The sequence below is a fragment of the Oppia nitens genome, unplaced genomic scaffold, assembly GCF_028296485.1.
Source record: "Oppia nitens isolate AA-2021 unplaced genomic scaffold, nextdenovo-longstitch-racon4-pilon3 scaffold32_pilon_pilon_pilon, whole genome shotgun sequence".
In the NCBI taxonomy this organism is placed as follows: Eukaryota; Metazoa; Arthropoda; class Arachnida; order Sarcoptiformes; family Oppiidae; genus Oppia; species Oppia nitens.
Genome location: NW_026533213.1, coordinates 62,232 through 206,410, shown reverse-complemented (window position 1 = coordinate 206,410; position 144,179 = coordinate 62,232). Strand labels below are relative to the sequence as shown.

The 144,179-nt window shown below is 28.1% G+C and overlaps 18 protein-coding genes across 18 annotated transcripts in view; 6 read left to right on the top strand and 12 right to left on the bottom strand.

Moving 5' to 3' along the window:
* LOC128956794 (ATP-binding cassette sub-family C member 2-like) overlaps positions 1–2,545 on the top strand; it is a 7,746-nt gene extending 5,201 nt beyond the window's left edge. The window contains exons 8-12 of the mRNA XM_054302510.1: positions 1–376; positions 850–964; positions 1,057–1,091; positions 1,185–1,725; positions 1,913–2,545. The exon at positions 1–376 is cut by the window's left edge and continues 37 nt beyond it. Of these exons, the coding sequence (XP_054158485.1) occupies positions 1–376; positions 850–964; positions 1,057–1,091; positions 1,185–1,725; positions 1,913–2,545 (1,700 nt within the window). The remainder of the gene's footprint in view (positions 377–849; positions 965–1,056; positions 1,092–1,184; positions 1,726–1,912) is intronic.
* Positions 2,546–2,822: 277 nt separating this feature from the next.
* On the bottom strand, positions 2,823–5,105 carry LOC128956682 (uncharacterized). Its single transcript, XM_054302397.1, has 5 exons — positions 4,752–5,105; positions 4,522–4,644; positions 4,257–4,410; positions 3,726–4,036; positions 2,823–2,888 (listed from the first exon to the last, which is right to left on the bottom strand). The coding sequence occupies exons 1-5, from the start codon at positions 5,103–5,105 to the stop codon at positions 2,823–2,825; spliced, it is 1,008 nt and encodes a 335-aa protein (XP_054158372.1).
* Positions 5,106–6,797: 1,692 nt separating this feature from the next.
* Positions 6,798–9,384, bottom strand: LOC128956681 (ATP-binding cassette sub-family C member 2-like). Its single transcript, XM_054302396.1, has 4 exons — positions 9,277–9,384; positions 9,181–9,215; positions 8,434–8,974; positions 6,798–7,430 (listed from the first exon to the last, which is right to left on the bottom strand). Exons 1-4 carry the CDS (start codon positions 9,382–9,384, stop codon positions 6,798–6,800), a joined length of 1,317 nt encoding a protein of 438 aa, XP_054158371.1.
* Positions 9,385–10,125: 741 nt separating this feature from the next.
* On the bottom strand, positions 10,126–13,809 carry LOC128956680 (ATP-binding cassette sub-family C member 2-like). Its single transcript, XM_054302395.1, has 8 exons — positions 13,778–13,809; positions 13,583–13,722; positions 12,400–12,641; positions 11,847–12,122; positions 11,135–11,759; positions 10,591–11,033; positions 10,363–10,523; positions 10,126–10,318 (listed from the first exon to the last, which is right to left on the bottom strand). Exons 1-8 carry the CDS (start codon positions 13,807–13,809, stop codon positions 10,126–10,128), a joined length of 2,112 nt encoding a protein of 703 aa, XP_054158370.1.
* A 1,236-nt stretch (positions 13,810–15,045) lies between these two features.
* Positions 15,046–15,829, bottom strand: LOC128956679 (multidrug resistance-associated protein 1-like). The gene is made up of 3 exons (XM_054302394.1): positions 15,797–15,829; positions 15,145–15,707; positions 15,046–15,100 (listed from the first exon to the last, which is right to left on the bottom strand). Exons 1-3 carry the CDS (start codon positions 15,827–15,829, stop codon positions 15,046–15,048), a joined length of 651 nt encoding a protein of 216 aa, XP_054158369.1.
* A 4,357-nt stretch (positions 15,830–20,186) lies between these two features.
* Positions 20,187–21,232, bottom strand: LOC128956678 (multidrug resistance protein mrp-7-like). The gene is made up of 2 exons (XM_054302393.1): positions 20,913–21,232; positions 20,187–20,819 (listed from the first exon to the last, which is right to left on the bottom strand). The coding sequence occupies exons 1-2, from the start codon at positions 21,159–21,161 to the stop codon at positions 20,187–20,189; spliced, it is 882 nt and encodes a 293-aa protein (XP_054158368.1). The 5' UTR covers positions 21,162–21,232.
* A 1-nt stretch (position 21,233) lies between these two features.
* On the bottom strand, positions 21,234–26,887 carry LOC128956677 (ABC transporter C family member 8-like; the record flags this gene model as incomplete). The annotated part of the gene is made up of 11 exons (XM_054302392.1): positions 26,805–26,887; positions 26,062–26,195; positions 25,809–25,940; positions 25,161–25,402; positions 24,588–24,863; positions 23,853–24,483; positions 23,326–23,768; positions 22,878–23,260; positions 21,741–21,855; positions 21,642–21,676; positions 21,234–21,453 (listed from the first exon to the last, which is right to left on the bottom strand). Coding segments are annotated over exons 1-11 (2,694 nt in total), but the record flags the coding sequence as incomplete, so codon positions are not given.
* Positions 26,888–37,618: 10,731 nt separating this feature from the next.
* On the bottom strand, positions 37,619–43,755 carry LOC128956676 (cytochrome P450 3A24-like). Its single transcript, XM_054302391.1, has 5 exons — positions 43,714–43,755; positions 43,284–43,633; positions 39,185–39,334; positions 38,346–39,064; positions 37,619–38,280 (listed from the first exon to the last, which is right to left on the bottom strand). Exons 1-5 carry the CDS (start codon positions 43,753–43,755, stop codon positions 37,619–37,621), a joined length of 1,923 nt encoding a protein of 640 aa, XP_054158366.1.
* A 1,824-nt stretch (positions 43,756–45,579) lies between these two features.
* On the top strand, positions 45,580–46,531 carry LOC128956783 (uncharacterized oxidoreductase MT0954-like). Its single transcript, XM_054302499.1, has 3 exons — positions 45,580–45,975; positions 46,085–46,191; positions 46,303–46,531. The coding sequence occupies exons 1-3, from the start codon at positions 45,580–45,582 to the stop codon at positions 46,529–46,531; spliced, it is 732 nt and encodes a 243-aa protein (XP_054158474.1).
* A 1,109-nt stretch (positions 46,532–47,640) lies between these two features.
* Positions 47,641–50,742, bottom strand: LOC128956675 (cytochrome P450 3A8-like). The gene is made up of 4 exons (XM_054302390.1): positions 50,711–50,742; positions 49,167–49,316; positions 48,368–49,077; positions 47,641–48,302 (listed from the first exon to the last, which is right to left on the bottom strand). Exons 1-4 carry the CDS (start codon positions 50,740–50,742, stop codon positions 47,641–47,643), a joined length of 1,554 nt encoding a protein of 517 aa, XP_054158365.1.
* A 644-nt stretch (positions 50,743–51,386) lies between these two features.
* LOC128956674 (steroid 17-alpha-hydroxylase/17,20 lyase-like) lies at positions 51,387–53,043 on the bottom strand. The gene is made up of 3 exons (XM_054302389.1): positions 52,946–53,043; positions 51,823–52,397; positions 51,387–51,763 (listed from the first exon to the last, which is right to left on the bottom strand). Exons 1-3 carry the CDS (start codon positions 53,041–53,043, stop codon positions 51,387–51,389), a joined length of 1,050 nt encoding a protein of 349 aa, XP_054158364.1.
* Positions 53,044–57,979: 4,936 nt separating this feature from the next.
* Positions 57,980–60,521, top strand: LOC128956673 (uncharacterized oxidoreductase MexAM1_META1p0182-like). Its single transcript, XM_054302388.1, has 3 exons — positions 57,980–58,441; positions 60,057–60,166; positions 60,287–60,521. Exons 1-3 carry the CDS (start codon positions 57,980–57,982, stop codon positions 60,519–60,521), a joined length of 807 nt encoding a protein of 268 aa, XP_054158363.1.
* Positions 60,522–71,722: 11,201 nt separating this feature from the next.
* Positions 71,723–74,400, top strand: LOC128956672 (glucose dehydrogenase [FAD, quinone]-like). Its single transcript, XM_054302387.1, has 4 exons — positions 71,723–71,726; positions 72,551–72,664; positions 72,774–74,287; positions 74,395–74,400. The coding sequence occupies exons 1-4, from the start codon at positions 71,723–71,725 to the stop codon at positions 74,398–74,400; spliced, it is 1,638 nt and encodes a 545-aa protein (XP_054158362.1).
* Positions 74,401–75,019: 619 nt separating this feature from the next.
* Positions 75,020–76,136, bottom strand: LOC128956671 (3-oxoacyl-[acyl-carrier-protein] reductase FabG-like). The gene is made up of 4 exons (XM_054302386.1): positions 75,884–76,136; positions 75,528–75,803; positions 75,363–75,469; positions 75,020–75,269 (listed from the first exon to the last, which is right to left on the bottom strand). Exons 1-4 carry the CDS (start codon positions 76,097–76,099, stop codon positions 75,020–75,022), a joined length of 849 nt encoding a protein of 282 aa, XP_054158361.1. The 5' UTR covers positions 76,100–76,136.
* A 1,424-nt stretch (positions 76,137–77,560) lies between these two features.
* On the bottom strand, positions 77,561–81,527 carry LOC128956670 (cytochrome P450 9c1-like). The gene is made up of 5 exons (XM_054302385.1): positions 81,407–81,527; positions 79,311–79,978; positions 78,656–78,985; positions 77,616–77,881; positions 77,561–77,569 (listed from the first exon to the last, which is right to left on the bottom strand). Exons 2-5 carry the CDS (start codon positions 79,951–79,953, stop codon positions 77,561–77,563), a joined length of 1,248 nt encoding a protein of 415 aa, XP_054158360.1. The 5' UTR covers positions 79,954–79,978; positions 81,407–81,527.
* A 1,126-nt stretch (positions 81,528–82,653) lies between these two features.
* LOC128956669 (MFS-type transporter SLC18B1-like) lies at positions 82,654–86,373 on the top strand (the record flags this gene model as incomplete). The annotated part of the gene is made up of 12 exons (XM_054302384.1): positions 82,654–82,672; positions 82,787–82,872; positions 83,300–83,395; positions 83,661–83,734; positions 83,791–83,938; positions 84,023–84,091; positions 84,258–84,360; positions 84,479–84,618; positions 84,779–84,972; positions 85,219–85,314; positions 86,073–86,147; positions 86,328–86,373. Coding segments are annotated over exons 1-12 (1,146 nt in total), but the record flags the coding sequence as incomplete, so codon positions are not given.
* A 5,602-nt stretch (positions 86,374–91,975) lies between these two features.
* LOC128956668 (cytochrome P450 3A19-like) lies at positions 91,976–92,383 on the bottom strand. Its single transcript, XM_054302383.1, has one exon. It carries the CDS (start codon positions 92,381–92,383, stop codon positions 91,976–91,978), a length of 408 nt encoding a protein of 135 aa, XP_054158358.1.
* Positions 92,384–93,460: 1,077 nt separating this feature from the next.
* Positions 93,461–107,240, top strand: LOC128956667 (uncharacterized oxidoreductase MexAM1_META1p0182-like). Its single transcript, XM_054302382.1, has 3 exons — positions 93,461–93,943; positions 94,019–94,125; positions 107,012–107,240. Exons 1-3 carry the CDS (start codon positions 93,461–93,463, stop codon positions 107,238–107,240), a joined length of 819 nt encoding a protein of 272 aa, XP_054158357.1.
* The last annotated feature ends 36,939 nt before the right edge of the window (positions 107,241–144,179 follow it).

The window sequence follows — 144,179 nt, the reverse complement described above, 5'->3', positions numbered from 1 at the left end:
TGGCCGTCATATTTTTGATCAGTCAAATAGGAGCCAATGGCATGCAAATAGCTGTTTACAATTTGCTATCCAAATGGACATCGGATATATCGGGCGCCGACAGCAACAGTGATGCCGATACCATCCGATCGAAAACACGTTATTATCTGTCAGTGTTGGCCGCACTGATTGTTGCCTTTATTGTCTTGTTTATGGTAGCTATACTTGGTTTGGTTGCCGGCACCCGACGGGCTGCCCGACAATTGCACGGCCAGATACTTGAGCGTGTAATGCACGCACCCATGACATGGTTTGATACGACACCATTGGGTCGGATATTAAACAGATTTAGCAGAGATCTCGATGTTTTGGACGGACAGATATTTGAATATCTTCAGTACGTCTCTCTCTCTCTCTCTCTCTCTCTCTCTCTCTCTCTCTCTCTCTCTCTCTCTCTCTTTATTTCTCTTTCTGTGGCTGAGTGTCTAATATGTCAGCTATTTTGATATGTTTGTCTAAAAAATAACACACCCGGAGCTACAGCCCAGGGTTCACTTCCCTTATAAGCCACTATTATTTATTGTCAGTCATATAAAGTAATAGTTTGGGTAAAATTACATTTAAACAAAAAAAATAAAAAAAAATAGTAATTAATCTAATTATTTGCTAATTATTATATAATAAATATAACACAATTTGATAGCTATTTAGTTTTTATTAAAAAAAAACAACTATTCAAACAGTTTATAATAATAATTAATCAATACTTTAACGTTATGTGTTTTTGGGTAACATTAATCAATAGACTTACTTATTATTACCAAATGTATAAAAATTTATAAAAATATAAAATTATTTATTTATTTATAGCGAATTTTTCTATGAGTTTATAACACTAATTGGCGGACTTATCAACATTTCTGTATTGACGCCACTATTTTTGGTCCCACTTGTGGTTATTATTAGTTTGTTTGTATTATTTCAGGTAATGTTTACAATTAAACAATAAAAACAATATACAAACAAACAAACAGAAAAAACAAATAATAATTATTAAATTTTACAAAAAAAAAATAGGAATTTTACAAAAAAACATCCCGTCAATTAAAAAGGTAAAAAAATAAATAACTAATAAAATATTTTTTTTGTAGAGTATATTATATTGAAATAATTATAATTATTTATATAATATATTTTTTTCATAGATTAGAGTCAATCACTCGATCGCGAATCATATCGCACTTTGAAGAGTCGGTCAACGGTCTGTCCAGTGTTCGGGCCTATCGTTGTTCAGATAGGTTTGTACGGGAAATAGAGACCCGATTGGATGCCAACCAGATGTGTCTTTATCCCAATGCTATGGCCATCAGTTGGCTACAGACACGGTTGGCTGTGTTGAGCAATCTATTGATATTTTTTGCCGCACTATTTGCCGTACTGTCCAAAGATCGACTGACTGGCGGTTCAATAGGTGTTACCCTGTCGTTGGCCATCGGACTGATGCCGACGTTTGAGTATCTGATAAAAGTGTTTATTCTCATTGAAAACAGTATCGTTTCAGTGGAACGGGTGGATGAATATACTCGACTAGAATCTGAGGCCGACTGGCACTCGACCGCTATTGAACTGCCGACCAATTGGCCGTCAAACGGTTCGGTACGGTTTGAAGGCTATGGTACCCGATATCGTCCCGGATTGGATCTGGTGTTACGCGGTATTGATATATGCATTAAACCCAAGGAAAAGGTATAGAAACTACTATAAAGTTTAAACTTGAAATTTATTTTTCATTATTATAGCTTAGCATTTAGTTAAAGTCATAATAATTAGTTATTATTGTTAAAAACATTTTGTTATTTATTTTAAAATTTTAATATATTATTATTATATTGTATTCAATTGGTATTCATTGTGCACCCATACAAACACACAGATAGGTATTGTTGGCCGAACCGGTGCTGGAAAGTCATCGCTAACTTTGGCACTGTTTCGGATCATTGAGCCGGCAATGGGCAACATTATCATCGACGACATCGACATCAGCCGATTGGGTCTCCAAGAGTTACGGTCGCGGTTGACAATCATACCGCAGGAACCGGTACTCTATTCGGGTACTATTCGATCAAATTTGGATCCATTTGGCAATCATACCGATTCGGATTTGTGGTCAGTATTAGAACAGTCACATCTCAAACAGTTTATTCAGTCATTGGATAAACAGTTGGATTCATCTGTTGCCGAATCGGGCGATAATCTAAGTGTCGGTCAGCGACAACTTGTTTGTCTGGCCCGAGCACTGCTTCGTCATACATCTGTACTGATCCTCGACGAGGCCACGGCTGCCATCGATATCGAAACCGATGCACTTATTCAGCAAACTATTCGCCAGGAGTTCAGTTCGTGTACTGTACTGACAATTGCCCACCGAATCAATACGATTATGGACTCGGATCGGGTGCTAGTGTTCAACAATGGACGGGTAGCCGAGTTTGACGAACCCGATGTTTTACTGGCAAACAAGTCAAGCATTTTTTATACACTGGCCAGAGATGCCGGAATTATTTGATTATAATTTATTAAAATTATATTTATTTTTATATTAATTAATTAATAATGTATTATAAAATAAGTTATTATTTAATATACTTGATTAAAACATTTCCTTTTTATTATTAATAACTAACATTATTAAACTAATCTTTTATCAAAAAAAAACTTAAAAATGTAATTTATTTTATAAATCTGTTCCATACTATATATGACTAAACTTGAGTTTATTTTGTCATACTGAGTAGAGAGCGAAAAGTTTCGGACCCGTACCTGACCCGTACCTGATCTGATACCTAAAATCTCGGACTCGGACCTGACCTAATATAGGGTACAAATTTAACTGACCTGACCTGACCTGACTATGTAGGTCCGAAAATAATTTTATCAAAAAACAATTTTATTCATACTATACACACAACAAATATGTCTAAATTAACTTTAATTACTCGGGATTAACGATAACTGATCGTAGATCTAACTTAGATACTAATAAAGTTAATATGTTATTATTTATTAGATCAAACCATTATCTTTTGTAATATTTTATGTTTAATTTATACAAATATTTCATAAATAATAATTTAATAAATTTTGTGTTTGATTGTCATATTTTGTAATAATTGTCGTTTAAATAATGAATAAAAAATTTTCGGACCTGACCTGACCTGACCAAAAAATTTAGGTGTTCGGACCCGTACCTGACCTGACCTGAGCCCTAACTTTTACCTGACCTGACCTGACCTGAAAAATCAGGTCAGTTTTCAGTCTCTAATACTGAGTCGTTTGATACCCCACATGACTAAAGTTGAATACATTGTAATATTAAGTAATTTGATTGCGCAATTTATAAAATAAAATTTATATAAATATGAAACTATATAAGTTTATGCAATCAAAGTTTGTTTCTGATAATGCTTTATAGACTCATAAAAATTATTATTTAAAATAAATTGACAAAACAAAAAAAAATGTATTGTCTTAATTATTATTCTTGATTAAATGTAATATACTAATTATTATTATTTAAATATAAATTTAACTAAAATGATATTAATTAGTATTATCTATTTGAAAATAAAAATAATTTATATTTTAATACTTTCAAAATAAAATTCATAGATTGCTATAAATTTGTTAAGCAATTGATCGAAAATTGTATCGTCAGTACTGATGTCCAAATATTTTTGTTTCAATACAAGTAACTCGCGTTTGACAAACTCCTCGGACTCGGTTTTGATATTCAATTCATCGTACAATTGTTTGATCAATTGGACAGCACTGGGATCATCAAGTCCATAGTTAGCAAATAGTTGTGACTTTTGGCTATTGTTAGCCAATTGTAAGGCCCTAACGAAAAGCCAGGAACACTTGCCTTCGACAATATCTGTGCCATCGGTTAGCAAATCATCCAAATCATTGGTAACGCCCTCCAAAACGGCTAATGTGGTCAATATGTCATCAATTTTGTCCAAATGATCGTAAGATGATTGACCCGATGTATACATAGCTAATAATAATAAAAATATTAATAGCAAACATAAATAATTGAAATATATTTTTTTAATTGTTTGCAAATTAATAAAATAATATACAGGTATATATATTTGATTTATAATATAAAGGTATATATATATATGATTTATAATATACAGGTATATATATATACCTGTATATATATACAGGTATATATATACAGGTATATATATACAGTATATATGACTACTAACCCAACACAAATGAACCGATAGATATATAAGCATACTTAGATTTATTAATAAGCCTATAGTTTTCATAGTTATATGTATTAAGATCAACATCGCTGTTATGTGAACGGGTAAACTGCATGTCCAACAACTGGCCGTAGGCTGTCTTCTCAACAAACTATAGGAGGGAGTAGTAGTTATAGATAAACGATATTAATATATATATATTTTTTAATAATTATAATATTTACTAATAAATGATATACTGATATACAATACTATACTTAACCTCTTGAACGCAGTGAACAATTTCTACATAATTTTGATGATCACTAAAATATAGTTTAATAATCTTATTGATTGCCGACAATACTATTGTACTATCGTTTATGGCCGACATACCCACTGTTGGCTATCAACAACAAAAACATAGAGTTATATAACATTCAAAATAACTGTTTTAGTTTTAAATAATATAGTAATAAATGCAAAAAAATTATTATTGATTATTTCAATTACCAATGTGTACCAACACGGCTGGCCTTCGCGAGTGACCGATCGGTCCATAACGTCGTCCAACATATCAAAGTACAACATTGTCAGCTCAACAGCCCAGGCAAGTGGATAGACTCGGTCATCAAATTTATGGTCACCCGGTTTATGGCCAGTCATTACACTGTACGTCGATATAGCTATTCGGGCAAAAGCATTGACCTCCCGGTGCTCAACATTATAGTTAAACATTTTGTTTAAAGTCGATCGCAAAACATTGAACTCCAATCCTAAAGAGTTGTCCAAAACTTTATCGATTATCGGATTAAACATCTGTTGAAACTCATGTAAACCATCCGCTAATTGCTTGTCTTCAGGCATTTCTTGCTATATATATATATATATATATATATATATATATTATTTTTTTAAATATTTAGATTTATCGTTAAAATATATATTTATAAACTTTTAAATATATATATATATATAATGTATATATATAATTAAAATTGTAAATTTCTAAACTCAATTCTATTATTTTATATATATATATATATATATTTATATTTTTCTTTGTTGTCTAAACTAGCTATTTATATCTGAAAAAAATTAAGTATTATACTAATTAATTATATATATAAATTAAAGATTATTTTAATTGATTTTAGTTATAAAAAAAATTAGCAATGTCATATATTATAATTTAATTAATATACTGACTTTACTAAAATTAATTTTATAGACAAATAAAAATTTATTAATAATTGTATTGAATTTTTATTACATTAATTAGAATTAAAATATATGTTTAATTATTTGTCAATACTATTACTTTTATTATAATATTTATTAATTTAGTAATATTTTTATTAGCTATAATAGTTTATTTAAAAAAAAAATATTTAGATTTTTCTTTAATTATAAATTTATATAGTTTTTAAAATTATTATAAAAATAAAATTATAAATTTTTTTAATTAATAAAATTCTATTAGTTATCAGATATTTTTTTAAATAGCTGTATCTATCTATATATATATATATGTATATATAAGTCATATATATATAGTAAAACTAGTAATTATGTTAAATTAATTTATTGTAGAAATTTTTATTAAGAAACATTATTAAAAGTTATTAATAAAAATTAGAAATGTCATTGCAATACAATTAACATATTTTTTTTATATAATTACAACTTACTATCAATCATATAAAATTATAAGAAATTTAATATAATAATTATTATTATTAATTGTATTTAATTAGTTTTAGTTTTGTTGCATTGAAGAGAATAAAAATATTATTTCATATTTTAAAAAATAAGAGATTAAAATGATTGAATGATAATTAATTATTAATACTAATTACTGATAAATAAAATGTAAACTAATATAGACTCGACAATGACATAACAATTTTAAAAATAATTTAATAACAATAATTTATAATCTAAACGTTAATAAATAGATATATTATTATTACATAAACACATAGATTGAATAATTAATTTTTATATTTTTATTTCATTGACGTCTCTAAAGTTACGCAGTTATTAATTAGATGACAATTTATATAATTATTAAAAAAAAATAAATAAAATGCTATTTTCTAATTATAATTAACTTTAAAATATCAATATCTCATGCATTATAATTTTTTTTAAAAAAATATTTAGTGTAAGCAATAAAAGTATAGTATTTTATTTAAAATTTTTTAATAACGTTAAAATAATTTTTTTTTCTTAATAAACTTTCATTTTTTTCGTAGTATTTTCTATAAAAAAAATTTATAAATTTATTTAAATTTATTTTAAATTTCTAACTTTAAGTTAGTTATAATTTTAAGAATGATATAAATAATAATAATAAAAATAAAAACTATTTATCTAATTAAATATTAAGAATTATCATTTATTTTTTATAGATTATGAAATTTTATTTCACAACTATATATAATTTTTTGTAATAAAATAGTTATATAAATAATTTTATTAATTTAATTTTTAATGCAATGTTATAAATTAATATTAATAATAAAAATAAATTTAATTTTTTTTAATAATCTATAATCAAATAATTCCGGCATCTCTGGCCAGTGTAAAGAAAATGCTAGACTTGTTTGCCAACAAAACATCGGGTTCGTCAAACTCGGCTACCCGTCCATTGTTGAACACTAGCACCCGATCCGAGTCCATAATCGTATTGATTCGGTGGGCAATTGTCAGTACAGTACACGAACTGAACTCCTGGCGAATAGTTTGCTGAATAAGTGCATCGGTTTCGATATCGATGGCAGCCGTGGCCTCGTCGAGGATCAGTACAGATGTATGACGAAGCAGTGCTCGGGCCAGACAAACAAGTTGTCGCTGACCGACACTTAGATTATCGCCCGATTCGGCAACAGATGAATCCAACTGATTGTCCAACGACTGGACAAACTGTTTGAGATGTGACTGTTCTAATACTGACCACAAATCCGAATCGGTATGATTGCCAAATGGATCCAAATTTGATCGAATAGTACCCGAATAGAGTACCGGTTCCTGCGGTATGATTGTCAACCGCGACCGTAACTCTTGGAGACCCAATCGGCTGATGTCGATGTCGTCGATGATAATGTTGCCCATTGCCGGCTCAATGATCCGAAACAGTGCCAATGTTAGCGATGACTTTCCAGCACCGGTTCGGCCAACAATACCTATCTGTGTGTTTGTATGGGTGCACAATGAATACCAATTGAATAAAATACAATAATAAAATCTATTATTACTGTATTTTATTACTAATATAGTAACATTTTAAATAAATGTTTATTATAATAAAATGTTTTTTAATGTTTTAACTAATTATTATAACTATAACTAAATGCTGAGTTATAATAATGTAAAATAAATTATTAATATGTGATGGTCTATACATCACTTAAGCGGTTCCAGTGTCACCAAAACAATACAAAGTTACTTTGTAATATATAACTATAGTATACTGTATATATTTATGTATCTCTCTATTATAAGTTAAAATATATTTTAACAAAACATAGTTATTTAATTATAATTAATTATATTTCATATTATTTCTACTTTTGAATTTATTTATTATTACTTAATATTATGTTTATTTGTTTAAACTGGTTTATGCTTTATTATTAATATTGTAAATAAGTTTAATTTAATTATTATTATGTTTAATAGCTGTAATAAGCAATACATGTAAATCATTAACTATCTCATTATATATTATCAATAAATGAGGAGCTCAGGCTAGCAATAGCTAGTCTAGGAGGGGCTTCCAGGCTATCATAATAGTTGTACCATTTATTAAGCTTAAGAGTATTGACAATTGATTCATAAATTCTGATAACTCGGATGTATCTATTTGTCGATCCGATAATAGGCTTCCGATACTAAATACCGATATATAGCGCAGTTACCAGTGACCAGAGCCCCGAATGGGCTATTCAAATATACTGTGACGTAACAGATAACCCATACAAATATACCGTAACGCTTAAATAGTCTTCATATAGCAAGCCATTCATAAATAACGTCACAGTTCCCTATCAATCATACCCCGCATTGCTTATTGCTTCGTAAAATCTACTTTACGGGCTATTGACGGGTAAACACCAATATATGCCCGTCACAAATATACTGTAAATTTCTAGTTTAAACTAATATTAAACTAAATTAATAGTTTCTATACCTTTTCCTTGGGTTTAATGCATATATCAATACCGCGTAACACCAGATCCAATCCGGGACGATATCGGGTACCATAGCCTTCAAACCGAACCGAACCGTTTGACGGCCAATTGGCCGGCAGTTCAATAGCGGTCGAGTGCCAGTCGGCCTCGGATTCTAGTCGAGTATATTCATCCACCCGTTCCACTGAAACGATACTGTTTTCAATGAGAATAAACACTTTGATCAGATATTCAAACGTCGGCATCAGTCCGATGGCCAACGACAGGGTAACACCTATTGAACCGCCAGTCAGTCGATCTTTGGACAGTACGGCAAATAGTGCGGCAAAAAATATCAATAGATTGCTCAACACAGCCAACCGTGTCTGTAGCCAACTAATGGCCATAACATTGGGATAAAGACACATCTGGTTGTCGTCCAATCGGGACTCTATTTCCCGTACAAACCTATCTGAACAACGATAGGCCCGAACACTGGACAGACCGTTGACCGACTCTTCAAAGTGCGATATGATTTGCGATCGAGTGGTTGACTCTAATCTGTATTTAAAAATATAATTATTATAAAGATAATATATATATATATATATATATATACCGGTATATAATACTGTATATAATATACAAACTACAATAGTGTACATACTACAAAAATATAATTATAATTTTATTTTATAAATTACTTTTACTTTTATTTTAGTATTATAACTAAAAATATTTAATTAATTATTTATGTTTTTAATTACCTTTTTAATTGACGCGATGATTTTAAGTAAAATATCTTTTTTTTAAAAAATAATAATTGTTATTTGATTTGATGTTATTTTATAGATAAAGCTTACCAGAAATAATACATATAATATAACGGCAACAATAAGTGGGGCTAAAAATAGTGGCGTCAATACAGAAATGTTAATAAGTCCGGCAATTAATACCAGAATCTCATTCATAAACTCACTAAAAATAGTAATAGTAATAGTAATAGTAATAGTAATAGTAATAGTAATAGTAATAGTAATAGTAATAGTAATAGTAATAGTAATAGTAATAGTAATAGTAATAGTAATAGTAATAGTAATAGTAATAGTAATAGTAATAGTAATAGTAATAGTAATAGTAATAGTAATAGTAATAGTAATAGTAATAGTAATAGTAATAGTAATAGTAATAGTAATAGTAATAGTAATAGTAATAGTAATAGTAATAGTAATAGTAATAGTAATAGTAATAGTAATAGTAATAGTAATAGTAATAGTAATAGTAATAGTAATAGTAATAGTAATAGTAATAGTAATAGTAATAGTAATAGTAATAGTAATAGTAATAGTAATAGTAATAGTAATAGTAATAGTAATAGTAATAGTAATAGTAATAGTAATAGTAATAGTAATAGTAATAGTAATAGTAATAGTAATAGTAATAGTAATAGTAATAGTAATAGTAATAGTAATAGTAATAGTAATAGTAATAGTAATAGTAATAGTAATAGTAATAGTAATAGTAATAGTAATAGTAATAGTAATAGTAATAGTAATAGTAATAGTAATAGTAATAGTAATAGTAATAGTAATAGTAATAGTAATAGTAATAGTAATAGTAATAGTAATAGTAATAGTAATAGTAATAGTAATAGTAATAGTAATAGTAATAGTAATAGTAATAGTAATAGTAATAGTAATAGTAATAGTAACTTACTTAATATAATCACATAACTCTCCGTCCAAAACATCGAGATCTTTGCTAAATCTGTTTAATATCCGACCCAATGGTGTCGTATCAAACCATGTCATGGGTGCGTGCATTACACGCTCAAGTATCTGGCCGTGCAATTGTTGGGCAGCCCGTCGGGCGCCAGCAATCAAACTAGCAATCAAACCAGCACACCTACCATAAACAAGACAATACAGGCAACAATCAGTGCGGCTAACACTGACAGATAGTATTGTGTTTTGGATCGGTTGGTGATATCCGATGTCCATTCGGACAGCCAATTGTAGACATAAATATGACAAACATTAGCTCCTATTAAACCAATCAAAAATATGATGAATAGTATAGTAGACATTGAACGGATATATTTTATATAAACCTAATTTTAAAAAAATAAATAATTAATTTAATTAAATTAATAACAATCTTATATATGGTTTACGTACACCAAACTTGATTACTCCAGACTCCAAGTGCTCTTCATTGATAAGCTGTGTATTAGAAATGGTTGTCATATTGAATGGTTGGTCACTATTAGTATCAACAGTAGGTTCTATTGTTGATGAGTTGATGACGTCGATACTACCAGTGCTATGTCGACCATCAGTTAACATATCTGCTTCTTCTAATTCTTCATCTTCTTCGTCTTTTTGTTGTCTATTGTTGACCGAGTATTGTGCGACCAAATCGTTAAACTCACGATTGTTGTCCAACAGCTGTTCATAAGTACCGATAGCGGCCACTGAGCCGTCTTTCAATACGACAATAAGGTCGACATCGGGTAACACAAACAGCTGATTGGTGGCCAAAATACGGGTTTTTTGACGTAATAAACCGGTTTGCGAACTAAATACTTCGGTCATAATATGTTTGCCCACATGACTGTCCACTAAAATATAAATAATTATATAAAATTAATAAAATATATAATTATAGAAATAAATAATTATTAAAATAAAAATAATTTCCAAAATATTTTATAACAAAAACCTGCGGACAACGGATCGTCAAACAAATAGATGTCGGCATCAGAATAGACGGCCCGACATAAACTGACTCTTTGTTTTTGACCGCCACTCAAATTGATACCCTTTTCGCCGATTTCAGTCTCATCTCCGCCGGATAGTTGTCTAAGATCTGGTTGGAGAGCACAGGAACTCACAACTTGACTGTATTTAATCGGATCGTATGCTTTGTTAAACAGTATGTTGTCTTTGAGGGTTGCATTCAGTATCCATGACTGTTGGGGAACATAAGCCATAGTTTGTCCCTCTGCTATGTTAACTGATCCGTCTATCAGTTCCATATCACCAATCAGTGCCGATAATAATGAACTCTTTCCAGAGCCGACACCGCCGACCACTGCTACAAACATACCGTAACCGATGTCTAGATTTATATCTATCAATGTGTTGTTGTTGGTGGTGGTGGTAGTGGTAGTGATTGTAGTAATGTTTGGTATTGTTGTTGTTTGTAAATCATTTTCATTGCCTATCCATGAAAATGTTGCCATATCTACAGTCACTGAAAATTGTTTGCTATCATTGTTTTTAACATAATTGTAATGTTCGGGTAATTTGAGAAATTTGTCGATTCGTTTAAGTGATACATATATCTATGATTTAATTAAATAAATAAAAACAAATTTTTTCATTATGAAAATAATAATAATATAAATTATAACAAAAAATATAATAATTACCAAGCTAATTGAATTGAAAGCAAATGGAAATGTTACAATACTATTGTTAACTAACGTAAACAACGAAACTGATACAAATATACGTTGGGCATTAATTTTGTCCTCCCCTTCAATAGCTATAAACGTGCCGAAAGTGGCCAACTGTGCAATCATTGGCACTGTAAAGGTTAGTATCAGTGTAACCATAAACCATAGGCCGGCGCAAAACATGTGTCTTAGTTCACGGTTACGTATTTTGTTAACCATTTTAATGTACGGTATTTCCCAAGCGTATAACTAAATTAATATTATGTATTATTTATTTTTTTTAATAAAATAACGTAAAATAAATTTAATATTTTTATAAATCAATTATTAATAATAAAAATGTTGATTGCCTTGATAATTATTGTTTAATTTAAATATTAGTTAAAAATTAATTAATTAGAATTAAAATAAATAATATGGATTATGATAACTGTGTTAATTAATTTAATAATTTTCAATTTATTTATAAATTTATGTAATTTATACTAATTATACAGATAAATAGTAAATATAATAATAACCTTACTTTTAAAATTTTAATACCATTTAGTATTTCGTTCATTATATTTAGCCGATTGTCTTTGAATTCAAACTGTTTTTGTTTGGATAGACCATTGAATACGGTTAGTATGAAACTTGTAGGTATAACGGCAATCAAAATGGCCAGACCTACAAATGCGGCCACACCTAATTGCTGATAGATTAGATAGACGGCCAAACAAATCTGTACGGGTGTTGTAAATAGCAATGGAGAGTATTGAAGATTGTCTATTGTTGTATATTATTTTTTGTGTCAATTAAATAAAAATCCAATAAATTATTATTGTGTTTTATAATAAATAAAAATATACAGTTTGTAGATAAATAAATAAATATATATATATAAGCTTTATAATTTTCTTTTGACCCCCTCCCCACCCTTGATTTTAGATTTTTTTGTTGTTGAAAAAATTGCCGTTTAAAAATGCAATACACCCAAAAAGTCTACACCCCACCCTAGACCAACCCCCCGACGATTTTTAGAGAATTTTGTAATATGACCTCACCCTAGATAGACGGGGGGTCTAAAACCAAAATCAAAAACCTTGCTTAACCCTGATATAAATATATTGTAGCGGAATAATAATAGATCACTTAAAACAATAGTAAATGTACTCAAATTATAAGTTTAATTACTTATATAACTTCTCATATGTTTTAACTACAGTAATGTTTTAGTGTATTAAATACATAGTTAATATGAGATATGTATTCCCATAGAAATAACATTAACGGGTTATTTAGTATTATAAAGTATGTGTTTACTATACCCATAGGAATTGCATTAGCGGCACATTCACTATTATAAATATGGGTTTAACATTGCCATAGAAATAACATTAGCTATACTTTAACATACAAACATATAGGTTTAGTTTGTGACACATATAGTGTCAGTAAATGCAGTGACGCACTTGCGTTTCAGTGAATACTATTTAACCATTGGTTTAAATATTTTATATACAGGGGTTAACAAGGGTTTTTGTTTCCTATACTTTAACATTAATGAATTAATTAATTTCTATGCACACTTGTGTATTGTATTTTAATGCAAATGAGAATTTGCCTTTAGGTGGTAGTGTGCGACTGATCAAAAATAGGCAGAGTTTAAATTAACCAATAAGAGCAAAGTAGTAGTGAATGTAAAAGTTGTCATCAAATATGAATACAGAGTTTAGCAGTTTGCGCGCGCAATAGGCAGTGGCTTATGCAGCGATCAGACTGCTGAGCTCTCAGTCGAGTGAAATGCTCGACACAAGTTGTCTGATACTCAAACTGGTCGGTTGCCGTCACTTTACTCCGCAATACACTGTAGTGTATTATTATACATTGTATTAGTTTTATTTTATGTGTTAACAATAAACTCGGTTTTGGTTATAAGTCCCGAGTAAGTCATTTGGGCCTTTGGCCCGCGCTTTCTCTCTTCTCTCTATCTCTCTTGCTTTCTCTCTTCACTTCATCTACGAGCTCCCTTGCCGTGTCAGTCGCGTGTTCCCTTTTCCCGTGTCCATCACCACCACCACTACTCAACACATTGGCCGATACAGCACCGCTCAACACTTGAGCCGAGACAGCACCGCTCAGCTCATTGGCTCATCACAACCGTCACAGCTCACCGCCAGATCCATACCGTGGTCGCTGATGTCCTCAACTACATAGGTGTTGGTGCCGACTCATCTCTAAGACCGACACACTTTGGTGCCGATAAAGTCGAGTCATCACCGGACACCTTAAGCAACCAATCCAACCGTTTCAATATATATTTATATATATGTGTGTGTAAATTGCTATCCCTACCGATAATACGTTGACAGTCAACTGTCATCAAATTGACAATTTCTCCATTAGGTGTGAGCCGTTTGCTATCATTGCTTAATACCAGTGCTTTGCGATATATGGCTGACGTTAGACACGATTTAACTCTTATACCTTTATAATGATAATTAAAATTAATAAAAATAACATTTATTTTTTTATAATTATATTTAGTTTTTTGTTGTTGATATTGTTGATGACTACTGGTGCATATACAGTATATAATTACATACCCATTGTAGTTAGTATTTCATTGGAATAGGCCTTAAATAACGTGTAGATAATATTGATTACAAGTAGTAGTATTGTATAGACATATCCGTGCCATTGATGATCATATTTGTCGTCAACGAAATCAATTAGTAATCTATAACCAAAAAAATAGCAATAAATAATAATTATTAGTTAATGTATATTAAATAATACTTTTATAAAACTATGTAATTTCATGTATTTTATATTAAGAATATAGTGTTAGATATTTTAAGTACAGTATGTTTTTCACATACACCCTCACCCACCGCCTCCCCATCCCCCCTTTACTTACTTGATAATAAGTGGCTGTAAAGTTTGTATAATATAGGCGACTATAAGCAATACAATTGGACAGATAATATCCAGAGCATATATTTTGAAAATGACCATGAACACATTAGTATTATGATAATGAGGATTATTATTATCATTTTTATTATTATTATTTATAAACCAATGTTTTGCAAACAATTTGTAATTATTTAGACTACTGTCCACTGAACGTAATGGCCAGAGATCTTGTAATTGTAATGATTTTCGCCAACCATTTATAAATAGCATATCAATCCAATGGTAGGTTATCTTTGATAGATAGGATGCCCTGTCTTTTGGATGCACTTTACGTTGGTTTTGATGACAATTGTTGCTATTGTCTGCTAACTGGCCATCAATTTCAGTGTTTATTGTCGGCAGTTTGTCAGCAAATGTTGTTACGATTAGCAACAATGCTGTCAATGAAAATGACAAACATCTCAATATAAACTCATAGTATCTAAGCTTATTATCCGGTGCTGTAGTGTATGTAACAATTGATAGTATACTCAAAAATGTATCGATCAATAGGTATATCCAAACACAACCGCTTCGATGGACACCATAGAGACGATGGCTGTAATAGATTAGACACAGGGCTAGTCTGGTAGCTGTTTGTATGGCAGTCATTACAATGTAGGCCGTACTCGGACTGTCCAACCATTGATATTTGCGAACCAAACTAAGTATCAATTCAACAAATAGGACAACTGTGCTGACAATGGCCAGACATAGACGACTTGAATTATATGAGTTCCATTCAATTGATGGTTTGTTCGATGATTTATAACAATTATAGATAATATATGGTAGGCTTAGCCATAGGAATATACAGGGAATCCATGCAAACCATGTCTCGATCATACATGAGCTTAGATGAGGATCGGGTGTATACCATGTTTGGTGTATATCCTGTAGTTTAATGATATGATAATTGATTATTTAGAAAACTAACAATAAATTTGTTGAATAAAAAAATAAAATATTAAATTAGTATTTACCCATAATTTTGTAGTACAAATATTTTCAAACATAGATAAATAATTAATTAATAAATTAATAAATAAATTAATTTATTAAAAATTATTTTTAAAAAATTGTATCTGAATTCTTAAATTTGATATATATATCTGATATATATAGATATGATATATAATGTTTAATATAATAAAATTAATAAATATTATTACAATATTAATATTGAATAAAATAAAACGTTTATAAATACATATTTATTTATCTTTACTAAATATTCAAATTCATAAAATTAATATAATTTTTACTTGAATTTTTAATGAAAACAAAACTGGAAAAAATAATACATACATACAATATAAAATACACATGTATTTCATGAACTCATTATAAAAAATAAAATTTTTAAGTCATAATGATAAACATTTATTTATACATGATTTTTCTGTAATATATATATTTTTAATAAGATTGAGATATTTTAATGAAACTTTACTTAATTAAATACTAATGGAGGATATGTACATATATATATAGCAGGGTTGGAAAAATACAAGTTTTTTTTTATTAATTTTGTCTAAAATACAGTAAAATACAATGTGTTTGGATGTATTATACAATTTTAGAAAAATTACACAATGATAGAATATTTAAATTTTTTTAATTAAAAGTATTATTATTACATAATTTCAATATCGTTATTAGAATTACGTTATTTTCTAAATCTATTAAAAATTAATATTAATTGACTGTATATTTGAATAATTTCAATACCAGATTTAAATTTGGATAGCTAATTTCAAATTTTATTAAAAATTAAAAACAAAAATAATTATTACAAAACATTGTTTGTGAATCTTATTTTTTTGTTACTAGGTGGCGTTAATTTTTTTTGTATGCCAAAATTGTCATGTATAATACAAAGAGTATTATACTGTATAATACGGTTTGTATTATACATACACTTTGTCTCTGCCAACACTGATAAATAAGTAAGATTGACATTCATTTATTTGTAAAATTTTATTTTCTGTGTATAATTAATTTTTAAAAAAAAATTAAAACAAAAAATAAATAAAATTTTTACACAGATAGTATTTCTGTATATTTGTTTGAAAAATGTTAATGTTTTTTTAACTATAATATATATAATTTTATTTTCAAAAAAAACTTGAAAAGTTTTGTTTTCTGAAATCTATACGAGCCTTTTTGACTCTGTGTGTCTGTCTGTCTGTCTGTAGCATTTCATTTTGCGAATTTTGAAATTCTGACTTCAGATTCGGTTAGAGGACTACTAATAATGTATTGAAAAGTTGCATCAAAATTTTGATACCTCTTCGGGAACATAGACAAAATGGCGGCCAAAGTAAAAAAATTAAGAAAATTTTTTTAAGTATAGATTTGATTAAAGCATCAAAACAAGTGAAACATATATGCATTAAAATTTTTATATCTCTTCGGAAACAGAAAAAATGGCGGCCAAAGTAAATAAGATTAGTTAAAAATTTATATTAACATTTAGTTTGCGTTAAGATTATTCTTGCGTCATCATTTAATATTGCGTCAACATTTAATATTGCGTCACTATTTAATATTGCGTCACTATTTAATATTGCGTCACTTTAATATTGCGTCATAATTTAATTTTCCGCTAACAGTAATCTTAGGATCATTATATAATATTGCGTCATTATTTAATATTGCATCACTATTTAATATTGCGTCATAATTTAATTTTCAAACTTCTTATCGGTTTCAACACAATTATCAATATTTAAAACCTAAGTATTATTTCACTAATGTTGGACAAGAATTACACCATATTGTTAACACTGGTAATCATTGGATTTACATCAATGTTCAATATACATCATCAACAACAATTACATGTAATGTTTATGATTCTGTTAACGCATTAACAGTTAGCCAATTAATTGTACGCGTCGCAAGTGCCCATATAAGACAACTCGACATAACACCTCAATTAAAATATCAATTTTGGCGAGTAACAAAACAGCCAAATACTAATGATTGTGGTGTTTATGCTTTAATGAATATGGCATTAAATATTTCTGGTATTAATCCAAGTTCAATTAGACTAACTGAAAATAGTTTCAATTTGCGTCAAAGATTACAAAGATGGTATGAATCTGGTTAAATTTCATTGCCAATTACACGAAGTACCGAAGCAAAATCCAAATACATAACAATACCAACTCTACATTGTTTGTGTTCGAAAAAATTTAATAATAATATGATTCGCTGTACACAATGTGGTGAAAGATTTCATCAAAATTGTCAATCAGATAATAACACAACACAAAGCAATTTTGTTTGCACAAAATGTGTTGAACCAAATCAAGATATTTACGATGTATTGTAAACCATATATCTATATATAACATTTATTATATCCTTATTTTAAATATTACTTTTGTATTTAATATTTGTTGTTTAAAATAAAATTAAAATTTTATATAAATGTGATCTTTATTTTTTATAAATGACAATTAATTTGCGAACATTATATTTTATGCCGTCAAGTTTTTTCTGATAATGCTTTCTAGCATTCTTAACTGGTTTAATTTATAATTTATTTTTTGTATGTTTTATTTATTTCTATTTATTTTTTTACTATATTATTACTATTATTGCTGACTATCATAATACCATAGGCAAACTAAGCAGGTATAATTATTATTATTATATATATATTATTGTTATATAAAGCATTGTAATTATAGTTTTACTTAATAATAATAATAAAAAATAAGAAAAATTTTATATTTTTATTAATAGGCTTAGTAAGTATATTAACGCACATACTAACGTACATACACTAAAGTATATAATAAAATACTTATTGCAAATACAAAATAGTACTTTATATATATAGTTTTTAAATAATAATAAAAATAATAAATAATTAAATAAAATAAAATAATTTTTGTAAATTATTAGTTTTTAAAAAATAGTGTGTATTAATTTAACAATTATTAATTATTAGTTTTAATTTTTTTTTGATTTTAATTTCTTAGATTTATATATATATATATATATATATATATATATATATATATTTAAACCCTACTATATTAAGCAAATCAAACGGCACGTCTAAGTCACCCAAAAAAAATTGTATTATTGATACTAAAAAAAATAAAAAGTTAAAAAATAACTATACGTTTGTTTATAACTTTCACTAAAGATTCAGTTATCCGCTAAACTGTTACCCAAAACAAACAAACAAAACACAAAATCTCTTGCCATCACATGATTTACACTTTATATTACTACTAAAAAAATCTTAAATAAAAGGGGTTTTCATTAATCTCCGGCACGCGGTTTTTGCTATAATTCTTAAACGGAGTGAGATATATTAATTTTGTAAAAAGTGTATTAAAAAGTGATTTACGCGTGATAATATAAAATTAAAAATTTTTAATTTTGATCATGTGATCATATTTATTCTTGGATGTTTGCAAACCACTATGTCAGAATCTAACCTATAAATGTTAGAATAAATTTTCAATAGCATATTTGTAAAGCTTAAATTGAAAATTTATGGGAAGAAAAATTTTTTGAAATTGATCGGAAAATTTTGTTATTAGAATAAGTAATAGTATTAAAATCTTTATCTAATAAGTGTCTACTGTCCATAAATAACGTCATATTATTTTTTACTTTTTCTTATAATGTGTTTTTCCACATGTTTGAATGTTTGAAATTTCAAAAAAAATTCTTCACATAAATTTTCAATTTAAGCTTTACAAATATGCTATTGAAAATTTATTCTAACATTTATAGGTTAGATTCTGACATAGTGGTTTGCAAACATCCAAGAATAAATATGATCACATGATCAAAATTAAAAATTTTTAACTTTATATTATCACGCGTAAATCACTTTTTAATACACTTTTTACAAAATTAATATATCTCACTCCGTTTAAGAATTATAGCAAAAACCGCGTGCCGGAGATTAATGAAAACCCCTTTTACTAATAATAACTATGTATTTATACATTGAATTTATGTCTCTATTGTCACAACAACCAAAAAAACAATAAAACTTGTATTAATTAATACAATATAAAAGTATACTTATGTTAACATTTTTATTTAATTTATACTAAACCTCTAAAAAATTTTTTTAATTGTAAAGATCTTAGAGATCTAATAAACTAATAATTGATTTTTTATAAAAAAAAATTATTAGTTGCTCCTTACCATAGATGCAGAGCATTTGACACACATTGGCAGATAAAATTTTTGCATTCAATGCTATAAAAGCATTACCAGAAACAAACTTTGATTGCATAAACTTATATGGTCTCATATTAATATAAATTTTATTTTATAATACAGTATTAAGTTATTAATATAGAAATAAATATAATTTTAATAAATTATAATTTAAATAATTCCGGCATCTCTGGCCAGTGTATAGAAAATGGTTGACTTGTTGGCCAACAAAACGTCGGGTTCGTCAAACTCGGCTACCCGTCCATTGTTGAACACTAGCACCCGATCCGAGTCCATAATCGTATTGATTCGGTGGGCAATTGTCAGTACAGTACACGAACTGAATTCCTGGCGAATAGTTTGCTGAATAAGTGCATCGGTTTCGATATCGATGGCAGCCGTGGCCTCGTCGAGGATCAGTACAGATGTATGACGAAGCAGTGCTCGGGCCAGACAAACAAGTTGTCGCTGACCGACACTTAGATTATCGCCCGATTCGGCAACCGGTGAATCCAATTGATTGTCCAACGACTGGACAAACTGTTTGAGATGTGACTGTTCTAATACTGACCACAAATCCGAATCGGTATGAATGCCAAAGGGATCCAAATTTGACCGAATAGTACCCGAATAGAGTATCGGTTCCTGCGGTATGATTGTCAACCGCGACCGTAACTCTTGGAGACCCAATCGGCTGATGTCGATGTCGTCGATGATAATGTTGCCCATTGCCGGCTCAATGATCCGGAACAGTGCCAATGTTAGCGATGACTTTCCAGCACCGGTTCGGCCAACAATACCTATCTGTGTGTTTGTATGGGCGCACAGAAAAACCAATGAATAATAATAATAATAAAATAGTAGACAAATTTTTTTACTTTTTTTTAGTTTATATACCTTTTCCTTGGGTTTAATGCATATATCAATACCGCGTAACACCAGATCCAATCCGGGACGATATCGGGTACCATAGCCTTCAAACCTTACCGAACCGTTTGACGGCCAATTGGCCGGCAGGTCAATAGCGGTCGAGTGCCAGTCGGCCTCAGATTCTAGTCGTGTATATTCATCCACCCGTTCCACTGAAACGATACTGTTTTCAACCAAAATAAACGCTTTGATCAAACTGTCTAACGACGGTATCATTCCGATGGCCAACGACAGGCTTAGACCTATTGAACCGCCAGTCAGTCGATCTTTGGCCAGTACGGCAAATAGTGCGGCAAAAAATATCAATAGATTACCTAACACTGCCAGCCGTATCTGTAGCCAACTGATGGCTAAAACATTGGGATACAGACACATCTGGTTGGCGTCCAATCGGGACTCTATTTCCCGTACAAACCTATCTGAACAACGATAGGCTCGAACACTGGACAGACCGTTGACCGACTCTTCAAAGTGCGATATGATTTGCGATCGAGTGATTGACTCTAATCTGTATTTAAAAATATAATTATTATAAATATAATATGAACTATATATAATATACATACTACAAAAAATATAATTATTATTTTATTTTATAAATTACTTTTACTTTTAGTATTATACTGGGAATAGGGTATTATACAGTATACAAAAATAATTAAAAATATTTAATTAATTATTTATTTTTTTAATTACCTTTTTAATTGGCGCGATGATTTTAAATAAAATACCTTTAAAAAAATAATTTTTATTGTTATTTGATGTGATTTTTGTTTTTTTTAAGATAAAGCATACCTGAAATAATACATATAATATAACAGCAACAATAAGTGGGGCTAAAAATAGTGGCGTCAATACAGATATATTAATAAGTCCGGCAATTATTATTAGAAACTCATTCATAAACTCACTAAATAATAATAATAGTAATAATAATTAGTAATAGTAATAGTAATAGTAATAGTAATAGTAATAGTAATAGTAATAGTAATAGTAATAGTAATAGTAATAGTAATAGTAATAGTAATAGTAATAGTAATAGTAATAGTAATAGTAATAGTAATAGTAATAGTAATAGTAATAGTAATAGTAATAGTAATAGTAATAGTAATAGTAATAGTAATAGTAATAGTAATAGTAATAGTAATAGTAATAGTAATAGTAATAGTAATAGTAATAGTAATAGTAATAGTAATAGTAATAGTAATAGTAATAGTAATAGTAATAGTAATAGTAATAGTAATAGTAATAGTAATAGTAATAGTAATAGTAATAGTAATAGTAATAGTAATAGTAATAGTAATAGTAATAGTAATAGTAATAGTAATAGTAATAGTAATAGTAATAGTAATAGTAATAGTAATAGTAATAGTAATAGTAATAGTAATAGTAATAGTAATAGTAATAGTAATAGTAATAGTAATAGTAATAGTAATAGTAATAGTAATAGTAATAGTAATAGTAATAGTAATAGTAATAGTAATAGTAATAGTAATAGTAATAGTAATAGTAATAGTAATAGTAATAGTAATAGTAATAGTAATAGTAATAGTAATAGTAATAGTAATAGTAATAGTAATAGTAATAGTAATAGTAATAGTAATAGTAATAGTAATAGTAATAGTAATAGTAATAGTAATAGTAATAGTAATAGTAATAGTAATAGTAATAGTAATAGTAATAGTAATAGTAATAGTAATAGTAATAGTAATAGTAATAGTAATAGTAATAGTAATAGTAATAGTAATAGTAATAGTAATAGTAATAGTAATAGTAATAGTAATAGTAATAGTAATAGTAATAGTAATAGTAATAGTAATAGTAATAGTAATAGTAATAGTAATAGTAATAGTAATAGTAATAGTAATAGTAATAGTAATAGTAATAGTAATAGTAATAGTAATAGTAATAGTAATAGTAATAGTAACTTACTTAATATAATCACATAACTCTCCGTCCAAAACATCGAGATCTCTGCTAAATCTGTTTAATATCCGACCCAATGGTGTCGTATCAAACCATGTCATGGGTGCGTGCATTACACGCTCAAGTATCTGGCCGTGCAATTGTCGGGCAGCCCGTCGGGTGCCGGCAATCAAACTAAGCACACCTACCATAAACAAGACAATACAGGCAACAATCAGTGCGGCTAACACTGACAGATAGTATTGTGTTTTGGATCGGTTGGTGATATCCGATGTCCATTCGGACAGCCAATTGTAGACATAAATATGACAAACATTAGCTCCTATTAAACCAATCAAAAATATGATGAATAGTATAGTAGACATTGAACGGATATATTTTATATAAACCTAATTTTAAAAAAATAAATAATTATTTTAATTAAATTAATAACAATCTTATATCGTTTACGTACACCAAACTTGATTACTCCAGACTCCAAGTGCTCTTCATTGATAAGCTGTGTATTAGAAATGGTTGTCATATTGAATGGTTGGTCACTATTAGTATCAACAGTAGGTTCTATTGTTGATGAGTTGGTGACGTCGATACTACCAGTGCTATGTCGACCATCAGTTAACATATCTGCTTCTTCTAATTCTTCATCTTCTTCGTCTTTTTGTTGTCTATTGTTGACCGAGTATTGTGCGACCAAATCGTTAAACTCACGATTGTTGTCCAACAGCTGTTCATAAGTACCGATAGCGGCCACTGAGCCGTCTTTCAATACGACAATAAGGTCGACATCGGGTAACACAAACAGCTGATTGGTGGCCAAAATACGGGTTTTTTGACGTAATAAACCGGTTTGCGAACTAAATACTTCGGTCATAATATGTTTGCCCACATGACTGTCCACTAAATATAAATAATTAATATAATAATAAAAATAAATTATTATTAAAATAAAAACTATTTCCAAAATATTTATATAACAAAAACCTGCGGACAACGGATCGTCAAACAAATAGATGTCGGCATCAGAATAGACGGCCCGACATAAACTGACTCTTTGTTTTTGACCGCCACTCAAATTGATACCCTTTTCGCCGATTTCAGTCTCATCTCCGCCGGATAGTTGTCTAAGATCTGGTTGGAGAGCACAGGAACTCACAACTTGACTGTATTTAATCGGATCGTATGCTTTGTTAAACAGTATGTTGTCTTTAAGGGTTGCATTCAATATCCATGACTGTTGGGGAACATATGCCAGACTCTGGTCCTGTGATATGTTAACTGAACCGCCTATCAGTTCCATATCACCAATCAGTGCCGATAATAGTGAACTCTTTCCAGAGCCGACACCGCCGACCACTGCTACAAACATACCGTTAGTTATGTCAAGATTTATGTCTCTCAATGTATGGTTGTTGTTGTTGGTGATGGTTGTAGTGGTGGTTGTTATTGTTTTTGTTGGTATTGTTGTTGTTTGTAAATCATTTTCATTACCCATCCATGAAAATGTTGCCATATCTACAGTCACTGAAAATTGTTTGTTATCATTGTTTTTAACATAATTGTAATGTTCGGGTAATTTGAGAAATTTGTCGATTCGTTTAAGTGATACATAAATCTGTAGATTTAATTAAATAAATAAAAAAAAACATAAACTTTTAATTATATAAAAAAAATTTTCATTATGATAATAATAATATAAATATAAATAATAATAATTACCAAGCTAATTGAATTGAAAGCAAATGGAAATGTTATAACACTACTGTTAACTAAGGTAAACAACGAAACCGATACAAATATACGTTGGGCATTAATTTTGTCCTCCCCTTCAATAGCTATAAACGTGCCGAAAGTGGCCAACTGTGCAATCATTGGCACTGTAAAGGTTAGCGTCAGTGTAACCATAAACCATAGGCCGGCGCAAAACATGTGTCTTAGTTCACGGTTACGTATTTTGTTAACCATTTTAATGTACGGTATTTCCCAAGCGTATAACTAAATTAATATTATGTATTATTTTTTTTTTTTTTTTAATAAAATAACGTAAAATAAATTTAATATTTTTATAAATCAATTATTAATAATAAAAATGTTGATTGCCTTGATAATTATTGTTTAATTTAAATATTAGTTAAAAATTAATTAATTAGAATTAAAATAAATAATATGGATTATGATAACAGTGTTAATTAATTTAATAATTTTCAATTTATTTATATTATAATATAAGTAGAAATTTATGTAATTTATACTAATTATAGAGATAAATAGTAAATATAATAATAACCTTACTTTTAAAATTTTAATACCATTAAGTATTTCGTTCATTATATTTAGCCGATTGTCTTTGAATTCAAATTGTTTTTGTTTGGACAGACCATTGAATACGGTTAGTACTAAACTGATTGGTATAACGGCAATCAAAATGGCCAGACCTACAAATGCGGCCACACCTAATTGCTGATAGATTAGATAGACGGCCAAACAAATCTGTACGGGTGTTGTAAATAGCAATGGAGAGTATTGAAGATTGTCTATTGTTGTATATTATTTTTTATGTCAATTAAATAAAAATCCAATAAATTATTATTGTGTTTTATAATAAATAAAAATATACAGTTTGTAGATAAATATATATATATATATACTGTATATATATAAGCTTTCTTATTTTCTCTTGACCCCCCTCCCACCCTTGATTTTGGATTTTTTGTTGTTGTTGAAAAAAATGCCGTTTAAAAATGCAATACACCCAAAAAGTCTATACCCCACCCTAGACCAACCCCCGACGATTTTTAGAGAATTTTGTAATATGACCTCACCCTAGATAGACGGGGGGGGGGGGGGTCTAAAACCAAAATATAAAACCTTGCTTAACCCTGATATATATATATATATATATATATTTATATATATGTGTGTGTAAATTGCTATCCCTACCTATAATACGTTGACAGTCAACTGTCATCAAATTGACAATTTCTCCATTAGGTGTGAGCCGTTTGCTATCATTGCTTAATACCAGTGCTTTGCGATATATGGCTGACGTTAGACACGATTTAACTCTTATACCTTTATAATGATAATTAAAATTAATAAAAATAACATTTATTTTTTTATAATTATATTTATTTTTTTTTGTTGTTGATATTGTTGATGACTACTGGTGCATATAAAGTATATAATTACATACCCATTGTAGTTAGTATTTCATTGGAATAGGACTTAAATAACGAGTAGATAATATTGATTACAACTAACATCACTGTATAGACATATCCGTGCCATTGATGATCATATTTGTCGTCAACGAAATCAATTAGTAATCTATAACCAAAAAAAAAAAATAACAATAAAAATAACAATAAATAACAGTTAATGTATATTAAATAATACATTATAAAACTGTGTATTATCATTTATTATATATTACAATTAGGGTAAGATTGAGATTCCCAGGGAGAGATGTTCCCAAATAAAATCCCTCCAATTTTCCCGGAAAATATATTATATTCCCTCCCTTGATCGTTAGAAAGGGAAAATATAATTTGTCATACATTAAAAAGTGCCTAATCTCAATGTCTATGTGTTTCAATTTGGACCAGTATGTTAGTAATAACTCAATCAAAATGTGATTCAAATAATATTAAACATTTAGTAAAAACATTAAATACATTTTGTAGACATTTACTATACAAACGTGTTTTTAATAAAACATATGTAATGTGAGTTAGAGTACGATAGGTGGTACCACAAGGAAATGTCTTCCCAGGGAATTCCCAGAGAACAGGGAATATAAGGAACTTATGGAAAATAAGACGAACGAGGGAATCTAATCTAACCCTAATTACAATATAATGTAAAGAGTATTGAATATAAGTACAATATGTTTATCAAATACACCTTCATCCTCGCTCCCCACCCCCCTTTACCTACTTGATAATAAGTGGCTGTAAAGTTTGTATAATATAGGCGACTATAAGCAATACAATTGGACCGATAATATCCAGAGCATACATTTTGAAAATGACCATGAACACATTAGTATTATGATTATGAGGATTATTATTATTATTATCATTATTATTTTTATTTTTTTTATTATTATTTTTATTATAATTATTTATAAACCAATGTTTTGCAAACAATTTATAATTATTTAGACTACTGTCCACTGAACGCAATGGCCAGAGATCTTGTAATTGTAATGATTTTCGCCAACCATTTATAAATAGCATATCAATCCAATGGTAGGTTATCTTTGATAGATAGGATGCCCTGTCTTTTGGATGCACTTTACGTTGGTTTTGATGACAATTGTTGCTATTGTCTGCTAACTGGCCATCAATCTCAGTGTTTATTGTCGGCAGTTTGTCAGCAAATGTTGTTACGATTAGCAACAATGCTGTCAATGAAAATGACAAACATCTCAATATAAACTCATAGTATTTAAGCTTATTATCCGGTGCTGTAGTGTATGTAACAATAGATAGTATACTCAAAAATGTATCGATCAATAGGTATATCCAAACACAACCGCTTCGATGGACACCATAGAGACGATGGCTGTAATAGATTAGACACAGGGCTAGTCTGGTAGCTGTTTGTATGGCAGTCATTACAATGTAGGCCGTACTCGGACTGTCCAACCATTGATATTTGCGAACCAAACTGAGTATCAATTCAACAAATAGGACAACTGTGCTGACAATGGCCAGACATAGACGACATGTATTATATGAGTTCCATTCAATCGATGGTTTGTTTGATGATTTATAACAATTATAGATAATATATGGTAGGCTTAGCCATAGGAATATACAGGGAATCCATGCAAACCATGTCTCGATCATACATGAGCTTAGATGAGGATCGGGTGTATTCCATGTTTGGTGTATATCCTGTAGTTTAATGATATGATAATTGATTATTTAGAAAAATACCATTAAATTTGTTGAATAAAAAAATAAAATATTAAATTAGTATTTACCCATAATTTTGTTGTACAAATATTTTCAAACATAGATGAATAATTAATTAATTAATTAAAAAGTATTTAAAAAACCTAAATATAAAAAATTGTATCTAAATTCCTAAATCTGATATATATATATACAATATATATATATATATATATATATATATATATATATATATATATATATATATATATATATATATATATATTGATATGATATATATAAATTGTTTAATATAATAAAATTAATAAATATTACAATATTAATATTGAATAAAATAAATACGTTTATAATATATATATATTTATTTTTTTAATATTCAAATTCATAAAATTAATATAATATTTACTTTGATTTTTAATGAAAACATAACTGGAAAAAATATATAAAAAAATATAAAAAATTATCACATATAGTATGCATCACATGAATATCAAATGTCTATTGATTTATAATTTGTAAAAAAATAATATACACACACAATATAAAATACACATGTAATAATGATAAACAACTATTTATACATTTTTTTTGTAATATATTATTTTAATAAGATTGAGATATTTTAATGAAACTTTACTTAATAAAATACTAATGGATGATATGTATATATATAGCAGGGTTGGAAAAATACAAGTTTTTTTTTAATTTTGTTTTTGTAAAATACAGTAAAATACAATGTGTTCGGATGTATTTTACAATTTTAAAAAATTACATAAACAATGATAAAATTATTATTTTTTTTAATTAAAATTATTATTATTATATAATTTCAATATCGTTATTAGAATTACGTTATTTTCTAAAACTATTAAAAATTAATATTAATTGAATGTATATTTGCATAATTTCAATACCAGATATAAATTTCAATAGCTAATTTCAAATTTTTATAAAATTAAAAAAAAATAATTATTACAAAACATAATTTTGTTTGTGAATCTTAGTATTTTTGTCACTAGGTGGCTCTATTTTTTTTGTAAGCCAAAATTGTCATGTAATTTATATTGTATTATACTGTATAATACGCTTTTGTATTATACATACACTTTGTCTCTGCCGCCACTGATTTTAAATTTTATTTTCTTTATATAAATAATTAAATTTTATTTCAAACATAACTAAATAAAATTTTACTTCAGATAATATTTATATGTATTTGTTTGTAACTTTTAATGTTTTATTTCTCTATATAATTGCATTTTTAAAAAAAAATTGTAATTTATTTTTTTATGTATTTTTTCTAAAATTTTTTTACTATGTTATTATTGCTGACTATTTAGACAACATAGGCAAACTAACAAGGTATAATTTTTAATTATATATATATTAATATATTGTTTTACGTAAAATTAATAATTTTCATGTAATTTACATTGAATTATATTGTATATTACGCTTTTTATTATAAATACAGTTTGTCTCTGCCAACACTGCTATTGAGGCACTATATTTATTTGTATAATTTTATTTTGTTTGTATAATTAATTTTATAAAGAAATTTCAAACAAAAAAAATAAATAAAATTTTTACTTCAGATAATATTTCTATGTATTTGTTTGAAATTTTTAATGTTTTTTATCTATATATAATTGTATTTTTTTTTTTAAAAAATTGTAATTTATTTTTATGTGTGTTTTATTTAATTATATTTATTTTTTACTATATTTGCTGACTATCTAATACCATAGGCATTATAAGCAGGTATAATTATTAATCATATATATTATTGTTATACAGTATATAGCATTGTAATTATAGTTTTACGTAATAATAATACTAATAAAACATAGGATAAAATTATTAATATTTTTATTAATATGCTTAGTAAGCATATTAACGTACATATTAACGCACATACTAACGTACATACACTAACGTATATATATTAAAATACTCATTACAAGTACAAAATAGTTTCATATACTAAAGTACTTTATATATATATTAATATATAGTTTTTAAATAATAATAAAAATAATAAATAATTAAATTAAATAAAATAATTTTTTTTTGAATTATTATTTTTTTTTTAAATAGTGTTTATTAATTTAACAATTATTAATTGTTAGTTTTAATTTTTTGTTTTTAAATACTTTGATTTATATATATATAATATTTAAACCCTACTATATTAAGCAAATCAAACGGCACGTCACCAAAAAAAATAAATAAATTGTATGAATTATACTAAAAAAAAATTAAAAAAAAATAACTATACATTTGTTTATAACTTTCACTAAAGACTCAGTTATCCGCTAAACTGTTATCCAAAACAAACAAACAAAAAACGCAAAATCTTTTGCCATCACATGATTACACTTTATATTATTAAAAATAAAAATCTTAAATACTAATAATAAATATGTATTAATTCATTGATTTTATGTATCTATTGTCACCAAAAAAAAAACAAAACAATAAAACTTGTATTAATTAATACAATATAAAAGTATATTTATGTTAACATTTTTATTTAATTTATACTAAACCTTAAACAAAAATTAAAATTTTTTAATTGTTAAGATCCTAGAGAACTAATAAACTAATAATTGATTTTATAAAAAAAATATTAATTAAATTTTATTCTAAAATTAAATTTTTATTGAATTTGTTATAATAAGTTTATGATACCAAATCATAAATTCAAGTAAACTAATTGTTTAGAAAAACAAAATTGTAATATATTTAAAAAATATTAAATCAATATAACAAATATAAAATAACAGTTTTTTTTGTTTTATTTTGCAGTAATAAAATTAGTAAAATAAAATTAATTTATAAGCTTATTAAAATTTTAATTATTAATTACTAAATAAGTGATTTTAAAATTAATTTACTGGTATTAATACTATATATTTTTTTGTTGTTGTTGTTGTAAACTATAGGTTAATTAATAATTTTTTAAATTAATTAATTTATTTAACTTAAAGAAAACTCAAAAACTATTAAATGTAAGTTATTGTATAATTTTAATACAATGATTTGTTTCTAATATTATGTATTTATTAGAAGTTATAAATATATTAAAATACACTACTACTGTATATTAATAGTACACCGTTGTCAAACATTATTCCGACAATAAAGATTAAAAATACACTATATAGCAAATTATTACATAAATAATGTCATAAATATAATATTATAATATAAACCCCCGAATTATAATAACAAATAAATGTCAAAAAAAATTTAAACACTTTTCGTAAATATATGTCTAGTATTTATTTATTTATGTTTAATTAAATTATTAATACAAATGCCATTATTTTTATAACAGACATCAATTCTTCTAATAAAATTATCTATAAGTTTAGGAAATGTTGAATGACGAATATTTTGAAAAGCAATTGTTATCCTATTTTTTTAACTCTTCAGTATTATTAGGTAATGTATTATATTGAAAAATATCAGATTTAATTGCACCCCATAGGTAAAAATCACAAGGTGTGAGATCGGGTGATCTACTCGGCCAAATATCATTTGTTTTTAAACTAACCAAACGATTTCCAAATACTTCTTTAAGATAATTAAGTGTTTCGATAGCTAAATTTATAAAAAAAATGACATTAGAGGGAATCAAATTAAATAATTGTTTCATTGAATGAACGGCTGATATCATAGCATAGGTGTGTATTTTAAGTGATTGAATTACATAAATTTATTAATTAACCTGTGTGACAACTGGCCCCGTCCTGTTGAAAAATTTGTTTATTGAATTTATCGCCAGTGAAGTTATGTAATTGAGGAATAAAATATGTTTCCAACATATGTCGATAGGTAATTTGATTGACCACAACACGTTTGTGATCTTCATTTTCAAAAAAATAAGGGCCTATTATTCCTATTTAAAAAATAAAAAAATGTACAGTTTTTTAGATATAAAATTATTAAAATGTAAGGCTGTATGACAATATTTACCTTTTTTTGAAATAGCTGCCCAAACTGTAACATAATCAGGATGAGCAGTTTTTTCAATTACAAAATCAGTAGGTCTTTCAGTAGCCCATTTTCTGAAATTTTGTTTATTTATATAGCCATCCAAATGACAGTGGGCTTCGTCAGACCACCAAAAATCATCTAAATAATCTGATAATAATAAAATATTTTTAGACATTGCATTACTTTCTGTGTTTATCTTTCAAAAAACTACAGTTTTCACTCTCACTCAATGGTTAAAGACTTTGCAATCAATTTATTTATATAATAATTATTTTTATATACAATATATGTTTTTTCTTTCAAATAAAAAACACTAAAATAAATAGTTACTTACTTGGGTTGTCTTTTAAAGTATTTAACATTTTTTCACAAAATTTTTTTCTCATTTCTTTATGTTTTTCCGTAAGTTTAGTAATTAATTGAATTTTATACGGATATAGCAATAGTTCATCAGTTAATATAGTATACAATGAGCCATAGCTAATTTTTATATTTATTTGTTTTAAGTGAGCTAATAATTTATTAATACTTTTAAAAGTATCTAATTTTGATTTAATTAGTTCAATATTTTCATCAATTATTACAGTTTTTTTATGAGCCACTTTATGATTATTTGAAACTGTATGGTTTTTAGTATATTTATTAAGTATATAGTTAATTGTTGAACGATGAGGTGATGTTTTATTAAAATGTTTTTCAAATTCTTTTTGAATAAATTTATCTCTTGATTTATTTTTTTCACTTTTTTCATATTTAAATATAGTATTATTTTCAATTATAAAGTTTTTTTCTTCATCACTGTAATTACTCATAATTTAATATAAATAATTATTAGAGCATTTATTTCACATATAACTTATATTTTTAGTGATTAAAGATATTAACAAAATAATTAGATATATAAACGATTGATTGAAAACTAATAATTATTAAAAAACTATTATTTAAAATAATAATTGCACTTAATATCACAATTAAAAATCACATTTAAACATATACTGTATTTTATCAAATGACAAAACATGTGCTCATTTCCCCCCAAAACCAGTATTTGCGCGCGTTATTTACCAGAGTAACAATGGAGAGCCAATCATGTTGTAGGAATAAAATTTGATAACAGTGTATTATAAATATTAAGGGGGTTGTTCACATACTACGTACGCACTTTTTAAGAATTCTAGACCCCCTCCCTTTCCTATGTTCGCAATTGTTCGCATGTAATCATTTAAAAAAATTTAACCCCCCCCTAACACAAGAAATGAAATATTATTTAAATGCGAACGTACTTAAAGATTCTACCCCTCCTCTCTCCCCCTCGTTCGCAAAAGTTCTCTTAGGCTACCCCCTCCCCTCAAGTGCGAACACGTATTATGTGAACCATGCCAAGTGAAATTTGTTAAATAAATTAATTTTCAATAAAAATTTTATTTATTTAAAATATACTTAACAATATGAATTTAATAAGTTTATAATTTAATAATTAATATGTTATCAGTTATTTTACTCAATTTAATAAATTATGTCAAAAATAAATTTTTAATATTATTATTATAATTATTGTTAAAACTATTACTACCTCAGTTTAAGTTAATTTGGTTATTAAATTTTTATTTATGTCTAAAATGTTTAATTATAATTAGGATAACTTATTATAATTAATAAAATTATCATATTTAATTTAAACATTATTAAATAATTTTTTTTAAAAATACTACAATAAATACTTAATAAATAAAGTATTTAAATAATAATAATAATGATTGCACCAAAAATACTTTTTGATAATAATAATAATAAATTTTATAATAGTAGTAATTTTATAAAATAAAATAAAAATTATTAAATAGATAAGTTTGTATACTTTATATTTACAATTTAGAAAACAAACTAAAAATCAAAAAATTATTGATATCTAAATATATTTAAAAAAATATATTTAATTTTCAAAAATTAATGTAGATATTTATTTGTATTTAATGTAATTTAATTTTAAAAAAATAATAAAAATATTTATTACTTTAAATTTCTAAACAGTTGATTTTATAAATAAAAAAAATAGTTTACTATAATAATGAATTGCAAAATATTCATTGTTTTTTAAATTAATTGAAAAAATATATAAATAATAAAAATTCTAATTACTATATATTATATATTATACGAAAAATATTAATTTAAAATAAATATAATAAATAAAATCTAAATAATATTATAATGTTTTGTATTATTATTATTAATTAATTATTAATTATTTTGTTTTAGTTGCAGAATCATTACCTTTTCAATTGAAATAATACAAAATACATAAATTTTATTAAATAAATTCAAATAATAATAAAAACAAAATACATAAATTAATAATATTTGTGAAATCATTGACAAATTGCTTATAATTAGTAGACAACAAAAAAACATAAATATGTTGCCGAATATTAATACAGTATTTTTTATATCTACAATACTAATATTTGTTTATAAGTTTTAAAAATTATTTATTATAAATAATTAATTTTTTTTTAAAATTACTATCATTTACTATAAATAGATATTTTGATTATTGGTCAACAAAAAAAACGTGGTATAACTGGTCCGAAACTAGTTATCGGTTTCGGCGCAATAATCTGCCGCTAATATCGATGTCAAACGTATGCATAAATATTGATCCATATATGGGTAAACATTTTATTATACAATATTTATTAGTTTTTTAAAATTATTATTTTATATCTTAACAAATATTAAATAAATTAAAAATATATAAATTCAATGATAGAGCAAAATAGTTTTATTGATAAAAAAAATAACTTATGCATTATGCATAAAGTATCAAAAAAAAATATTTAATATAAGTTAGTTTATATTAATATAATTTATTTTATATATAAATTTATATATTATTTTAATAATGACTGATCACTATTTAATGATAATTATATTTTTATTATATTATTTTTAAAAATATATTTAATTCTATTATTACTGTATATGTTATTCAATAAACAATTTTGTTTATTATATTGATTTAATAAATGATAAATCATTATATATATGTTAATTAAAAATACAATTAGATTATAAATACTAACACTTTTATATAATTTTTTTTAGTTTATTAGATTTCTAGGTTTAATAAAGTTTAACAAAAAATAAACTACTTTAGGACATATTGTATAGGTTTTATATAAACTACAAAAAAATGTTATCAAAAATTTTAGTATATATTTTATTAATTAATACAGTTTTTGTTGTTTTTTCTGAGTCTATAGAAAAAACAATTGAAGGTTTGTATATTAATAAAAATAATAATAATATAATTTTATTTTTGTGATTATTTCATTAAAAAATTAATAATAAATTTTTTAATTAACAAATTTTAGGAAATTGTAGAAAATTTGAAGATTTAGGTAAAATTATTTTTTTTCAAGAAAAAAATGAAAATAACTATAATATATAACTATTATAGCTATTAATGATTTATAATATATATATATATTTTTTTTGAATATAATTTATTTCTATAGCTATAACACCGATGATGTATACTGACTGTACATTTTTGAATTTGTTTGAATGTAAGAGCGATGCGGACAGTAGTGTAGACATTGTCGAGATATTGATGCCCGAAGTGATCAACAATACAATGACATGTAATGGTATTATAACCGACAACCATAAGGACAATCCGTTTGATTTGGTGTTAAGTAATGGCGAAATACATACAGTTGTTTATACTGAATATAATCTGATTGTTACTATAATTGACGGTAAGTTTTACAACAACAACAAAATTAAATAAAAACTAGTTATACTGTGGGTATTACTTAAAGTTTTCAATATCATGAGGGGTATAGAGGGAAGGGTATAGAGGGAGGGGTATAGAGGGAAGGGTATAGAGGGAGGGGTATAGAGGGAGGGGTATAGAGGGAGGGGTATAGAGGGAGGGGTATAGAGGGAAGGGTAAGATAGCAAAAATATTGGTGATATAGAGGGAGGGGGAAAATAGCAAAAATATTTTTGGCATATAGAGTATAGGTTTACTGGAAGTTTTATTTTTGTGTAATTTAATTGATATAGTTATCTATTTTTTTTAAAAAAAACTAAACAATTAAATATATACTTTTAAGTTTAGTAAGTTTAGCTTATATTAGATAAAATAGTTAATAATAAATTATTTAATATTAAAATGTAGAAAAAAAATAATTTATTAAATTTAACTGATTTTTAATGCATAAAATCTAATATACAATTAGGGTGGGGTGAACATATGATTTATTGCATTTTGGTAAATTTAGTGGGGTAGTGGAGGGGCCGCTTAACTTTATGGTTTAAGACAATCGGGGAGAGAGGTGGGGGTGGGGTAACATACAAAAATGTGTATATCATAGGACGGGGGGGTAAACCGGTTGTAGTCCTACTACAACCCCCTCTCCCACTCTTTGAAATTTTTAATATTAAACCTATAACCATCATAAACATAGGCGATACCTACTATCGTGAAGTTGGACTGTTCAATGATGGTCCCTGTGCTGGATCTAAACTACAGGGTTGGTCCATATATTTGCCACCCGAAGGCCAATGTATAACCAAACCGATGACCACTTCAAAGCCACTGTTCGAGCACTTGAAGATTACCGGCAACTGTAAGGCCACTTGTAGTGGACGTACCATTTTTTCATACAAACCAGGAGTTGTACCTTAAATTTTAATTGTTGTTGTTGTGGATAATAAGTTATAAGTAATTTTTTTAGGGAAAAATTTTCTAAAATTTATTATACTGTAAAATCTAATAATCAGTTAAATATAAATTTAAAAGATTATTATAACTTTGAAAAAAATAAGTTCATTAAATAAAATAATTTAAAACTTTTTGTTTGTTGTTGAATAAATGCTTTTTAAAAATACAATAAAAATTTATACTTTACCCCTTACCCCCCACCTATTTCCTTAAAGTAAAAAAAATAATTTTAAAAAATCTTTTTTATTTATAATAATTTATGACTAAATTATAATTAACCTAATTTTTTTAATAAATATATTTTATTTATGTTTAAAAATTGCTGATATCATATATATTATAATATAATAAACTAAATATTATAGTATTATATATTTAACGAGGTTAATTAAAAAAAATTATATAATAATAAAAATATATAATAACTAATAAAGTAAGTATTATTTTCATACTTATTTATAAAAGGAGAAAATATTTGTTAGATATGAAAAAATAATTATTTGATTTAATTTAAATTGTTTTAATAAAAACAAAAATTCAAAACATAAATTTTTTACTCTATTTTTAAATTTTAAATTAAATCAAACAAAACATACTCAAAATAAATGACCTAGCATATTTGAAAATGTATATATAATATATATATAAAAAAAAAGTTTGTTACATTCAAAAAAAATCTAATAGTATTATTAATTAGTAAAATAATTATTAATTTATTTTAATTTATTAATATTATTGTATTATTAAAAAAATATAAAATTGTATTATAAATGTATTTAAGTCAACGAAAAACTGTGTCATACAATAGAAATCGGATGACATATTGTTTTTATAAAATAAATTTATTAATTTGTAATAATAATATTAGTAGTATTATACAGTAATGGTTATTAACTATTTTATTTGATATTTAAATATTTTCAATAAAAAAAAGTTATTGTATTAATTGAATGTTAATATATTTGTATTATATTTTTACTACAAAAATAAACTATTATAATATATACTGTAATATAGGTATGTTTATCTACAGGTATTAATATATGTAATAACTGAAATACATAACATAGTAATAATATATTTACGAAAAATTATCTAGATTGAATTTTCAAATTGATACATTTGGGTGCATTTGAAAAACTACTTATATGTACTTTGGTTGGTATATCTGTTTGTTCACATGTATTGAATCGGTATTTCAATACAAGTGTCGCGAGTGTTAGTTTGACGAGCATTTGCGCAAACCGTTTGGCAATACACTGTCGCGGACCCAAACCAAACGGTAAGAAAGCATAGGGTGTCAGTTGGTTACGGTTTTCCGGTAGAAAACGGTCGACATTGAACTGTTCGGGGTTTGGATAGTAGTCGGCGTTCATATGCATCGCATAGATACCAAACTCTATGGTTTCGCCGGCTCGGAGAGTGATGCCTGTGTGACGGCCACCCAATGGATAGTCATTTTTGGCAATACGGCCCTCCATTATAGTCGGCGAATGTAGGCGTAGTGTTTCGCATACGACAGCCTCGAGTAGCGGCAGATTATGCAACCGATCGACATCTAGTTGTTGGTCATTATCATCGTTAGTGATGACAACTGTCATAATTTCATCGTAAAGTTTTTGCTGAACACTTTGATTACAGGCCAACTCAAAGGTGGCAAACGAAAGGGTAACAACTGTTACATCATAGCCGCCGTTAGTCAGAAACCAGGCGTTGGCTATGACTTCGTCTTCGGTCAAGTATTTAGTCATACCTATCATCAACAACAACAACAACAATACAATCATTTCATTATTAGTATATTTATATAATGCCTACCCTTTTCATAGAGTTTATAGTTATCTTCAGTTATTTTATTGTTATCGTTAATAGTCTGGTCTTCAATAGCGTGCGCCTCCATAAGCAACTCAACAAAGTCCCAGCGCTTACCACTACTATCGTTACCACCACTACCCGTCCCAGTGCTAGCTTTTCGCTGACTTATAATATGACGGGTCAGCTGAAAGAAGTACTCGTTAGACGTATCGTCGGTCAGTTGGTTCATACCAATCAAATTAAGGACAAACTGTGGCAATAAAATCAATGCAAGAGTGCGATACCATTTTGGATATAAAATTTGATTTATATTTGTGACAAACGGATGATTAGGATTGACCGCAGAGTTCAAGTCCAAAGAGTAGACAGAAGCGGCTACGATGTCCATCACTGTGTTTTTGTACATCTGAAGCATGTCTATTGTCTGGCCATTGGCGACATACCTGTCCATAACTGTTGTCAGTTGTCTAAAACATTGCCTAACCTTTGGCATCATTGACCTGCTCTTTGCTGATGTAAAAGCTGTACTCATTATAGATCGGATCCGTTTCCAGTCCGTGTCTTGTGCTTCATCTATATTGTGACAAAGTATTGGATGATTGTGTGAACTTTGGACCACATGATTGGATCGGTTAACAAAGTTTGGCCAATCATTCAAACAGATCTGTTTGATTAGATTTGGTTCAGTAGTCATAAGAATCGGTAGATTTCCGTAAAAGTAACTACAAGTATAATAATTATAATAATGTGATAATAGATATTATTTATCTAATCTATTTCTAGTAGTTTTAGAAACATGTTTAATATAATACTAATATAATAATGATATAATAAAATGTTACCCATATATGTGTCCATATTTATGCATACGTTGGATATCATTATCGGCTCGCGTGCGCCATATTAGCGGCAGATTATTGCCAAAACCAATAACTGGTTTCGGACCAGTTATACCCCGTTTTGACCAATAATCAAAATGTCGAGTAAAGTATCTATTTGTAGTAAATTATAATATGATGCTAATTATTTATAATAAATAAATTTTGTAAAACTTACTTATAAACAAATGTTAGTACAGTAGATATAAAAATTATTGATACTATAGACAACATAGTTTCAAAGTTTTAAATTTTTTATAATATATTGTTTTGATATATTTAAAAACTAAAATAAAAATTTTTATTATATACAGTATATATATATATATATATAGATTCTAGTAATATAAATCAATATAATTCATTTAATTGCAATTCATTATATTTATTAACATATTTGATATTTTACAGAATTAATGTTTAATTTATTATTAATTAGTTTAAGGAGTTTAAATGGAAATGCTTTCTAGCATTTTCAACTGTAATATACTTAATTTTTATAGTCATTGAAATTTATAAACAAAAATTTTATGTTTTTTTTAATTAACAACTGTTTTAATGATGTGTTTTTTATGTCAAAACTAATTATTTATTTTTTTACTTAACAATGATTTAACAAATATTATTAAGTTTTTTTATTGTGTGTATATATTATTTGACTTTATTTTTTTAATAATATTTAGGTATTTTTATATTATTTCACTGAGAAGGCTATGATCAGGGTTTTTAAAGAAAATAAATTCCTGCCCTGGCTTAGACCAAATAGATGCCATAAATGCCTGGCATTTTGGGCATCTTTTTTTTATTTGTCTGTCATTTTAAATTGCTAAACAAAAAGCAATTGTTAAGCGTGTTAATTAAATTTACAATTAATGTATTTATTAATCAAAAGCATGGCAGGCATTTGACAAAATTGGCATATATTGTTTATGCCTGCCATTTTTAAAACCCTGGCTATGATACTGTGATCAACTAAAACAGTATTGCAAGTATGGGTTGGTATACTGTATGCATTTGGGAGAGTATTAGGTTAGACAGGTCTACAGTTTACTCATTAGTTTATATTAAATATCTGATAAACTATACATTCAATTTAAAAATGACCATGGACATAATTGTAGATAATATAAATAAAGCAACATTATTGTAATTGATCATTTTTTAAAAATTAATTGTAAAATTAACTAGATAATAGTAGATTATAGTCAACTATTTTATGTCGATGCTATTATCTAGTTAATTTTACAATTAATATATATATATATAAGAAGGCGGTCAATCGATCTTGAGCGGCGTATTTTTTGAATAACTTTTAAACTGTTAGAGATAATTTAATTCTGTAAAATACATTTAAGAATATCATATCGACTACACTTAATATACACACAATCACAAAACTAGGATGGCCAGATATACAAAATATCGGGACCAACGCAAGACACTATGCTACAGGTTAAACTACAACAGACTAATTTTTTATGACAATGTAAATTTGTAGTCAAGAAATAATAGTTTAATATAAAAAAAATCATAAAAATCGGATTGGTACTTTTATTTTTATACCTTGTTAAATTTGTCATAAATCACATTGTATAAAATTGTCTAAAATAAAATTGACGTTATTTGTAAATATTATATACTTATTAAATGAAGATTTTCATGTTATCACTAAATCTAAAAACAAAATTTTAATATGTCGACTAGTTTTCGAAATAATCGACTTTCAATATAAATTATAATATAAAATTACAATAKTGTAWTTTMTATTGAAAGTCCATTATTTCGAAAATTAGTCGACATAATAAAATTTTGTTTTTAGAAATAATAATATAATTGAAAATTTAATCTTCTAAATATATAATGGTCATAAATAACGTCAATTTTATTTTAGACAATTTTATACAATGTGATTTGTCACAAATTTAACAAGGTATAAAAATAAAAGTACCAATCCGATTTTGATGATTCTTTTTTTATATTAAACTGTTATTTCTTGACTACAAATTTACATTGTCATAAAAAATTAGTCTGTTGTAGATTGACCTGTAGCATAGTGTCTTGCGTTGGTCCCGATATTTTGTATATCTGGTCATCCTAGTTTTGTGATTTCGTGTATATTAAGTGTGGTCGATATGATATTCTTAAATGTATTTTACAGAATTAAATTATCTCTAACAGTTTAAAAGTTATTCAAAAAATACGCGGCTCAAGATCAATTGACCGCCTTCTTATATTGTATATTTATAAAATTTATGTTATATTCTATAGATATTAATTGTTTTTTTACACAATAACTAAACGAATTATTATTATTATTATTATTATTATTATTATTATTATTATTATTATTATTATTATTAATATTATATTATTATTAATATTATATTATTATTAATATTATATTATTATTAATATTATATTATTATTAATATTATATTATTATTATTATAATATTATTATTATTATATTATTATTATATTATTATTATTATATTTATAAAAAAAAATCTAATGTCATTTCATTTAATAAATACAATTTCTATTGACATCAAATAAAAAAACATAAAAATTAATTGTTAATAAAATCTTGAATAAAATCTTTCGTTTTTTATGGATATTTTATTGAAAAAATGTAAATATTAAAAAAAATAGTTAATGTAAATGACTATTATTATTAATGTTATTATTAGTATTATTATAACAAATTTCAAAATTTATTTTATAAAACAAAAATGTCATCCGATTTCTATTGTATGACACAGTCATCCAATGAATTAAATACATTTGACCTATAATTTTATATTTTAATAATATAAAAATATTATAAAATAAAATAAAAACAAAATACAGATTTTTTTAAATGAAATATTATTGAGAATTCATTAAATTTATTATTTAAAATATTATTAAATATTTTACTAATAGTATTATTAGATTTTTAATTAAACGCAATTTAAAGACAATTAAAATTTTTAATTAATAAATTAATATAATTAAAAATATTTTATAATATATACAAATACAAAACAAAAATAAAACATTGAAAATAGATTATTTAATATCTAAATAAATTTAAATTGCTAAATTATCTAAATTGTATATTTTAATCAAATTATACACTTGTGAGATGAAAGTGTTATTATAATTATTAAGCTTCGGGGAAAAAGGGCAATAATGTGTCTCGTGTTAAATTAAATTAATATTAACAAATATACAGTTAACATGTTTTTATTTTATAAATTAACATCAATGAAAACATATTTAATAATTTATGAGAATAAATAGTTGAATTTTTTTGCTAAATTAATAGTTTAACTAAATATTAGATTATATTCACAAATATAATTTTTTAATTTAATCGACACTTTATCTGTTTTTTTTACATTTTTTAGATTTATTTACTAAATTTATCAATTTATATGTATTCAATCAATTAACTAATAAAAAACAAAACATGTTAACTGCAATTCTATAATTATTATTAAATTTAAATCTCGCGATAGTTTATATTATTTCAATACATCGCGCGACACATTATTGCCCTTTTTTTCCCGAAGCTTAATAATAATTATTATTAACTAAAAATATATTTAATAATTAATCTTTATTTGAAATATACTAGAAAAATTCATAAATAAAAGTTTATTTTATAAATATAACAAATTATAAATAGTTTAAAACAAACTAACGCAATTAGATAAAATTTTATTTTATAACAAATTTTTTATAATATAATAGTAAAACAAATAAAACAATTTTAAACATATTTTAAACATTATAACATAATTGAATCTAATGAATCTTAAATTATTATAAATATATTGTTGTGTATCAATATACATATCAATATCAATAAATATACAGTATAGGTTATATAATGCGATCTAATAATAATAATACAATAAGATAATTATCTGGATTCAATTTTCAAATTAATACGTTTAGGTTTATTTGAAAAACTACTTATCATTACTTTGGGTGGTATATCTGTTTGGGCACATGTATTGAATCGGTATTTCAATACCAATGTCGCGAGTGTTAGTTTCATATTAATCATTGCAAACCGTTTGGCAATACACTGTCGCGGACCCAAACCAAACGGTAGAAATGCATAGGAATTCAGTTGATTACGATTTTCCGGTAGAAAACGGTCGACATTGAACTGTTCGGGATTGGGATAGTAGTCGGCGTTCATATGCATCGCATAAATGCCAAACTCTACCGCTTCGCCGGCTTTGATAGTTATACCTGTTTTCCGGCCGTCCAATGGATAGTCGTTTTCGGCAATTCGGCCTTCAATGAGAGCCGGCGAATGCAAGCGCAGTGTTTCGCATACAACTGCTTCGAGTAGCGGTAGATTTTGCAGCCGATTGACATCTAGTTGTCGGTCGTTGTCATCAGCGATGATTACTGTCTTAAACTCGTTGTAATGTTTTTTTTTTGCTGCAGAATTTGATTACAGGCCAACTCATAGGTTGCAACTGAGGATATTGCCTCAGCTGTGGTATTCCTGAGCTCATCGGACGCCCGATTCATAATCGGACACAGTTTGGTAGTCGACGGCGGACTCAAGTATAATATGGATTCAGATTTTTTTGGAAGATTATAGATTGGATTAGAGATTAACTTATTTATAAGATTCGTTGATTTGAATTTTGAATAATTAGAATAATAAAATTAGATAAATTTATCCATAGATTCAATTGATAAGTTTAGGTGCATTTTAAAAACTACTTATATGTATACAGGTATGTTTATACCCTACTATATAGGTATGTTTATCTACAGGTATTTAAATATGTAATATTTGAAATACATAGCATAGTAATAATATATTTTTTAAAAAAAGTTATCTAGATTCAATTTTCAAATTAATACATTTGTGTGCATTTGAAAAACTGCTTATATATATATACTTTGGTTGGTATATCTGTTTGGGCACATGTATTGAATCGGTATTTCAATACAAGTGTCGCGGCCCTAATCCGAACGGTAGGAAAGCATAGGGAGTCAGTTGGTTACGGATTTCTAGTAGAAAACAGTCGAATTTGAACTGTTCGGGGTTTGGATAGTATTCGGCGCTGATATGCATAGAATAGACACCAAATTCTATTGTTTCTTCGGCTCTGAGAGTAACACCCGTAAGAGCGCCTCCTAAATGGATAGTCATTTTTTTTGGCAATCCGGCCCTCCATTATGGTCGGCGAATATAAGCGTAGTGTTTCGCATACGACAGCCTCGAGTAGCGGCAGATTTTGCAACCGATCGACATCTAGTTGACGGTCGTCATTGTCGTCATCATTAGTAATGATGACTGTCCTGATCTCATCGTAAAGTTTTTGATTACAGTCCAACTCAAAGGTTGCAAACGATAGGGTAATAACTGTCATCACTCCATAGTTAGTCAAGAACCAGGTATTGGCTATGACTTCATCGTCGGTCAAGTACTTTGTCATACCTATCATCGACAACAACAATAACAATACAATCATTGAACTGTTACTACAACTATACAAATGCCTACCCTTTTCATAGTGTCTATAGTTATAGTCAGTTGTTTTATTTTTTATCATTAAAAGTCTGATCTTCAATAGCGTGCGCCTCCATAAGCAACTCAACAAAATCCCAACGCTTAGAACTACCGCTACCACCACTACCCGTCCCAGTGCCGGCTTTTCGCTGACTTATAATATGACGGCTGAAAGAAGTACTCGTTGGACTCGTAGAGCTTAAAGCAGAGATCTCGATGTCTTAGATGGACATATATGTCATAAAATATTAGAAATAAAAGTTTCTCTGTCTGTCGGTCAACAACCCATTGTTTGTCTGGTCCGAGCTATTAATTGTCATACATTTGTACTGATCATCGACGAGGAGACCACGGCTGCCGTCGATATGTGGAAACCGATGCACTTATTCAGCAAAAACTATTCGCCAGGTGTTCAGCTCAGGTGTACTGTACTGACTATTATTGCCCACCGAATCAATACGATTATGGACTCGGATCGGGTGCTAGTGTTCAAACAATGGACGGTTAGCTGAGTCGACAAAATAAAAAATAGTTAATGTATTAAAAAATATACAGTAAATTTGCAAAGTAATGTTATAATATAAAATAATAATAAAAAAAATTTTGTTTTTGTTATTAATATAATGTCTACGTGTCAATTAATATATCTATTTTCATTTCCAATTTATTTTTTAATTAATTATATGATAATAATAAAAGTTAAGAAAATTTCAAAAGATAAAATAAAAATTGTTTTAAATTGAAAAAATATGGAAATTATTACAAAAAACAATGATTTCAATGGAAAAGTAGTATTGATTACCGGTTCGAGCAGTGGTATCGGCGCCGGTATGGCCGTAGAGTTTGCCAAATGCGGTGCCCGTGTTGTAGTCACCGGTCGTAATCAGGATCGGGTCACAGCTGTGGCCAATCAATGCCGTGCAGTGTCCACACTGTTGACAACAACAACAGTACTGCCAATTGTGGCCAACATTTGTCTGGAAGCTGACTGCCAGCTACTGGTCAACAAAACTATTGAAACATATGGCCAGATAGACATTTTGATCAACAATGCCGACTGTCCAGACAGTTGCGATCTATTGGATCCAATGTTTACTAAAAAATTAGACCAATTACTAGACATAGAGCTCAGGGCTACTGTCAGACTGACACAGCTATCCGTACCTTATTTAGAGAAATCTATTTTTGGTGGTAATATTGTCAACATATCGGCTAACATATGCACAGTATGTTTGTTATTATTATTATTATTATTTGTTAAATACACTTATAATTATCTCCTATATAAATGTATGTTTGGATATCTGTATATCTTTTTATATATATATATTGTAGCACTCGATGGTTTCAATGCACTCTACGGCTAAAAGTGCACTACAAATGTATAGCAAGTGTGCAGCGGCTGGTTTGGCCTCCCATGGTATACGTGTCAATGTTGTTGTGTAAGTATGTGGGGGATGGGATGGGGTGTGGTAAAGGTGATATGGGAAAGATTTTTAAAAAATAAAATTATTTTTGTTTTTATATATTATATATATTTATAATATAACAAGTGTTGGCGTAATTACTACGGAAACCATGTCAGACTATGGTATTACCAATGATGGTCTGGCCAACTATGCTGCCCGGCTACCAGTGCGTCGTGTCGGTCAAATTGGTGATATATGGTCAGCGGTTAGTTATTTGGCCTCATCAGTGAAAGCCGGTTTTGTTACCGGTTCAACTGTTAGGGTTGTTGGAGGCGAACACGTGGCGCACGTGTTTGTCGAACAATATCTATAAATTGGTTATTAAAAAACAGATATTTTATTTTTTCTTTATTAATAAGTTTAAAAACTTAGTCATTTAAAAATGTAAAAGCAATAGTAAAATGTTGTGTGTGTGTGTGTGTGTTTGTGTATGTATGTGTGTATGTGTGTGTATGTATGTGTGTGTATGTATGTGTGTGTGTGTGTGTGTGTGTATGTGTGTTTATGTATGTTTGTGTGTATGTGTGTGTGTGTGTGTGTGTTTATGTATGTGTATGTATGTGTATATGTGTGTGTATGTATGTGTATGTATGTGTATGTATGTGTATGTATGTGTGTATGTGTGTGTATGTGTATGTATGTATGTGTGTATGTGTGTGTATGTATGTGTGTATGTATGTGTGTATGTATGTGTGTATGTATGTGTGTATGTATGTATGTGTGTGTGTATGTGTGTGTATGTATGTATGTGTATTAATTCATTTAATTGCAATTCATTATATTTATTAAAATATTTGTTATTTTACAGACTTAATGTTTAATGTTTTTTTTGTCAATTCATTTGATATAATGAATGACTTAATTTTTTTTTGAGTTTTTCTGGAAATGCTTTCTAGCATTTTCAACTGGCTTATAATTTTTTTTATTACTATAGTTTTGATATTTTTTATAAACTAATATAAATACAAAAAATATAGTAATTCTAGGTTTTATTATTATATTAAAAAAATATATTTAATGTCATTTACATTTACATTTTTTTGATATTTATTTTTTTTCTTAATAAAATATTCATAAAAACAAAACATTTTATTGAAGACTATTAGTTAACAATTAATTTTTATTTCTTTATTATTTTGATGTCAATGAAATCAAAATTTTTTTATTAATATGAATTTTCTAATTATTATTAAATATTGTTATTATAGTATGCATTATGATTAAGCAAATATTATTTTAGTTTAAGGAAAAGTAGAGAGTAATGAAATATTAAATAAATATAGAATTTTTAAAAAACATTAAAACTTTTAAACTTATTTTTTAGAATTAAATTTTATTTTTGTTGTTGTTGTAGTATTTTCAAAAATCAATAAATTTATAACTAATTTGTATCTTTAACTTACATATATAATTTTAAGAAAATTATCTAGCTTGAATTTTCAAATTAATACGTTTTGGTTTATTTGAAAAACTACTTATCATTACTTTGGGTGGTATATCTGTTTGTGAACATGTATTGAATCGGTATTTCAATACCAATGTCGCGAGTGTTAGTTTCATATTAATCATTGCAAACCGTTTGGCAATACACTGTCGCGGACCCAAACCAAACGGTAGAAATGCATAGGAATTCAGTTGATTGCGGTTTTCCGGTAGAAAACGGTCGACATTGAAGTGTTCGGGGTTTGGATAGTAGTCGGCATTCATATGCATCGCATAAATGCCAAACTCTACCGCTTCGCCGGCTTTGATAGTTATACCTGTTTGCTGGCCGTCCAATGGATAGTCGTTTTCGGCAATCCGGCCTTCAATGAGAGCCGGCGAATGCAAGCGCAGTGTTTCGCTAACAACTGCCTCGAGTAGCGGTAAATTTTGCAGCCGATTGACATCTAGTTGTCGGTCGTCATTGTCATCATTGATGACGACTGTCTTAATCTCATCGTAAAGTTTTTGCTGAAGACTTTGATTACAGGCCAACTCATAGGTTGCAAACGATAGGGTAATAACTGTCACTCCATAGCCGCCAACAGTCAGAAACCAGGCGTTGGCTATGACCTCGTCGTCGGTCAAGTATTTAGTCATACCTATCAACAGCAACAACAACAACAATACAATCATTTCATTAGTAGTACAACAATATAATGCCTACCCTTTTCATAAAGTTTATAGTTATCTTCAGCTGTTTTATTGTTATCATTAATAGTCTGATCTTCAACAGCGTGGGCCTCCATAAGCAATTCAATAAAGTCCCAGCGCTTACCACCACTACTACTACCCGTCTCAGTGTTGGCTTTTCGCTGACTTATAATATGACGGGTCAGCTGAAAGAAGTACTCGTTGGACGTTTCGTCGGTCAGTAGGTTAACACCAATCAACTTAAGGACAAACTGCGGTAATATAAGCAATGCTAGCGTACGATACCATTTGGGATTCAAAATCTGATTTATATTTATGATAAACGGGTGGTTCGGAGTAACCGCACAGTTCAAGTCAATAGAGTAGACAGTGGCGGCTACGGTGTCCAACACTGAGTTTTCAAACATTTCTTTCATATTGATTGTCTGTCCACTGGCGGCATACCTGTCCATAACTGTTGTCAATTGTTTCAAACACTGTCTAACCTTTGGCATCATTGACCTGATCTTTGCCGATGTAAAAGCTGTACTCATTATAGATCGGATCCGTTTCCAGTCCCGACCTTCAGCTTCATCTATATTGTGACAGAGTATAGGATGTTGTCGTGTACTTAAAACGGCACGATTTGCCCGATTTATAAAGTTTGGCCAATTTTTCACAAAGATTTGTTTGACGAGATTTGGTTCAACAATCATAAGCACCGGTAGATTGCCGTCAAAGTAACTTTAAGTATAATAATGTGATAATAGATATTATTTTTTATTTTTTATTAGTTTTAAAATACTAATGATTATGATATAATAAACTGTTACCCATATATGTGTCCATATTTATTCATACGCTGGACATCGACATCGGCCCGCGTGCGCCATATTAGCGGCAGATTATTGCCGAAACCGATGACTGGTTTCGGACCAGTTATACCCCGTTTTGACCAATAATCAAAATGTCGAGTAAAATATCTATTTATTTATTTGTATGAAATTATTTGATATATTATTTACTAAAATTTATAATGTAAAACTTACTTATAAATAAATATTAGTACTGTAGTTATAAAAATTATTAATACTATAGATAACATAGTTTCAAATTTTTAGAATTTAAAAAAAATATTATTTTAATATTTTTAAAAACTAATCTAAAAAATTATTATTTTAATATTTTTAAAAACTAATATAAAAAATTATTATTTTATATATTTTATATATAAGTGTGTTTTTTGTCTAAACTTATTATTTTGTACTTAACAATGATTTAACAAATATTATTTTTTATTGTGTATATATTACTTGAATTTAATTAATAGAAATACATATTAAATTTATAAATATTTATAAAATAATAAAATATATTAAATAAAACTTATTCTATTAAAAATTAACTTTATATATATATATATAAATTATTTATAATACTAAAATAAAATTTAATTAATAAATAAAGTTATTAAAATAATTGACAATTTTTAATATTTAAAGTTAGTTCAATTCAATTGATTTAATAGTTAAAAAATTAATATAATTTATATTTAAAAAATATTAGATCATAACATTATTATTATATTTTTAAGTATATTTTAAATTAATAAAGTTGTCTTAAAAACAAAATAATTTATTAAACACTATATATAAAATGCTCTCATAGGTAAATTATTATTTGGTCCCTACAAATATATTAAAAATAATAAAATATAAATGATTATAACAAATATAACATTTTTAAAGAAAATTTTAAATAAAATATAAATATTTTTTAAACACTTAATTGATGCTATTATACAGTTAATATTTAAAATTATAAATACATTGAATACATAACTAAAAAAAACTATGTCTATACAAAAACTATTAACAATTTTAAGTATAAAGAGATAAAAAAATTAATTTTATTTATGAATTAGTAATGTATTTGAATAAACATTAGTGTATACACTATGTAAAAAAGTTTTATCATGAATGATTTTATTTTGAATTTAACTTGATTACGTATTTTATGATAATGTTAATCATATACCTTAAATCATTTAGAAATAAACTATTACTATCATTAAAATTATTTTTTACCCTATTGTATTAATTTCAAAAAATATATAGAAAAAAATGTTCAAAACATGTTTAAAATATGTATTTTATTAAAAATAAATTATTATTCCCTAATAAATATTGTTTGTATTATATTTGTTTTATTCATTTAGTTTTCACATTTTTTCTATATAATTGTGACGGTTCGGGTTTATAGTTTACCGTCAAATAGCCCGTAAAGATAACTTTACGAAGCAATATGCAATGCGGGTATATATGATATGGAACTGTGACGTAATTACTGAACGAGTTGCTATATGAAGACTATTTACAGTAAGAGTAACAGTATATATGAATGGCTCATTCGGGGCTCTGGTCACTGGTAACTGCGCTATATATGTAGTATTCGGGAGCCTTGTATCGGAGCTCGGGATGACTGATCCGGAGAACCGGAATAATAGCCAAACCCCGCTTCACCTAAGGCTTACACTCACTAGTAATTAATGATTACATTTTTAAACTCTTTAAATATAATTGTTTAAAATATTTTTTTTAAATAGTTTTGCTTCCATGTAAAATATTTTATAATTATTTTATAATTATTTAGTTTTTATATTCATTAATATGTATAAACTTTTTTTATGAATAAAATTTTATTTTTTATTAATGTTTGAAAATATTTGTACAAAAAAATATTCAACAAATTTATTAGTATTATAAACAGATTTATAAATATAACTAAATATGTTTAATTTAAATTTAATTTTCTGACATTTTTTATTTAAAAAAAAATTAATTGGTTTTAATAGAAAAATATTATTAAATTTTAGTATATTACAAATATTTTTTTTAATTATTATTAATAAGTTTTAGTAAAGTAAATCTTTGTTATTTTATTTTTTTTCATTTAAATTTAATAACAATATACAGTATTTTTCTTAATATACTTGTATTGAAATACAGTAATAATATTTTAGCATTACTAAAATAAAAACATTGTTTTAGATTTTAAATTTTACTCTTCAATACAATCGTATAAGTTTTAGGACTAATAACTATTGATATATTTGGATCGGCATCCAAACCCTGATGACTGTCTAAAACTATATCATAGTTTTGTGTCGATTGTAGAAATCGGACAAAAACAAGAAACAGCTGAGCGATAGCTAAACTTTCGCCTAAACATTGACGACGTCCGCAACCGAACGGTATGAATGCCGGCGAACAACCGGTTGTACTATAAGTACCGTCAGTAGTGTCGATGAAACGGTCGGGTAGAAAGTCATTGGCATTAGTAGTCGTCCAATATTTTGTGTCCCAATTGTTTCTCAATATAATTCCCTGATATGTATACAAAATAGTGTCTTTAGGTATTGTATAGTTTCCTTAAATTAAAAAATAAATTATTATAATAATTATAATTATTAAATAAATATATTGTTACCTATTTTGCTGTCGGCCATAGACTTGTGCGCCAAACCAAATGGCGGAACATTTCTAAATCTTAAAGTTTCGGCTATAAATGCCATCACATAATGACATTGTTGTCTGTCCTGATGTCGGGGCAATCGGTCACCGATTTCTGATTCAATTTCTTGTTTCAATCGGATCTGCATTTCTGGATAATAGGCCAACAATAGTAGTAACCATTGAAATGTTATCTCCGATGTCTCGATTCCGGCATAAAACATATCAAACACACACATTGCCAGCCGATCATCGGTTAGATGGATAGCCGACTCGCGGCCATCCCTTAGGGCAACATTTTTTGCATCAATCAGTGCATCGCAAAAATCTCGTTCACAATTTGGATTGTAATCATTGAAATGGTTTTTGAATTTTTTCAAAATCAATTCAGACATATCATAAAAAGCTTTGTGTTTTTTTTCATAAATTTTTCGGTCCAACCATTTAAATGGTTTTATATATTCATTTAAAAATGAATTGACAACAAATTCATTATCAATATCTTTCAATACATATTTAAATTTTTTGAACTCCTCGTCATCGATATTGTAGCTAAAAATATAATTTTATTGTATTTATATCAGAATTAAGAAAATGATTGGGGAGGGGTAGGGGTTCGGTAGCTAATTAAATAATACTTTCTAAGATCAACATTTTATAATTTACCCCTAACCCCATCTAATAAATAAAAATATGCTTAAAATCTATAAATAAATAGATATAAATAGATAGAAATATATACTTTCTATTTCATTTCGAGATAAATGTCTTAGAAATTATTTATAATTTTACATTTAATTTTGCAAAATTTTAATTAAAATTCAATAATTATTAGTATCTTAATTAAAATAATCAAAAAAAAAATTTATAAAAATTTCAATATAATTTACAATCTATTTTGTAATATAAAAAACTTTTAGAAAAATGCTGCTTAACTTTTTTAGTGCATTTTTAAATGCAATAAATAGAAAGCAATATTTTTTCGGAGATTTTTAAAAATTTTACCCTAACTCTCATATATATATATATATATATATATATATATTATATATATATATATAATATTTTTACTATATATTTATAAAAAAATTAGTTTATACTTTTCATTGAACGAACTGTTGGCCATAATGTTGAGAAACATTAGATAGATATAGTCCGACGGTTTTATAGGTTTGTCCGGACCCTCCCTTTTCAACATTGTTTTCACCGTTTTGTCCACACAATCGATCACCACATTAACTAACCGTTCATTTGTAGAATATTTTCTATTGAATTATTATTATTGATTTAAAAGATTTTTATTTTTTTAAATTGTCCATGGTACATTACATTGCTGCCGCTAGTCCTACACGTCTAATAGCTTTCCAACTTAGCCCATAATCAATTACTGATACACCATTGGCCAACAATGTTGCTAATAATGTTATTTTGCAAAATTTTAATTAAAATTCAATAATTATTAGTATCTTAATTAAAATAATCAAAAAAAAAAATTATAAAAATTTCAATATAATTTACAATCTATTTTGTAATATAAAAAACTTTTAGAAAAATGCTGCTTAAATTTTAGTGCATTTTTAAATGCAGTAAATAGAAAGCAATATTTTTTTGGAGATTTTTAAAAATTTTACCCTATCTCTCATATATATATATATATATATATCAATTACTGATACACCATTAGCCAACAATGTTGCTAATAATTTAATTATTTTATAAAATTCATTATTTTAGATATTTTAATATTCATTATTTTAGATATTTAAAAATTATCATTTATTATTTAAGGTATGTTATATACTTATATGGCCAAACTATATATATATATAAATTAAACTAATAATTATAATTATTTATGATAATAATATAGTATAAACAAACTATATTTTATTTATTAACTGTATTTTTATAATAACTAATTTTATTTCGAAATAATTTTCTCTGAAAGTAATTATTAAAGTGTCGACCAGATGTCGACACAGACATATCCTATATATATCTATACGTTTTGTAATCGCATATTCATTCGTTTTTATGTATTAATAAAATAAACGTTAATTGTTATTACCGTTTCGTTTTATTTTACGTAATCGTCGGCTAACTGGCCGACATTCTGGCGCAGTCGGCAACAATAAACCTACTCAACAGTTAGTCATCGTCAACAATCGTGTCAATCATGCCGTACTACTACAGCACCCGCAGCCGTACCCGAGCGGTAGGCACACCGAAAACACGTGTTTGTCAACGCAAACGAGTTAATGATCCGTCAACCGGTGTCGATGTCAAGGATCTCGAGGTCAGTGAATCCGATGTCGAGACAGTCGTAGCACAGGTCTCTCGGATGTCCACTTCCGACAATCAGATCCAACCGCCGCAACCACCGATTAATCAAAGCATTACTCGTGACGTTACTCATACGCAAACATCGGCAATGATTCGACATAATAACGATGACACATACGCTGCACACCGTACATATCAACCGATTGGTCGCATTATCGGTCTGGTATGTGACAAGTACAGTGGTCCCGACGCCAACATCACCATCGAAGAATGGTTCCGCATATTTTCGCTGCTCACCGTCGACGCCAGCGATGACAAAGAAACTCAAAGCTCTCGCCCGTCATCTGTCCGGAGAAGCACTCTCTTGGATGGCCGAAGAGATAGAACCGCAGTGGCAGACCATTACGTATCACCGGTGCCGCGAACTCATGATCGACCGGTTCACACGCAAATCAACGAACCCGTTGATTGACGCCACTCGTCGTACACTTAATCGTAATGAGACGGTCACCGCATATTACAACGATATGCGTCGGCTTCTATCACAGGCCGGTCTCAATGATAGCAACACCGTCGCTATGCTCACAAACGGTATGCCCGATAGCTATCGGCAGCTATTAGGCGCTTCGAGAGTTAAGACACCGAACGATTGGTTCGAAGTCGCCTTAGGTATCGAAGCGTCCAAATCGAAAAGTTTCACTCAATCGACCACTAGTCGTGAACAGACTCTCACCGCAACGGTTGTCAAACGCAATACATATCGTAAGAAAAACGATTCACCGCCGTGTCGGTATTGTTTGGCAACCGACAACCGTAAGTATCACTGGCACTCTAGGTGTCCAATCAAACGCTTTGGTTCGAACCGCAACGGTTCCGATAGCAGATCAATAACCAACACACGAACCATCAACTCGTCCTCAGCTGAAGTCAATACCAATGACGTCAAGGATTTCGATTATTTCGGCCTTCGAGTCAACGGTATGTATTTCAAAGCGCTTCTCGACTCCGGCAGCACCGTATCAATTGTATCGTCACAATTGGCGCAAAAACTTCGACTACGACCCGACCCATCGAAAATAATGGCCATCAAACAACTTGTCGGCACGGTCTACACCATCGGTAGTTCACACGTGTCGGTTACAATCGGAAATAAAACAGATTATTTGACTCTTCATGTCGTCGAAGATTGTAACCACACCGCACTCATTGGTCAGGACGCTCGACGACTGTTCAATTTGATGCCGATGTCTAGTCCGTCAATAGCCACCGCTCATTCGTGTAACGCATATGTCGTCAATACAGACATTGTATTGAACACCAAAAACGACAACAGCATTAATGTCAACAAAAGCGCTGTCTCTCAAACCGAATCGGTATCCGTCACCTCTACTGTCAATCCACGGACCGCCGAACCGAAAGAAAACGTAAACATCGCTCAGACAGCTATCATATCCGTCAACAACATCGATACCACCGAAAAGCCGATCAAAAGCCGTCAAAATAAGCGACAGTTATCGATAAGTCGACTTTCGGTTTCAAAAACACCGATAACATTGTTTATGAGTGACGCCCGCAAATTGTCCGCAAATATCAACGAAAGTTTGGGACGAAAATTCGTTGAAATACCGAAATCGCACCGAAAACCGCCCGATAAAACGTCACGTAATACACGACTAGCTCCCGCGTTAGCTCTGGTCAACTATGGTGACGTCGGATAGATGACCGACTCCTTTTCGTCGGGGGAATTGTCGACCAGATGTCGACACAGACATATCCTATATATATCTATACGTTTTGTAATCGCATATTCATTCGTTTTTATGTATTAATAAAATAAACGTTAATTGTTATTACCGTTTCGTTTTATTTTACGTAATCGTCGGCTAACTGGCCGACAAATGTAATAATTTTGATTATTAATTAAAATTTAGTTAAATAATATGATTATTAAAGAATTTTTTTTGATTATTTGTTATATATTTTTATAACATAATTTAAATAAATTTTTAATTAAATTCAATGTTTTGTGAGCTGTTATTAGGAAATAGTCTAATGACTTCTCAACAATATATATGTATACATAATATTTATATATATTTATATATAGATATTTTTTTGATTACCGATATAATCGTGAGGTCGTCCCGAAAATTCAGGTTTACTAAATACATGTCTAGCGATATCGGCATCGGTTATAAACACTTGAGGAGTATTACCAAAATATACAGTAAATATTGGTCCATATTTTTATACATATCCCTAATTGAGTCATCCCAAAATTTTGGCAAAGTAGCTAAATTCATATTAATTAAAATAAATTTTTATATTATAATATATATGATATGATTTTACTAATAAAAACTGTACAAATCTATGTTTTTTTAATTGTTATTATTAATATTATTATTTATAACTTACTTATCATATTGCCTATTATAGGCAATGGAAACGGACCGGGAGGTAGATTATAATATTGATAATAAAATTTTGTTAATTTGTAAACTAGAAAAACAAATAATGAATATAATATTAATGTCCATAAATCCGATATAATTATTAATGAATATAATTGATTAAACAAAAACATAATTTTCTTATATTTATCTTAAAAAACAGTGTCAATTAAACCTAAAAAAATCTATTTAATTTAAGTAATATTTTTTAAATAAAAGATTTTTATAATAATTAAAATTAGTAGTCTTTATAAAATTGTATTTATAGTTCATTTCTAATAATATTCTGTTTTATAAGTAAAATTGAAAATTGCTTAGTAATTAACATTTGGCTTAATTGGAAAAATTGCTAATCATTCTCAATGTGTGTATTAATTAATATAATATATAGGAAAACTTATGATAACTTATACAAATTATTTACAATACACTCTACGACATTAATATAGAAAAATTATAAATTTAATTTAATAAATATAATTATAAAAAAATCAATTTGAAATCAAAATAATATCAAAAACTATATTAGTAGAACTATATTAAAAACAACTATAGTCATGAGGTATCAAATTATTTAATATAACAAAATAAACAACATAGTCATGTGGGGTATCAAATGAATCAGTATGTCAAAATAAACTCATCTATAGTCATGTAAGGTATCAAATGATTTAGTATAGCAAAATAAACAACCATAGGTATTTAGGGTATCAAATTATTCAGTATGACAAAATAAAACCAACCATAGACATGTATGGTATCAAATTATTCAGTTTGTCAAAATAAACCTAAATATAGTAAAGAGAGGTATCAAATGATTCAGTATAGCAAAATAAACAAACATAATCATGTGGAGTAACAAATTATTCAATAGAACAAAATAAACAACCTTAGGTATGTAGGGTATCAAATTATTCAGTATGACAAAATAAAACCAACCATAGACATGTATGGTATCAAATGATTCAGTACAGCAAAATAAACAACCATAGTCATGTGGGGTATCAAATTATTCTGTTTGTCAAAATATACCTAAATATAGTCATGTGGGTTATCAAATGATAGTCTGAAATCAAAATTTAAAAATTTTATAGGACACCGGACAGACAAACTTATAGAATACATATACGTAGTCCTTTCAGGAGTTCATGAAATAGTTGTACAATATATTATACATTTAAGTACAAAATTTTATGGCATTGCCAATGAATAGACAATACAGTAATAAATTGAATTATTTCATAAAATAATTATTTGCAATGTAATAACCTAAATAATTATTTTTTAAATAAAATATTAGTTTATAAGTTTAGAAAGTTTTAATAGAAAACAAAAAATATTTAGAAAAAATATATATATAATATATTAACAAAAATTTAAAAAAGTATTTAAAACAAAATGTCTGTTACATATGATTTCACGGGAAAGGTAGCTCTGATAACTGGTTCGAGTTCACGTATCGGTGCCGGTATTGCTCTATTGTTTGCCAAATCGGGTGCCAATGTTGTAGTTACCGGTCGTAATGCCGATCGTGTGGCACAAGTGGCCAAACAATGTACAGATGTATCACCAAAACAACAGAAAGCACTGGAAGTTGTCGGCGATCTTAATCGGGAAGAAGATCTCAATAGACTGATTGAGACAACTGTTCAAACGTTTGGCAAATTGGATATATTGGTCAACAATGCAGGAATAGATCATTTAGCCGATCCTATCAGTGCTGACTATTATGAAAAGTTTATAAATGTTATGCAAACAAATTTGTATTTAGCGGTAAATATGACACACAAATGTGTCCCCCATTTGACCAAAACTCGTGGCAATGTTATCAATATATCGAGTAATGGATCAAAAGTAACGGTAATTAATTAATTATTATTTTTAATTTTACTAAATATTTAAATAATAATTTTAACCAGTTGAGTATGCTAGAAAGCATTTCCACACGAATTCCTAATCATAATTAAAAATTAAATTCAGTAAGATAAAATAAAATCAACTATAGTTATGTAGGGTATCAAACGATTCAGTATTACTAAATAAACTACTATTTTCCTAAAAAATAAACTTAAAAACTAAAAAAATTCAAAAAAAAATTCAAAAAACATTTGTAGCGGATAGTGGATTTGAACCTATGTCCTCGTGGGACAGACAGACCGACAGACCTTTCAGAAATTCGTGACAAGTTTAATGAAGCCTTTATGACGCTCAGTTCTTAAACATTGTACAAACATCTCAGTCAAATGTGATGCTCACATGTTTCACACAAAAGTTCGGGCGTCAGCAGCTCCGATACGTCATAGCACACCAAACATTCGTCAATCAAAGCCATCTGTTGAGAAATTCAAATATTAATAAATAATTTATAAATTTGTCAACAAATTACTCTTACTGTTGTAGAGGATGCTTAGCCAACCAAGCTAGACTGTTGAATGATGGTAACTGCAGAAATAGCAGTCTTTATATACTAATTTGTCAGCCTACTGAGCAGTCGCTCAACACGACAAACCAAACTACAAGTAAAGTTCGACACTTATTATGCATCAGAGGTCAAACCAAATTACAAGTAATGTTCGAAACGTATTATGCATCAGAGGTCAAACCAAACTACAAGTAAAGTTCGACACATATTATGCATCAAAGTTCATGGAAAACTACAAAAAGGGTATGACACTTACTGTGAATTCAGAGTTCATGGAAAATACAAGAAAATTACGACAATTACTATGACATCAAAGTTCATGGAAATTTACTATAAACGTACTACACTTACTATTACGTCAGAGTTTATGGAAAAGTACTAGCAAGATATTTTTTATTACTCAATTTTTAATTTTTCACAATTCTATACTAATTAATTTAATAAAATTGTTCATTTTAAACAAGTACTTTTTTAATTTATTTAACATTATTATTTAAAATAAACATTTAAAATATATGAAATTTACTTACTTTTTTAATTTTAATTAGTAATTAACACAAATCTAAATTTAAAAATTTTGACACAATTTTCTCTATGTTCTTGATAAAATAAACTATAAAAAATCAAAAAATTTTTTTTTAAAAATTCAAAAGTTAAAATTTTTTATTATTATTAATTATTGGACACCATTTTGTTTTTTTTTTGCTTAAAAATAAACTTAAAAAATAAAAAAACAAAAAAATGCGTAGCTGAGTCTGGATTCGAACCTATGTCCTCGTGGGACAGACAGACCGACTTATAGAATTCATATATGTATTCCTCTCAGGAATTCGTGAAAATAGCAACAAAAAGTATTTTATTAATTAATTAATTTTTTTCTTTGTTTTATTATTAAATTTATTTAAATGTATTACTAGCTTAAAGGTTAGGTAAGTAATTTATTTTTACTAAATATTTAAATAATAATTTTAAAAATAACAACAAAAGTATTTTATTAATTAATTAATATTTTGTTTGTTCTATTATTAAATTTATGTATTAATGTATTACTAGCTTAAGGGTTATTCATCGCACTGTATGTCCAAAGCATCGCTGGATATGTTTACCCAATGTATGGCCGCAGAGTTGGGACCCAAACATCATATCAGAGTTAATTCAGTCAAGTAATTGATTGAAAATTATTAATAATTATATAATAATATTTATTTATTTAAACTAATAATAATTAAATAAATTATTAATAATTAATTTTTTATTATTAAATTTTTTTGCCAACAATTAAGTCCCGGTACAATACTGACCAACTTTCTTGTAAATAACACTGGCGTTACCTGTCATGAGATTGACAATGAACTGTTTGCAGCTATCGGAGCCAAATACCCGGTCGGTAGGCCGGGACAGCCGGAAGACATTGCCAACACTGTTGCCTATTTGGCCAGTGATACGGCGGCCGGGTTTATAACCGGCAGTATTGTTGTGGCCGACGGCGGACACATTGCTGCAAATGTTAACTTGTAGTGTTTTAATGGCAGACACATTAAAGGAAAATTAATTAGTTTTAAAAAATAAAAATTTTATGATTTTATTTTATTTAAAATTTTAGAAAATTTTATAGTTTTTAATTATACTGCTAGAATATACAGTAATCACTAATAATAATAATAAAAGTACAATTAACATTTATTTTATTTCTCATTTATTTAATATGTTTTTATATAAAATAAAAATGTTAAATAACAATTAATTTCCTCTAAAAATAGTTTATTGTTTTTACTTAAATAATTAATTAATTTTTAGTTTAATATGATCTTTAAAAAAATCTATATCTAATGTTCTCAATAATTCTTAATGTTATTAAATTATAGTTTATTAAAATTAAATTTAATATATTTGCCACTTTAAGCACCCATTATTGTTTGAAAATAAATATGTTAATATCCATTAGGGTTCATAATATTATACTTCCCTCATCATATCATCCAAATTTTTAATTTATTCTTTAAATTTTATTTGAAATATTTCAATTTAGGTATTATCAATATTTAAATTATATTATCCATTAAAATAAAATAGTATTTTAAGGGAAAATTTTATTAGGGATTTTATTTGTTTTATTACAGTTTTATTATGAGTGTCAATTAAAAATGTAAACTGTAAATGTATTGCATGGTTTCGGTTAGGTATTATTTATTTTTATATAATACAATATTTGCATGTATAATACAAAAAGTATTTTTTAAAACTTCATTTAAACAAGGACATTTAATTATTATTTATTTGAACTGGTTGATTTGAAATTATGTTTTTATAATTAATATTTCGGTTTTTGTTCATTAAAAGTTATTCGAAATTTTATGTTAAAGTATTTGTCTAAAATTAACAAATAGTAATAATCTATTATACATTCATAAACATAAAATGCTTATTTATTTTTAAATATTCAACACAATAATACATATACTTACCTATATATTTAGCTATTATTTTCCATTATTTTATATTTATATGTGAAATATGTGCTTATAGTTGATAATATGTGACTAACTTTCGAAATATGTTGTTATATGTGTTTATGTGACTAAAACTTTTGCCATAATTATTAGTTTTCAATCAATCGTTTATATATCTAATTATTTTGTTAATATCTTTAATCACAAAAAAATATAAGTTATATGTTAAATAAATGCACTAATTATTACAAACACTAGTTCCTAATAAAAAAAATTTATTTAATATATAATAATTAAAATTCAAAATTTATTGTTTAGTAATTATTAATGATAAGTAAAATGTAAAGTAATACGATTGAAAATGATAAGGATAAATTATTTATGTCAAACTTTCCATTTCAAAGTTTCAATAAATAAACAATTTTCAATTAAAAAAATAAATATCATCGTAAATTATATTATAATTTACAATTGCTTTTAAACTACTAATTTTTATTATTACTAAAACTTTTATATATAATAAAAATATTATTTTATTAGATCTCTAGGTTTAATTAATACACAACTTAACGAATAAATACTTTTACATATATTGAATAGAATTTTTATAAAAATTAAAATGTTATCAAAAGTTTTTATATTTATATTATTAATTAATATACATTTTGTTGTTTTTTCTGAATCAATAGAGAAAACCATTCAAGGTTTGTATATTATTAATAATAATAAAAAATATTTTGATTTAAAAAAATAATTAAACTTTTTTATAATTAACAAATTTTAGGACATTTGAAGATTTAGGTAAAATAATTTTTTTTAACTAAAAGGTGATAATGATTTATAAAAAATTTCAACAAGTGATCAACAATACAATGACAGTAGTAATAGTTAGTGCTGATTGACCTTTGGAATGAACTCTAAGCCCCTCCCACTATGACGTAATAGGTCAATGACCGGTACTCACATAAATAACGTTCAAAAATGTTCATAAATTACGTCAACATATTTTGTCCCCGATTTTGAAAAAAATTGCCCCCTGTTACCTAGTCACGTGATACAAACCACGTGACAAATGATGCAATCAAGTGACCTCCAAAATGGTCAAAAAAAAAGTGCGCAAATTTCAAATTAATAATTTTATTAAAACAAATTAAATACAGCAATAAATTGAAATGAAAATACAAATTAATAATATTAAATAAAAATAATTAATAAAAAATAGTATAATTAATAAAAAATAGTTTAATTTAACAGTTATTATAGTAACATCTACTGTAAAGTAGATGTTACTATAATCAATTGGTTATTAAAACATTTAATCAATAATTTAAACAATAATAATACATTTAAAAAATATAATTTAATAATAAATATATTACTATAATAACATTTAAAGCAATTATCCACGCTTCACTTATAGTTTAATTAAAATATAATAACATACAGTACAAAATACAGTAACATCGTCTATACAATTGTGTTACATTTTATACATTTAAATAAGTAAATTGTAATAAAATCAACGAAATAATTAATGTATTAAACTAAAAACATATTTATAACAAAATATATATTTTATACTATTTTTTAAGCAAATATTTCTCTGGGCGACTCTTTTGGTTTAATTAATATAATTAATTAAAATTTAATTACTTATATAAAATACATTAACTACATCTACACAAGTATAGATACTTATTATAGTACTTGTTATAGATATTTTGTATTACTAACATAAATGTTATTTAGTGATCGAAATAACTTAGTTATTGTATTAAAACCAATATTAATTAAAAATTTATATTTTATACTATTTTTTAAAATAATAATCCTCTGAGCGTATCTTTTTGTTTAATTAATATAATTAATTAAACTTTATTTAATTACATATACAGTCATCAGTAGCACCACCTAATGTAGTTTACATGTAGTTGTTATCTAAGTGAACTAATAATAATAACCAAAAATATGTACAATATATTTAATAAAAAATAATAGTCGATATTTATAATTGACATTGACTATATATTATAAATATCATATAAAATATAAAATATTTTTATGTAAAAAACTAATAGTTTGAGTATAATTAATAAACACTAACTATATAGTAAACATAATATCTATGGATAAATTAAATAATCTAAATAAAATGTTGAATATAAATCATTTAACTGAACAATAGATTTAACACCAGTTAAGTTAACTTTACCAGTACGGGAAATGTTGGCTTTCTTTTTACCGCCGTAATCGATGATCAGTAATGGAAATCTTTGCGGGTCATAGTATGCCTTATGACCAATGAAAGACGCAAAGTTACCCAAATTTACAGTACATTTGAGTGAAAATGTGGCAACAATGTTAGTGACTTATGTTAGCTCAATAGTAATTGGTTCCCAATATAAGTTCATCACGTCCTCAGGCTCAGCTACTGATTCCTGGAAATTCTTTAGAACCCAATGTTTACATTTAATTAAATGTTTAATGTCCATTTTAGTTAATATCATTGCAGCTATTTTAAGTTGTTTATGGTAAAGTATAGTTAATTTTAGATACGGGTCTCTTGCGATGTATAGTTCAGTGCCTTTCTCATTGCGATAGCCATAATTTTGGTATCTTAATATAGACACAAGCCATAGATATTGATCTAAATTTAAACAAACACTGACTAAAGGTCTATAATTGGGACAATGTTGGGTTATTTTAATTAATTGATTATTTTTAACCAATTAAATAATTTTAGCGTAACCATCACATCCGGGAATTACTTTAGTAGACATATTAGAAAATATTACGACTACATTAATTAGTCTTTTATAGGAACTAAAAAGTAATATAGACGTATATAATACTACTATATAAAAGGTTAAAAACATAGACTATTATAATTCTTTTAGTAGAAAGCATTCACTATGTAGTGTTTAATACAAAATAGGTATAACAAGTGCATGAGCAAACAAAGCGTAGTTATCATTGGCTAACAATAACTATTTCCTGGTTTGCTATTATTGGTTCTCAATATACGTACTATTTGTGAACTCAATTAGTATAAATAGAGTACTTAATTGGTGTGCTTTTATTTAGTCAATCAAGAGAGTGTATGAAATATATTATTTTTTAATAGCTATAATATAGAAACAACAGAAATGGCCAAACGAATGTTTAAAACAGCGTTTCAATCAAATGCCTTCACTGTACAACTCCGGAAGACAGATCTAATGGAGCCAATGTGTAAAAGAAAAAGAGAATGTAAGTGCTAATAATAATAGTGTGATTTATTAATATATATTTAATTACATTATGTTACATTAAATATATTTTGTTTATATTCAGACTGGATTAGTGAAGAAGAAATAGAAAAGGATTATTGGAATGAGGAAGTGCGGGTTTTTCGTCATTTCCATGAAAATGAAGACAAAAAATGGTGTAGAGATATATCTATGAGCGATCACGTGATTTGCGGTCTCAACAGAAATCAAGTGATTTTACCGGATATCATACAATCAGAAGACAAATTTGAAGAAGAGCTACAGGTGATAACCGCGGATCCGATAAGATGTTCAACACCGTTTGAAGTGTTTACCCCTATGTTCAATCTAACCGGCATTGGTATGGACGACATTGACTACAGTAGTGATGTTATCTATGAAAATGATTTGTCAAAAGACTCCTACGTTTATAGAGATACGCCTGAGATAATAGATTTAGAAATGGCAAGGAATTTGTGGTGTTTTCGTTATCCTGGAGATCATCCTCAGCCGCCTTATGGACCAATTGTATTGAAAGATAGCATCAGAGGCAGCCATGAAGCACAGGGGTATTCAGGGATTATAGAAGATTTTAAGGATATAATTCCCATAGAAATCAATGGTAACATCATCTGGATTGAGTGGAGTAGCGTCTTTGATGAGTCCGTAGATCATAAGCCTAAAGACGATGACTCCATAGAAAAGAAGGATGAAAATAATCTTGAGTGTCATAAGGATGGATTTTTTATGAAAGTCAAGTATGTGAAGACAAATATGGATAAGTTTTATGTCACTTGGGTTGATATAAATGATTCATTTGATGAAAATTTAGAAAATAATTAATTATACTAGAAATAGTATTTATAATTATTAATAGTAAATTTATTTGAAATTTTTATAATTTAGTTAAATAAATCAAATAAAAGAAAAATATTGACTTTTAAAAATTGCGTAAACATTTATAAATATTTCTCTACTTATGTAATTAAAAATTGTTAGTCACTATCACACGTAAATACATAGTCACCTACCATTACACATATACAAACATATATATCCAAATAAAAACATAAATTTGAATTGGTGAATTGAAAAAAGTGGTCAGAAATTACCGACGGTAATTCTGGCCAAATCTAGTGGCCAGAGTTTACCGACGGTAAATTCTGGCCAATCAGCACTAACTATTACTACTAATGACATGTAATGGTATTATAACCGACAACCATAAGGACAATCCGTTTGATTTGGTGTTAAGTAATGGGGAAATACATACAGTTGTTTATAGCAAATATAATCTGATTGTAACTATAATTGACTGTAAGTTTTAAAAAAAAAACTATTTATACTATACTCTATATTAAACTATAACAAAAAAAACAAACAAAATAATAGGTGATACCTACTATCGTGAAGTTGGACTGTTCAATGATGGTCCCTGTGCTGGATCTAAACTACAGGGTTGGCCCATATATTTGCCACCCGAAGGCCAATGTATTACTAAACCCATGACCACTTCGAAGCCACTGTTCGAGCACTTGAAGATTACCGGCAACTGTAAGGCCACTTGTAGTGGAAGTACGCTTTTTTCATACAAACCTGGAATTGTACCGTAATTATTGTTTTTTGGTTTGAAAATAAGCTAAAGTTATTTTTAACAAAAAAAAATTATTAAAATTATAAAAAATCTAATTTGTTATGTGACTTTAATTAAATTTAAGTTATTTTATTGTAAAAAAATTAAAGTAGCAGGGACGGTTAAGCAAATTTTTGAAATTCACATTTTTATTGATATATTTTAATATATAATATAATTTTACACATATATATTAAAAGCGTCGACTTTATCGCCATCCCTGTCCTCTTCTGGTCAGACGTCGTCGGCTTCTTCTCCATCGTTACTTCACTCGTCCTATCGTCGTCGTCAGAGTCCTCCCTATCGGGCGGTCGTCCAACCAATTCCCGGTCGTAGTTTCGGTTGCCAACACAATGAATACACAATACTATTCACACATGAGGCTATATTTATTTTAAACACAACTAAACTCACAATTAAAAATACAACAATAAAGGTTAAAGGTAATTTGATGGCAGCTGAAGACTGAGTCGTTACCATACATCTAGAAACTGTTCTGCTCTTCTCACTCTCCCTCCCTCTCTGGTTATACCCCACCAACAGCTGAGTTGTGCGCACCAACTCAACCGTCAGTCCAATTACAGTATGGGACGGAACTATCCGTCACATACCTTATCAAACATGTCTTTAACTAACTAAACAGTGTACTGGTAGAAAACACGGTTACAAACTGCCATCCAATCCCTGTTGATCGTCCCCGATCGACAAAATAGTCATTTCAATAATAAATTCAAACAAAAGAATGCATTAATTATTAATTAAATTATTATTAAATTAGGCCTTAAATTCTTTCCGCCTTCTTCTGTTTAAACTTCAGCGGAATATTGACGTCAATTAAAACGAAACCACCACACCATGAAGATCGCAGTCTTCAAGATAAAGTTGAATCCACTTATCAACTTGAAAAACGATTGGTGCCACAACACTAGACTTGGCCACCAACGCCCCTAGTAGAGTTCTCGAGTATCGTCTAGTAGAGGACTTTCCAGATCAGTACTGATAAACTACTCTTCAATCACAACTGAAAGTAAGAGTCTGCAGATTACATAACACAATATGTAATCAAAATATGTTTTGTGTCTAAACTGTAAAATGTGTATGTGTTTGTATTAAACAATTATTAATAAATTAAAACAAATAAAACTCAATATAATAGCATTTATCTTATTTATAAGATTAACTACAATGGTTTCCCCAAGTCATAAAAATATAAAGACAAATAATGCTTAAAAAGGTCTCCCACCGGACAGCCAGCAATGCCTTCACATGGCTTGCCTGGAGGTTAACCCTTACCCTTAACCGTCTTTTAAAACTGTATAATTAATAAGTCCACTAGATTTACTTGGCTTACTACGACCATCGGTCGTCGCAGCGATGACACGAAATTCAACCATTATTCGCGTGTCTAATATCGGAAAGTTACAGAATGTGTCCACAATTTTATGTGGGTTCGCCCGTGACCAGCCCTCTTGCCCTTGATATTTCACCTGTACAATGTACTCTGTTATGGGGTTAACGTCTATTTCTCCGGGTATACACCAAAGAAGTCTAATATATTTGTCGTCCAATTTTCGTACAAATGGTTGTCCGGGCCGGTCGGTGACGTAGTCAAATGGCCTTTGAGTAGGCGTCTTTTGTCGTACAACGGGATAAATTTTATCTGTTTTTCTTGTAAATCTCTTTGGTATTACTTCTAAGTGATATTCCCGGCTTATCGCTTCCAGTTTGTTTCCATATTTGTCCTCACCGGTAATTCTAAAAAGGTAGATGCTGCCTTGTTTTAAAAACGGAACTCCAATCATATAGTCGTCACAACTGTCGATATACGTCCAAACCCTTTGCGTGTTGTCTCGGATTTCAACGTTGAATACTGTGTCTTTGACTTTGTTGTACAAAAGAATTGTATCCCAACTAAGAAGTACTGTAGTGTCATCCAGTTGTTGTACATGAATGTTATATTCAATATCCTGATCTTTACCACCACCAGTTTCTTGTGGTGTCGATTGAATTATCGCAGGGCTATCGTTACTTTCCCCGATCTTAGTGTAGACACCATGGGAAATGTCTAATTTCCCCCATAAATTTGTCAGTTTTTCTTCAAGAACAGTTTTTGTCCTGACATGGTATATGCCGTGTATAAATCGTGGCCCTTCGGATAGTATACTTCTGATATACTTCTCAATGTTGGCTCCGCCGTCACTCTTAGGCGGTGACCATTTAAGTTCAACACTTGTATTATCGTAGTCGACAACTTCTGGTTTTCCTGGTTTCGATGGTTCTTCGTATGGATTCTTCGCCACTATAGGTTCGTCTGTTTCTAGCCGTTCAGACTCTCCCTCTTTATTGGTGGCTTTAACTCTAAATTTATATTTCTTGCCTTTGGTTAGACCTTCACATTTAAAACTGTTGGCATTGGGACCGACTTCACCAACCGGTACCCACCGACCGCTGTCGACATACATTTTCTCGATTTGGTATCCCTTGAGTTCAGATCCGCCCAAATCTTTTAGTTGTTTCCATTTGAGTTTAGCCGACTCAACGAATACCTCTTCAACAACAAGTGGACCCTCAGGTGTAGGCTTATCTAGAACTACTACATCAGCACATTTGGATATAGTGCCGGAACCGTTAGTCAAAGTCAATGTAAATTTGCCGGTATCTGCTCTCACGGCTTGTTTTATCAGTAATAATGTATTTTTAGGTGTGTTTTCAATTGATATACGACTCGATTTCTTGATATCTATACCATTGATTTCCCACTTGACCTCAGGTGCCGGTTCTCCGCCGTACTGAATGTCGTACTTAATAATAGCGCCCTTCTTGACCACCAAATTCTTGAGATCGTCACCAATAATAAAAGGTTTGACAAACCGTGCCTTTACTATCAAGTTTTTAGTCGGATCGCTGGGTTCGGAAGGACCGGCCTTATTGATAGCCCGAACTCGGAACTGGTATTGTTGACCCTCTTTAATAGCCGGCGGAACTACTTCTCCTTCTAATTGATTGCCTGACACTTCCAGTGCTGTGACCCAATCGGCTGAGAATTTATCTTTTGATTCAACAATATATTTTTCAATGGGTGATCCGCCATCTTTTTCGGGTGCTTTCCATTTGAGGTCCACGTGATATCTATCCCAATCGAGAATCTCCGCGTCTTTAGGTTTGGATGGTTCGTCGTACGGATCTTTTGCCAAATAAATTTTCGGTGCAGTCAATGGTTCGGACGCACCCTTCTTGTTGACGGCACGGACACGGAATTTGTACTCTTTCTTATGCGCCGAATCTGTGACATCCATATTGCAGTCGGGAGTGGTTCCCACTTCAGCCCAACCGCCTCTCATTGATAAATCTTGTCGTTCGACGACATAATGCAATAGAGGTAGACCTCCAGTGTCTTTGGTTGGATTCCACGCCAGTTTGCAGCGATCGCGGAACACATTGGTCACATCCAACGGTCCCTCCGGAGGTGACGGCACGTCCTCAAAGTTAAATTTAAGCGGTGTCTTAGACTCGCCCTGACTGTTGCCTAAACTGAAGTCATAAGGACCGGAGCTCTCACGCGTCGGTTTCTTAAATGTTATCATAATTTTGTCTTCTTTGATAACAATATCAACATCTTTAGTACTGACAGGCTCTCCATTACTCATCAGTTTCGGTAAAACATTAGAAGTACGGGTTCCTTGAACTTTGTACGGAATCTCTATACTGAACGGACGGTCAGCGTCTGCCTGATAGTCAGTTTGTGTTAATCGTAGCTCCGGTTATTCTTCTCTGCCTCTTTGACTCCTACATTACAACTGCATTTAATACCCTTATCCGATACAACACTATACTCTCCGATATCATCCAACTGTGCATTAGTGATGACGAGCTGTTGTTTGCCGTCTTCATTGAATTTGAAGGAAATACTATCATCGGGTTTAACTTCCTGTCCATTCTTATAACATTTGATGGGTGCCTTCTTCTCAAGCATTTCCACTTCGAGAACCAAATCATCTCTTTCGAGAACAGTCTTGTCCTGTAATTTCTTACGGAATTTGTTGGCCGGTTCAACAATGGTTTCACAGATAGTCTTATCAGAATTTGTAGTACAGGTGTGTTCGCCCTCATTGGTCACTTTAAGAGCACACTTACGTTCGTATTCATTAAGATAATCGTCAGCAAATGTTTCGACTATATCTAAGGGAACCACATCTTTATGAATCACCTACCTGTGCGCCTTAAGCACCCAAATCGATGAAAACTCTTTCCCGCATTTATCACATTTCGATCGATTGATTTCAGGCAAATTATTTTTCAAATCACTCCTTTTTACCTCAAGCTCGTTGGTCTCAGTTTTCTTGGCCACGGAGCCACTGTTGGCTTCGGTAGCATTCGTCTCATTGTTTTGGGTACCAGTTGTTGTCGGTGTAGTAGTATTAGTGTTAGTGTCGGTGACTTTCTTTGGTTCGTTACGATTTTATTAATTATTGTTTTAATAAAAATGATTTTTAATAACATAATATTATAATTTTTAAAATTTTAATACTTATAGATAAATTATTTTTTAAATTAGATTTTAATTGCACAAAGTTGAGCAACATTAAATTATTAAAAATCATTTTTATTAAAACAATAATTAATAAAATCAGTAATTTATATTTTGATAATAATTATTGATAGAGTACAGTTAAGTAACATATTGTAAACTAATTTTTGTGTCAATTAATTTGTCATGTGATGTAAAATAATTTTTATAAATTTTAAACTTTCCGGCGGTCTCAATATAAATAATTTAATTATTGATAATTTTAAGATTATTTTTGAGGAGCAGATCCACACTTTCCTAAAAACATCTATTGATAATTATAATGTCACCAAAAAAATTTCATAACAATTGATCCCAGGGACGGGTGTTTTTGGGGGTTCAAAGTTTGACTTTTTTTTGTATACCTCCCATTATAATGAAAATTTATTTTATTTAATAACTTTAAAAATATTGATCCGATTGGTATAAAATTTAATATATATGTGTAAAATTATATTATATATTAAAATATATCAATAAAAATGTGAATTTCAAAAATTTGCTTAACCGTCCCTGCTACTTTGTTAAATTAATCTTGTACATTCTTATATGAAAAACAATTTTTTTAACTATTAACATAATTTGATAATTTTTTTGAAATTAAGCTAAAGTAGTAAATAGATTAAGTAACTTTATAAAGTACAGTATTATTATTATTAATTTAATATTTAAATTTCAAATATATATTGTTAATGTATATATTAACTGTACACCTGTATATTTAGCTACAGTAATGTATAAATAAATAGAGAGAGAGAGAGAGAGAGAGATTTCGTGAAAACACTTAAATAACAATTAATAAATACTATTAACATATTTTAATGGGTAGGATATCATTGTTAATATAGTTTTAATATAAGTATCAATTAGAAATGTAAACTGTAAATGTATTGTACGGTTTCGGTTAGGTTGTATAATACAATAATTTTTTTTTTAAAATTTCATTTAATTGTTATTTAATGAAATAGAAATAAGATATTATCTAAATGCGAACGTTCTTAAAGTCTCTACCCATCCACTCCCCCCTCGTTCGCAAAAGTACGCTTGGGCTAGCCCCCTCCCCTCCCCTCAAGTGCGAACGTAATATGTGAACCACGCCTAAAGTGTTTTCTATACACTTGTGTTTCTTTTGAAATACATTACAGTTTAATATATGTTAATAGTATTTATTAATTATTATTTAAGTGTTTTCATTAAATATACTGTTTTCTAGACATACATTAACAGTTATAACATTGTTTTATAGACTTTTTTTTTGAATAATGATTTGCAAAATATTATTATTATTTTTTTAAATACTAACTAACATTATAAATGTTTTTTTTATTGGTATAATATTTTAGTTTACGTATGATACACAAAAAATAAAGTACAAGAAATACATTAAACACAATCTACTGAAAATTTATTAAATTAAAAAAATAAGTTTTAATTTATAAAAAACAAAAATAATTTCATTAATTAAAATTTAAAAAAACAAAAATATTTTCATTTATTAAAATTTAAATAAAAAATGTATTCAATGCTAAAATTGTTATATTTATTATTGACAATAGTTAATAAAAAACAAATAATTGAACCAAACAGTGTTAATAACATCATTGAAGATAATATTATTATTAATAATAAATATTATGATTATATTGTAGTCGGTTCGGGAGCTTCGGGTACAACAGTGGCCGCCCGGTTGGCCGAAAATAGCCAAACAAGTATATTATTGTTGGAAGCGGGCGGCAAACAAAACTTATACAATGATATTCCGGGTAATAATAATAAAAAAAATAATTAATTACTAAATAAATAATACTATTAATAAATCAATCTATAAATATAATTAAACATAAATTTTTAATAATAAAATTTTTTAATTAGCATTTGAACCGAAACTAACCGAAACCGATCAAAACTGGAATTATCCTATTGTTAGCCAAAAATATTCATATTTAGGTTATGTAGACAATAGGGTAAACATACCGCAGGGCCGAGTATTGGGCGGATCGACAGCCATTAACTCAATGAACTACTATCGCGAATGTCCCGACTATTACCGATTGTGGTCCGATATAACCGGTCTAAAAGGTTGGACTTTTGACGATGTTTTGCCATTTTTTCTGAAAACCGAAAACAATTTGGACAACAATTTAGTTACCACTGAATCCAGTTATCATAGATCAGGCGGACAATTGACAGTAACCACACCTACTATTGATGAAGTTTTTAAACATTATATAATTGCATCGGAAAAATTGGGCTACAATTGGACACACATGGATGGTAGGCAACCAATGGGAACAACACTCATCCAAAATACTATCGATGATCAGGGATGTCGTCAATCAATTTCAAAAGTATTTCTCGACGCAAATAAAAATAAAAATTTAAAAGTTTTGGGCAACTCTTTGGTAACAAAAATATTGTTTGACGATAAAAAACGGGCGATCGGTGTTGAAGTACTCGGAAATGATGGCCTAAAGCACAATGTTTTTGTCAATAAGGAGGTGATTATAAGTGCCGGTGCTATAGGCAGTCCTCAGCTGTTGATGCTATCGGGTATCGGACCGGCAGATCATTTAAAACAAATGGGTATTCCTCTGGTTTCCAATCTAACAGTTGGCCATAATATGATTTATTCGCCATTTATTCAAGCGATTCAATTTGATATAATCAATCAATCGCTTGTCGACAAACCATTGGAAACATTTGATAATATTTACAAATTTTTGGTAAACCATTCCGGACCCTTAAGTCAGAATTCATTGGGTGTGACCTGTTTTCCGGAACTGCCATACAATAGCAGTACATATCCACAACTGAGCAACGGTTGTATATTACTACGAACCGGTTATGTTGGTTCAGATTTGGATACATTAGTTGCCCCATACAAACAGCCTGACCGATGGCGCAAATTTTATCGGCCATATCTAAATCGTAGCAGTTTTCCTATTTATGCAACACTGAAACGCGCAAAAAGTACTGGTCGTATACAACTAGCATCAGCTACCGATCCTCGGGTACCGCCTATTATTGACCCGTGTCAATTTTGTAATAAAAACGACATTGATGATCTGGTTAAAACACTGAAATTAGCTTTAAACATATATCAAAGCCCGTCAATGCAAAAATATATTCAACTATATAAATATCCGGTTCCCGGTTGTACTCCCTGTACTGAAAAATATTTTTGCGACAATTATCTCAAATGTATTATCCAAACAAACACCGATTATGTATCACCGATGGGCGGCTGCCGTATAGGTCGATCACCCGATGATGATATAACCGGTGCTGTTGTCGATGAAAATTTCAAAGTGTTTGGTGTTTCAAATTTACGTGTAATTTGTTCGTGTATTATACCGGTACCGACTGAACAGTCGACTGCCATATCGGTAATGATCGGTGAATACGGAGCTTACAAATTGAAAAATACACTATATTTTACACAATTTAAAAATTGTCATTTTTTTCAATGTGTTTTGTTTGGTAATCTTCTAAGCAATAAAAAATTTTAAGTAAATGTATTTTTAAATAATAATATAAATTATTTATTTTTTTTAGATTAGTAAAATATTCGTAAAAATTATTAAATAAAATTAAAAACATTTCATTAAAATATTACTTCATTGTAAAAATATTTATTATTAATAATAATAGATGTCCATTTAATGAATAGTTAGAATTTTAAAAAATATTTTGATAAAAACTTTATCTATAAAGTTAATTAAAATTTTTTAATATGTTTGTTATTTAATAATTTTATAACTATTAAAACTTTATAAATATTAAAAATTAATTAGATTATTAAATAGACTACTATTTCATTAAAATAATATTATTCTAATAATATTAAAAATAATTAATAAAAGATGTAATTAAAAAAAATTATTAGATTAAACACGAGGACAGATATAATGAACGCCTTATTAATATACATTGTCTTCTTGTATATATATATATATAAATTGCAGATATTTAAATTTTTAACAACAATAAAGTTTATATTATTAAATAATTAAAAATTATTTTAAAATATAAAATTATATTCAATAATAATTATATTAATTATTTTTATTCACTGTTAATATTTTAAATAACAATATAAGCAATAATAAAAACATTTTTTACTCTGATAATTTATCTAAATCATAACTTTCCATAAAATCAGAGTCCATATTGTATTTAAGTCCGCCGTCGACAACCAGATTATGTCCGGTTATGAATCGGGCGTCCGATGAGCTCAGGAATACCACAGCTGAGGCAATATCTTGTGGATCGCCTATTCTGCCCAATGGAGTCCTATTTGCTGCCATATTAAGCATTTTAATAATTGTTGGCTCAGTTACTGATGGTTTTGAATTAATAAAACCGGGACTGAATGGTATTTAGAAATTTAAATAATTATTTATAATCTTATATATTATTGAGAAAAAAATATAAAAAAATAAATAACAATTATTAACTAACCTGACTGAGTTAACTCTTATGCCTTTATTACCCAATTCAATTGATAGTACCTTGGTAGCATTTTCCAATGCATTTTTAGCAATAATATGATTAAAGTAACCTTTAAACTATATAAATTTATTTTATATTATTAATATTATTATTATTTTAAATTTAAAAATTTACCGGTCTTTGAGTAATTGTTGATGAAATCATAATAATATTGCCATTGGTTTTCTCCAGATAAGGTATGGCCAGTTGTGTTAGCTCTAGTGTAGCATTAATATCAAGTGTTTCGGTTGACTTGAGTTTATCAATAAATTTAGGATCAGTTATATAAGCGAGTGATAGACTCGCGGCATTGTTGACCAAAATATCTATTTTACCAAATGTTTCGATAGTTTTATTCAACAATTGTTTCAATTCATCACTTTTGGTTAGATCTGCGATTACTTTTAATGGCTTTAAATTAAGATAATAATTATAATAAATAAAATAAAATCTAATCTAATCTCAAATTAATTAAAATAAATTTTAATTACTTCTAGTTTTTTAGGTGACAGTTGTTGTGCATCGACAGCCACTTTGTGAACAGCGTCTGCTTTTCTACTGGTGATCACAACATTAGCTCCCAGTGATGAATATAATTTGACAATTGAAGCACCGATACCACCACCCGATCCCGTAACCAATACTACTTTTCCGGTAAAGTTTCGCGATTTTCTCACTTCATCGTAGAAATCATTATTTGCTGCCATTTTCTCTCTCTTTCTCTTTAACTGAACATTCTATTCAATTACTAAACTAAAAAAGTATTATTTTTTATAATTATATATATTTTTATAAAAAATATATTTATTTAGTACAAATAGTGTTGGGATAAAAGAGAAATTTATAAAATAATAGAGAAATTTCTAGAAAGTTTCTAAAAAAAATTTCTATTTATTGGATCCCCATGGTTAATTTTGTTTTCTCGATATTTGTTATCTTTAACATTGTTTTTATAACTAATATTTAAATATTAGTATTAGTATTTTAATTATTAATTAAAGTAAAAAATTTATTTAATTATTTATATTAAACTAATATATAATAAAATGGTGAATAAAATTTTACAAAACTGATTATTATTAAATAATTATAATTATTTATATAGATATGCCATTTGTATAATATATTAATATACAGTAATCTATATTATATAATAGATCTATAGATATGTGGATCCCATAGTATAAATAAAAAGTTAGATTTCTATAGAAATTTATTTCTGAGAAACTTTCTAGAAACTTTCTAAGGGAAATTTATTAGAAACTCTATTTGCCCATCTCTAAGTACAAAAAAACTATTTAATAAATATATGCTTTGTCATAATTTTGTTGCTTTTTCTAGTAGTTTAACTGTTTTTTAATATTAATTAATTTACTAGAAAATAATTATATTAATATTTATATAAAAAATATATCTTTTAGTACACTGAAAAAAATTTACAAAATATCTGCTTTGTCACAATTATTTTGTTTTTTTCTAGTAATTTAACTTTATTAAATATTAATTAATTTACTAGAAAATAATTATATTAATTTTTATATAAAAAATATATTTTTAGTATAATAAAACTTTTTACTAAATATCTGCTTTGTCACAATTATGTTGCTTTTTTCTAGTAATTTAACTTTATTAAATATTAATTAATTTACTAGAAAATAATTATATTAATTTTTATATAAAAAATATATTTTTTAGTAAAATAAAACTTTACTAAATATCTGCTTTGTCACAATTATGTTGTTTTTTTCTAGTAATTTAACTTTATTAAATATTAATTAATTTACTAGAAAATAATTTTTATAAAGTAAAATTCAAACTATTGAAAAATTGTTGAAAAAAATGAATATCATAGATTAAATAGTATATTGAGATAATCAATGATTTTAAATAATTAATAATATAAAAATTAAAATAATAGGTTGTCACCACCTGAAAATAGATGCCCAGGGCATTACCAGGGCATGCATTTATTTACTGGAAACATTGTATAATACACATGATATAATTGAATAAAAATTTGAAATTATAAGAAAAATTATTTATAATTTTTATTTATTTAACTGAGAAATAAAATTATTCAAATAAATTCTTACATAACTTTTATTAAACAATTTTTATATGTTTAAAGAAATTATTAAATTGTTACTCTCTTTTTTCAATTTTTAAATTCAACATTTCTGGACAATAGGAATAGTGTTCGATAATCGGATCGGTTTTGAATACGGTTTGGTTATTATTAAGTTTTACAAACTTGTATCGTAACAACAAATGTGCCATGGTCAATTTGATGGCCATCAGTCCAAATCTATAGCCGGGACACATACGACGTCCCAAACCAAACGGTAGAAATGCTGAGTCAACCAATTGGTGTTTGTTTTGTTTGAGGAACCGGTCGGGTATGAACTGGTCGGGCATTTCGTAATAATCGGGACAGCGTTGTACTGCTGTACGTGAAATCTGTATCATATGATCCTTTTTAATGATAAGGCCTAGTATTAAATATATAATTATTTGTAGAAATCAATTAATCTATATATATTTTAAACCCTATATAGTATATATTTCAATATATGTATATTAACTTTATTATATATAGTATAAACCTTGTTTCATAAAAAACTGACACTAAATTTACTTAACTGAAGTAAACTGCTATTTAATAGCAAAATTAATTATTTAATTAGATCTTTAATAATATATTTAAATAGTATATTATGTAAGATTCTTTTCCCGTTTTTCCTTTAAATTATTTAGTTACCCGATAGTAAATTTTTTTAGAATTCTGGACCAAATTATCTTAAAGGTCTTGGTTATTGACCATGGTAATTTTTTTTCTAATGCTGTATCTTTCTAACCACGGATAAAGGTTAGACAATCATCTTGGATGCACCACAAAGATCTGGATGGTGAAGATCAATGATATTTAAGATAATTTCGGTACAAACTTCTGGAGTCATAAATTATGTTACCGAAATTTCGATTATAATTGTAAATTAGAGAGATTAAACTAACTAATTTAATATTAAACTACAACTTATTTTAATCTTTATATATTATATTTTAATTTAATAATAATAATTTTTTGATAAATTTAATTATAACCCAATTTAATTCAATTTAAATTAGTGTCAGTTTTTATGAAACGATGTTTATATATATTTACATACATATATTGAAATATATATAAATAGCGTAGCTGTATTTTAAATGTATTGTATATATACTGTATATATACTTTAATAATAATATTTTAATAGTAATACCTGTTGTCTCATCTGTATAGTCCTGTTTGGCTATTCTTTCTTCTCTAATGACAGCCGCGTGTAATCTCATTGTTTCCGATATACAGGCATTCAAATAGTCCAGTTTGACCAGTGATTCCCAATCAAACAACTGGCCGTCAATTGCAGTACGACTATTGTTATGGGAATCCCGATAACAGGTCATAATTTCTTCGTAAACTTTTTGCTGACACTCGGGATTGACGGCCAACTCATAGATAATGAATGTCATATAAGTGTAATGTGTTTCAAACGCCCCATAGAATAGTGCAAATATATTGGCCATCACTTCATCTTTGCTCATCATTTGATCTATTTTTCATATATATATATATATATACGTATATATATATTAATTAATCATTTAGCAACATAGTCAAATTTAATGGTGTTTTTAAGTTCCTAGTTATGTGCTTTTTTAAATAACTTTTCAATAAAATTTTTAATTACTCATAAATGTAAAAGATCATGAAAATTTTTTTAGCTTTTTTTAAAAACAAAATGATTCAAGATAAGACTGTATATATATTTAACTTATAATTTAATAATATTTAATACTGTATATAAATTATTTTAAGTTATATAATTATTTTATATGACAACTAAATAATTATATTAATTTGTTTGTTTGTATTACCCGATTCTGTTGTTTCAATTGTTTTGTTGTTGTCTGTATTGCCGATGAATTCTGTACACCTATTTAGCATCCATTGAAAAAAATCTTCATTGATATCAGTGGTCAATGATTTACGTTTATCTAACTCTTCAACAGTTAGATCAGCGAATTTGTTTAAACCATTTGTTGGTATAATGTTTGACAAATTGAGAAATTGTAGCATAAATTTTGGTAGCACTAGATTAGCTAATATACGATATTTTGATGGAAACAATAGACGTTTAATTAGTTGATTGAATTTATTATTTGTATCGACGAATGAATTTTGTTTCCACGAAAACATAACATTTGCCATCAAATCTATCGACTGATTGATAAACACCTTTTTAATGTTGATTGAAGTCTGACCTACCAATCCGTCCAAAGCATTGGTTAAATCCATTAAATTGTATTCAACTTTTTTAACCAATAATCTGAGTTTTTTATCGGTAAACAGTGTCCTAATGACGGATCGTATGCGTAGCCAAATAGCGTCGCCAGTATTGTCGATGACATTGCCATAGACTGGATGATCGGCCGGTGTAACCAATGTTGGTATCAAACGAAATGCATTAAAATCTCGGATCAAAATATTTCTGATTAACTTCGGATCCGATGTCATCATAATTGGCTCATTTGATTCAAATAGACTTTTAAATATATAAATAAAATTTATAAATCAATCAAAATTTTAGTCAAAAATCAAAGTTTAGGTAAATTAAACTAGATGTGCTACTGTTTAATTATTTTCTAGATTTTTGTTAATTTTTTTACATTAAATCTTTGTTTAAAAATTTATTTAACTAAAAAATAAAGTTAAAATTAAGGCCTGTATTTATTTTAGATTAATATAAGTGTCATATAAATATACAATAGTTAATATCATAGCTTTGAATTCACACCTATATGTTAAAAATATTTGCTTAAAATATTAAAAATAAGATAACACACAAAAAATTTGAGTTGACTTGCATACTACTGATAAACTAATGCACAAACTAAATGCAAATATATGACTAATAATAATAATAATAGTAATAGTAATAGTAATAGTAATAGTAATAGTAATAGTAATAGTAATAGTAATAGTAATAGTAATAGTAATAGTAATAGTAATAGTAATAGTAATAGTAATAGTAATAGTAATAGTAATAGTAATAGTAATAGTAATAGTAATAGTAATAGTAATAGTAATAGTAATAGTAATAGTAATAGTAATAGTAATAGTAATAGTAATAGTAATAGTAATAGTAATAGTAATAGTAATAGTAATAGTAATAGTAATAGTAATAGTAATAGTAATAGTAATAGTAATAGTAATAGTAATAGTAATAGTAATAGTAATAGTAATAGTAATAGTAATAGTAATAGTAATAGTAATAGTAATAGTAATAGTAATAGTAATAGTAATAGTAATAGTAATAGTAATAGTAATAGTAATAGTAATAGTAATAGTAATAGTAATAGTAATAGTAATAGTAATAGTAATAGTAATAGTAATAGTAATAGTAATAGTAATAGTAATAGTAATAGCAATAGCAATAGCAATAGTAATAGTAATAGTAATAGTAATAATAATAATAATAGTAATAGTAATAATAATAGTAATAGTAATAGTAATAGTAATAATAATTATAATAGTTATAATAATTATAATAGTTATAATAATAATAATAATTGTAATTGTAATAATAGTTGTAATAATAATAATAGTTGTAATAATAATAATAGTTGTAATAATAATAATAGTTATAATAATTATAATAATTGTAATATTAATAATAGTTATAATAATAACAGTTATAATAATAATAGTTATACTAAAAATAGTTATAATAATAATAAAATGTTAAGTGGTTTATATTATAGTATATTTTATAAAATTGAAATATAAATTTGTAAAAAATATTTGTATAGTAATACAGTAATATTGTTCATTGATATATGATTTTTATTTGTAAAACTACTACATTGAAATCCTATTGAAATAATTTTATTTTTTGTGTGTAGTTTATTATAAAAAAAATTATATTAACTTAATATATTAAATATTAATTGAAATCTATTTTGTTATTCACCCATAAGTCGGTCCATATTTTTGACGTCTCTCTCTATCGATGACCGAAATCGGACGAAACAATTCCTCCAATGTATTTCCAAACCATATCCAGGGTTTCGGTCCGTTTAGGCCTCTGTCCGACCAATAGTTATAATTACGGGTTTGATAACTAAAAATTATTTTTATAAGTTATTAATTGTATATCTAAACAATTTTTAATTATTAATTGTTAAAATAATTAGAATTATATTATAATAATATTATAATATAATCTTACCAGTAATATAATATTAATATACTAATAATCATCAATAAAATAAACATATTTAAGTATATATATAGTTTGTAGAAATTTGTGTAAATAATAATAATAATAATCTTATAGATTAAATAAACTAAAATAATTAAATATACAAATTGTACTACTTGTTATATACAATTATTTTTTTTAATATATTATAACTTCTTAATATTATTATGATATATAAATTGAATTTAATTTTTACTTTTGCATTATCATTAGATCATAAAAATTTAGTAATTAATTTCTTGATTATCATTTAAACAAATAAAACAATAATAATCTAATAAAATAACATAAAATCATTTTCAAAAGTACTTGACATGGTTTTTTAATTATAACTTTTGAACTTATACTGTATAAGTAATATAAATTACTTTTTTTTGGTATTATGAAATCATTGAACGGATAGTATAGCATTAGCACGTTTTTTAAAAATATAACAGCTCCGGTATGCGGGAACAGTGATATAAATTATTACATATCAAAAAATATAAGAGATATTGAGATTTTATATTAAAAAAATTATAATATTAAACTGATTGAACTGAGGTCATCAATTGTGTGAAATTTTGCGGTCAGCTATATTAAACTATTATAATTTGAATCATTTAGTAAATTTTTTACAAAAAAAATTTTGTTGAGAAAATTATAAATTCATGTATCTAATGATCTTGTTTCGTTGTAAAAATATAGTTTAAAAGTTTAATAATAAATAAAAACCGTGTCAATCATTTTTTGAAACCAAGTTTATTATGACTTAATACTAAAGTACTATATATATATACGCATTGTCTACAGTAAATGCATAAATAATTATAGCCTTTAAATAATTTTGTTAAGAATATAATTATTAGAATACAATTAATTTACTAAAAAATATTTAATTTTATTTTCAATTTTTGAATCAAATATTAATAAAATTATTGATATTACTAAAATAAAATTAATAAAAATAATTTCTAATGGAATTACAAACTAATAGTACTACTACTACTACTCCTAATATCTCTAATAATAATAATAATATTGATAATAATAATAATAATAATAATAATAAGTTTTGTTGTAATTTTTTACGTATATTTAATATAAAAGATTTTTTACTAATACTGTTGATATGTTACGGAAATTTTTGTATCGGAAGCGCTTATTCATTGTTAGCGCCGTTTTTTCCAACTGAGGTAAACAAATAAATTTTACTTAAATTATTATGGAATAATGTATATAAGTTATAATTAATGTAGATATATTTAATAAGCGTATAAACGGGATCGGGAGGAATGGTTAATAAGGTTCCCTTGATCACATGCTACACCTAACCTAACCTAACCTGTTTACCCGAGCATCTGAACTGACCTTTATTCTTGAACTAACCAACTACTAGAACTGACTATTTACCCGAACCGCTATGACTATCCAATGTCCGAACATTTTATTACTTATTACAATTGATTAGAATATTTCTATAGATATTAATTATGGAATTTTTTATTATTATTATTAATTATGTAAATAATAAAAAAATGATATTTTTAATTTTTGTACTTAATTACTCTTACTGTATTTATGATGTATTTATTTTTGTTTTTTTTAATATATATAAATTAGGCAAAAGTTAAAGGTTTAAATGAGACATGGATTGGCATTATTATAGCCGAGTATCAAATCGCCTTATTTTTTGGTGCAGCAATTTTTGGTAAATTTGTAAGTTTGTGAAATCAATAATACTATCATTAGTTAAAGTTAATAAAATTTTTAACAATAGTATAATTTAATGTTTCTTTATAATTATATATTATTATTAATATTATTAATAATACTATTACTATTATTATTATTAATTTTATTATTAATATTATTATTATTAATTTTATTATTAATATCATTATTAATATCATTATTAATATCATTATTAATATCATAATTAATATTATTATTAATATTATTAATAATATCATCGTCTTAATAGATACCACCGCTGAGCACAAAGTTTAGTATAGTTAGCGGTCTATTAATAGCCGGTATTTGTTGCGCTATATTTGGGTATGTATTATGAATTACATCGACTTTTCATTATTATTATTATTATTATTAATTAGTGTACTTCAATGGGTACCATCGGGAACACCATTCATAGCAATAGCAATGGTCAGTCGTACATTTGAAGGGTTAGGTTCGGCCGCATATTTTGTCGGTAGTTATACTACTATATGTATGAAATTTCCAAAACATATATCAAAATTATTTGTACGAAATTTAAATTAACTTATTCTTATTATTTATTATTACTTATTAATATTTATTATTACTTATGATTACTGACTATTTAAGGCCACAATAGAGATGTGTTACGGTGTGGGTATGATAATTGGTCCAGCAATCGGTGGTCTATTACATCAAGTAATTATAAATTTATTTTTTTTAGTATTATTTTTAATAAATTTAATTAGCTGTAAATATTATTTATTTTTTTTATTAAATAGATTATTTTTACAAAATGCTGTATATATATTATATACAGTGTATATATATACAGTATACCTTAAATTTTTTTATTATTAAATAGTTAGGTAATAGCAGTGGTTTATCGTTTTGTTTGCCATTTTTTGTGATGGCATCACTCATATTAATTGGTGTACTATTGATGATAATATTGTTTCCAAATAAAAGTAAATGTTTTTATTTATTTATTTATTTTTTACATATTTAATCCAATTATTAAGTTTTATATAATTATACTAAATAATAATTATTATAAACTTATTACTATTTTTTTTAAATAAACAGATGACAATTTAACTCTAGAGAGGACAAGTGTTTTTAGTATTTTAAGCAATTTTAATATAACATTAAATGTCTTAATTAGTGTCAACTGTCATCTGCTAATTGGTTTCAATGAGGCAACACTTGAACTACATTTGGAAACTGTATTTATTTATTTAAAAAAAAAATTATTTATAACTATATTTATATAATATTAATTTATTAAATTATTTACATAACCATTACGTATATATATATATATATATATATATATATATATTTATTTATTTATTTACTCTATATATATCACAAAAAAAATAACAGATTCAAAAGCTATCACCGATAACTATTGGCGCCATATTTATCATATCTGGTGTATTGTTAGCACTGTTTAATCAGGTTTGGGCCTATTTTGCTGATAAAATGCCAAACTGTCATCCATTATGTCTAATAGGCTGTATATCATCGTTAATATCTATGATAATTATTGGTCCAATGCCTTTTTTCCCCATTCAATCGTAAGTAATAAAATTATTATTAATTGTTAATTATACAGTATATATATATATATATATATATATATACTGTATAATTAATTATTTTATAATTATATATTATATTATATTATAAATTTATATAATTACTATATAATTAATATATATATATATTCAAAACTATTTTTAAATATATTTTCGTACAATTGACTAAATTAAATTATAATTATAGATTTAAATGAAATTTTTTTTATAAAAAAAAATATTTAGAAAACTCTGGTTAACAATACTCGCACAGGTATTTGTGGGTCTGGGAATGGGCGGTCAATTTGTCGGCAGTTTTGTACAAGGATTACGCGAAACATTGTATGTATTAATATTATCAACAACAAAAATTTTTTTTAATGATTTTAATTTATTGTTTTTAAAAATAATTAATTAAATGGTATTATGATTTAATTTTTAATTAATTATTATAATTAAAAATGTTGTATGTCTTTAAATATTTAAATTTAATATATATTTTTCTAAACTTGTAAACCTAAATATTAATAATTTGTGATAATATTTTGAGAGTATTGAAAAATTAAGATAGATATATATTTTTAATTATGGAAGATTTATAGGAAATTTATCGGGAATTTATCGGGAATTTATAGTGAATTTACTGAGAATATAAAGGAAATTTAATGTAAATCTAGTGGGAATTTAGAAGAAATTTAGTGAAAATTTACTCAAACTTAATAAAAACATTGTCGTCTAAAAATGCAATAAAAATTGTTCACTCCCTCTATGCGCAATCCCAATATTTTTGAGTATATATATATATATATATATATATATATATTTGCAATTTTGCCCCCTCTATACCCCTAATTTTGAATAACTTGCATCGAACAACAAATTTGATAATTACATATTATTTAAACATTTTGTTTATAGTGTAAAATTTACACTGTAAATGAAAGTAAGAAAAAAATAAATTTTTTTAAATGTAAAAATATTTCTAATCACTTTAATTTTATAAAAAAAAACTAGTTTTTATTAAATTATTTTCAGCTAAACTGTATTATTTTTTGTTTCTTAAATTTATTAATTATTATTTTTTTAAATAATTTTTTTAGAAAGTCCGGATTTCCCGATAATGTTTCCACATATGCAGTAGTTTCCGGTATTTTTTCATCATCATTTGCAATGGGGTATAATATATTAATTTATATATAAATTTACACATTATATTTGAATTTTATATTTAAAAAAATATTTAATTTAATTGACTAGCTATTTATGATTTGTATAATAATAATAATAACTATCTATGAATTTTATTGATATCTTAATCACTGTACTTTAACAAAAATTAAAAAATCAATAAATAGATTGTCAATTGGTCCGGGAATTGGTGGTTATATGGTTGAAAAATTGGGCTATCGATGGGCTACAGTACCCATAGCTGGCCTACAATTAGTTATGGTAAATTTTATATAAAAATTTTTTTTATTATAGATTAATTTTTATTCAATATTGTTTTTTTAAAAAATAGATTATGTTAATAATTTTATACAATTTATGGGCAAAATATTGGAAATAAAATTAGATATTTTTTTTATAATTTATTATTATATACAATACTGTATATAGAAAATTATAATAGTTATAAAGTTATATAATTATAGTGATAATATTAATAATATAAAATTATATATATATTGTTATATTTTTTAATTTGTAAACAAACAAAATTTTATTTATTATATTTGAGTAAATTTTAAATTTTAATAAAATGTTGAATTATAATACAAACAAAAACATATTTAAATATATTTGAAATAGATATTAGTATATAATTTACTAATAATACAGTATTATTTTTTATAAAAATTAGTAAATTAAAATTTTTTTTTCTATAATATGTAAGAACTGAAGTATCGTTTTAAATACTTAATGTTTAATAATCTTAATGAAAAAATATTTGTTAATTATTAAAAAAATTAATGATATTATATTATTTAAACAATTTAATTATTAAAAAATAAATTTAACAACATAAACTACTGTATTATTGTAATTATTTAAAAAACAATTTTTATTAATACTAAATTATATTAGTTTATTTTTAAGTTATGCATAGTCATTACTAATTGTACTATTCATATTAAAAAGTACAATTAAAATTATTATATTTTATAGTTTTAATTTAAATTGCATTAATATATATATGCATATATATATATTATTATTATTAGATCACAAATTAGTTTTAAAACAATAATTATTAAAAAAATATAAAGTTATACAAAAAAAAAGTTTGGATAACATTAAATGAGTGGATCTCTTAAAATGAATACGGTATCCCATATAGGGATCTCATGAGGAGCTCAGGGAGCAAACACAACTTATAAACAAAATAGATATTAATGTTTTTTTTAAAGTTAAAACTATTTATTATTTAGATTTAAATTTTTTCCCTTAGGCGTGGTTCACATATTACGTTCGCACTTGAGGGGAGGGGGGGTTAGTCAAAGCGAACTTTTGCAAACAAGGGGGAAGGGAGGGGTAAAGACTTTAAGAACGTTCGCATTTAGATAATATCTTATATATTGTGGGGGGTTAGGGTCAAGCGAACGTAATTCTTTTAAATGACTACATGCGAACAATTGCAAACATAGGGGAGGGAGGGGGTCTAGATTTCTTAAAAAGTGCGAACGTAATATGTGAACAACGCCTTATGTTTTAGAAATATAATAAAAATTATTTGTTAAGAGATTAAAAGTTAATCTTTTAATTTGAAAAAGTCAACTGATATGACCAAAAAAATTTTAAATGAAACATAAAGACGCCATTTTGTAGTCTAAATATATTTAATGTTAATAAAAAAAATTAACTATTAATTGTAACTTTAGTTATTATTTTATATTATTTATTTCTAATAAACACGTGTAATTATCAATAAATAAATTTTAGTTAATATTAACTAATAATAACTAATAATATAACTTAACAAGGTTAAGCCATTAGAAAATGCTAGAAAACATTTATGGAAAAAACTTCAATGCAATAAATAAATAAATAAAGATATAAACTATAATAGTCATGGTGAGTTATAAATATTTTAACATACTTATTAGAAAACGCATTAAAATAATGATAATTACAATAAAATATAAATTAAAAAAAATTATATTATAAAAAAATATTACTAATTTTATATGCTCTAGCATCTAGTGATTAGTAATTATTGAATTATTTTTTAGGCACTTTAATCAAATAAATATATGTCAGATATATAGAAATTTAAGTTAACATTATTTTTATGATTATTAATAATTCAATATTTTAAATAAATTATATTAACATTTCTATGAATTTAAGTTATACTAAGTTAACAATTGATATTTCAATTTAGCTATAATTTTAGAAATAGTTTTAAATACTTGTATCAAACTTTGAACACAAATATGCCGATAATTTTATCCCACTATTTCTAATTGTATATCATATACACCGACAGTACATACATAAATATACTGTACATTAACTTTTATTATATCTATTTTTGTTTAACAATTTATAATTAAATACATTTACAAAACATACTGTAAGCACACATACATACATATATCAATACAATATAAAATCAAACAATAAACAATAATCTAGGTCAAACTGACCCCACTATATGTTAATCAATTGACAACTATTTTTGTATATAAATGAGAGGACAACTAGTTATCGGTACCTCTCGATTAACTCCAGTTTGTGTATCAAATATACTGTACACACATTATACTGTATTTTGTTTTTAAAAGTTCTTACTAAATAAAATAAATGTTTTTTAATTCAAATAAGTTTTAATAAATTAATGATAACTAACCAAACAAAACAACTACAGTCTAGTCTGACAAGTCGGCAGGATAGTTATCTGTCAATATATCAATGTTTTCAAAATCAATTACTATAAAAGTTATTATTTTAATTGTGTTGTTGTTAACTACTGGAGTCATCGGTGCCAACATTTTCACCAAACTGTATAGTTTTGCCAAAAAAGCTATTATACCACTGGCAGTGACAGACATATCTAGGAGAGCAGTGCACGACATCATTAAAACAACTGATCAACAAAACATCCGTATAGACACCGAAACACTTGCAACTATATTGGCGCTCATCAACAATGGCCAGAAAACAAAGTCGACGTCGAGCACCGGTAGTCAACGAGATGGCAACTCAGAGGAACCCAAACCCGGAGAACAGCAATGAGACAACAGTCACTCAAAACAAACAACAGGATCCCGATGTAATGGACATCGCTTCTACGACATCGGACACAGATATCTATTTCAACAATTCATCACATTTTAACCGTAAGCCAAAAATGTAAATTTTTAAAGGCATAAGCGATAAGGTATCGATAAGGTAATTGAAAATACAATTAGATTATAAATACTAATACTTTTATATGAAAAAAAATTATTAGTTTATTTGATTTCTAGGTTTAATAGAGGTTTAAACGAAAAAAAACTACTTTAGGACATATTGTATAGGTTTTATATAAACTAAAAAAATGTTATCAGAAGTTTTAGTATATATTTTATTAATTAATACAGTTTTTGTTGTTTTTTCTAAGTCAATAGAAAAAACAATTGAAGGTTTGTATAATAATATAATTTTATTTTTGTGATTATTTCATTAAAAAAATTAATAATAAATTTTTTAATTAACAAATTAATAATAAATTTTTTAATTAACAAATTAATAATAAATTTTTTAATTAACAAATTAATAATAAATTTTTTAATTAACAAATTTTAGAAAATTGCAGAAAATTTGAAGATTTAGGTAAAATTATTATTTTTTAAAAAATGAAAATAACTATAATATATAACTAACAGCTATTAATGATTTATAATATATATTTCTATAGCTATAACACCGATGATGTATACTGACTGTACATTTTTGAATTTGTTTGAATGTAAGAGCGATGCGGACAGTAGTGTAGACATTGTCGAGATATTGATGCCCGAAGTGATCAACAATACAATGACATGTAATGGTATTATAACCGACAACCATAAGGACAATCCGTTTGATTTGGTGTTAAGTAATGGCGAAATACATACAGTTGTTTATACTGAATATAATCTGATTGTTACTATAATTGACGGTAAGTTTTACAACAACAACAAAATTAAATAAAAACTAGTTATACTGTGGGTATTACTTAAAGTTTTCAATATCATGTGGGGTATAGAGGGAGGGGTAAAATAGCAAAAATATTTTTGGCATATATAGTATAGGTTTACTGAAAGTTTTATTTTTGTGTAATTTAATTGATATAGTTATCTATTTTTTTTAAAAAAACTAAACAATTAAATATATACTTTTAAGTTTAGTAAGTTTAGCTTATATTAGATAAAATAGTTAATAGTAAATTATTTAATATTAAAATGTAGAAAATAAATAAATAATTTATTAAATTTAATTGATTTTTAATGCATAAAATCTAATATACAATTAGGGTGGGGTGAACATATGATTTATTGCATTTTGGTAAATTTAGTGGGGTAGTGGAGGGGCCGCTTAACTTTATGGTTTAAGACAATCGGGGAGAGAGGTGGGGGTGGGGTAACATACAAAAATGTGTATATCATAGGACGGGGGTTAAACCGGTTGTAGTCCTACTACAACCCCCTCTCCCACTCTTTGAAATTTTTAATATTAAACCTATAACCATCATAAACATAGGCGATACCTACTATCGTGAAGTTGGACTGTTCAATGATGGTCCCTGTGCTGGATCTAAACTACAAGGTTGGTCCATATATTTGCCACCCGAAGGCCAATGTATAACCAAACCGATGACCACTTCAAAGCCACTGTTCGAGCACTTGAAGATTACCGGCAACTGTAAGGCCACTTGTAGTGGACGTACCATTTTTTCATACAAACCAGGAGTTGTACCTTAAATTTTAATTGTTGTTGTTGTGGATAATAATAAGTTATAAGTAATTTTTTAGGGAAAAATTTTCTAAAATTTATTATAAAAAACTAATAATCAGTTAAATATCTATTTAAAAGATTATTATAACTTTGAAAAAAATAAGTCCATTAAATAAAATTATTTAAAACTTTTTGTTTGTTGTCGAATACATGCTTTTTAAAAATACAATAAAAATTTATACTTTACCCCTTACCCCCACCTAGTAAAAAAAATAATTTAAAAAAATCTTTTTTATTTATAATAATTTATGACTAAATTATAATTAACCTAATTTTTTAATAAATATATTTTATTTATGTTTAAAAATTGCTGATATCATATATATTATAATATAATAAACTAAATATTATAGTATTATATATTTAACGAGGTTAATTAAAAAAAATTATATAATAATAAAAATATATAATAACTAATAAAGTAAGTATTATTTTCATACTTATTTATAAAAGGAGAAAATATTTGTTAGATATGAAAAAAAATTATTTTATTTAATTTAAATTGTTTTAATAAAAACATAAATTCAAAACATAAATTTTTTACTCTATTTTTAAATTTTAAATTAAATCAAACAAAACATACTCAAAATATATGACCTAGCATATTTGAAAATGTATATATAATATATATATAAAAAAAAGTTTGTTACATTCAAAAAAAATCTAATACTATTATTAATTAGTAAAATAATTATTAATTTATTTTAATTTATTAATATAATATTATTGTATTATTAAAAATATAAAATTGTATTAAAAATGTATTTAAGTCAACGAAAAACTGTGTCATACAATAGAAATCGGATGTCATATTGTTTTATAAAATAAATTTTTTAATTTGTAATAATAATATTAGTAGTATTATACAGTAATAGTTATTAACTATTTTATTTGATATTTAAATATTTTCAATAAAAAAAAGTTATTGTATTAATTGAATGTTAATATATTTGTATTATATTTTTACTACAAAAATAAACTATTATAATCTATACAGCAATATAGGTTTGTTTATCTACAAGTATTAATATATGTAATTTTCAATGTAAGATTGAATTTTCAAATTGATACATTTGGGTGCATTTGAAAAACTACTTATATGTACTTTGGTTGGTATATCTGTTTGTTCACATGTATTGAATCGGTATTTCAATACAAGTGTCGCGAGTGTTAGTTTGACGAGCATTTGCGCAAACCGTTTGGCAATACACTGTCGCGGACCCAAACCAAACGGTAAGAAAGCATAGGGTGTCAGTTGGTTACGGTTTTCCGGTAGAAAACGGTCGACATTGAACTGTTCGGGGTTTGGATAGTAGTCGGCGTTCATATGCATCGCATAGATACCAAACTCTATGGTTTCGCCGGCTCGGAGAGTGATGCCTGTGTGACGACCGCCCAATGTATAGTCATTTTTGGCAATACGGCCCTCCATTTATTATCGGCGAAAGTAAGCGCATTGTTTCGCATACGACTGCCTCGAGTAGCGGTAGATTTTGCAGCCGATCGACATCTAGTTGTCGATCGTCATTGTCGTCATGTTTTTTTTGTTGTTGATGTAATGACAACTGTCCTGATTTCATCGTAAAGTTTATTTTTTTGATGAACACTTTGATTACAGGCCAACTCATAGGTGGTAAACGATAGGGTAATAACTGTCACTCCATAGCCGCCAACAGTCAGAAACCAGGCATTGGCTATAACTTCATTGTCGGTCAAGTACTTTGTCATACCTATCATCGACAACAACAATCATTGAGCTGTTAATACATTATATTATTATTATTATTTTTATAAATAAATAATTAAACATAACTATATTAATTAAAATTAAAATATTAAAATTATTAGAATATAAATTGTAAATCCTACTTTATATCATTAATACAAATTAACTGTTATTATGAAACAAATTTGTGTTACAAATATAACATAATTAACTAAACAAATATTAATTATTTATTTTGAAAATTTATATCTAACAATTATCATAGTATAATAAACTCATATTTAGACATTTAATGTGTACTAGTTTATTTTTATTATTATCTATTTCTTAATTAAGTATTATTTTGTTTACTGTAATCAATTTTACTTATTTATAACATAAAATAAATATTATAAATGTTATTTTTCTTTTATAAATAAATATGATTTATATTTATATTTAATTTTTATATTAATATTAATTTATTTAAACTTATTTAATTAAACTTTTTAATATTATTATTGTATTATTATTTTTAATAAACTAAATATAAACAGAATTTTATTAATTAAATAAAAAATAGTAAATGTATTAAAAAAATATAAACTTGAAATGTAATGTTAATAAAAAAAATAATAATTTTTTGTTGTTGTTTTTAATATATAATGTCTACGTGTAAATTAATATATCTATTTACTTAGAATTTTTATTTTCAATTTATTTTTTTTGATGTTAATTATATGATAATAATAATAAATGTTAAGAAAATTTATAAAATAAAATTGTTTTAAATTTTAAAAAAATATGGAAATTATTACAAAAAGCGATGATTTCAATGGAAAAATAGTAGTGATTACCGGTTCGAGCAGTGGTATCGGCGCCGGTATGGCCGTAGAGTTTGCCAAATGCGGTGCCTGTGTTGTAGTCACCGGTCGTAATCAGGATCGGGTCACTGCTGTGGCCAATCGATGCCGTGCAGTGTCCACACTGTTGACAACAACAACAACAACAGTACTACCAATTGTAGCCAACATCTGTCTGGAGGCTGACTGCCAGCTACTGGTGAACAAAACTGTCCAAACGTATGGCCGGATAGACATTTTGATCAACAATGCCGACTGTCCAGACAGTTGCCAGCTTCTGGATCCAATGTTCAATGAAAAATTATACCAATTACTAGATATAGAGCTTAGGGCTACTGTCAGACTGACACAGCTATCAGTACCTTATTTAGAGAAATCTATTTTTGGCGGTAATATTATCAACATATCGGCTAATATATGCACAGTATGTTTGTTATTATTTTTATTAAATAAACTTATCTCCTATATCTGTATATATATATATATGTAATAATAATAGCACTCGATGGTTTCAATGCACTCTACGGCTAAAAGTGCACTACAAATGTATAGCAAGTGTGCAGCGGCTGGTTTGGCCTTCCGTGGTATACGTGTCAATGTTGTTGTGTAAGTGTGTGGGGAAGTGGGATGGGATGTGGTGGGGCGATACGGGAAAATAAATTTTAAAAAAATAAAATTATTTTTGTTTTTATATATTATATTGTCCGGTGACCACCGGCTATTCGGCGGATTCAGGCCAGCCGATGGTCAACCTCTTGATCAGTGATGCTTGTCACCGACCAACACTTATAGTATAACCTTACAATATAATATTTAACTTACTATTAAGTAATCGGTAGCCACAGTTATTATTAATTAAATAATAATATTTAATTAATAAATAACAATTTATTTTAAAGTAATCGGTAGCAAAAAGTTCAATGAGATTAACAGTTTATTAATAAATAATAATTTATTAATAATAACCACTTTATTATTAGATAATAATAAATACTTTAATAATAATTAAAAACTATTTTATTATTAAATAATAAACAATTTATTAAACAGTTAATTTAGTATTATTATTATAATAATAATTTCAATAATAATTGGTTAAATAAGTTATAAATTTAGATAATTTTCATGACATTAATTGCTGAGACCCGACGCCTGAATCAAAACTGTATTATAAAATACAGTTTATTTTATAATAAAAATTATAAATTTAACTAAAACATATAAGGTATATTCATATAACACCTTATATGAAACATCCTGCTTATTTATATAATATAAAACATTTATAAATAATAATAATTTAAAGTATATGTAATTTAAAATAAATAAATATTGCTTTTCATTTCATTGCCCGACCCTTAGATATTTGAGTCCCTTCAAATAAGTTACCAATAGTCGACGTCCGATTCGTTGCTTTCAGTTTGTTTTTTATTCATTTCTTGTCCATCAGAAAAATATATCTCTTCAATCAGCGATTCATTCCATGGTTTCAATTGTCTTATGTTAACATTCTTATGTTTTGAGTTTGTATTTTGTAAGTCTTTTATTTTACAAACTAATTTATTATCATATAGTTTTATCACTTCATACGGTCCTATGTATTTAGGGAAGAACCTTTCTGACATCCCTTTGACTCTCGGTTTTATTTTATAAGCAACTCTATCACCTATTTTATAAGTTGTTTCACTTTTGTTGTAATCATAATTAGATTTTTGCAAATCTTGTACGTCACGTAATCTGGTCTTTACAATTTCTCGGGCTTCTATTAAATCCTGTATATAACAAGCATTTGTTTCATATACAGCTTTTTTATCAATTATCGCTTCACTAGGAAGTCTTGCTCGTCTTCCATAGACCAACTCAAACGGTGTTAGTTTAGTTGAGGATTGTTTAGCAGTATTATACGCAAATACAATCTTAGGCAACATTTCGTCCCAGTTCCTGAATGCGCTGTCCAAGTAGTGAGACAGTAGTTGGGTGATCAGTCCACACGATCTCTCCGCCTGGCCATTGCACTGTGGGTGGTACGGTGTTGTAAATGCGTGTTTTACTTCAGTTATATTCATAAGTTCATTGACAATACCGGCAGTCATCTCCCGACCATTGTCTGTGATGATCTTCCTGACATATCCATGTCTATTGAAGAGTTCATCTTTTAACCAGTTTACAATAGTGATTGCATTCTTATTTGGTACCGCTTTCGCTTCAATCCATTTAGTAAACAAATCAACAAATACTATTACATATTTGTTACCGCTATAAGATTCGGTAAGTGAACCAAGTAAATCCATTCCACAGATTTCAAATGGTTCTGTTGTGATTATACTTTTTAATAAACCCGTCGGTTTATTGTAATCTCTTTTAAATTTTTGACAACTTTCACATCTAGCGACATACTTTCGCACAGATTTTTCCTGGTTTGGCCAATAATATCGTTCGCTTACTTTGCCGTAAGTCTTTCCAATGCCCATGTGTCCACCAGTCGGTTCATCATGGCATTCTTTTAATACGGTTTCCCTTAAACTTTTTGATAAACACAATAGTAGTTGAGAATTCCCTACTATGTCATGTGTTAGTTTATACAATACATCATTTTGTATTCTAAACTTTTTAATTTCTTTGTCATCGCGATTAGACAAAATACTTTCTTTAATTTTATTAATAAGAGTTGAACACCAGTTGTCATTGAGTTGTTCATTCTTGATATCAACTGCATCGTTAATAAATACGGGAAACTCTAATTCATTGTCAATATCATTTGAATCAATTTCATTATTAACTTTTATACGACTCATAGCATCCGCGTTACTATGTATTTTGCCATTTTTATATTCGATAGTATACGAAAATTGTTGTATAATAAGTGACCATCTGTTAAGTTTAGAATTAGGGTTACGTATTCTTGGTAGATAACATAGTGCACAGTGATCAGTCCTTATTATGACATGAAAACCAAATAAAAACTCCCGTAGCTTTTGAAGTGCCCATACAATAGCCCTTAATTCTTTTTCGGAAATTGAATAATTTACTTCGGCATCATTAAATAGTTTAGAAATATATGCAATATTTTTTTCTTTGCCATTTATTTCTTGTGAGTATACCGCACCCATTGCAAATTGTGATGCATCGGTATATAAAATATTTTTAGCCGTCGGATCATATAGTCCGATTATAGGTTCTGACAATAGTTTATCCCGTAGCAACTCAAACGCTAGTGTACAGTCGGGTGTCCAATTAAATTTACAAAATTTCCTTAGTAAATCAGTTAATGGTTTTGCAATTTTCGCATAATCTTTAATAAAGTTTCGATAGAATCCAGTGAGTCCAAGAAACCTTCTGACATCTTTTTGTGTTGTAGGTTTCGGGTAATTAATTAAAGCATTTAAATGTTTTAGACTTGGTTTGATACCATCATGTGAGATAATGTTTCCCAAGTATTCGATTTCTTTAGAAAGGAATTTACATTTATCCGAATTTATTCGTAAATCATGTTTATCATATCTCTCAAAAACTTCTTCGAGTTTTATCAAATGTTCATCAAACGTTTTTGAAAACACAAGTATGTCATCCAAATAACAAACACAACTTTTCCATAGTATATCTGACAGAACATACTGTAGATATCGTTGGAAACATGCCGATGCATTGGTTAATCCAAAAGGCATAACCTTATACTGGTATAGACCATAAGCTGTAATGAATGCTGTCTTAGGTCTATCATCAGGTGATACGGCTATTTGCCAGTAGCCTGACAATAAATCTATTGTAGAAAAATAGTAACAACCACTTAATAATTGTTGTGTTTCTGTTATTCTCGGTATGGGATGATTGTCTTTAATAGTTACATCATTTAACTTTTTATAATTGACGCAAAACCTATATTTCCCATTAGGTTTTGAGACTAAGACCACCGGGCTGCTCCACGGCGAGTATGATACTTCAATAAGATCATTAGACAACATCTCGTCTATTTGTTTCTTAATTTCTAATTTTTCAAAATGACTAGTAGGATATGCTCTTTGCTTAATTGGTTTGGCATCTCCAGTGTAAATATTTAATTGAATATCTTTAGCACCTTTGATCTTACTTAATGTTGTACCAAACAAGTGTTTATACTTGTTTATCAAATTTTTAAAACTTTCATTTTTGTCATCAACATTAGATAAAATAGTAGATAAGTCGGCATCATCGATATCTTCTGATTTATCAACGACAAGATTGACTCTATCTATAGAGATATCTTTGTTAGGTATTTGATAAAATTTCCCAATTAAGGTTTTTGCTTGTATTCTAAAACCATAATTTTTAGAATTATAGACCAATATTTTAAGCATTCCCCACTTTAATTCAATTAACGTTGAATTAATACTTAAATTTATTGTATTTAAGAAGTGTTTATTTGGTATAAAATAAACAAAATTGTGATCAACTTTAGGTAAGTCTGATACAACTTTAATTTTTTTAATAGCATTTTTCTTAAGCAATACATTTTCGAATGTAAAGACTAAAACCGCTAGAATTGAATTTCGGTGGTGGTAAATTGATTACATTATTCTTCAAATCAATAACCACTTTATTTAATTTTAAGAAGTCTAGTCCAATTAACATGTCGTCTTGCATATTGTTATAGATCATAAATGTATGTTCAAAAGTTTTATCTTTAAGAACAAACTTAAGATCTATCGATTTGTCTAATATGTGTAGACTATGATCCAATAACCTTATCTTATGTGGTTTATGATCATCCGATTGTACATCAAGTGATTCTACAATACTTTCTTTAATCAATGAGACAGTACTTCCTGTATCAACGACAGCGTTTATAATATGCGATTCGACTATTATTGGAACTTTTATTATTTCAGTTTTATCAGCAGTCGTAAAGTAAATACATTCGTTAGTCATTTCTGGATATATACTGAATGGTAAGTGTGTTTCTTCTTCGACAAAACTATCACACTCAACTAGTTTTGTCTCGGACTGTTTCCATGAAACTTTTTATCCTCGACTTCAGGACAGTCTCGACGGTAATGTCCAGTTTTACCACACTTATAACAAACATATGCTTTGTTATCTTGTTTAGTAGCTTGAGGTTTAGTAAAAGTTTTTCGTTTATTTTCATCTCTTACTTCTCCTTGTCTTTGTTTCGGTTGATACTTGTTTGATCCAATTGATGTTTCTTTCAATTGTTTCATCACCTTATCAGCCACAACTGAAGCTAAGTCTTGCTTCGGTTTATTTTGTTGTTCAGTTTTATTAAACTGTTTATTTTTAAATTGAAATGAAGTGTTCTTGTTTTTATTTTTATCGGACTTGTCATCATGAACGTATTGTACGCGTCCAAATTTTGGACGGTTATCGTATTTTCGCTCATCTTTGTCCTTTTTCATTAAGTCGTCACTTCTCTTAATAACTTTGTTTAATGCTTCAATAGTTTTGCATTCATAAGTTATTAGTTGACTATTGACTTCACGTCTGAGTCTCGGTTCCAGATTGTCAATTATCATCTGTATTGATTCACAGACTTCCATATTAGGTGCATATGTGTCAATCAAAGCCAGAATTTCATAGAAATAGTTTTGAAACGGTTCATTTTGTTTCTGTTTACGAGATCTGATTAGACCAATTGGTGATTTAACGATAAAAGTATCGTAGAATTTTTCCTTCAAAGCATCCAAAATTTCAGTTAAAGTAACATCAGTTTTTAGACGTATTTTTCTTATGTAGAAATATTTAGCCGCTGGACATTCCTCGAATGCGCCATACAAATTGGCCACTTCCTCTTCAGGTGTCCATTTTCTCATACGACTAACAGCCTTATATTCTTGAGACCATAAGGTAAAGTCTTTATCATCGGTCAGCTTAGGTATCGCTATTCTATGACTTTCTCTAGACATAGCGTGTAATGCAAACGGATTTTGTGTCGGCGCTGATGGTCTGAATCTCAGATCACCTGAATGGTGTGCCGCAGCCATTGAGTCGCTGGCGGCTGAGTTTATTTCATCATAGGTTACACTTTCGTCTGGTTGTTGAAAATGTCCAGTAGTTTCATCTGTAGCCATCTTTAATCAATTACATAAATACACAATTAATGCTGTAACTTATTTTATTGATTAAATATAGATTAAATATTGATTATAATATTTGAGATTAAATAATTTTAATTAAATAAACAATTGGTTAAATAATTAAATAATTAAATAATTAAATTAAATAAATTTAAATTTAAGCCATTGTCATCATCTCGTAATCATTTATGTTTCCAAACTGAACGTTTTGTTTGTTTCTGTTTTGACGTTTATTCCTTGTAAAATTCAACTTCAGTTCATGAGATGTTAATCTCATTGGTAAGTCAATAGTCTCAGATATTGAACTGAGGCTGCGTCGCGACATACTTGGAGTTTTGATATAGTATCCAACTATAGCATCACCAAAATTGACCATAGTAAATGAATTTGGTTTTCCAATTGTTTTGTATTTCAAATCCTTTACTTTACAAAAAACTCTTTGATTGACTCTTTTAATAGTTATATAATCCCGTGTTCATTCATTCCCTCGATGAACACTAAGGCTTGCAATTGATAGCAGTGTTCTTTGTCTTCATCACGAGTGATAACCCATTTGTTTTTAACATTAGGTATGTTAATTGATTTTACAAATGTTAAATCCATTTCAATCTTAAAGTTAAGATAAATTAATTCTGGTTTACTGAAAGCCAAGTAGCTTACATTATGTGAGTGACTCACAAATAGTGTAAATTTATCATCAACACTTTCATAATCATAATAGTTGGTATGACCACCCCAGTATTCATTGAATACCAGTTTTCGGCCAAAGCCATATTTTATAAACAAAATCAGCATTACAACCAATAGAATCAAAAATATAATTTCTATCATTGCGGTTGCTGATGATAGTATTGAGAGTATTTCATTCTTCAGGTAAGTAAACGGGTTTAAACGTTCAATGAATGTAGGCATTCCACGAACAGGTTTCGGAATAGTAATCACAAATCCGGCGCCCAATAATCGAAAATATCGAGTATAAGTAATAAATCCAAATATCATTACAAACGTAGTCAACATTTGAATGAATTCTCTTATGTTTGCAACGTACGACCAAAACATAGATTTTGTTTTGACTTCATATAGATTGCTTTCAATGTCTTTGATAATCTCTTTAATTGCCTGTTGAATTATCATTGACTTTTTTGAAATTTGTGTCAATTGGCCATCGCTGAGTACAGAGTTTCTGTGAATTAATGCAGTTTTATTAAACACGATGTCCAAATTTTCAAGTATTGATTTCGGAATCGGATCGAACCCTTCAGCAAATCGTTTGCTTATTTTATGTATGAGACTTGTTTTATACGACACATGTTGCATATAATGTGTAGAGTTAATAACCTCTGTATATGGTGCCAATAGTGTTTGACCAGTTTGTTCAATGAATAAATCACAGTTTGTATTCAGTATTACCACGTCGCACCATGATTGAATGTAGTTTTTTGTCGGAGTCTGGCGTCGACAGAGTTCGACATAATACGGAACGAGTTGTTTATGCATAGCATACGTGTGTTCACTGACCGGTATTACTTTATAATCATTATTTTTACGGTACATCACACTACAACGTTCAATGATTTCCTGTTCATCCCAGTCAAATATAGCCTTAGAACAAGGAGTAGGACTTTGAAGAGTCGTCGGAAAGTAAGTATAGCAAGTTTTTACACCAATTGTGTTTAAGCAATCCAGCGATTGTTGCATTATTTCATAATCAAGTTTACCGCTAACCTCATTGAAAAGCCAACTAACGTCATTTAAACCAAATGATATCAATGTATCATTATTGTCCTCGGTACTAAATTGACAATCATTTTTATCACACGGAATTGGAAAGAATGATGGTTTTATGATCGTATATTCATTCTGCACGTGTAATGGTTTGATTGGTATTTGAATGTGTAAATACAGGTATCCCTTATTATCGATTACTTTGAAGTAATTACCGGCTAAAGGTAACTGATAATATAGTCCAAAATCTTTTATAGCCAATGCCAGTTCATATCTTGGTGGGAGATTATTTTTAATATAAGTTAAAACTTCATTAAGTTTATCAAAACTTATTAATTTCTTAGGTAATTTTCCATTATTTAATTGCAAAAATATTAGATCCCATTCGCGGAGTGTATCCAAATGTAAATTCATAATTTGTTGCATTGAAATTGCTTGAATTGATAACACATTGTGTACGTGCTGTATTTGAGCATTAAGTTGAATATACGAAGCCATTGACTCGATTTGCAAATTCATTGATTCCTCAATTTGTTTTATTTTTGTGTCCACTGTTTCCGCTAGATTTCCAACAACCTTAGCTAATAATAGGGTTTGATTTGCGAGTTTAACTACATTTTTTTGTAAGTTACGCATAGTAGCTTCGAGTTCTTCAACTCTATTTTGTAAATTCCTATTCGAAAGCCAACTTGTGAACGCACCCGCTAAACCACCAACAATTAGTCCTCCAAGTGCTGCTAACCCAATAGAAAGTGTAATCGGCTCTCTTTTTACTCGATTGTGATTATTCAAAAATTCTTTTCTTGAATTTTCAATTATTTCAAGTGTATTCTCATATAAACCATTGTATAGTTTATAAATATCTGTACACATGTGACTTCCATTGTAATTCAATGGTGGTGTATCCCTAGCTCTGGGAGCTGTTGAGCCACTCGAGTAATGGTGATGTCTAAACTTTAAAATTTCACGTGTTATTTTATCCATGTAGTATTCAATAGTTATATAACTATTACCCCATTCATTGTCCATTGTTGTTTTTACAAGCGAATATCTTCTATTATTTACACATTCGTTTCGCGTAATATTTGGATCTCTTTGAAACATTTGTTCACATTTTTCCTCCATATTTGTTAAGTTTATAACGGGAAAATCAGGTAATTCTATACGTAAAAATACGTCCCATGATTTTTCAAAAATAAGTGCTGTTTCTGTTTTAATAAAATTTATACCATTGACTGATGTATTAATCAAATAAGTATCATTAGTAAACTTTTTTGTTGATTTTGGGGTTTGAATAACAGGATTATCATACATGAACCCTTTCATGTTACTACTCTTTTTAGATTTTATGAAATTCTTGAATCGATCTGGCAATCGGTTGAATTCTGAGAAATCTTCAACAATTAATCTTTGTGTTTTGTTTGCAATTATACTCATATCCACATTTAATTTTAGTGAGGTATCATTGATTGATTGTATAGTTGTATTTCCAGTAGAATTTTGTTCTGACAAAGAAATATTTACAAAATTTTTTAAAGTTGAATTAAAGTTTTCCACATTTTCATTTGAATAATTTAACTCGAGTTCAGTATCAGTAACAGTATCAATATCGGTAATATTGTCCAATAGAGATGGTACAGTATTAGTAGGATTGTTCAATAACGATGGTATAGTGTTATTTTCCAAATCAATAAAACCAGAAGTAGTAACTTCAACTTTGGCTTTGCCTTTAGCATACGAACCAAGTCGTGTGCCACGTTTGACCACATAATGATTCTCAATAAATGTAGTCGATATAAGTAAGTAATACACAAGTTTAACTTTAAAACTTTTATTCATAATTAAATAAATTTAATTAAATTTGAAAAATTCGACAACTAATTGCGTTTAAAGTTAGGGTTGTCTGTTTTAAAGGCTTGTCGTATCCATTCATAAGTTCCATTTATAGGCATGATTTCATTGCGCAGAAACTTCACATAAATTTTAGCACAGTTGCGCGCATCAGTGATTGGATTGTGTCCGACATCTAGTGCCATCTCTTGAATCTGCTTTCGTAGCAATACATAACTTAAATACATTAAACCAATAGGTTGACCACTGTTTTCTTTCAAAATATCTTTCAAATCAATTATTTGATTATCATTTATGTGTCCAGATAGTTTAAGACATTTTAAATCGTTTACAACATCTAGTCCTACAATTTTTTTGTCTTTTAGTATTTCTTTAAGTGTTTCATTGACTTGATTGAACGGCACAGCTCTTTCGCCATGAAGTGTCGGGTGTAGACCTGACCATCGAGTCATATAGCTTTTTATTTCTTCGCGTTGATATTGAAATTTTGCGGCATATAATAATTGATTTGCATTTCGATTTAAAATTTTAATTTCATGAAATGCTATAACGGCTACATATCCCGCAAGTAGTTGGTTATCGTTGCCTTTTAATTTCTCGACATCGATAGCGACATATTTATATTTATTGATAATCTTTTTGTTAAATACTAAACCTTGTCGTCCACTTGACGTAACTTTAATTTTGATTGAATTTCCTTTCTCACAACTTTTTTCTGTGTGGCCATCTTCACCACATCGATAGCATCGGAAACAGTCATATATGTGATGCTTGTGTTTAAAACCCTTTTGTTTGCATTTACCACAAAAATTGAAAACTCCATATTTGTCTTTTACAACATATTTATTTTCTATTGTTTTATTTTCTGTTTAATTAGAATACAAGATTTGTTTACAATTTTATTGATTTATTGATAGTTTTAATTTTATCAATAGACAGAATTTTAGTACAGTAAATTCTGTGAAACTCAGTTAATAAGTCACGTTTAGCTTGAGTTTCAGATTTAGACTTAAGATTAATGTGTATATCTAATTCATAGATATCTAACACACCTTTGAAACGGCCATCAACTTTATTGTGGACAATACTTGAATAAGTTTCCAGACCATAAACTTTGGTTAATCCTCGAAAGATATCATTTGATGGTTTCTTAAGCTTTGATCGATTATCTCTTGTAACAGTTATGCTATCCGGATTTAGAATCGCACTACGATAAGTGTCTCCAATTTTAACAAAACGCGAGTCTTTGTCTACTTTGTGATTGTTAAGATTGACCACATGACCGAACCCTGATTGTGAGACATAAATAATTTTTGTTTTTATAACAGCAATGTTTACAATTGTTTCAACAACCGGTATATAATACTCCAATGTTTGAGTATATTCATTATAAATTTCGATTTGCTTTGGTGCAGATATAACAATCAACTTGTTACCACTTATCTTTAAGTGTGTAACACCTTTACCGATAGTCGTAAATGAACGGCTAGCGCTTGCTTTAAAACCAAGATTGTGATAAACAGCTATCACATTACTAATAGCATTACTATTAGTAGATGTAACTCTATCAGCAATATAACAAAATCGATGGCCAATAGCCATGGACATCCTATCACACACACGGGCATCAATGTTTATGTGATATAATCGATATATCTCCTGAAACATTCCGTGATTGAATGTAAACGCAACAACAGCTATGCGATCGGGAAATTGTATTAGGTATGGAGTGATTTTACTGAAATCTATGTAGTCTAGCAACGTAACAGATTTAATAGTCATATTTAAGTTTACAAGTGGCCGTATTCCAGTAAAATGCCTGTTGACCATGTTTACCCTCATTACTTGGCCATTTCGTAGAAACAGTAGCTTGAAAACTACCTCAGTAACAACTTTAACAACAGGTATGAACAGGTTTTCAGTGTGTATAACCTTTCCCGTAATGTCATCGAATTGACAAATTTGTGTCGAACTGTTTGCAATAATAAAATCCTTTGGACATTTAGGCTTAATTTCGTCAACTGGTCCTTTGATGCTGAGATATTTAACCCTTTCTGGCTGTTCGTTATCATACTTGTACTTATAGATGCGGCCATTTTTGCACCCGATGTACATACCATCATTAGATACAACAAATGTAGTAACTACTTTATCGCTTACATAAGTATATCGTTTAGAATTTGGTTCTCTCTTTGGTAGGTTTTCGTTGTCTCGATATGTTATCTCAAACTTCGCCCGATTGTACTTATGTAGTAAATAAAATTTATCGGTACGTTCGGGTTTCTTAGTAGGTTTTTCTGAGTCTCCGCCAACCTTAGTTTGCAATGTGCTGTTAGTACTAATCGATTTCTCATTTGACTTATTCGGTTCAATACGTGTTTGTTTTATTGTTGATACCGATTTATTTGTAACAATTTGATTAGCAGCTATTGTATTAGAAGATCCAGGTTTGATCAATGCTTTCTCAGTAGCCAACACTACTGACCGAATTTTTTTATTTGTGTCACTTTGTTTATTAGAAGCATTTGAATGGTCTCGCTTATGTGCATTACTTTTGTAGGTTTTTAGCCGACGGTTACGGTGACCGTCTGGCCGGTCATCAACAGCTGGCTGAGTTGCACCACAATCAACTTGAATACCAACATCTGTTTTTTTTACTAGTATCTGCAACAGTGTTGAGTTCAGATATCATCTCTGATATCTCCATTGACTCTTCAATTGATTCACCATTGAGAATCGTATTTATTTCCTCTGACACCGATACGAAATCAATGCCAAGTGCCTCACAGATGACACGCTGTACATAATCTTGAGATTCAGCAGCAGTGTTTTGATTGTCATCTGTTTCCATATCTTGAGGTGTATTTGATATCGTTACTGTTATCTCATCGAGTTCCGGGTCCATTGTTCACAATGTCTGAAAATTTAGTAGATAATTAATATCTTGCGTAATAAAAAAAAATTTTTACGGCCCCGTCCGTCAGCGACGGAAATAAAAAAAATCGTATGCTTTACTCAAGCCGACTGAGTCATCAGGCTGTCTCCAACCCGACCCGATAATTGGTATGACTCAGTAAATACAACTCTATAATTAATGTCTATCCCTCGACAATTAATTACAATTGTTTTATAAAACCCAAGCGAGTGCGGATTTTCATCCTACACCGCCGCCAACCATATGTCCGGTGACCACCGGCTATTCGGCGGATTCAGGCCAGCCGATGGTCAACCTCTTGATCAGTGATGCTTGTCACCGACCAACACTTATAGTATAACCTTACAATATAATATTTAACTTACTATTAAGTAATCGGTAGCCACAGTTATTATTAATTAAATAATAATATTTAATTAATAAATAACAATTTATTTTAAAGTAATCGGTAGCAAAAAGTTCAATGAGATTAACAGTTTATTAATAAATAATAATTTATTAATAATAACCACTTTATTATTAGATAATAATAAATACTTTAATAATAATTAAAAACTATTTTATTATTAAATAATAAACAATTTATTAAACAGTTAATTTAGTATTATTATTATAATAATAATTTCAATAATAATTGGTTAAATAAGTTATAAATTTAGATAATTTTCATGACATTAATTGCTGAGACCCGACGCCTGAATCAAAACTGTATTATAAAATACAGTTTATTTTATAATAAAAATTATAAATTTAACTAAAACATATAAGGTATATTCATATAACACCTTATATGAAACATCCTGCTTATTTATATAATATAAAACATTTATAAATAATAATAATTTAAAGTATATGTAATTTAAAATAAATAAATATTGCTTTTCATTTCAATATATATTTATATTATAACAAGTGTTTGCGTAATCAATACGGAAACCATGTCAGACTATGGTATTACCAATGATGGTCTGGCCAACTATGCTGCCCGTCTACCAGTGCGTCGTGTCGGCCAAATCGGTGATGTATGGTCAGCGGTTAGTTATTTGTCCTCTACACGGGAAGCCGGTTTTGTTACCGGTTCAACTGTTCGGGTAGTCGGCGGCGAACACGTGGCGCACGTGTTTGTCGAACAATATTTATAAATTGGTTATTAAAAAACAGATAGTATTTATTTATTTTTTTAATAAGTTTAATAATATAATCATTAACAATGTAAAAAGTAATACTAAAAATGTTAGCATTGAATTAGAGTTGTAAAACTATGTTTAAATAAAATATTTATTAATATTTTATTTATTATTAATATTGCAAAAATAAAAACATTTTTTATAACATATACAATATTAGATATTAATATTATTACAGTAAACAAGTGTACAACAGATAATATAATAAATCTGTAATTTAAAAATTATTTATTGTTATTGTTATTTATTTTAATACTTATAAAATATAATGTAAAATAAAAAAAATTATTGCTTGTTTTTTATTGCAAAACTTTCTTATGTTATCATGGTAAATTTATAATTGCTATTTATTATGCTATTATAATAAACTTAAATAAATAAATAGTTGTATAGTTGTATCGATTAGATAGTATTGAATTAAATCTATTGATACATTTGGGTGCATTTGAAAAACTACTTATATGTACTTTGGTTGGTATATCTGTTTGTTCACATGTATTGAATCGGTATTTCAATACAAGTGTCGCGAGTGTTAGTTTGACGAGCATTTGCGCAAACCGTTTGGCAATACACTGTCGCGGACCCAAACCAAACGGTAAGAAAGCATAGGGTGTCAGTTGGTTACGGTTTTCCGGTAGAAAACGGTCGACATTGAACTGTTCGGGATTGGGATAGTAGTCGGCGTTCATATGCATCGCATAGATACCAAACTCTACAGCTTCGTCGGCTTTGATAGTTATACCTGTTTGTTGGCCGTCCAATGGATAGTCGTTTTCGGCAATCCGGCCTTCAATGAGAGCCGGCGAATGCAAGCGCTGTGTTTCGCATACGACTGCCTCGAGTAGCGGTAGATTTTGCAGCCAATTGACATCTAGTTGTCGGTCGTCATTGTCATCATTGATGACGACTGTCTTAATCTCATCGTAAAGTTTTTGCTGAAGACTTTGATTACAGGCCAACTCATAGGTTGCAAACGATAGGGTAATAACTGTCACTCCATAGCCGCCAACAGTCAGAAACCAGGCGTTGGCTATGACCTCGTCGTCGGTCAAGTATTTAGTCATACCTATCAACAGCAACAACAACAACAATACAATCATTTCCTTAGTAGTACAACAATATAATGCCTACCCTTTTCATAGAGTTTATAGTTATCTTCAGCTGTTTTATTGTTATCATTAATAGTCTGGTCTTCAACAGCGTGGGCCTCTATAAGCAACTCAATAAAGTCCCAGCGCTTACCACCACTACTACCACCCGTCTCAGTGTTGGCTTTTCGCTGACTTATGATATGACGGGTCAGTTGAAAGAAGTACTCGTTGGACGTTTCGTCGGTCAGTAGATTAACACCAATCAACTTAAGGACAAACTGCGGTAATATAAGCAATGCTAGCGTACGATACCATTTGGGATTCAAAATCTGATTTATATTTATGATAAACGGGTGGTTCGGAGTAACCGCACAGTTCAAGTCAATAGAGTAGACAGTGGCGGCTACGGTGTCCAACACTGAGTTTTCAAACATTTCTTTCATATTGATTGTCTGTCCACTGGCGGCATACCTGTCCATAACTGTTGTCAATTGTTTCAAACACTGTCTAACCTTTGGCATCATTGACCTGATCTTTGCCGATGTAAAAGCTGTACTCATTATAGATCGGATCCGTTTCCAGTCCAGACCTTCAGCTTCATCTATATTATGACAAAGTATAGGATGTTGTCGTGTACTCAAAACGGCACGATTTGCCCGATTTATAAAGTTTGGCCAATTTTTCACAAATATCTGTTTGACGAGATTTGGTTCAACAATCATAAGCACCGGTATATTGCCGTCAAAGTAACTTAAAGTATAATAATGTGATATTAAATAATTAGATTTAATTTTTTAACTTTAGTATTAGTTTAAATACTTGTCTATTACAACACTAATAAATATAATTTTATAAACTGTTACCCATATATGTGTCCATATTTGTTCATACGTTGGACATCGACATCGGCCCGCGTGCGCCATATTAGCGGCAGATTATTGCAGAAACCGATAACTGGTTTCGGACCAGTTATACCCCGTTTTGACCAATAATCAAAATGTCGAGTAAAATATCTATTTATTTATTTGTATGAAATTATTTGATATATTATTTAGTAAAATTTATAATGTAAAACTTACTTATAAATAAATATTAGTACTGTAGTTATAAAAATTATTAATACTATAGACAACATAGCTTCTAAGTTTTAGAAATAAAAAAAAATATTATTTTAATATTTTTAAAAACTAATATAAAAAATTATTATTTTATATATTTTATATATAAGTGTGTTTTTTTTGTCTAAACTTATTATTTTGTACTTAACAATGATTTAAAAAATTATTATTTTTTATTGTGTATATATTACTTGAATTTATTTAATAGAAATACGTATTAAATTTATAAATATTTATTAAATAATAAAATATATTAAATAAAAACTATTCTATTAAAAATTATAATTTATTAACTATATATATATATATAAATTATTTATAATACTGAATTAAAATTTAATTAATAACTAAAGTTATTAAAATAATTGAGAGTTTTTAAAATTTAAAGTTAATAGTTTCAATTGATTTAATAGTTTAAAAATTAATATAATTTATATTTAATAGATATTAGATCATAACATTATTATTATTATTATTATTATTATTATTATTATTATTATTATTATTATTATTATTATTATTATCTTTGTATATCACGGTTGTTCCGGTGTGATCACAGTTGTGTCGGCTACTTTTGGTGGCAGAGACACGACTGGTTAGACTCAACTCAAGTCTAGTACTTTTCTGACTGTTCTACAACTCTGAAGTATCACTGCTTTTTGCATTTCATAGATCTTAGTTTTTCTGATTTCCAGTGATTCCAAACTTAGGGCCAGATTTTTCGGTATTACGGCCATTGATGACAGGATTATAGGTATGATTTCAACTTTCTTAATGCGCCACATCTTATTGATCTCATAGGCCAAGTCTGTATATTTTCGGCGTTTCTCACTATGCGTGTCCTGTAGTTTGTGTGTTAGTGGGACCGCTATGTCTATTATGTACGCCTTATCTTGATGTTTGTCTACTAGTACTATATCTGGGCGGTTGTGGGCCACAGTCTTATCTGTTCTTATTTCTTTATCCCAGTAGAGCTTGGCTCTGTTGCTTTCCATTACACTTTGTGGCTCGTATCTATAGTATGGTAATGGTTCTTTGATTAGTCCGAATCTTATTGCCAATTCCTGATGTATGATTTTGGCTACTTGGTTGTGACGGCTTAGGTACTCGGTGTTTGTGAGTACTTTACACCCATTTAGTATATGTTCTATTGTTTCGGACTCCATATGACACATCCTGCACTTGTCTGTTGGTATATTTAGCTTTTGGATGTATTTCTGATGGTTTCGTGTCGGGATCACTCGATCTTGTATTGCCATCATGAACCCCTCTGTCTCTCCATGAAGACCGGCGTACTTCAACCATTTTGTAGACATTTCTTCATCTACGTGTGTTTGGTTGAGTTCTGCCCGGTATCTTCCGTCAAGTTCTTTTGAGGCCCATGTGTTAATCCTCTCTTTTTCATTTTGTATTTCTATTTGATGTTCATTATTGCTGAGATTTAGAGGTGTGTAGTTGTAATCGAGTGTTGATGTTATTTTGTGGAGCTCTGAGACATTGCATTTTTGTTGATGGTATTTTCTCAGCAATTCTCGCTGTTTGGCTTCAAGGCTTACAATGTTTAGTAACCCTCTACCCCCATGTTTTCTACTAACTTCTAGGGTGGTGTAGTCCAAACATTGTAAGTTGTCGCCTTATATGTCTTTCAATTGTCTCAAGTTCTGTTTTACTCCATTTTATTATTCCGAACGAGTATGTCAGTACAGGTATAGCCCAAGTGTTTATTGCTTTGAATTTGTTGTTGGAGTTTAGTTGAGATTTTAGTATTTTTATTATTCTTTGGTTTAATGTTTTCTTTATTTCTTCTTTAACTTCTGTCATTTTAGATTTATGCATTTGCTTAATTCCTAAGTACTTATATATATCTCCATTTTCTAGTGCCTTTATATATCCATTTTCAGTTTCGTATTGATTTCTTTCAGAATAGACTCCTCTTTTCAGTTTCATTATAGCACATTTATCTAATCCAAATTCCATATTTATATCATTGGAGAAAGTTTCTGTTGTTTTTAACATTGCATTTAAATCAGATTCTTTTTCGGCGTATAGTTTTAAGTCGTCCATATATAGTAGATGTGTTAGATTATATTTTGTATCACTTGATTTTAGATTTACGCCTTTTAGCTTATTAAGTAGTGATGATAGTGGGTTTATGGCTAAGCAGAACCACAGAGGACTGAGTGAATCTCCTTGAAATATTCCTCTATTTATTTTGATTTCTGTACTTATTTTTGTTCCATTATTTGTATTGACACACAATTTAGTTTTCCATTTTTTCATCATATTTTCTAATGTGTTTATCAGTGTGTTGTCAATTTTATATAGTTTTAACACTCTTAATAACCATTTATGTGGGACTGAATCGAATGCTTTCTTATAGTCTATGTATGCCATTTCAAGATTTCTATTTTTTTGACGAGCTCTTATTGTTATAATATTGTCTATTGTTAATTGCTCTTTACAGCCCATTGAGTGTTTTATACAGCCTTTTTGTTCTTCAGCTATTATGTTGTTGTTACTTAAATGTTTATATATTTTTGTTGATATTATGGATGTTAGGATTTTATACATTGTTGTTAGGCAAGTGATATATTTGCTGGGATCTGATGTATTTTCTGTTTTTGGGAGTAGATATGTTATTCCGGAAGTGAGGAAGTCATCGGTTTGTCCTGTTTTTATTATTTTATCCATTGCTATTGCCATTGGTTGATGTACTGTTGTAAAGTGTTTGTACCAGAAGTTTTGTATTTTGTCTTGTCCTGGGCTTTTCCAATTGTGGGATTTCTTGAGGGCTTCGGTTAAGTCATCTTTAATTATATTTACTGAAGTCATAGGTGGTATTTCTTTATTTTCATCTTCAATATCATTTATCCAATTAGATTCTTTATATTCCTTTGGGTTGCTCCAGATTTCTTTAAAGTAGTTTTCTATTTCATCTATTTGTGGTGTATGGTTAATATTGCTTGAATTTATTTTGTTTTGATTTCTATAGAACATTTTTTCGTTATTATAGAACATTGTATTTTGCTTTCGTCTTTCGCTTTGTTGTTTATATCTTCTGATTCTTTGTGATAGTGCTTGAACGTTTGTTTTAATGTGTCGTTGTAATTCCGGATAATAGCTTCAAATTCAGGTTTTCCAGGTTTTGTCTGTAATAATCGGTATATATCTTTTAATGATTGGTTAAGTCTTTTTGATTTGTTTCCATTTAACACTTGCGTTATTCTTCCTATTACTTGTCTTTTCCCTTCTATACGTGTCTCTATTCGCTTTTGCCATTTAGGTATTATATTTTCTTGATTTAGTTTTGTAGTTGACATGTGTTGTATTTTGTAGCCTAAGAGTCTCGATACTGCTACTGCTGCACAGTATGTTATTGTATTAATTGTGCTCAACGACATGTTATCTTCGATGTAATCTTTAAGTATATCATTAATTGTTATTATTGTAGATCTTGTTTTTACGCCACTTTTTATTTTTGGTAACTTAGGTCTGAGTTCTATTTCAAAGTCTTTATATTGTTCTAAAGAAGTTTTTAGTTCATTTTCTGCTGTTATTCTATTTATTTCATCATTTGTATTGATTCTGTTATCTGTTGTTGTAGGTGTCTCTTCCATTTCTGGCACTACTTCTACTGTGGTATTTAATTCAGTTGTTTCATTTAATGATAGTTCATGTGCCACTTGCTGTTTGATTTCTTGTAATTCTATTGGGGATATTTTATTATTCTTTGCTAAGAATCGCCGCTGGTCTGCAATCCTTTGTTCCGTTACATTTAGTTCTGGATATTTCTGTTTGAATGCTAAGTAAATTTGGTTTCTGTAATCAGTCATATTTGTTTCGAGTCGAGTTGATCTGTAGTATTCGCGCATTATCAAGGTATTCATCTCATGTGTCCATTTCATGCGCTTTTGCGATTTTTCAACCAAATTGGTCAGTTGTCGCTGAGAACCAGCTTGAACTGAAACATTTTGGAGGTTAGTCTGATTTTGTTGACTAGTCTGCGGTCGCATTACATCACAGCTTTGCCCGCATAGCACATCACTGCGTGGGATATGATGCATACTTAACGAACTGCAGTCAATGCCTACCTGCTGAACGCGGGATTTATTTGAGAGGGTACCTCCCGAACACCCCCCCCCGTTATTCCTTCGACTACGTGTAATCATAATTATATATATATTTGTTTTTGGCCTTTTTACGGGGTCCCAGTCCCTAGAATAAGCTCAACACTAACATGTGTCTATTGCCACCCATTTCTCACCACTAACATGTGTTTGTTGAAATAGGATTTTTTATTTTTTGAAACAAAAGTGGCCATTGCGTGTGAGGACGAGTAACTACTCGAAGGGTGAAGAGACATCCTTGCGGACGTCTCTTCGGGGTGGGGCACCTTTTTACTGGCACCCCCGGGTGGGGGCACCCTTGCGGGTACCCCCAGGTGGGTACCGATACCGAAGTACCGATACCCGGGGTCGGGCAGAAACTCGTCCTCACTTAGCACCCCGCTTTCCCCATACTACTTAAGTTGGCCGTCCTAAACAGCGTTGGTTGGGCAGGGACGGGAAGCACAGTTAAAACAATTTTTTTTTCTCAGAAAAATTGCTTTACCACATCGGGGCTCGAACTATAGATCTTACTCTCCATTACACTACATAGCCCTACACACTAACCACTACACCACTGTGCCTCCTTTATTATTATTATTATTATTATTATTATTATTATTATTATTATTATTATTATTATTATTATTATTATTATTATTATTATTATTATTATTATTATTATTATTATTATTATTATTATTATTATTATTATTATTATTATTATTATTATTATTATTATTATTATAATAATATTTTTAAGTATATTTTTAATTAATAAAGTTGTCTTAAAACAAAATAATTTATTAAACACTATATATCAATTGCTCTTATAGGTAAATTATTATTTGGTTCCTACAAATATATTAAAAATAATAAAATATAAATGATTATAACAAATATAACATTTTTTAAGACATGAAAATTTTAAATAAAATAAAATTATTTTTTAAACACTTAATTGATGCTATTGTACAGTTAATATTTAAAATTATCGCAATAAAAACTAGCAAACATTAAGTTATATTTTTTTTAAAAATCTAACTATTCATTAAATGGACATCGATTAATAATAATTATAAATATTTTTACAATTAAGTAATATTTTAATGAAATCTTGTTAATTTTATTTAATAATTTTACTAATATTTTGCTAATCTAAAAAAATTAATAATATATTATTTAAAAATACAAATACTTAAAATTTTTTATTGCTTAGATGATTACCAAACAAAACACATTGAAAAAAATGACAATTTTTAAATTGTGTAAAAAATAATGTATTTTTCAATTTGTAAGCTCCGTATTCACCGATCATTACCGATATGGCAGTCGACTGTTCAGTCGGTACCGGTATAATACACGAACAAATTACACGTAAATTTGAAACACCAAACACTTTGAAATTTTCATCGACAACAGCACCGGTTTGATCATCGGGTGATAGACCTATACGGCAGCCGCCCATCGGTGATACATAATCGGTGTTTGTTTGGATAATACATTTGAGATAATTGTCGCAAAAATAATTGTCCGAACATGGATTACAACCGGGAACCGGATATCTATATAATTGAATATATTTTTGCATTGACGGGCTTTGGTAGATGTTCAATGCTAATTTCAATGTTTTAACCAGATCATCAATGTCGTTTTTATTACAAAATTGACACGGATCAATTAGTGGTGGTTGGCGAGGATCGGTAGCCGATGCTAGTTGTATACGACCAGTACTTTTTGCGCGTTTCAGTGTCGCATAAATAGGAAAACTGCTACGATTTAGGTATGGCCGATAAAATTTGCGCCATCGGTCAGGTTGTTTGTATGGGGCAACTAATGTATCAAAATCTGAACCAACATAACCGGTTCGTAGTAATATACAACCGTTGCTCAGTTGTGGATACGTACTGCTATTGTATGGCAGTTCCGGAAAACAGGTCACACCCAATGAATTCTGACTTAAGGGTCCGGAATGGTTGACCAAAAATTTGTAAATATTGTCAAATGTTTCCAATGGTTTGTCGACAAGCGATTGATTGATTATATCAAATTGAATCGCTTGAATAAATGGCGAATAAATCATATTATGGCCAACTTTTAGATTAGAAACCAGAGGAATACCCATTTGTTTTAAATGATCTGCCGGTCCGATACCCGATAGCATCAACAGCTGAGGACTGCCTATAGCACCGGCACTTATAATCACTTCCTTATTGACAAAAACATTGTGCTTTAGGTCATCATTTCCGAGTACTTCAACACCGATCGCCCGTTTTTTATCGTCAAACAATATTTTTGTTACCAAAGAGTTAACCAAAACTTTTAAATTTTTATTTTTATTTACGTCGAGAAATACTTTTGAAATTGATTGACGACATCCCTGATCATCGATAGTATTTTGGATGAGTGTTGTTCCCATTGGTTGCCTACCATCCATGTGTGTCCAATTGTAGCCCAATTTTTCCGATGCAATTATATAATGTTTAAAAATTTCATCAATAGTAGGTGTGGTTACTGTCAATTGTCCACCAGATCTATGATAACTGCGCTCAGCGGTAACTAAATTGTTGTCCAAATTGTTTTCGGTTTTCAGAAAAAATGGCAAAACATCGTCAAAAGTCCAACTTTTCAGACCGGTTATATCGGACCACAATCGGTAATAGTCGGGACATTCGCGATAGTAGTTCATTGAGTTAATGGCTGTCGATCCGCCCAATACTCGGCCCTGCGGTATGTTTACCCTATTGTCGACATAACCTAAATATGAATATTTTTGGCTAACAATAGGATAATTCCAGTTTTGGTCGGTTTCGGTTAGTTTCGGTTCAAATGCTAATTAAAAAATTTTATTATTAAAAATTTATGTTTAATTATATTTATAGATTGATTTATTAATAGTATTATTTATTTAGTAATTAATTATTTTTTATTATTATTACCCGGAATATCATTGTATAAGTTTTGTTTGCCGCCCGCTTCCAACAATAATACACTTGTTTGGCTATTTTCAGCCAACCGGGCGGCCACTGTTGTACCCGAAGCTCCCGAACCGACTACAATATAATCATAATATTTATTATTAATATCTTCAATGATGTTATCAACACTGTTTGATTCAATTATTTGTTTTTTACTAACTATTGTCAATAATAAATATAACAATTTTAGCATAGAATACATTTTTTTAAAAATTTTAATTAATGAAAATATTTTTGTTTTTATAAATTAAAACTTATTTTTTTAATTTAATAAATTTTCAGTAGATTGTGTTTAATGTATTTCTTGTACTTTATTTTTTTTGTGTATCATACGTAAACTAAAATTATACCAATAAAAAAAACATTTATAATGTTAGTTAGTATTTAAAAAAATAATAATATTTTGCAAATCATTATTCAAAAAAAATCTATAAAACAATGTTATAACTGTTAATGTATGTCTAGAAAACAGTATATTTAATGAAAACATTTAAATAATAATTAATAAATACTATTAACATATATTAAACTGTAATGTATTTCAAAAGAAACACAAGTGTATAGAAAACACTTTAGGCGTGGTTCACATATTACGTTCGCACTTGAGGGGAGGGGAGGGGAGGGGAGGGGAGGGGAGGGGAGGGGAGGGGAGGGGGGGCTAGCCAAAGCGTACTTTTGCGAACGAGGGGGAGTGGGTGGGTAGAGACTTTAAGAACGTTCGCATTTAGATAATATCTTATTTCTATTTCATTAAATAACAATTAAATGAAATTTTAAAAAATAATTTTTGTATTATACATGTAAATACTGTATTATATAAAAATAAAAAATACCGAACCGAAACCGTACAATACATTTACAGTTTACATTTCTAATTGATACTTATATTAAAACTATATTAACAATGATATCCTACCCATTAAAATATGTTAATAGTATTTATTAATTGTTATTTAAGTGTTTTCACGAAATCTCTCTCTCTCTCTCTCTCTCTCTCTCTATTTATTTATACATTACTGTAGCTAAATATACAGGTGTACAGTTAACATATACATTAACAATATATATTTGAAATTTAAATATTAAAATAATAATAATAATACTTTATAAAGTTACTTAATCTATTTACTACTTTAGCTTAATTTCAAAAAAATTATCAAATTATGTTAATAGTTAAAAAAATTGTTTTTCATATAAGAATGTACAAGATTAATTTATCAAATTTAATTATTTTTTACAATAAAATAACTTTTATTTAATTAATTTCACATTACAAATTGGATTTTTTAGATTTTTAATTTTTTTTTTGTTGAAAATAACTAGCTTATTTTCAAACAAAAAAAACAATAATTACGGTACAATTCCAGGTTTGTATGAAAAAAGCGTACGTCCACTACAAGTGGCCTTACAGTTGCCGGTAATCTTCAAGTGCTCGAACAGTGGCTTTGAAGTGGTCATCGGTTTGGTTATACATTGGCCTTCTGGTGGCAAATATATAGACCAACCCTGTAGTTTAGATCCAGCACAGGGACCATCATTGAATAGTCCAACTTCACGATAGTAGGTATCACCTATTATATTGTTTGTTTGTTTGTTATAGTTTAATATAAAGTATAGTATAAATAGTTTTTTAAAAAAAAACTTACCGTCAATTATAGTTACAATAAGATTATATTTGCTATAAACAACTGTATGTATTTCGCCATTACTTAACACCAAATCAAACGGATTGTCCTTATGGTTGTCGGTTATAATACCATTACATGTCATACTATTGTTGATAACTTCGGGCATCAATATCTCGACAATGTCTACACTACTGTCCGCATCACTGATACATTCAAACAAATTCAAAAAAGTACATTCAGAGTATTGCATTGGAGTTATGGCTATTGAAATAAATTTTATTAAACAAAATTTTTTTATAAATCATTATAACCTTTTAGTTAAATTATTTTACCTAAATCTTCAAATTTGGTACAATGTCCTAAAATTTGTTAATTATAAAAAAGTTTAATTAATTTTTTAAATCAAAATATTTTTTTTATTATTAATAATATACAAACCTTGAATTGTTTTCTCTATTGATTCAGAAAAAACAACAAAATCTATATTAATTAATAATATAAATATTAAAACTTTTGATAACATTTTAATTTTTATAAAAATTCTATACAATATATCTAAAAGTATTTATTAGTTAAGTTGTGTATTAATTAAACCTAGAAATCTAATAAACTAATATTTATATATATATAAAAGTTTTAGTAATAATAAAAATTAGTAGTTTTAAAGCAATTGTAATTTATAATAAAATTTACGATGATATTTATTTTTTTAATTGAAAATTGTTTAGTAATTGACATTGACATAGAAAGTTTGACATAAATAATTTATCCTTGTTATTTTCAATTGTATTACTTTAAATTTTACTTATCAATAATAATTACTAATCAATAAATTTTGAATTGTAATTATTAAATATTAAAATAAATTTTTTTATTAGAAACTAGTGTTTGTAATGATTTCAAAATAAGTAAAGTTGTGTAAAGTTCAATAATAAAATACTTAATAAAATCCCTAAGCCTATATTAAAATATTTCAAATAAAATTTAAAGGTAATTTAATTTGTATGATATGATGAGGGAAATATAATACAGTATTATGAACCCTAATATAAATTAACATATTTATTTTTAAACAAATTTTTAAAAAAAAATGTGTTTACTAAAATCTATGGGCGCTTAAAGTGGCAAATAAAGTGGCTTATATTTATACGTTGATATTATGTTAATAACCAAATATATTTAATTTTATTTTAATAAACTATAAAACATAAGATATAGAATTTTTAAAAACATATTAAACTAAAAATTAATTTATTATTTAAGTAAAAACAATAAACTATATTTAAGAAATTAATTATGTTATTTAGCTTTTTAATTTATATCAAAATTTCTATTAAATAAAGATACTATAGACAACATAGTTTTAAAGTTTTAGAAATTAAAAAATAATAATAATTTTTAATTTTTAAAAGCTAATATAAAAAAATTATTACTAGCATTTTCAACTGCCTTATACTTAATTTTTATAGTTATTAAAATTTAAAAAACAAGTTAATGTTTTATTTTCATTGAAAAACTGTTTTAACGATGTCTGTTTTTTTGTCTAAACTTATTATTTTCTACTTAACAATGATTTAACAAATATTATTTTTTATTGTGTATATATTACTTGAATTTATTTAATAGAACTACATATTAAATTTATAAATATTTATAAAATAATAAATTATATTTAATAAAACCTATTCTATTAAAAAATTAGAATTTATTAACTTTATATATATATATATAAAAAAATAATTATTTATAATACTGAAATTAAATTTAATTAATAAATAGTTTTTAATTTTAAAAATATAAAGTTAATAGTTTCAACTGATTTAATAGTTAAAAATAATTGATATAATTTATATTTTATAGATATCAGATCGTAACATTAAAAATTATTATTATTATTATATTTTAAATAAATAAAATTGTTTTACAAACAAAATAATTTATTAATCACAATATTTATCAAATGCTTTCATAGGTAAATTAATAGTTGGTCCCTACAACATTATATTATATTAAAAATAATAAATTATAAATGATTATAAAAAATATAAAATTTTTATAAGACATGAAAATTTTAACTAAAATATAAATATTTTTAAACACTTTACGATGATTTTGTACAGTTAATGTTTAAAATGAAAAATACATTGAATACCAGGGTTAAGCAAGGTTTTGGATTTTAGGGGGGGGGGTAGACAGAGACAAAATTTACAAAATTCTCGAAAATTCTTGGGTGGGGTAAGATTTTTATTACATTTTTAAACGGCAATTTTTTCAAAAATCCAAAATCAAGGGGGGTCAAGAGAAAATTCCCTAATATTTCCTTAAATTCCCGAATATTCCCATGTAAATTCGATAAATTTCTTTAAGTTCCCTTATAAATTCCACGTAAAATCCAACGTACAAAGCTTTCTAGGACTAGCGAATTACTATAGAGTATTTGTACAAGACTATGCTTTTATAGCTGAACCATTAACAAACCTGTTGCGCAAAGACGTCAAATTTAACTGGGATATTAAATGTCAAAAAGCGTTTGATGAACTTAAAAATAGATTAATTACTGCCCCAATACTGGCACAATATCAAGAAGGGGCTCCCATTGAAATATTTACTGATGCCTGTGGCTATGGCATGTCAGCAATACTAGGACAGATTCAAAACGGAAAACATGTAGTCATCAGTTACAACAGTAAAATGTTTAATAGTGCACAATTAAACTATGGTATCACAGAAAAAGAATGTTTAGCTATAGTATGGGCTGTCGAACGGTATCGACATTACATATATGGCGAGCATTTTGTTGTATACAGTGACCATAATCCACTACAATATTGTAGCAATTTCCGTGCGGTAATTCACTAATATAGGTTCAGAGATAGTTCTCTGTTAAAGCCGCGCTTACTATCACCTTCTCCAGCGGTAAAGTTGACACAGAAGCTACACGGATCATCATCACCACGATGATGACACCCTCAACAACAGTGATCGCAACGCATTTGTATTTATATTCATAATTTATAATTCAAAAGTACCTTATATGTGCTAAAATAATCACCTATAAAGTAAACCTCACTTAGCTTTGATTATGTCGATCCGTTACGATCCTGCCGTTTGTTCCGCTGTCTCGTTGTTTGACATCCCTTACACTATATACTCACGCGTTTACACTACTTACGCATTTTTCTACATACCAATTTCTTACTCTATTATACTTAACCTATGTCCGACTCTTCAGTCAGAACTACTACTTAGATCTATGTTTTAATAGATCTAAACCCATTATTCGACTATTACAGTCTGCAAATATGTCTCGATCGGTGTTTCCACCGAGAGACAAACCTTAAGGTAACATTTCTGTTACCTACTAAATCTATGTCTCGATCGGTGTTTCCACCGAGAGACAAACCTTAAGGTAACATTACTGTTACCTACTAAATCTATGTCTCGATCGGTGTTTCCATGTCTCGATCGGTGTTTCAACCGAGAGACAAACCTTTAGGTAACATTTCTGTTACCTACTAAATCTATGTCTCGATCGATGTTTCCACCGAGAGACAAACCTTTAGATAACATTTATGTTATCTAATATACCCCAGACTGACTATTTCAGTCTGAAACTATGTCTCAATCGGTGTTTCCACCGAGAGACAAACCTTTAGATAACATGTATGTTATCTAATATACCCCAGACTGACTATTTCAGTCTGAAACTATGTCTCAATCGGTGATTCCACCGAGAGACAAACCTTTAGACAACATGTATGTTATCTAATATACCTAAGACTGACTATTTCAGTCTGAAACTATGTCTCGATCGGTGTTTCCACCGAGAGACAAACCTTTAGATAACATTTATGTTATCTAATATACCCCAGACTGACTATTTCAGTCTGAAACTATATCTCAATCGGTGTTTCCACCGAGAGACAAACCTTAAGGTAACATTACTGTTACCTACTAAATCTATGTCTCGATCGGTGTTTCAACCGAGAGACAAACCTTAAGGTAACATTTCTGTTACCTAATATATCTATGTCTCGATCGATGTTTCCACCGAGAGACAAACCTTTAGATAACATTTATGTTATCTAATATACCCCAGACTGACTATTTCAGTCTGAAACTATGTCTCAATCGGTGTTTCCACCGAGAGACAAACCTTTAGATAACATGTATGTTATCTAATATACCCCAGACTGACTATTTCAGTCTGAAACTATGTCTCAATCGGTGATTCCACCGAGAGACAAACCTTTAGACAACATGTATGTTATCTAATATACCTAAGACTGACTATTTCAGTCTGAAACTATGTCTCGATCGGTGTTTCCACCGAGAGACAAACCTTTAGATAACATTTATGCTATCTAATATACCCCAGACTGACTATTTCAGTCTGAAACTATACCATGATCCGTGGTTTGCCTCGGATCAAAGCCTGATCTACACTCCTGCAGGTCGGCATACTCTACATGTCCTACCTATGCTCCCATAGGCAGACATAATACATGCCGAATCTACGCTCCCGCAGATTGGCATACCTTAAACTAAAACTTACTTATAGTTGAATCCGTGCTGAGTTGCTGATGTAGTGCGCTCCTGTTTCCGTTTGATGATGACTTTATTATTAACACTAATACTTACATTATAAACTCTGATAATCATACTTACTTAATTAACCTTTAAATTACTTCGCTAGCTTACACTTTCTTAAGGGACTCAGGGCCAAAGGCCCGAGCCCCTCGAAACACTTACTCTTTAGTTGTGTTAAATCCCTTTATTTATGTGTTTCAAGTATAAAATACAACTAGAGTACAACACTTCACGTCTATTCACTCTGAAGACTTGATGAGAACTCTCTGAGAGTTAGTAAAACACTAACTCTCTTCACAGTGAAAACATAGCGATCGCGCATGTATGCGCTGTCGACTTATTTTTCTATTACTGACTTTTCATTATGACGTGATTATACCTAATTGGCTATACATCTAGTTTCGTATATTTAATAGTTAAGCCCTATTTTACCTCTACACCCATTATTCTAAATGCAGTTTAACTCAAACTGAACCTATAATTGATATATCTTTATGGAACCTAAACTTATACTATTTTTCATATAACATTCTCGTTATATTTATAGTATTCAAATAAATCTAAGAGTACCTGTGATAATCATTAGTAGCCGACATCGGCCGAAACAAGATTAGCTCTCTCACCGCCTTAATCTTGACCTAATCCACGTGGTATATCACATTACCCATCCCATTAATAAAACTCGTGTCCTCACGAGTGAAAAGACGTTTACAAAAAATTATAAGATAAACCATTACCATTTATATAAATAAAATAAAAGAATACTTAAAACTAAAGATAAACTAATTTAGTCCAACAGGCTCTTCATTTTTATCGATGTCATTATCAGGTTTTTCTTCAATTTCTTCAAACTTATTTTCCCAAGTCCAGAACTCATCTTCCTCGTTAATATCCTGATAATACGGTCTAATACGATCAATTGTTGCTTTAATAACACTACCAGTATTCACATCCTGAAGAGTATATGTTGTTCCAAATTTATCAATCACTTGCAAGGGCCCTTTGAAAGGATTGAGAAAGCGTTCACTTAGTCCTACTTTTCTTTCTTTTTTGTAAACTAAAACATAGTCCCCGACGTTAAACTCGTCTGACTTATGTTTTTTATCATAATTATACTTTTGCCTCAATTTGGCATTAAATAAATTTTGTTTAACAAATGCACGTGCTTCTTCAAATCTCATATGGATTTCTTCGGTTTCTCTGAACCGGGAAGGTAGGTCCATGGCAATATCAATAGGTAATCTAGGGTGTCTTCCGTAAAGTAAATAAAAAGGACTTTTCTGAGTGCTGGCTTGTTTTGCTGTATTTAAAGCAAATACCACATAGGGTAAAAATATATCCCAATCATTTTGCTTAACTGAACAATATAGCGCTATCATGTCAGTTAAAGTTTTACATTGCTTCTCAGCCAAACCATTGCACTGGGGATGATAAGGAGATGTAAACACGTGTTTACTTTGAAGAAGTAACATGACTTCTTGTATAAAATCTGAACAGAAACTTTGTGCTCTGTCTGTTAGTACTTTCGCTATAGCTCCATGTTTTAGAACTCCATAAGTTACAAAGAATTCAGCTATAACTTTTGCCGTCGAATGAGTTGTAGCCATAGCTTCAACCCACTTCGTATAGTGGTCTACCATAATAATAATGTATTTGTTACCACTATCACTCTTCCTTAGAGGGCCTAAAAAATCTATTCCGACCAATTCAAACGGTTGTGTTGTGATAATTGGTGTTAAATACCCTCTTGGTAAACCAGGTTCTCTCTTTCTTGATTGACATTCTCTACAAGTGAGAACGTATTTACTTGTTACTTTCTTAATTTTAGGGAAATAAAATCGTGATATAACTTTTTCATATGTTTTATCAATACCCAAGTGTCCCGACATGGGATCTTTATGTAATTGATAAAGTATTTCATTCCACATTTCTCGTGGTAAACATAAAAGTTTGTGTTGTATACCATCTTCCAATGTATGCTTTCTATAAAGTATATCATTTTCAATAAGATAATGTATAGATTCAATCATATTTTTATCTATAAGACTCTTAATAACGCCTTGACACCATCTGTCTTTTTTCTGTAGATCGGATATATTTGCTATTTCAGTTTGATAAAATTCCATATCTTTACCAATATCTGCTTCTTCATTTAATGGATATCGAGAGAGTGTGTCGACATTTTTTTGTTTAACTCCCGATTTATATTCTATTTCTAGTTGATTCATGAAAGGTTGTAATCTTAAAGCCCATCTTTGTAATCTACTATTTAAATCTTTTTTAGTCAATAACCAACATAGTCCATTATGATCAGTACGTATAGTAATCTTTTCGAAAGAGACATAAGTTTTAAATTTCTCTAATGCCCATATGATTGCATAACATTCTCTTTCGGTAGTCGAATAATTTCTTTGACATTGGTTAAGTGTTGCACTTGCATACTGCAATACTACTTCTTTATCTTCTTGTTTTTGGGCTAGTATCGCGCCAACACCATAACCACTTGCATCAACATATATGATTATAGGCTGGTTTTCTTTGTAATGTCCAAGAATAGGTGGGTGAGTAAGTTTATACTTAATTTCTTCAAACGCTTCTTGACATTTTTCATCCCATTTAAATTCAACATTTTTAGACGTTAGAGTTGTAAGAGGTTTGACAATACTAGAAAAATTCTTAATAAATTTTCTGTAAAAATTAGCAGTTCCTAAAAATGATTGAATATCCTTGACTTTACACGGAACGGGAAATCCTGGTTGGCTCGCCAAAAATGTCCCGCGCTGCATTAAACATTTTTGGCGAGCCAACCAGGATGCGACGTTGTTTGTCATCGTTTATTGTTTGTCTTTGTCCAAAAAAAAATAAAAAGTAAAAAAAAAACAAATAAAAAAAAACAAATCGTCCGGTCCTTCGATTTCGGTGGTAGACGAAAAATGTTCAATGGACAACATTTGTGAGATGAGCTGTACATCTTAATAAACAGTGGTGTGCTGTACACCAGAAATATAACAGACGGTGAGCTGAAACACCCAAAACAGCAACGAGACTACGGTGTGCCAGCGTGTCGCGAGCACCCGATTATACAGTCTCTGTCCCGCGCTGCATTAAACACATGGAATCAGCTCCATATGCTTATAATGCATTTGTTATGTTTATGCAGTGATGGTAACCCGAAAATACCCTAATCACGCAAAAGATAAAATAACGGAAAAAGAAATAGAGAGAGATGAAAATTATCGCGCAAAACTCGAGGTATTATACAGCAACTTAATGGAAGAAATGAAGAATATCAACCAGATGCTATACCGAACCAGAATGATTGAGAAGCCATTACGAGAGAAACTTAACTTAACTGAAGAATTAAAATTTGATGTTCGAACATTAATTGGTAAAATTAAGCAAATATTTTATAAAAGAAAATATGGTAATTCATTGAGAATAATAATTGCCGAAATGCGAAAATCGGGATCAATATTTTATCACAAGTTGTCAGATTATAAAGATTATATTGAAAAATGCAAACAGGAATGTCGTAAACTATTATTACATTATGAAAGCGAATCGTGTATATTGTGTTATAATGTTAGTCTAACAAAAGACTGTACAATAGGAGATTACGATCCAGAGAAATTAAGATATGAATTTCAAAGTCATCGGCAATATAATAGGGAATACAAAATGTCCGATACTAATGACGTGGAACCAAATAACAGAGTGAATTATGGCATTACCTCACAGAAACACGATGAAATTATAGTGCAGACTGATAGTAGACAAATTAAGGATATGAAAATGATTTTTCATAGAACAGATAAAAGTAATTTAAAGGATAATGAAGTAAAATATAAAAATACGTCACGATCTAATAAGAGGTTCGGGAGAACAAAGAGAGGTACGCAGAAGAAACTTTCAAATATAGATTTGATTAATTTGTCGGTACATAAAGATAAGGATCCTCCTTTAGACGTTGAGTTGGGCTTCGATATTGAATGTGGAAAAAATAAAAAGAGCTATGGTTTAGTTCCTATACGTGTCGCAATCTGTAGTAGATTACGAACTCGACAATTGATTAAATACGGCTTGAAAAGTAATTGTATTTTTCATTGTTTTATTTATCAAAACCCGAAAGATGTAAACCCAATGACCAAATACTCTGGTGTCACAAATGGCCAAATGACACAGGGAATAAGTCTTCAAGAAGCGAAAGATCATGTTATTTATTATCTGGAGAGATATCACATTCTTGGAGCTGATATCTCAAAAGATCTAAAAGTAATGGGATTAAGTGACTATAAGTCAATTAAGAAAATAACCGATATTCAGCCTATATTTCACGGGAAAAATGGTAAAAATGATAAAATCGGTTTGAAGACATTATCCTATAGTATAAAAAATAAATTTATACAAGAATACGATATCAAATCTAAGGGTCATAGTCCGCTAATTGACTCGCAATTAACTGTTGACATTTATAGACAGCATAAATAAGGACGGACACAACCTCAAATTGATGACGCAGGGGGTATCTCATATCAATGGACAAGAGAAAAAGAATCAAGCAATTACGAAATAGCGAGAATTAAGGAGGTTATGCGACAGTGCAGAAAGTCCCGATAAACAGAATGAGATGTATATAAGTGTGTGTAAATCATAAAATGCTATTAGTTTTCCAATATTTAAGATAAATGATTTTTTCAGAATGTCTAAAAGTTTATATTTTGATCATCAAATTTTTTATGAATTTATGCATCTATCTGATACATTGGTTGAAAAGATTATTCAGCTAATGGATGAACAAAAGGAAATGAGATTAACCTTTAATAAACATCTTGAATTATTTAAAACCCGGTTGGCTTTACAAATCCATCAGTCGATTGTTGCCGACATAATACAAGGCTCAGCGATAGAAGTGACTTTCTACACAATCGATGCGTTGTTCAAAGAGTTGAATGGGTTTGATATACCTATTCGTGTTGGTATTGGATATTATATTGATCATCAAGAAAAATGTAACAATTGTTTGATGAGAACGATCACAACTGCGGTCAAGGGTTTTAGTTACGTTCAAGATTATATAAGAATAAAGATTGAAGAATCCATCGGAATTGATGAAGGATCCTCAATTCAGACGGCAGACAATATCATCAATGAGATGGTTGATACTTTAGTTAAAAATGAAAACAGATTGGAAAAAGTGAATGACGGACATAAAGATTTATTTCAATCTGTTTACGCAGTGGACGAATTCTCCGACGATGAAGAAATGTGTAAAAATGTTGATGACATCATAAAGAATTTAAAATTAAACTAATAGACTTTCGTTATGTTAAGTTAAAGAAATATGTTATATTAGTGGTAATGGGATTTTTTAATTTTAAAAATAATTATTTTTTACATTCTATCTCATGATAACCTTGTTTTTCTTTGAATTCACATGTAAAGGTATTAAAACCTGTTTGAATTGTAATCATATTTAATAAAATTTTGTGTATAAAAGACTGTTTAATGTTATTTTATATAACTTTATTTGTAGAAATGAGTAAAGTTGTTCAAACTTATACTCAGACCTACTATGAATTTGTTCATTTATCAGTAGTCTTAAATGACAAATGGTATAATTTATTAAAAGAACAAATAATTAATGGCTTATCGTTTAATAAAATCAACGAGTTGTTTAGAACCAAAGTTTCAATATTTATTTATAATGTTTTGTACCGTAGTATTATATCAAGTGAATCAAAAATTGATTTTATTTTAAATACATCAGAGGCATTATTCAACATTTTAAATACATTCGAAGAACCTATTGATGCATATATTGGAGATTATTCGAGCCATTTAACTTGTTGTAATTTATGTTGTGAAGGTCAAGTGAGAGAAGAAATAATTTGTTTTATTATTGTTTCAGATGAACTTTCCCATAAAATTAATAAATTAATAAATCAACAAACTAGACCTTGATATAGTTACTTAATATGCGAAATACCTTTTGTAGTTTATAGTTGGAAAATCAAGTCATATGAGATATATATTTTGAAGCCAATCATAGTGAATTGTGAGAATAACATCGATCAGTTACAGAAGTAACTTAATTATGTCACAAGAAATACAACCTTTGGATAGTCATAGTTATTATGAGTTTACTCATATGTATACGACGATAACAAGAAAGCGGATATATTTACTAAAAGAAAAGATAATTCTGGGAGAAAAGTTTGATCAACAATTGGAGTTAAACAAAACAAACTTAACAGTTCGACTACTTCGGATGATCATTAAGAGATTTAAAACGTTAAACTTTAAATACGAATTTATTGAAGATTTAATCCATGAATTATTCAGTGTTATTAAAACTTTTGAAATGCCTATTGAAATTGATATCGGGAATTGCTTTGCTCATCTTAAGGATTGTCAGAACTGTACAATCTTTGCAATGGTTGATGAACGGATTAAAGTTTTATTGGTCGGGGATATAATACGTATTGGACTTCTGGAATTGAAAGATTTTTGTTTCAATTTCATGATGGGATGTATTAGCCCAAGTAGTCGTGAAGTAAATATGGCGATAGAAAACACAATACATGGAAGAATCGTTACACCATTAGAAGAGATTATTAATGAGTGTATCACATGCGAAATTACAGATGAATAATACTTCAAGAAATTTTCTTAAATGTTTTAAAAAAAAATAATAATAAAAATTACGAGGTGATGGCAAATAAACACAATGTTTTAACAAATTTTAATTTTAATTTTATTAAATTTTTATTAATTTGTATTACAAATTATTTAACCTTTAAAATAAAAAATTTTTTACAAAACGAATTCGTTCGGTTCATTATCTAACAGTATTGAAATCATTTGCATACATTGTACAAACGAGTCAACTAGACGATTACTACCGGAAAAATGCATGGTGAATTGATAAGGTAGTTCCATTCGGCTTGCATAGAGTTCACAGAAATCATCATACTCAGCCCAGTCGTACGCAACAGTTTGGTCATATCTTTCCGGATGCCAGATAGTAAACGATAAGACAGCCTGTTTTTGGATTAACATTTAATAAAATTAAAATAAACTATACAGGAAAAATACCTCATTTTCATCGTTTAATTGTTCCTTTCTAATGTGTATGATTCCAGTGTGATCAAAGACGCCATTATATGTTTTGCTTAGTAGAACAATCGAATTTTCATGATGTCTAAATCTTATATGGTGTTCAACGGCGTAATACTAGGGATCGCAATTATAAGAGACGCATTCATAACTACATTTTTAAATTAATTTTTTTAAAAAGTTATTGAAGTTTAATTAATTATTTATATGTCATTTGATTCTATAATATCTCTTCATTTGTTATTATAATTTTGAATATCTTCAGAAAACCACTTCTTATGATTTTAAATCGAAAACCCCTTCGATTACCATTTTGGACCCCTTCACAAATTTTGATTTTTTACACTCAAAGAAGTGTTAGATTAATCAAAGCAAATAGTAATTTGACAAAGCAATATATGTTGAATATAATGATATATAAAAGGTTTAATTTCATTTTATAAATCCGTTATTATTTGATATTAAAATAATAATTGCTATATTTTTGCATATGTAGCCCATAGATAAGAAGTAAAAGTAGATAGTACTTAGAGATATTATACATATCTTTCGAAAATTGTTGGCAAATGTTATTTAGTATTTAATAAATAAAAATATAATATCTCTTTTATTTATTTTCAAGAAAACTTGTGAAATATTTTTATAAATTCATACAATTTTTCGATTTTAACTTTTGATATTTTTTATGAACTTTTTTTGTCTTCCACATCTACTCATTCATCTTTTTAGTTTTTTTATTATGTCTGACAAGTCTTCACACATAAGGCTTTAGAATATATTCTATTAATATTTTTGTCGGCCATTGTTTCTATAATTACAGGACAATATATGTTTTTTATGGCATATCTGCCTTAGACGTCATGTGACTTTAACCCATGTAAAAGATTAATAAAAAGATTTATCAAAAATCTTGAATAAGACAATTATAGACTAATGATGATTGTACTTAATTGTAAAAAAATACAATTTGTAGATAACACATGGGTCACACAAAAACAAAGTTACTTTATTATATATAAAATGCGTCTCTTTCAATTGCGAGTACCAGTAAATGTTAACAAAGCAGTGTGGTTTGACCAAAGTATTGACAACTCTATTGTTAATCGTTGGGACGTCAATATCTCGTGGTGTGTTCTTACCAACTAAATGATGATAAATATGGAAGTCGTTAAAAAGCCGATTGAGTCTCCAATCACTGAAAATCCATTGATAAAATAACATCATGACGTTCCTTTTGTCATATAACACTCCGTGAAACATCATGTTACTAAATCCAACTGTGAAATCAAAGCCATTATGTCGGATAAGTCTGTCTAAAGCGGTGCGTACAATTTGACCGGCGATGCGAAGATGAGGATTTAACAAATAAGTATAACACAGTGGAATGTTATATTCACGAGGTACGTCGGTACCCAATACTATTAGTGAGTCATTCTGGTTAGGAGAGTCACCAACCCGACAATTGTTATACCAGTAACGAAAGGCGCGAAATAACTGGTAGTTTCGGTCATCATAACCGAAGTAAGCCCATTTTTGTTCTTCAGTTATCCATATACCGTTTTCATAATTATCAGTATATATCAAATAAAATACATGTTCATCAAAAAGCCGGATGTCAACAAACTTATTAATAAGAGCCATATTTATTAAGAAAAATTTTATAGTTATAGTTAACTAGAACTGCGAGTCATTTATTAATATAACAAATGAAATAAAAACATTCTATTTTATAGTCTGAAAAAATAAATGACTATATTGGATAAAACCAGTTTTTCAAGTGCTTGAAAAGTATAAAACAAAAGTTTTATAGGTTACATAAACTTAGACTGTATAATAATGTCACTAAGAAAACATGACGTTGTACTAAATAGTAATACAAAACTAATTGATTTTCAAACATTTTATGAATATACCCATTTAAAAATTAGTATTTGTAAAGAATATGAAAGGGTTTTTCAAAGGGATGATCATGAAGAAAAAATGGAAGAACTAAAATTGCTTGAATATCTTCAAGAAATATATCAAATTTTTACAGTGGGCATAATAAACAATCTGCCAAAGGGTGAATTACTTAATGTATTATTTGAACTATTTAATTTGATCAAAAAATTAAATAGACCTTTAATTAAATCAATTGTGTTTTATAAATATCACAACAATCGGTGTATATTGTGTTTTAATGTCAATCAAACATACGCTCAGAATTTTTCTATTATACAAAGCGATTTTAAAATTATGTATGACTCATGCTTGAAACTAGCGGAAAAGGATGTACCTGGCTATAATTCTAATGCATTACGGACTATCTATTCTTATATACATCTTGATGTCCTCTTGAGAAACAAAATGGAATTGATTAATCAAACTATCAGAGAGTATGGAATTAATTATGAAAATTTGAAAGAAAAGAAATGTACTGCAGACGCAATGAATGCGTTAGACGTCGTGAATGCAGGGATTTTAATTTGTGTTTACGATATTGATACGATTGATATATATTTGAATCGACTGTTTAACGCCTTAAGGAGCTTTGAAAATCCCATACTATTTGATGTCGGAAACCACAAAGAACATTTGAGAAAATGTGATTTATGTTGTCAACTCAACTCTAAAGAGTTACAGATGTTTCATAGTTGGACACAAATTATTTTCGGCAAAATGCAAGAACTGAAAGATATTTTTGATATGAATTTTGGTTAATCATTTTGTAATTTATATCATAAAACCCTATATTATGAACAATATTTAACTGAGTATGCGTAGATTAGGTTTCACATATCGTAGTATATATATAGAAGATTTATCATAAGCAAAAAACATACTAAGTGACATGGCTGGAGTCGTCAGTAAAAATATTCAAAATTTCTATAACTTTATTCATCTCAGGGTTTCTATAATCAGAAGACTTAATGAAGGAGTTCCTTTTAAAAATGGTGATTATCAAAAACTACATGAAAGATCTACACTTGCCGGTGTCTGCTATTATTATAATAAAATTCATGATGCAATTGCTGAAGAAAAATGCAAAGAGGAAATGTATCTCTACCTTATACAAATGTTTGCACTAATCGATACTCTGAAGAAACCTTTAGAATATGAAGTGGATAAAATAGAAGAACATAAACATCATTGTGTAGTATGTTCAAAGGCTGCTTTGTGGAAAGTGAGTAAATTTGAAGAAATCGAGCAGGACTTCAGAAGGTTATTGAGTATAATGGTAAAATTGCCTGGAGAAAAGATAAGCGATGCACAATTGCAAATGATATATCTTATGTTTCATGCAAAGACAACTTTACTTAAGAAATGGAGAACATTATTGAAAAGAGCCTTTATAAAGAAGATGATATCGAACGACGACTTGCTTTAAATGCGTACAATTCAATTATTCAGATTGAAGAAGAAATGGCAAAAGAGGACTACGACCAGACATATGTAGCAGGCAAAATCAAAGTGTTTTTTATGAGTATAACCAACTTTAAAGATCCTATTACTTTGGAAATTGAAGATTATAGAATTCACCGCAAACAATGCAATGAGTGTAATTTTTTCCCTGACGCACTTCAACGTGAATATATGAAATGGCTACCTATGATACAGGCTAATATGGATCTATATAGAAGAAAATTTATTCATATGGCTATATCCACCGAAGTTACTAAAAGAGAAGAAGAACATTCAAAAGATTGCATAGAATGCATTGAGGCCAACAAGAGCGAAGATAAGGTATTTGTGTTATATAAGCAAAATACACCACCATATGAATTTGCATTCGGTTTATTGGATAATGAAGACGGAAAAACCGAAGAAATGAAAAGAAAACTTGAAATTATTTGGGAAAGAGAATATTGTTTTTGTGCTTATTATTTTAAAATTGAATAAATTTGTAATTTTAGTTCAATGAAAAATGAAATAAAATAAAAATAGAATTAATGAAAATGAGTTGAATTAATTATAACCGGTTTTCCATGGAGAGCTATAAAAGCTCGACGATTTTAGTAAATATTTTTAGTTGCAAAACATGTCTCGTAAAAATAAAGTTGTTGTAGTTGATTATCAATCGTTTTGTGAATTCGCTCACTTTGCTTATGCCTTAAAGAGAAGAACCTTTTTTACGCAGGAGGTAGGAGAGAAGGAAAAAGTGAGAAACGTTATGAGACAGTATGGAGTGTTGCTTAAAATGTTGCCTGAAGTTAATTTGGTTAAGGATTAGGAAAGAAACATCAGGAAGTTTTTCTCATTAATCGATTTATTAAAAGACCCAATGATCTATACCGTGGAAACCTATGTGGATCATATAAAGTTTTGTTGGCATTGCAAGACGATACCTTCCAAGTTTGCTGTTGAATTCATGAAAGCAAGAAACGAATTCCATAAACGACTACAAGGAATGAGAAGAGTACCTGAGATAAGGGTTTCAAACGAAGATAATGTTGCGTTTTATACGTTTATCCATCTCAACATTACTATCAAAGAAAAATTAAACCAACTGATAATAAGTGGGGATAATTTCAGCATCAATGACTTGTGTAACTTTGAGGTAGACTTGACTATCAGAGCAAAAGCCGCGGTGAAAATTATTGACTACGTCATTCTAGGATCGAAACCGACTACTGCTGCGGGCATACAGTTTCTGTTGAATGAATTATCCAACTCGATTAAACTATTTAAATATCCTATAGTTATGGATATTGGAAACTATATAGATCACTTAAATAAATGTAATCATTGCAGATTTGCTACGGATAACATTAAGAAGAGATATCTTAAGTATATTACTTTGATTAAAAATTTCATTAATAATACAATCACTAAGTAAAAATATATAAGTCAAATTGATTTTATTTAAAATAAAAATCTATTGTAATTAATGAATAATGTAATTTACAAAATTATAAAATAAAACAAAAAAATTATTAACTTAATTATAGTTGTTGTTTAAAACATCAAGAAATGGGTATCCGTCTAACAAGCGTGCAATCATTTCTAAGCAGTATATAAGTGAATCCACAGTTGCATTCACGTTGGCATAGAAAGTTTCAACAATCAATTTGTTTGTTGAAAGGCGTGTTAGTTCCTAAGGTATCCATCAAAGTAATAAACACTCGGATTATAAACATCACGAAAAACATATCTTATTGGAAGCCAGTGATAAACATGAAGATTTCCCTCTGAAAACAAATTTTTTAGTAACTAATAGATTATATTAAAAATAAAAAACATACCACTATTATGTTTAGTAATGATAACAGAGAAGAAATCTGGAATGAAATTGTCTTCACGGCAAAGAAGCATAATACTTGTTTGATTGTTTTCGCCCACATTAAGATCTGCTGCCGAGATAGGTCTTATAAAAGTAAACATATCTAAATTGTGGTTAGTCAGGAAAATATTTAGATAACGACGGTCGATATCCTGAATAGTATTACGACCAAGTATGAATGAAGAAAAATGGTAATCATTAAACATATTTTGTTCATTCCATGAGGTAAACACTTCGCAGATAAATTTAATAATCACGACACGACGATCAAAGACTTGAATCGTACAATCGTTAAAACCGACTGTAAAATCAAACAGATCTAGTACTATATAATCGCGAAAATGACACCACAATCTATCCTTAGCGATACCAATTTCTTCTCCAAATAAATACCGCAAAGTGCGTGGAAGTGATCGGTCACGAGGTATTGGTCGTGGTAGAGGAAGAAGATCACTATCAGTGATCACAGGTCTAGCTCCGTACCTAGTGTTAAGAAACCAGTACGAAAAAGCGTGTAATAGTCGTCGTTTTAGACCTCTTCGACAAGTTATCAAAAGCTGATCTCGTGTGATCCATAAAGCTTTTGGTCTTATGACTCTGCGATAAACCAAGAATTCATGATTACCAAATGCAAAGCGGTGATCAACAATTTCGGTCAAATCATAGATTATACTCAATAAAATAAAATAATTAAAACATATAACTTTCCTAACTATTGTATATTATTTACCATAGTGAAAGTCTGTTGCTAAATGAATACTTCAAAAATCAAATTACAAATGAAATAATTGTATAACAAACAAATTCAAAATAAATTTTTATTTAACCCAAAACCAGTATTCAGAAGGAAAACCTGTTTGAATACAAATATAAACAAACAAAAAGTAAAATTTAGTTAAAAAATAATTCAGTAGGGCGATTGTCAATGAGATTGGCGATGAATTCCAATGATTGCATCATGGAGTCCATGCGATTTATATTTCCTGAATAATGCAATAGGGTATTTACTGGTAAACCTCTTTCTCTTCCAAAATAACTGGCTAAATCACGGTTAACTTGTTGACCATTTCCATCTGAGAACAAGAAATGACCAGGTATCCAGAAGTCAACATCAAGTGTATTCTGTTGAACGAAAAAATATGTAAATTCACTCATAAAAAAAATTAAAAAATAATAGATTTACTTACTGTTCGCTTCTGTTTTCTGATGACACCAACACTTATGTGATCAAATACGAAATTATTCTTATTGCAAAATAAGAAGATAACGGGTTCATTCGGATGAGAGTTAACTAAGTAATTTATTGCAATATTTATTTCGACCAAAATATATCCACGAAGTCCGATATCAAGCATCCAATTTTTAAACGGAATGTTATCATTAGCGACAACACAGTTTCTGCCTATGATGTGTTGAAACAAGTGGAAGTGGTTGATTAGACCATTATTCCTCCATAATCTATAGACACTTCTGAAGAAGTCAACCAATGTTATTCTCCGGTCCAGTGTTTCTGGAATGGCTCCCTCAAGAAGTCTCTCATCTATAGGCAGTCTTCGACAATCGTTGAAGCCCACGCTGAAGTTAAAGGCTTCTTCGGTGACATATTGCTGTATTTGTTGTCTTAAGATAGTATTGGCACGATGAGCAGCTGATATATCAAGGAAGTAATGGTCAGGTATATTCATGTTGATGTTGACATTTTCATCAATATTATGTTCATAGACGATCAAATTATTAACATTAATAAAGGGCCTCATACCATATCGATGATTAGCAAACCAGTGATTAAAAGTGGTAAATAATTTGCTTACGAGATGGCTACGATCCATGTCATCTTTAAACTCTTCTCTTCTTAACCATATTCCTCTTCTTATATTAAGATTATTAATTACCACATAATATTCATAATTATCATCAAAATACCGTCTGTCAACAAACTGTGTAATGAGAGCCATGTTTACTGATGAACGGTTATCTATACTATGAGAATAAAATAAATATGTGTTCGAGAGGCGGTTAAACTTGTTTTAGAAACCAGTTATATACGTCATTTAGGTGACGTCACAATGAATATTGCGTCACATGAATTTTACGTCGTGACGTCTATTTCACGATGAATATTACGTCATAACGTTCATTTCACGGTGAATATTACGTGAGGATATACTTATTTCACAATGAATTTTACGTCGTGACGTCTATTTCACGATGAATATTACGTTGTAACGTTCATTTCACTGTGAATATTACATCACAAAATGTCTATTTCACGATGAATTTTACGTCGTAGCGTTCATTTCACGATGAATATTACGTGAGGATATACTTATTTCACGATGAATTTTACGTCATAACGTTCATTTCACGATGAATATTACGTGAGGATATACTTATTCACAATGAATTATTTCTACGCATTATTTCTAAATACATACCGTAGTTTATACTTTAAATAATGTGATATCAAATTAAAATATTTATTAATCATAATTGTAAAATTTTATTAATCAAATAATACATTAATCAATTGATACATTAGTTGTCTCATTATCAAGTAATTTAGCGACAAACTCAGTACATTGAATTAGAGAATCAACCTTTGAGACAATATTTGAATAATGAACCTTTAGGTTAATTGGTACTTTACAAGCCAATTTGAATCGGTTTGAAAGAGATATCAAGGATTGATGCTCTATACCATTGGGAAGTAACGGATGGCCTGGCAACCAAAACGGGTTACAAAAAAAAAAAAAAAAAAAAAAAAAATTGCCGCACGAGGTAATTTTTAATTTCAATATGAATGGCTATATTGAAAAGATTATATTTCTTTTAGTTAAGAAATTATAATAGAAAATTTCATAAAAATATGTAATTCACGAGGGAATATTGAGGAAATATTTAAAAAATTAATATTCTGTTAACGGTACTTTTTACTGAATTAATAGACAGATAAAATGAAATTTACATCATTTATCTATCTATTATAGTTTTTGAGATATTTACAAAAAAAAAAAAAAAAAAAAAAAATTGCCGCACGAGGTAATTTTTAATTTCAATATGAATGGCTATATTGGAAAAATCATATTTCTTTTAGTTAAGAAATTATAATAGAAAATTTCATAAAAATATGTAATTCACGAGGGAATATTGAGGAAATATTTAAAAAAATTAATATTCTGTTAACGGTACTTTGTACTGAATTAATAGACAGATAAAATGAAATTTACATCATTTTTCTATCTATTATACTTTTTGAGATATTTACAAAAAACTAAAAAAGTAAAAAAAAAAAAAAAATATATTGCCGCACGAGGTAATTTTTAATTTCAATATGAATGGCTATATTGAAAAGATTATATTTCTTTTAGTTAAGAAATTATAATAGAAAATTTCATAAAAATATGTAATTCACGAAGGAATATTGAGGAAATATTTAAAAAATTAATATTCTGTTAACGGTACTTTTTACTGAATTAATAGACAGATAAAATGAAATTTACATCATTTATCTATCTATTATAGTTTTTGAGATATTTACAAAAAAAAATAAAAAAAAAAATTGCCGCACGAGGTAATTTTTAATTTCAATATGAATGGCTATATTGAAAAAATTATATTTCTTTTAGTTAAGAAATTATAATAGAAAATTTCATAAAAATATGTAATTCACGAGGGAATATCGAGGAAATATTAAGAAAATTAATATTCTGTTAACGGTATTCTGTACTGAAGTAATAGACAGATAAAATGAAATTTACATCATTTATCTATCTATTATAGTTTTTGAGATATTTACAAAAAACTAAAAAAAAATGCGACAGAAAATTAAAAAAAAAAAAAAAAAAAAAAAAAAAAAAAATCTACTTTTTAATTCGATAGCCATCGGTCATAATGGACTTCTTGTATAACCCATAGTACTGGTAATAACACTATAAAATATGAGAAAATAATGAAAACAGAAAAACGATTGCATATGTGATTCTGAAATAGTGATACTGATTTTACAATACCATTTTACAAAGATATAATTCAGAATTAATTTATTAGTAATGCTAGTATATTGTTAATTACATTGAAATATTGATTGAAATCAAATAGTTTGTATAAAAACATGTAAAGCTGTTTTACAAAAGTTCTACAAAATATAATTACTGAAAGCTGTCAAACAGGTTTACTTCCATTAAAAATAGTATAAAATAGTGTAAACATAATAAACTTTTCTCATTTGGTTAAACGATATTTGTCTTGTAACCTAATCGTATTACTACCTCGTACATCTTTTTATTACTTTTGGACATGGCAGGAGGTGGTGTAGAAAGAAATTTTCAACAGTTTTTTGAATTTATTCATTTTAAAGTTTCTTTAGTTAATGAATATAATAGAGTTTCATTGCTTATAATAAATGACGAAAATGTACGTGTTAAAATATTACTCCAAATGTGTATTCACAAATATAATCAAATACTTAAAGCATTGATTGAAAGACAACATGTCATTATTATTAATGGATTAGTTACCGAGTTGTTTGATTTAATCTACATAATCGAATATCCAGTTATCGATAAAATAGTGATTTTCGAACGACATCTAATAAAATGCTCTATATGTAATCGAACAAACAGGTTACTTTATAGTCATTTTTTCAATGTGTGTGAGTTGTTTAATCAACGATATAACAGTTCAGCGAAGAAATCTATCATTTTAGTAGAAAATTTCGATGAGAAAGCTATTAATTTTGCTTATAAGTTTATACATCTGGGATATGCAATACGTGAAAAATATGACGATCTGAAAAGAAGACTTAATAGTGGTGACCGAAATGTAGTTGACGAAAAATTGAGAGCTATTAAATGTATTGGTACGTATTTCAATGTTAAATATTCTATTCTTTCAAGATGTAATGATCAAAACAAAGCGCTACTTGATATGGATATACTGATTAGTAAAATAAATGATTTTGAAGAGACTATCCAAGTTGACTTAAAAGATACTGATGAACACTTAAGAATCTGTTATCGCTGTAGTTGTTACGACTCAACAGATATCAGAAAATTTGAACGATGGATGGATATACTTTACGAAAAGTTCTCGGATCTTTTTGTTAAACTAGAATAAACCAAAAGATTAATAGRGATTTTTTAAAGTTTATAATGATAATTATTTATAAAGTTTTGTTTTAATTTTATTATCTGTAAACAAAKAAATAATAAATTTATCTATTGATATAAACCTATTTGTCAATTCTAAACAAATTTATTGCGCATGTTCTTAAAAAAATATACTATAAAAGTAAATGTTATTTTGTTTATGAGAAAGATGTTATGTGTCACTTTGATTATTTTCTTATACATTGTGTTATATGTATACTTATATCATACGGAGGATATATACGCAATAATAAATTGGATGATAAATATTTTTAATTGTGGCTATAGTTACTGTTCACAATGTCTAATTTAATCATCTTATTTTTATTGATTATAAAACTAAGTTTTTGTCTCCGTGTTGATTATGTTGAAATAACCTTATTAGCGAGTAGTGAATTGTTTCCACCTAATCGAGCATACGAACTAAAGTCTGTTTTAAATCAAGACAGCTATGTTATTCAAAATAGTTATTGTGACACACGAACCGTTTCCAACTCTGAAATAAAAAACAAATATACTTTAGCTGTCCCCATTTCGCAAACATTTAATTGTGAGTATAATATTTGGACAAAAGAAGAATTATTCAGAAAAGACAATTCAGTTTATTCAAACTGGGTGCTAACACTTTCTGAACAAGTTTTCGTAGAGAGAGGTTATGAAAATCTATTAACTGGCAAAGCTTACTTGCCTTATGTTAATCAAATAAATGATACTTTCACAAAAATCTACGACGAATATTGCAAATTAATAGATATACCAAATGAAGATGTTATCGTACAGCCAGCATTTATGTCTAGTATTAATTTACATAAATGTGAAAATATAAAACAAATTGATAAGATTATATTTGTTCATAATTTAAAAACACAAAAGAATGAAGATTCACAAGTTTTTCTTTATTTCCCTCTTATGGGTATAATTGAATTTCGAAGCAACAACATATCAGAAAAATTTATTACACGACGTTTAGGTATCGCTTCTCATATTGAACCTAGTTTTGAAACGATAAAAGAAACCGAATATCAACCGACATCAGTTATCCAACAGAAATCGATTATAATAGAAAAACCACAGACCACAACTACTACAACTGGGTTACAAACTGTAACCTCATGGAAACAATTTGTTAACACGGTAACCGATTATTCAACAATAACATCATACAGTTTTTCTAATGTGACTTATACCGATACATCGAAATATACTTTTTATAACATCGTTAGCAGTGTTGTCACATTACCACCTTTGACTACTACTACGACGATTACCAAAGAAACTTGTCGAGCGAAACAATTTAAATTACCAATAATTCATGAAACCTACACATATTTACTCAATTTCTCTACGGTAACCGATACAATTACATCAACTAAAACAGAAAGAATACGACCAGTTACAATAACTTCAACTAAAACTAAATTTATAGAGCCGATTACACTAACTTCAACTTTGCCTGAAAAATACGTCACTGTAAATTCAACACTTACAAAAACTATAAAGATTAAACCCATGACGGTTACATTTAATAAAACGATATATGAGAAACCAATTATCAAGACTAGTATTATTACCAAACCTTTTTATCGCAGTACGACGGAAAGAGTTTCTAATTGTAGCAACATAATTGCCACCGAAACTATACAGTATAACTATACAACAACAATCGATCCTAAAACGGTAATTAATAATGTCACAATTGCATTAACCCCAGAAGTTTTAACGGAAATAGTTGTAACTCCGAGTATAAAAGAAATCTATAAAACTATAACTAATTACTCGACTATTATCTCAACAAATACTCTAATCTCAACTTCATATATTAATGACACCGTTACAGATATTAAAGCTACGACATCTTACGTTAACGATACCATAACCGATACTATAATTTCTACTTCATATATCAATGAAACTGTTACAGATATTGAAACTACTACGTCTTATATTAATAACACCATAACTAATATCGAAAGTATGATTAGCGTATTACCAATCAATTTTACTTATACTACAACTGAGAAAATAAATATCATTTTTACATCTACTAAAGTATTGTCTCCCAAGTCAACTGTTTGCCAAACAGCAACAGTTAGGCAGACAGTATATTTAGATCAGTCTGATAAAATTATTAAACGTGATATAGGTAACATACAATCTAGAAAACTACTCTCGTTTGAGGACAAACGAATTTTAGATAAGAGGGAGGAAGCTTTGATCGATGAAGAATTCGACCCTCTTGAATTGAATATTACTACTGGACATCCATTAAGAGATTATGATTATACATCCCTAGATGACTTAGAAATACAAGGAATTTTTACTGAAGCCGTAGGAGTTACAACACAAAAGATTTCTCCTAAAGCTAGCAATGATCACATTGAAATGAATGATACCGATTATTATGATCTTAACAAAAAAATTATAGAATTATACTCAATCACTTCTCCTTTTAAACCTATTCCAAGAACTAACAAACCGCATACTGATTTTATTAAAAAAACGTTTAATTCAAATGTAACCTCTGGAGGTCAATTGATTGACACATCGCAGCAAACAAATAAAATTCACATAGATGATTCATCAATTCAAGAAATTTTTACTGAGGCCGTAGAGATTTCAACAGCATCCGGACCGATATCTATAGCTCCTTATCTAATACCTTATGCAAATTTAAAACAAAAAATTACCAATACTATGTTACCTTCACAAGATCAAAAGATTGATATTGCCCAACAACCTAGTGAGAATTATATGCAATCAAGATTTGAAAATACAACATATCTTATCAAAGCAGGAATGCATGGAATACAATATGATGAAATTGGAACACTTTATGCGTTTTCAGACGAATTTATTCATATTTTTCGATTCCCATTCCCTTTTAAAAACTTCGCATTAACTTCAGTTGAACCAACGGGATTATGTGATGTATTTAAAAACAAAGTCTTATGGGATTTGATAGATACAGAATATAAATATGGTGAAACTAGAAAAGAGTTGAAAGAATTACTACCATCACTAAACGATTCTTGCAATGCTATCTTAAACAATATGATAGAATTTGAATCACAAATCCAAACGACTATAGTAAATGCTTTAAGGGATTTTAGGACCAGACAGATACGTAAAAAACGAGTAGTTATTGAGATGGCAGTAGGAGCCGTGATAGCAGCTGGTGTCTATGTTGTAAGTGAAATTATTAATGGAAAGCACGAGAGAAAAGAACTAGGTGAAAAAATTGGAGCAATGGAAAGACAGTTGGATTCCGTTACAGATACAGTTAAAATATTAAAAGATGAATTGATTGGATTTGGAAAAGAGGTAGCAACAGCTATGGAACAATTTGATGCTAAATTGGATAAATTAAAAATTTATACAGTTAATCAACTAAATATCATTAATAATACATTAAATGGTATAAAAAATATTTTATATATGTCAACATTATTATCTTTATACGGAGACTTTCGGAAAATAATTTATTGCAAAACCAAATGATTTTGTTGTTAGATGGCATTCAAACGTTTGAGAATATCTTTTCAACTTTATATGAGGGAAAATTAAGTCCTGGATTGTTAAGTTGGAAGAAACTGAATGCTATTTTGAGTGAGATTATGATTGCTTCTGATAACCAATTTAATTTTGCAATTAGCTATGAAGAGAAAGAATTATATTACTCCCTACCATTAGTATCAATGAATTTTAACGCTAATTTAACTTATGTATACGTTTCATTAAGGATACCGTTAGTTAGGCGAGGTACGCAAAGGAAATATAAGATATATAAACCGCATTTCCTACCATTTTCATATTTATCTAGTAATTGTTTAAATATTAGTTCTACTGATCCAACAATTTCA

Bases quoted from the DNA above. Each gene is read 5' to 3' on its own strand.
- LOC128956668 (XM_054302383.1), bottom strand. From the start codon at position 92,383: ATGGAGGGCCGTATTGCCAAAAATGACTATACATTGGGCGGTCGTCAC.
- LOC128956672 (XM_054302387.1), top strand. The intron at 72,665-72,773 runs GTAATAATAATA...TTTTTTAATTAG, and splicing joins CTTATACAATGATATTCCGG to CATTTGAACCGAAACTAACC.
- LOC128956678 (XM_054302393.1), bottom strand. From the start codon at position 21,161: ATGATACCGTCGTTAGACAGTTTGATCAAAGCGTTTATTTTGGTTGAA. The intron at 20,820-20,912 runs GTATATAAACTA...ACAAACACACAG, and splicing joins GCATTAAACCCAAGGAAAAG to ATAGGTATTGTTGGCCGAAC.
- LOC128956783 (XM_054302499.1), top strand. From the start codon at position 45,580: ATGGCCGTAGAGTTTGCCAAATGCGGTGCCCGTGTTGTAGTCACCGGT. The intron at 45,976-46,084 runs GTATGTTTGTTA...TATATATTGTAG, and splicing joins TATCGGCTAACATATGCACA to CACTCGATGGTTTCAATGCA. The intron at 46,192-46,302 runs GTAAGTATGTGG...TAATATAACAAG, and splicing joins ATACGTGTCAATGTTGTTGT to TGTTGGCGTAATTACTACGG.
- LOC128956679 (XM_054302394.1), bottom strand. From the start codon at position 15,829: ATGTTTGAAAATATTTGTACTACAAAATTATGG. The intron at 15,708-15,796 runs GTAAATACTAAT...ATTAAACTACAG, and splicing joins TTTGTACTACAAAATTATGG to GATATACACCAAACATGGTA. The intron at 15,101-15,144 runs GTTAGCAGACAA...ACCAACGTAAAG, and splicing joins AACACTGAAATTGATGGCCA to TGCATCCAAAAGACAGGGCA.
- LOC128956674 (XM_054302389.1), bottom strand. From the start codon at position 53,043: ATGTTGAAAAGGGAGGGTCCGGACAAACCTATAAAACCGTCGGACTAT. The intron at 52,398-52,945 runs GTATAAACTAAT...TTATATTTTTAG, and splicing joins AACAGTTCGTTCAATGAAAA to CTACAATATCGATGACGAGG. The intron at 51,764-51,822 runs GTAACAATATAT...TTTTAATTTAAG, and splicing joins TATGGCCGACAGCAAAATAG to GAAACTATACAATACCTAAA.
- LOC128956680 (XM_054302395.1), bottom strand. From the start codon at position 13,809: ATGACTTACTCGGGACTTATAACCAAAACCGA. The intron at 12,123-12,399 runs GTAAGGTTATTA...ATATTAATTTAG, and splicing joins ATGGTATTAAAATTTTAAAA to TTATACGCTTGGGAAATACC. The intron at 10,319-10,362 runs GTTAGCCGCACT...TGTTTATGGTAG, and splicing joins ACACAATACTATCTGTCAGT to GTGTGCTGGTTTGATTGCTA.
- LOC128956671 (XM_054302386.1), bottom strand. From the start codon at position 76,099: ATGGCAGCAAATAATGATTTCTACGATGAAGTGAGAAAATCGCGAAAC. The intron at 75,804-75,883 runs GTAATTAAAATT...CTTAATTTAAAG, and splicing joins TGTCACCTAAAAAACTAGAA to CCATTAAAAGTAATCGCAGA. The intron at 75,470-75,527 runs GTAAATTTTTAA...AAATTTATATAG, and splicing joins CAACAATTACTCAAAGACCG to TTTAAAGGTTACTTTAATCA.
- LOC128956682 (XM_054302397.1), bottom strand. From the start codon at position 5,105: ATGCCTGAAGACAAGCAATTAGCGGATGGTTTACATGAGTTTCAACAG. The intron at 4,037-4,256 runs GTTAGTAGTCAT...TATTATTATTAG, and splicing joins TATCGGTTCATTTGTGTTGG to CTATGTATACATCGGGTCAA. The intron at 2,889-3,725 runs GTATTGAAACAA...GGACCTACATAG, and splicing joins TTGTCAAACGCGAGTTACTT to TCAGGTCAGGTCAGGTCAGT.
- LOC128956676 (XM_054302391.1), bottom strand. From the start codon at position 43,755: ATGAATCGGGCGTCCGATGAGCTCAGGAATACCACAGCTGAG. The intron at 43,634-43,713 runs GCAATATCCTCA...AACGAGTTTAAG, and splicing joins TCAGGAATACCACAGCTGAG to ACAGTAATCATCGCTGATGA. The intron at 38,281-38,345 runs GTAGGCATTATA...TGTTGATGATAG, and splicing joins CTATAAACTCTATGAAAAGG to GTATGACTAAATACTTGACC.
- LOC128956681 (XM_054302396.1), bottom strand. From the start codon at position 9,384: ATGAATGAGATTCTGGTATTAATTGCCGGACTTATTAACATTTCTGTA. The intron at 9,216-9,276 runs GTAAGCTTTATC...TTTAAAAAAAAG, and splicing joins TATTATATGTATTATTTCTG to ATATTTTACTTAAAATCATC. The intron at 7,431-8,433 runs GTATAGAAACTA...ACAAACACACAG, and splicing joins GCATTAAACCCAAGGAAAAG to ATAGGTATTGTTGGCCGAAC.
- LOC128956675 (XM_054302390.1), bottom strand. From the start codon at position 50,742: ATGAGCCATTCATATATACTGTTACTCTTACT. The intron at 49,078-49,166 runs GTAACAGTTTAT...TTATACTTAAAG, and splicing joins AAATATGGACACATATATGG to TTACTTTGACGGCAATCTAC. The intron at 48,303-48,367 runs GTAGGCATTATA...TGCTGTTGATAG, and splicing joins CTATAAACTTTATGAAAAGG to GTATGACTAAATACTTGACC.
- LOC128956670 (XM_054302385.1), bottom strand. From the start codon at position 79,953: ATGATGACATCGGATCCGAAGTTAATCAGAAATATTTTGATCCGAGAT. The intron at 78,986-79,310 runs GTAATACAAACA...TATGAAAAATAG, and splicing joins AATTGAAACAACAGAATCGG to ATCAAATGATGAGCAAAGAT. The intron at 77,882-78,655 runs GTATTACTATTA...ATTTAATACTAG, and splicing joins CTATACAGATGAGACAACAG to GCCTTATCATTAAAAAGGAT.
- LOC128956667 (XM_054302382.1), top strand. From the start codon at position 93,461: ATGGAAATTATTACAAAAAGCGATGATTTCAATGGAAAAATAGTAGTG. The intron at 93,944-94,018 runs GTATGTTTGTTA...TAATAATAATAG, and splicing joins TATCGGCTAATATATGCACA to CACTCGATGGTTTCAATGCA. The intron at 94,126-107,011 runs GTAAGTGTGTGG...TATTATAACAAG, and splicing joins ATACGTGTCAATGTTGTTGT to TGTTTGCGTAATCAATACGG.
- LOC128956673 (XM_054302388.1), top strand. From the start codon at position 57,980: ATGTCTGTTACATATGATTTCACGGGAAAGGTAGCTCTGATAACTGGT. The intron at 58,442-60,056 runs GTAATTAATTAA...ATGTATTACTAG, and splicing joins GTAATGGATCAAAAGTAACG to CTTAAGGGTTATTCATCGCA. The intron at 60,167-60,286 runs GTAATTGATTGA...CCAACAATTAAG, and splicing joins ATCAGAGTTAATTCAGTCAA to TCCCGGTACAATACTGACCA.